General features: G+C 47.4%; 4 protein-coding genes across 5 annotated transcripts; 2 read left to right on the top strand and 2 right to left on the bottom strand.

The window, feature by feature from the left end:
- Window positions 1-12,744: 12,744 nt before the first annotated feature.
- On the bottom strand, window positions 12,745-24,209 carry ACBD7 (acyl-CoA binding domain containing 7). Its single transcript, XM_069729455.1, has 4 exons — window positions 24,122-24,209; window positions 17,163-17,280; window positions 14,749-14,811; window positions 12,745-13,028 (listed from the first exon to the last, which is right to left on the bottom strand). Exons 1-4 carry the CDS (start codon window positions 24,131-24,133, stop codon window positions 12,955-12,957), a joined length of 267 nt encoding a protein of 88 aa, XP_069585556.1. The 5' UTR covers window positions 24,134-24,209; the 3' UTR covers window positions 12,745-12,954.
- Window positions 24,210-27,161: 2,952 nt separating this feature from the next.
- LOC138641799 (ribonuclease P protein subunit p38-like) lies at window positions 27,162-48,980 on the top strand. Of its 2 annotated transcripts, none has more exons than XM_069729453.1 (2): window positions 27,162-27,229; window positions 47,965-48,980. In XM_069729453.1, the coding sequence occupies exons 1-2, from the start codon at window positions 27,198-27,200 to the stop codon at window positions 48,854-48,856; spliced, it is 924 nt and encodes a 307-aa protein (XP_069585554.1). In that variant the 5' UTR covers window positions 27,162-27,197; the 3' UTR covers window positions 48,857-48,980. The 2 variants fall into 2 exon arrangements, with proteins under 2 accessions (XP_069585554.1, XP_069585555.1); XM_069729454.1 differs by lacking the exon at window positions 27,162-27,229 and adding an exon at window positions 29,078-29,246.
- Window positions 34,894-35,596, top strand: LOC138642253 (ribonuclease P protein subunit p38-like). Its single transcript, XM_069730311.1, has 2 exons — window positions 34,894-35,421; window positions 35,468-35,596. The coding sequence occupies exons 1-2, from the start codon at window positions 34,894-34,896 to the stop codon at window positions 35,594-35,596; spliced, it is 657 nt and encodes a 218-aa protein (XP_069586412.1).
- An 8,203-nt stretch (window positions 48,981-57,183) lies between the features above and the next one.
- On the bottom strand, window positions 57,184-105,623 carry NMT2 (N-myristoyltransferase 2). Its single transcript, XM_069729452.1, has 13 exons — window positions 105,468-105,623; window positions 81,797-81,932; window positions 74,917-74,955; window positions 73,857-74,001; window positions 72,699-72,817; window positions 72,245-72,336; window positions 69,364-69,480; window positions 69,014-69,184; window positions 62,667-62,775; window positions 61,590-61,760; window positions 61,166-61,333; window positions 59,618-59,755; window positions 57,184-58,073 (listed from the first exon to the last, which is right to left on the bottom strand). Exons 1-13 carry the CDS (start codon window positions 105,575-105,577, stop codon window positions 58,053-58,055), a joined length of 1,536 nt encoding a protein of 511 aa, XP_069585553.1. The 5' UTR covers window positions 105,578-105,623; the 3' UTR covers window positions 57,184-58,052.
- Window positions 105,624-107,331: the final 1,708 nt, after the last annotated feature.

The following is a 107,331-nucleotide window of genomic DNA, read 5'->3' as shown; positions in this document are numbered from 1 at the left end:
CTCCAAATGTTCTGGTCTTAATCCAATCATTTGTGAGATTTAGTGGAAAACCACAAGCGGGCAACCCCCACATGTACTCAGCCTGGCTACTAGCTGTAAATCATTCAGCTGCAGCGATGAAAACTAAATCTCCAAATATTTAGAGGTCACCCGAGCAAGGAGTATACTCGCTCATCACTACTTGTCATGCCTCTTCATGAATCTGGAGCATCTGATTCCCAGCATATCTGATAGACTGGCGTGAAAAGTCACCAGTCTTCATGAATCAGGGCTGTTAGAACTGACAGTCTGATCTACATGCTTCACACTCGTAGCGCCTGCTTTCATTTACAATAATCTCTGGGGGCAGATTCTTGGCAAGATCTATGTCTGGCCCAGAGATCTTAACAGCTTATTTACATATCAAGAAAAAACATGGATTTCTCTGTTGTAAGACATCAGACCACAGGTGTCAGGATATCATTTTATTCAATGTTATGACCTGCATGCTCATATAGATGGCTTAAGGCCCCGTCACACATAGCGACGCTGCAGCGATACCGACAACGATCCGGGTCGCTGTTTGGTCGCTGGAGAGCTGTCACACAGACCGCTCTCCAGCGACCAACGATCCCGAGGTCCCCGGTAACCAGGGTAAACATCGGGTAACTAAGCGCAGGGCCGTGCTTAGTAACCCGATGTTTACCCTGGTTACCATCGTTAAAGTAAAAAAAAAAAAAAAAACACAAACGCTACATACTTACCTACCGCTGTCTGTCCTCGGTGCTCTGCTTCTCTGGTCTGGCTGTGAGCACAGCGGCCGGAAAGTAGAGCGGTGACGTCACCGCTCTGCTTTCCGGCTGACCGGCGCTCACAGCCAGACCAGAGAAGCAGAGCGCCGAGGACAGACAGCGGTAGGTAAGTATGTAGCGTTTGTTTTTTTACTTTTAGGATGGTAACCATCGGGTTACTAAGCGAGGCCCTGCGCTTAGTTACCCGATGTTTAGTGGAAAACAGAAGAAGGCGTTCCAGCTCCATAAAATTTCAAATCTTTATTACTCCGTTAAAATACGAATAAGAACAACAAATCCTTGTCTGAGTGCGAATGCAGGAGTGCACATAGCATGCGACGCGTTTCGATCGTTAACCGATCTTTTTTTACTTTTAGGATGGTAAACATCGGGTTACTAAGCGCGGCCCTGCGCTTAGTTACCCGATGTTTACCCTGGTTACCAGCGAAGACATCGCTGAATCAGCGTCACACACGCCGATTCAGCGATGTCAGCAGGACCTCAACGATCAAAAAATGGCCCAGGCCATTCCGACACGACCAGCGATCTCACAGCAGGGGGCTGATCGCTGGCACGTGTCACACATAGCGAGATCGCTACTGAGATCGCTGTTGCGTCACAAAACTTGTGACTCAGCAGCGATCTCGCTAGCGATCTCGCTATGTGTGACGGGGCCTTTAGGAGTATTGATCCTACTGACAGATTTCCCTTATGAGATCTGACTGTATGGCTCTGGCCAGGTACCACAGGATCTACATGGCATTAGACAGGTGGTCTTATTGTTAATCAGCGTTCTATTTTTATGGTTTAACCGCTGGTCAATGTGCTAGCAAACGGAGGAACAGTAGAGTCACACAGTGCAGGACATATGGCCACTAGCTAAGTATCTGTTTATTATACAAGCACTCATTCAGATGCTAGCTTTACTCCAAGTCTGTAAATTAAGTGCCCCCCACAAAAGGAAAAAAAATTATCTGGGTTTGGTATCATGTTCACCATGAGTTCTTATGTCACATTTTGACAATCTAGTATCTGATCCCATGTGGCAAACATGTCAGTACGTGCAGTGCACTTCATTAATTTTATTATTTCCCCCCACCCCTTTGTGGGGGTCTATAGCTGCAAGAAGGTGCGCACAGGTAGACATTAGGGCTCCAAGAACTAAAGAGGCTAAAAGACAAGTTTGATACTAGGACATAGTTCTTGTATTGCTTGTTTGCTAGAGATTGGAGAAAAGGATAAAAAAAAACCCTGCAGTTTGTAACAGACCAGGACAACCAGCTGGACTTTCACCCTGGACTGTGCATTGTAGGAATGATCATAAAATCCTATTAGTCACCAGATCAGGTGAAAGCGCTGCAGTCATTAAACACTGCACATAATCCCAGCAACAAGCACATCAAGATCTCCAGCTAAATGATACAAATACTGACTCCTTCACAAGTGAACAGGAAAATTAAGGCAAATTTTTTTATTTTTTTTTGCAGTGCCACTAATGTAAGGAACTCACTGACGCAAAAAGGACTACAGAAATCACTGAAAAGAAGGCAGATATGCTTACCTGCCCAGGCCTCAAAACAAATGCACTATCAAGGTCCAGCGAACCCAACTAATTAAGTCAGAAACACAGGTGCAATACCAGTGCCCAAAAAAATCTGCATAGAGCATTATTCACACACAAATGATGCGGAGCAACTGGCTTACAGCCTATTACCAACACCCTTACTTTTAGATCAGGCGCCCAGTGCCTCCCTAATGCATCCTGTGTGAACAGAGGCTAAAAATACAGAGCCATAGGGGCCCAACTGCACCCTGAAAAATAGATAAAGTATGGGCGTTGGTAATAGGCTGTAAGCCAGTTGCTCTGCATCATTTGTGTGTGAATAATGCTATATGCAGGTATTTTGTGCCCTGTTATTGCACCTGTGTTTCTGCCATAGGCTAGGTTCACATTGCGTTAGTGGGTATCCGCTAATGGAATCCGTTACATAGCGCCACTAACGCAATGGAACGGATCCGTTAGTGCACCCATTGACGGCAATGTATGTAACGCATGCCATCCGTTATTTTGTGACGGACCTCGAACGCTGTCTGCAGCGTTTTTGGGTACGTTCTCACTAGCGCAGATTGGGCATCTGCACTAAACACGATCCTTTTTGGACATTGCGTTATTGTAGTCTGTTAAGCGCATATGCTAACACAATGTGAACCTAGCCTTAATTACGGTAGTTGGGTCCGCTGCACTTTGATAGTGCATTTGTTTTGAGGCATGGGCAGGTAAGCATCTCTGCCTTCTTTTCACTGATTTTTTTTTCCCCCCCACTGCCACGGCCAGTCTCCACCAGTTTGACTTGCCGGATAGCGCCAGTGTTTGTTGGAGGAGCTTCAGGCCACATTCCGGCGTTAAAGCATTTGGTCAGTATTCGTAAGTCAAAACCAGAAGTGGGTGAGAAATGCTGGAGTGGTGACATTTTCTATTATACATTTCTTCTCTTGATTTTGGCACAAATACTGAAGGTGTGAACACAGCCATAAGGTACCTTCACACTGAACGATATCGCTAATGATCCGTGATGTTGCAGCGTCCTGGATAGCGATATCGTCCAGTGTGACAGGCAGCAGCGATCAGGCCCCTGCTGGGAGATCGTTGGTCGCTGCAGAAAGTCCAGAACTTTATTTCGTCGCTGGACTCCCGCAGACATCACGGAATCTGCGTGTGTGACGCCGATCCAGCGATGTCTTCACTGGTAACCAGGGTAAACATCGGGTTACTAAGCGCAGGGCTGTGCTTAGTAACCCAATGTTTACCCTGGTTACCAGCGTAAACGTAAAAAACAAAAAAAAAAAAACCAAACAAACACTACATACTTACCTTCCGCTGTCTGTCCTCTGGCGCTCTGCTTCTCTGCACTGTGAGCTCCGGCCAGCCGGAAAGCAGAGCACAGCGGTGACGTCACTGCGGCTGGCGCTCACAGTGCAGAGAAGTAGAGCACAGTGCAAAAAAACACATCTCCATCTGGATTTTAAGTCTTAAAACCACCCATTATTTATCCTCACTACCAGGTCCGTGGATCCGACACCCAGAAACCTGAGCGATCACGGAGATTCTGCTCATAGTCACAAATAAAAATTAATAAAAACACTAAATAAAGGTTGTTCTTATGAAGGTAGTATCCAAGAGACGTATAAGCAACCACCTAGCAAGACTGCCATGATTTCATGGTGTTATGTCAATGTTAAAAGTACTGTACCCCAGGAGCAACTTCCAGAGGACAATGAAAAAGCATTAAGCTACTTACTGGTAGCGGCATTTTTCGGAGGCCCATGACAGCACACGAGAGAGGGGATCCGCCCTTAAGGAACAGGAAACCTACAGATACAAAAGGGCGGCACCTCTCCCCATGCATCAGTTGTATTTCAGAGCCTGAGAGGACTGCCGCGGTTAGTGGTACACAAATATACAATATATACATTATATACATTTGAAACAAAATAACCCATTATTGTAATAAGACACCATACGTGAGATTTACATATTACGCTATATACATATCAGGAAGTGCTACCCCCACGTGAATAGGGAGGGAACTAAGGGTGCTGTCATGGGCCTCCGAAAAATGCCGCTACCAGTAAGTAGCTTAATGCTTTATTCGGACTCCCATGACAGCACACGAGAGATTTACAGAGATGTAAGCTACCTTAGGGAGGGACTATAGATTGTAGCACCCTTAACCCAAAGGAAAGATCAGAGGAGGACCCCAAATCCAACCGATAGTGTTTAAAGAAAGTGGAAGGGGATGACCATGTGGCCGCCTTACATATCTGCTCCACTGACACTCCAGATCTTTCTGCCCAGGATGACGCCATGGCCCGGGTGGAATGTGCCTTTAGGTTCTGCGGAGCTGGCCCCCCACCTGCTGTATAAGCTAGAGAGATAGTTTCCCTAATCCATTTAGCCAGTAAATATTTCGATACTCTAAATCCTTTCTTTGGACCTTGGAAGGAAAGAAGCAGTGCCCCATCCTTCTTCCAATTATCAGTAGCTGAAATATACTGAAGAAGAGATCTCCTGACGTCTAACGTATGAAGCTCCTGCTCTTTAGGATTAGAGGGATTAGGAATAAAGGACGGCAAAACTATCTCCTGTGATCTATGGAACCGTGTCGCCACCTTTGGCAGATATGCTGGGTCTGGTCTAAGGACTACTCTGTCTGACAAGATTTCAGTGTATGGAGGAGCTCTGGAAAGTGCCTGTATATCCCCTATCCTGCGAGCTGAGGTTATGGCGATCAGGAAGGCTGTCTTAAGTGTCAACATTTTGATCGAGGCCTCCTGCAGAGGTTCAAAGGGGGGTTTAGTTAGAGAGGACAGAACTAAATTTAAATCCCATGGAACTGTTCTGTCTTTATGCAGTGGTGTAGATCTACTAACTGCCTTCATAAACCTCGCTATCCAGTAGTTATTCGCTATATTACAGGAAAACAGGGCACCTAAAGCTGAGACCTGTACCCTAAGGGTACTAGGAGAGAGTTTCAACTCGAACCCCTTCTGTAGGAACTCTAGGATTTGTTGTACTGGCACCCCGTCTTGGATATTAAACTTTGAACAAGACAAGAACTTTCTCCAAGTCCTAGAGTAGATTTTCGTAGTTACTTGCTTTCTACTCTTTAGGAGCGTCTCCACCAAGTTTGGAGAGAAGCCTTTTCCCACTAATAGTGACCGTTCAAACACCATGCCGTCAAATGGAGCCCCGTCACTTGTGGATGGGAGATCGGTCCCTGCGAAAGCAAGTTCGGGATCTCTGGCAGTACCCAGGGGACCGCTACAGACATTGTCTTGAGCCAGGCAAACCAGGTTCTTCTGGGCCAAAAGGGGGCGATAAGGATGACTTTCGCTCGATCCTCCCTGATTTTCCTCACCACTAGAGGTATCAGGTTCAGTGGTGGGAAAGCATAGGCTAGTGGAAAATCCCATTTCATGAGAAACGCGTCTACCGCCAGGGGATTCTCCCTGGGATTTAGGGAGCAAAAAAGTTTTACTTTTCTGTTGTTTCTGGTGGCGAATAGATCCACCACTGGTTGACCCCATCTGCGGACGACAAGATTGAAAATGTCCTCGTTGAGAGACCACTCTCCCTGTTTTAACACATTTCGGCTGAGGAAATCTGCTGCCACATTTTCTTTTCCTTTGATGTGAAGAGCTGTCAAAGATAGAAAATTGAGCTCTGCCACCTGGAACAACCGATCCGTGATCTGCATTAAAGTTTCGGAACGAGTTCCCCCTTGCCGGTTTATGTAAGCGACCGCCACTCTGTTGTCCGACAGAATTCTGACGTGCTGGCCCTGCAGATATACGAGGAATTTTTTAACAGCCAGTTCAACCGCCAACAACTCTCTTTGATTTGATGAAAATGTTGTGAAGGGTTCCCACTGTCCCTGGACCACCATGTCCCCCATATAGGCTCCCCACCCTGAAGAGCTGGCATCCGTGGTTATCACGTGGGTGACATCTATCATCCAGGGAACCCCTGCTGATAAATTTTGTTTATCTAGCCACCATCTAAGGGAATTCAATGTTATCGGCCTCAATGTCAATTTTCCATTCAATGCGCCTCCTAAGGCTCTGTCATGGAACAGGACTTCATTTTGTAGGGACCTGGTGTGGAACTGAGCCCACTTAACTGCTGGGATGCAAGATGTGAGTGACCCAAGTAGAGACATTGCTTGCCTAAGTGTCATGGAAGGTGTATTGATTGCTCTTAATACAAAACTCTGAATTTGGTCCATTTTCTCTATAGGGAGGAGACACTGCTGTGTCACTGAATTCAACATTAACCCCAGGAATTTTTGAACATTTAGGGGCTGTAATTTAGATTTTTCAAAGTTTATGATCCAACCCAACCGTTCTAGTTTGGTTTTAGCAATCTCCCATTGTGACAGACAATGATCTACCGAGTTACCTACAATGAGGAAATCGTCTAAGTAGGGGACTATAAGGATATTTGACTCTCTTACATGCGCCATAACTTCCGCAATTATTTTAGTAAACACCCTAGGTGCCGAGGTGATCCCAAAGGGGAGCGCTCTGAATTGAAAATGTCGAATCCTACCCCCCATTAGTATCGCTACCCTCAGGTATCGTTGGAAATCAGCATGAATGGGTACATGATAGTAGGCATCTTTCAAATCCACTACCACCATGAAACAGTTGTTGAAAAGCATTTTTATTGCCGAATTGATGGACTCCATTTTGAAAGTATGTTTCACCAAAAACTTATTGAGACCCTTAAGATTTATAATGGTCCTGTAAGATTTATCAGGCTTCTGGATTAGGAACAGGGGAGAGTAAAACCCTTCCCCTGCCTGAGAATACGGCACTTCTACCAAAACATTTTTGGAACAGAGAGTCCTCACTTCCTCTTCTAGGGCGAAATGTTCAGTGGGAGATGAGCGCCAGGGTGTTAACCTAAATTTGTCCTGTGGAATATGAACAAATTCCAGCTTGAGACCATGGGAAACAGTGTCTTTTATCCAAACGCTGTTTGTGATTTTCGACCACTCTGCCGAGAAATGCAATAGTCTCCCTCCCACTGGAATTGCCAGTCATTGGTCTTGTTTTTTATTTTCCGTCTGGTTACGGCGAAACATGAGACCTGTACCTCGCTTTCGCCTATCCTCCCATCTGGGACGATCTCTCCCTGGTGAAAAGGCTCGCTTTCCTCCCCGGTTGAACCTTCTTTTGTTGAAGGGACGACGGTATGGATTGAACAGGTTGGGAAACTTTTTCTTATCATCTCCTGCTTTCTCCAGGAGTTCATCCAGGGTAGGCCCAAATAAATATTCGCCTTTACAAGGGATAGCGCAGAGCTTCGCTTTTGCCTGCATATCCCCCGGCCAGCATTTCAGCCATAGGGCTCTCCTTGCAGCATTAGAAAGTCCTGCTGCTCTAGCTGCCAACTTTACGGAGTCAATTGAGGCGTCTGATAAAAAAGCCGCCCCCTCCTGGATTACAGGTAATGCTGAGAGAATGGACTCTCTAGAGGCCCCTTGTTTTAATTGGGTCTCCAACTGGTCCAGCCAGACCATCATTGACCTTGCCGTGCAGGTTGAAGCTACCGCAGGTCTTAAGGAGCCAGCTGCCATCTCCCAGGTTCCCTTCAGGAAGGTATCCACTTTCCTATCCAGGGGGTCTTTAAGTGTTCCCATATCTTCAAATGGGAGAGAAGATCGTTTAGCTACCTTGGCAATTGCTGCATCCAGCTTGGGTGCTTTCTCCCAGTTACCTACTGCTGGGTCATCAAAAGGGTATCGGCGTTTTTGCGCAGGTGGTAAGGAGCCTTTTCTCTCAGGTTTCCTCCATTCCCTATTAATAAGATCTTGTATTTTCTCATTAAAAGGAAACACTCTGCGCTTCTTTTGCTCCAATCCACTGAACATCATTTGTTCTTTGGATAGTTGAGGCTTGGGTTCCGATATACCCATTGTGCCTCTGACCGCCTTTACCAATTTGTCTATCCTTTCTAGGGGTAGGCAAAACCGAGCAGCGTCTTCTTCCGAAGAGGAGGATGATGCTGCTGAATTGTCTGATTCTTCGGACTTGTCCTTTTCCACAGACGAATCAGATGCCCACTCAGTTCTCTGCCTAGAACCTCCTGACTGTGAAAGGTTTTTAAAAGACTCTTTAACCTCCATTCTAATCATCTCCTTGAGACTGGCCGTAATAGAGGAGGATTCTTCGGCTACCTACGGGGATAAGTAAGGTAGACTAGAGTGTAAAATCTACATGCTATACCCCCTCCCCTCCTTCCAGAACCTCACCGTCTGCTGGATACAGGGGTCACATAGTTTTTTAGGGTGTGAGTCAGGCAAGGGAACCCCGCAGATGGCACATTCCCTATGCTTCGCCTTACTGACGTTTTTCCTTCCCTGCATAAAACACATGAGGGGAGACTAGTCACTAAGTGAACTTTCTCGAAGATCACTTACCAGTGGCTGTTCACACCCAGAAATACCGAAGCACGAGGGGGATCCTTTTTGACTGACCCTCCAGACCCCTGTCTGGAGGAGCTTCTGCGGCCCGAACCATCGCTCCTTTTTTCATGTTCCTTCTCCTTGGGTTTCTGGGATGCTTGTTCCAGCAGCACAACCTGCTGATCCTGATCTGAATCCATTTTCAGTAAATTGGAGCCAGAACCCGGGAACATGCTGCTGGAGCCGCCTTATAAGGCCCCTCCTTCGGTCAGCGCACCTTGCCCAGCTTGTTTGTTTAATTTTCCCGCCCCCCCGCAGCTGTGGGGAATCAATCGTCGCTCCGGAGGGATTGCGGCATGATCTCCGGTGGGCGCCGCCATCTTGGAGCCCCCGCGCATGCGCAGGAGCTCGCCGATCCGGAAGACGTCGCCGGCTCCGCCCCCCGACGTCACCACAGCTTACAGCGCTTCCTGTCAGCGCTGCAGCTCTCGTGGAACGCCGAGGCCGGCCAGCTACGATCCGATCGGCGCCCCCAGATGCCGCCGCGCTCCCCCCTGCTCCAGAGAGACCCACAGCCCACGGGAAGGGCGACTTACCAGACGCTGGCCCCGGAGACCGGACACCCCCTGGCGACCGCTCCTCGCTGCCTAGTCACCGCCGTGCCGCCCTGCCAGGGCCACCGTGACTACTTCAGGTACCCGCACCGGCCGAAGTGGGAGACCCTCTCGCCACCAGAATCGGTCCGGCCGGCCTGGACTCCTGTAGTTTCTATAGGCATCCAGTCCCTTCAGGAACAGGAAACCAACTGATGCATGGGGAGAGGTGCCGCCCTTTTGTATCTGTAGGTTTCCTGTTCCTTAAGGGCGGATCCCCTCTCTCGTGTGCTGTCATGGGAGTCCGAATAAAGAACAGCTTTATTTCTTGCAATGCTGCCCTTTTGGGAGAGCGCGCTCTGGCAACAAACTACTTTGTTTGTTTTTTCCCCCAAAGGAAATACACTGCCTCTTTCAGGAGGAGTATAGCGACAGCCTGATGCAAGTGGAATATTATGTCCCTGGACGGTTTAGTCTCTGGAAAATATTTTAGCTTTGTCATCTTTCAAGGAACAGTTTCCTAGAAGATGCAATAGGACAACCTCTGAGCCAAGGTGCATTCACAGTATGTGCAGTGTAAGACGCCTGATACATTGACCGAATTACACTTCAATTGCCGAGACATCCAGTCGCCTGTTTTGTGGACAACACAGGTCCAATTTTGAGTAATTTTGGGAAACTCCATGTTGGACCAAAATAAAAGTTTTTGCTCTTGTCAGGTGACTGGCAGCCTCTTTGGTTCCATAATTGTCCAGTCTAGTGTTGTGACGCTGGGTTTACAGTTGTGCAGTGTGATTGCCTTTTGACCTAGGAGTCATTTGCCCTTTGTACAGAGAGATTCATGCACACCATAGCAACTTGATAAGAATCCTGAAACATGCAGTTTGGACTTTAAAATGAAGCTTCAAGAAAAAAAAAAAAAAAATTTATATATAGTTATAATTTTACAAAGGTTGAGGATATGTTACTAGTTGCTGGGAGCACTAGAGATGTGGGCTATAGCAGCAAGCTAGAGGCACACTTCCTTGGTGCCCTTTTCTTTAGGATTTGCATATATTAAAAAAAAAAAAGGGAATGGCATTTAGCTAGTATGTGCACCTCCATTTAAAATTGCTTGGGAACAGTCTTCAGGTCAATTGGGGTTCAAGTGATCAGCAAGTTACCATCCATCAAATATGGGGAGCACTTTGAATAACCCTAGGACCAAGAAAAAATCTAGCTTCACCCAAGCTAATGTCAATGCAGAGTAGAGTTGCAGTTATACAAAATTTAACTAGAGCGGAGGGGAACCAAAAGTGATAGACACAGCATTGTATCTTAACCAGATATCTATTTTTAGCAAGCCAGGAGAGAAAAAAAACAAAAACAGACTTCTATATGTTGACTTGAATTTCTTTCTGGTTGGTCAAGAAAACAGACTTGCTTGTCTACGCCTATAATATTGACATTTGATGTAACATTTTGCTCATATCCTCAGACTAATTAGCAGATCAGCAAACATCACTGTTAGACACAAAAACAGACAGAGAGGTCAAAAATACTCTGTTGTAAAAAAGTCACAGTAAATAAGCAAGTGCTAGTCAAAAAAAATGACAAAAACACAGGGTATTTAGTCAATATGTTTTTTGCAGAAGTATGTTAAGCTGCTCCACCAATTGCCAAGGTATACCCATAATAGAGCAGTCCTATCTAATGTACATAATCCCTATCTGATGTATTTAAAAACCTGATCTATAGAGTACCTGTATAAGCAGGGTTCAGAGAGAAAAAAAAAATATTTATGTGGACATGCAGGATGGAACAGCTATAATGCAAATGACCCACAGGAGTGGTGAACTCCCCAGTCTTGTAAAAAACAAGAGAACAATGATAGAACCAAAAACACATGGGCTACTTGCATAGTGAACAAGTCTGTAGAAACCTGTTCACACCAAAGAACTTGAAGACACAAACACAGAGAGGTCAAAAATACTCTGTTGTAAAAAAGTCACAGTAAATAAGCAAGTGCTAGTCAAAAAAATGGAAAAAAATAAAACAGGGTATTTAGTTAATTTTTTTGCAAAAAAAAAAAAAAATGTATGTTAAGCTGCTCCAATCGCCAAGGTATACCCATAATAGAGCAGTCCTATCTAATGTACATAATCCCTAACTGATGTATTTAAAAACCTCACTGTTGTCTAGGCCAGATAGTTTGTTGACAAAATGAAATAAAATTCTTTATTCCTCCCTTTTTATTTGTGACCACTGGATAAAGGCCAGTTGCCAACTATAATAAGTTATACACTTCTGCAAGCATAGAGATTCAGCCAAGATAGCCAGACATTTAAGAGAACCAGAGACAGCAGCTCCATCACGAGGGACACATTTGTCCTTCTGTACTCTTCCAGCTGGAAGCTGGCATCCTATAGATCTGCTCCTTTGACCAGTGTGAATCCATGAATATGTTTGGAGAAAGCCTGGTGGGTCCTAATCCTGTTGCCTGTCTCCATGGAGATGTTGGGAGAAGCCAGGTTGTGACCCTCCTGTCAACTGGCCTTGTACCTTGATGGATGGTCAGCTTCCTATGCTTGTCTACCTTTTGTGTAAATTTCACAGGTGGGGTAATCAGCCCTGGAAGATCTGAATTAACAGCTGCCATTATCCTTGCAAGTCAGCGGAAGGGTGAGACTAATGTAGAATAGTACCCAAGATGGTGTAAGTATTATCTGCCTGTTTTGTGGTTCAATAAAGTATTGTATTGTCTGAGTAGCATTACACCATGGTAAAATTTGAGTGGGCGTGCGGTGGGACAATCCCTGGTACATGTGGTTTCAGCTAGTGGATAGGGGCACCTGCCGACACCCTCTCCCCCCCCCACTTTCAGTGTTGCCACAAGAAGCATCAGCTAGGCGCTTCTCCCGACTACCTGTACTTTCCAGCACTGAATAACCACATAAAGGAAAAAAGTTCTGGGCCCTTGAAATAAGTTGTGGTAAAAGCAGAAGAATACTTCATAGGGTTTGATGGATCAAGAGCCAGAAGGAAACTAGTGTAAACACTGAAGCAACCACTTCTGATTCTTCACTTATCTAGAGGCCACCATAGATATTTGAGTACAGTTGGCCAAACCTTATGATTCTAGCAGGACTGGCTGACTCTTCCAGAATGCTCAGGAGACAATAGGACAATTGATTTCTTAATGCCCAATCCCTTTATTCTCTGCAGCATATTCAGATCTTACCCGTGAAGACCTGAATGTCCCTCCAAATGAAGCATACATATGAATGGGGAAGGTGGCAAGGAATAATTTTGTCCATCCAACAGCTACAGAGTTTATGAACACCTTTATGAAGAGGCAAGGATTCCCCAAATATCAGTTTAGAGACTTCACCTGTATGTTAGGCATTGTTAAAAATGAAACCTGCAGCACCGTTCTTGTGTAAAATTGTTTAATAAGAGCACAGCATAGAAAACAGGAGGAGTATAGAAAGTGGGTCTTCTGTGCCAAAACAATCCTATGTTATAGTACCTGAAAGCTGGTAGCAATCTAGCACAGGTAATTAGTGGCATTAGTGGGGCTGTGCCCTCCGTAAGACATTGTATTCTCACTGCTGTATCCAGGACATTAGTGACTGCACAATTTTACATGCCGTATTTCTCAATCAGCTCATGGGCTTTAGACACGTAGGCACTCATTGCATCTTCCTTAGACAAGCCTGCAAAAAAATAAAAATAAATTGGTTAAAAATGTGGATCTCAGTATTGTGCATGAATTCCTGCAGGTTTGCAAGGATGCAACATGCTGACAGCTGTGTGGAGACCCCACCACAATTCAGGCTTAAACACATTGCAAGCAAACAGGATATCTATGGTTTGTGTCATAGGGGTAGTGTTTCTTCTTGCCGAGTGTAAAGTCAGTGTAAAGTTATTAATGCTACATCAGCATGTTATGGATACCCCTGCCTCCAATTTATCCTGGAGGTTTGGGGACATTTGTAGCAGTGGTTACCCTCATGGCAAGTGTAAAATACATAACATTCTAAAAAAACAAACAAAAAAAAAAAAACACAGTATTACTCTGCAATAACCATTGAAAACTGACAATTTCTCATTTTCCCTGCATTTTTGTATGCTGACAAGATTCAACCCCTGTACATTGCACTAAGTGACGATCAGTGGATGCACAATCTACAGCAGTCATGCACTTGAATTGATTTTTAGGATTTCCAACTCTTGGTGTCTAGTGTACGTGTTGGCATGAAGGATAACCATGGGGTCAACCTGACAACTTCAGAAGAGTGCTGGGTCAAAGACAATTATAGGAGTCACAAAATTCTTGAACAAGAGTTTGCAGAATTACACTTTAAGGGCTCATACTCTCCTGCAAGAAACTCGGATGAGTCTCGCATGTTAATACGGCGCTGCTGCCGACACTCAGGAGCGAAGCGTGCAGCTGCATGTATTGCTATGCGGCCGCACGCTCCCATCTAAGCGCCGGGTATTAACATGCGAGTCTCATCTGAGTTTCTCGCAGATGAGTTATGAGCCCTAAGGGAACCTGCCAGCAGGATTGTGCTCAGTAACCTACAGATAGTGTCAGGTCGGCGCCGTTATACTGATTACACGATACCTGGTGATGAAATCCATCTTGTGGTTGTTTAATCTTTATTTTCAGCTAGGCCAGGTTCACATTTATGGTTGAGTCCGCAGCGTCTTGTCTGCAACCACACTGCAAACGCTGCATTTTTTTCTCTGCATCAACTTACGCACGACTTAAAAAAAAAAAAATAAATGACGTTTGCATGCGTTTGTGTTTATGCGCATGCGCTTGACATTTCTAGGAGGGCGTGTCTCAATCAGTTCCTGAACATGCGCAGTCTGAAGTATGCAAGCGCATTGAGTGCATGAGTACGCAAAGACATGTGTACGCATGTGTTCCCATAGACAGCAATACGTTTTTAATGCACTCATATGCATATTTGACAAAAATTTGCCACCTCAAGAATTTTAACATGGTGCATCAGCTGCACCTGCACAGTAGCAGCCATCGGCGATCCGCTAGATGCTGCGGTGCCTTCTTGCTAGAGAAAATATAAACAAGTTTCCAAGATGGCACTACCTGAAGGGGATTTTTCTTCAATACATAATATTCATTATGTAAACTAGGGGGCAGGTCACTGACCTGTCAGAAGCCATACTGGCGAATACCTAATCCGAGCACCACATGAATACCACCACAGGCCGCCCTGGAGCACGGGCATATCATTAACTCAAAACTGAAGTTAAAGATTACACAACAACCACAAGATGGATCTCATCACCAGGTATCATTGAAATCAGTATAATGGTGCTGACCTGACACTGTAGGTTACTGTGCACAATCCTGCTGACAGGTTCCCTTTAATACCATTTGGTTGGCTATAAATCAAACCGTACCCTTCTTTGAGTTCCACGCTTCCCATTTGGCCTTGCCCTTAAGGTCCAACATTCCAGGACAATCTGCAAAAACAAGATTAGATTTACAATTATGATAGCGTCCATGAGCTAATCACCCTGCAAGGGGTAATACAGTGTTACACCCCTAGCAACTCACACTAATTATCTATATAGGACAAACAGCAGAGGACCACCAAATGGGTAAGCTACTGTTCAGCAAGTCATCAGAAAGCAGCCCACCTATGTCTACAAAGCTGGACCCACATCTGATTTTCACAGATCAAGCAAGGACCATGATGTTTGGACCTGCACTCCGCCTCAATGCAGTCCACTCACCAACCATAAGTGTGAGATGTGACTCCAGCTGGAGGGTGGATTCACGGGCCGTGAATTTATGCCACTGAAAAAGTGGTAGGGCTTGTTCACACTGTTTCCAAGGGTAAAAGGCTGCACTTTGTGGTACCAGCCATCGTGTGAGGCTCTCATTTCATCCAGTCTTACCATGTAGGCTTCACACCTTTTGTTCCTGTGTTGACACATCAGGACTAGCTCACCCATTATACATTTATGGCATGTCTGCATAAATTAATAATTCATAAATTTACCCTATAAGTCTACCTCTGTCATTGAAGGCTTTGCTTCATTGTAGAAATTAGGAAAGTTCACCATTATATATCTAGGGGTCTTATTCCTTCATTTTTTTTCTGTCATGTCAACACCAGTTACTACATTTTGAAATGAAAAATACCCAAGTATAAATTCAGATTTATAGGATTAATGCAAAGAAATCCACGTATTTGTACGAGCATCTGCACAATGGTTTTCATGTTGTCAAACCTATAAGAAGGCTACACATCCCAAGTAGTTTCAGTAAGATGTAATGGCTGTAATAAAGATTCATCATTTACTCTTAGCTCTGTGGGCCAGTTGTGTAGGTTCTCGTGTTATTACCAGCAAAGTGAATGAGATTTCTGGATTTCTTTAATTCTACAGCATGTCAATTCTTTCAGCTAAATGAAGGGTATAGAGGACACCTAGTAATGCATAAATCAAAACCTGTTTTTTACTGTTTGTCATCTCTTGTGCATACTGATAGAAGTTTAGTGCCCCTCCCAAATTAAAAAAAAACAAACAAAAAAAAAAACACTGCATGTGGATCCACCCTGCCTTCCAGAGTCATCTACTATATAATTGTCTAAGGGTCACTTCCGTTTGTCTTTCTGTCAGTCTTTCTGTCTGTCACGGATATTCATTGGTCGTGGCTTCTGAATGTCATGGAAATTTAAGTTGCCGATTGGTCTTGCCAGCTGCCTGTCACGACCAATCAGCGACGGCCACAGTCCCATTAGTCCCTCCATACTCCCCACAGTCACCGCTCACAGGGTTAATGCCAGCGGTAGCAGACCGCGTTATGCCGCGGGTAACTCACTCCATTACCGCTGCCATTAACCCTGTGTGACCAAGTTTTTACTATTGATGCTGACTATGCAGCATCAATAGTAAAAAGATCTAATGTTAAAAATAAAAAAATTTGCTATTCTCACCCTCCGTAATCAGACGATGCGCTCCACCTGCCGCCAGCTTCCGTTCCCAGAGATACATTGCAAAATTACCCAGAAGACTTAGCCGTCTTGCGAGACTGCTAAGTGATCTGGGTAATTTCGCAATGCATCCTGGGAATGCAAGATGGTGGGAGCCGTGCGCATCGTTAGAGGTTCGCTGGATCCCGGCAGGTGAGTATATAACTATTTTTTATTTTAATTTAACAGGGATATGGTGCCCACACTGCTAAATACTACGTGGGCCGTGTTAGATACCGTGTGGCTGCTATATACTACGTGGGTAGTGTTATTTACTGCGTGGTATGCATGCATGCATGCATGCATGTATGTATGTAGCAGCCACATGGTATATACCACAGGCCACGTAGTACTCCTATATATACACTATGTGGCTGCTATATACATATTCTAGAATACCCGATGCGTTAGAATCGGGCCACCATCTAGTAGCTTATAAACTGAAGGCGAGCACAACCTCCACCCCACCGAGAAGGGGCTCTGCAGAGACTGGTTGTCAGAATCACTGATTGATACAGGAACCACCCCCACCATAAATCAATAAATTATCACCCTATGCCAATGATTGATAGGAATTAACTTTCAATCTTGTGGAAACATTTGGATTTAAGGGACTTAATTTAATCTGACAGCAGGAAGCTGCATTTAAGGTGGCAGGGGACGCCTCCATATCTTAGTAGTCTGTACCCATGGATCTGTCTGGTACCATCTAACCCCAGAATATTGCATGGATGTATGGAAAGCCCCACACTGCACAGCTGTGGATGTAATAGGAGTAAGACATGATGAAAAGTCAATTACAAGCATGACACAATACAGTGATGCCTGATCTACCTATATTGATGTCTCCCACGGTGGCCTGCTTATAAAGCCCATAGAGTTCCTTTAGTTCATCATCGGTTGGCTTGGTTTTCAAGTTCTTTACATCCTCTGCTGCCTTGTCAAAATCTGCCTGAAGAAAGAACAAGAATGAGGCAACAGTAATTACTCTACAGCCATAAAAAAAAAAAAATGAATAAAAATTATACTGCATCTCTATCCTATGTGCACAAGCAGCATGAAACTTCGATAACAGATTATCAGAGAAATGGTTGAATAAAATGCCAATTCACTGATGCTTACACATGCCCATTCAAGAGGTAGAGACAGCCTTGCTAGTGTCCTTCTCACCCCCAGAGCTGGATTCACAGTTGCACTGCTGAATACTTACATATAACTATTCTCTATTCAGCTTTTAAACAGACATGGGGGTGAAAGAATCCCTCATGTGTGTAACATGTTTGGAGAAATAGAATCTAACCTTAACATAGCTTGTAGGCATGTGAGAAATTGAGCCAAAACTGGTGAAGAGTGCGAGATACAAGTCACAATGACCAATAATCTGGTTATTCTTTGTGTATAGATGCTTAGTTTGAACAGTCATGCCTCAAAAGTACTACAATGGGTCTTAAATATGGTGCCTACTTATGTCACTTTTCGAAAAAAAAAAAAAAATTATATAATTTCCACACTGCAATGGGCCAATGAGCCAGGAGAGCAGACTACTGCCTTAATGCAGTGGATTATACCAGTTCTAAACACTGAAGCATTACTGAGCCAGGCCAGTGTTGTCTTACCCATGGCATCTTTATCTGTGCCAATCAGAATACTTACAGGATGTAGGACTCATGCCATGCTGCACACCTTGGATGGTGCCAGTTACACAGTTGAAGAGGCTGCCATTGTGCATACATTGCACAAAGCAAACCCTACTAACCCGAAATTGCCCAAGGATTCCTGCTGTTCACCACTGAACACTATACTTAAGCCTGATCTATAGATTAAGTATCCTGGTTGCCATGAGAAACAACATGACAGTTGTGAGTGTAGCTTTATGTTAGGCTGCTGTCCGATGATTGAAGATGCAACACCAGTATGTTCACCACTACCCATACTAAGGATTAGACCAGATCTGCAGGCATCGTTAGCGAGTTACCTGCCACACTCACCTCCATGTAGTAGTGCAGGGACTACTCCTTAAGGTATCTAATTGGCCTTACATGACTGGCTACTACCTGTATACACAGTCATACATAGAAGGCTGCCAATCACAAAACCACCTACTCAAGCCCACAATAATTGGGAGTTAAAATGCTAAAGCGCAATTTATCCCAGATCTCTTCCCATGAAGTGTTTCCATATGTTATAATTTTGATCCACTGAAAAGTGAGATTTTTTTTCTTGCAGATTTCAAGCACTTTCAGATCTGCACCAAGTCAATTCCTTCAGCCATTCTAATGAAGGGTGGGTGGATTTTAGGCAGCATTTTCCTGCCAAGAGGTAACTTCCGCTGCAACTACTTAAAGAAACTTTACCTGCAGATGTGCAGTTACTAGCATTAATTTGCCCAACGCCTGCACTTAGCCGATTGCTGCTGCGAGAAAATGAACTCTAGTCACTCATGGCAGCATTCTGGTTGCAGTCATGGGAGGGCAAAGGTTTTGGGTATGTGCCCACACTGCGGATTTTGCTGCAGCAGATTTGGAAAATCCGCTGTGCAAAACCACTGCGGTTTTCACTGCGGATTTTATTGCGGTTTCTTTTGCGGATTCCACTGCGGATTTTCAACTGCAGTTTCCTATTGGTGCAGTTGTAAAACCGCTGCGGAATCCGCACAAAGAATGGACATGCTGCGGAAAATAATCTGCAGCGTTTTCCGCGCGGATTTTTCCGCAGCATGTGCACAGCGGTTTTTTTCACCCATAGGTTTACATGGGACTGTAAACTTAGGGAAACCTGCTGTGGATCCACAGTGTCAAGTCCACTGCGGATCCATAGCAAAATCCGCAGCGTGTGCACAAGCCCTTTATTTATCTAACTCACTTATATAGCGCCATTAATGCCGCAGCGCTTTACCGACATCATTGTCCCCATTGGGGCTCACAATCTACATTCCCATCAGTATATCTTTGGAGTGTGGAAGAAAACCCACACAAACATGGGGAGAACATACAAACTTCCTGCAGATGTTCTCCTTGGTGGGATTTGAACCCAGGACGCCAGTGCTGCAAGGCTCCAATGCTAGCCACTGAGCCACCATACAGTGCTAACCACTGAGCCATTGTGCTGAAGGTTCAGTCACCAGAGCAGCTGTGACTGCACCCCCAATGTAGAGCCAGTGTCCATCAGGGCTGGAGGCGCAGTTATAGCTGCCGCTCAGTAGACTTCGTGGTGAATAAAGTGCATTTTCTCCCTGCAGCATTCGGTTACATGCACGAGCCAGGCAGGTTTGTTAATTTTCTGGTGACATTTTTCTATAAAGGCCCCGTCACACATAGCGACGCTTGAGCGATTCCGACAACGATACGACCTGTCAGGGATCGCTCAAGCGTCGCTATGTGGTCGCTGGTGAGATGTCACACAGTGCGATCTCCCCAACGACGCAGCAGCGATGCGGCGAACTGTAGCGACCTGTAGAACGATGCTATTTCATGATGATTCAATGGGACGTCCTGTCAGCGAGGTCGTTGGTAAGGTGTCAAACACAGCGATGTGTGCTACCCAGCGGGACCTCAACGATCAAAAAATGGCCCAGGCCATTCCGACACGACCAGCGATCTCACAGCAGGGGCCTGATCGCTGCTACGTGTCACACATAGCGAGATCGCTACGGAGATCGCTGTTGGGTCACAAAACTTGTGACTCAGCAGCGATCTCGCTAGCGATCTCGCTGTGTGTGACGGGGGCTTAAGTCTGCAGCTATAGAATTTTGTGAATGAGGATAAAGCAATTTGCATGTAGCTGAAAAGTGGGGTCCTGGAGCTGCTTAATGGTGGGCTCTTGGCTGCCCAGTCCAACACTGAGCACATTACATTCATATATGGAGCAGTGCTTGGCCATACTTTGTTGGACTAAACTTATCTACAAATTCTTCCCAATTTAAACTTGTTCCTCATCAGAAACAATGGGTCACTGTATCAGCACTGACCCAGGCAGAAGGCATATCCAGGAGCCCAAACAATGTTGTTACAGTGTTACTGGGAAATGTGGAAACCAAATACATTAATGAGCCCATTCATCTCCATGCTGGTGGTGCACAGACTGGAATTAACCTCAGCCAGTAGTGCTGCATCCTGCACCCATCATCAGGATTTTTATTCCCCAAACTAATAGCATTTACATAGAAGGCACCATAATGCAGATTTAATTTTACTCATTCTTAAAGTTAGATTTGCAGTTTTAGAGAAATCCATAGTTGAAATTGCATGTTAATGAGTTGCAAGTGCAGGGGGTCAGCGCTGCACTTAACACTAGGACTACCAGACTAGTCACTCCCCTAGAACTACTGAATGGAGTCATTTTGACTACTGGCTTGTTTGTTTATTTTTAGAGTTTCTTGCTCCTGGTATTGTTGTAACTTTAATTTATAGAATGTTTAGAATGCGAAATAGCAAGAATATCGTCAGGCTTTAGCGCACTTCTTCTAGCCATATTAGCAGTTAGCAAAATTGCAGGCCATATTCTACAGAAATTATGGAGTCCACTGATCGATGTCCAGTATAGGTCTAGAATAATTAGCATTTTTGCAAATATACAAGAAAGTTTTTTTTCTTTAAGTTTTAACTAACATTTAGCGACAGACTAGCAAGATCTAGTAGGGAGTCAAAATGAGTCCCTTTGGTAATTAAAGGTAAATTTAAAAAAAAAGTTCTCTTTTCAAAAATTATTTGTCACAAAATCTTTTTTTACATCCTAAATGAGTAAAAGTCACCAAGTCTCAAGCCAGAATTAGGAAAAATTTAGTCACAGAAGAGAAAAAAAAAAAAAATTGCAAGGAGTCAGAGTGACTCCATCGGTAGTTCTAGTGTTAATGCTCCAGTGTCATGTCTGACTGACAAGTGATATGTCAGGCAGGGGAGCTGCAAGTGCAGCCATTCACCCATGATTGAATTTGGTGTAACACTTATTCCTAAAGTTTACTGGTAACATTTTGAGATGAGTATTCCAGCTTCTGCTTGCCATGGTTTTGCCAGATGACCATTACTAGGAGCTATATAGTTAGCCAAAACTTTAACTAGTGGAAAGGAGGGAGCCACAATCAGGTCTTATGCACAGGAGAGGTTGCAGACATGCAGCAGTGCAGTGGGCATTACACCAAGTTGTGTATGCATCTCAATATTTCCTGTAATTTAGTGGAATTTGTATGATTAATACATTTCTCCTTGACATGCATAGGTTGTACTTTGTGTGGCAGATCCTCATTTGGGTTTAGGAAGAACATGGAAGTGCTGACTGTCACTTCCCAGGTGCAGCAGAATGCAGGCCGACTCCGTCAAAAAGGCAAAAGTGAGGTAGAAGCCGTTTTCCCCCAACTAGAACTTGCAATTATTTTAAGGCAGATTGTCAGACGAGAGCTATAAAAGCAAACCCAGAAAAAAACAAAACAAAAAAATTGGCATGTGGTCACTATAAACCCAGAGACCCCCACTATTGTGCACACTAAAAATTGCCTCTAGCTGGAGCCAAATCGCAAAATCAAGAATCCACACATCGAGGCACCTGTTCTATTATAGCAGGGAACAAATGGGAAAAGGGTCATGGTGCCATGAGCAGTTTATTCAAGAGCACAAGATGGCCACCATCAATGCACCATGGTGCAGAAGTGAGCGCAAGACAATGGAGATACAGAAGAGATTCCAACCATTGCTTGGTGCCGGGCCCATCATTCACAAGTTCCAGGCATGAAGACTTAGAACCAAAGACAGCAACACTTCCTATAGTGCGTGCAGATATGGGGCTCCTTCTGGGGTGAAGCTGAGCCGACAGAAGTGCCCCTCATCCATCCTTTTTACTAAGGACAATACAGTCCTCAGCCTGTCTAAATTCCCGTGCCACCACCGACACTGGTCCCATAGCAACACTCATTATGGTGCCAGGGTTTCCCAACAAAGTCCTTTCCATGACCCTTGAAGGGGGTTGTCTCACAAGAGACATTCATGACAGTTTTTGGCAATGCTTCTCTTCTGCCATGGAAGCAATACCTAGATTTCAGCTTGTACATTTATCTGCAAAGCTTGTCATGGGTATTTGCACAAATTAAGGATATGTGCACACGGTCAGCATTTCACATTTTTTTCAGCTGTTTTCTGTGAGACGCTAAAAAAAGCCTTACATTAAGCATCCCATCATTTTTAATGCATCCTGCAATTTTTGTGCACATGCTGCGTGTTTTCCCCTGCAAAAAAAAACACACATTGAGGTAAAAACGCAGCATGTTCATTAATTTGGGATTTTTTGCGTTTGTCGCTATATTATTGCATTGGGATGCTCCAGAAAAAAAAAAGTGAAATCCGCAGAAAAAGTCTGGTTTTCTTCAGGAAAATTCTGCAGACATTCATGAACATGTGCACATAGCCTAAAGGGGGCTGTCCAGTCCAAATGGATAAGTCTGCAGTCAATGTGCGCTGTGGGAACCTGCCGGTTTCTGAGCCAGGACCAGAGGGTATGCATTTGTTATATGTACTCCTGGCCAGAGCCCGTCTAAGTGGGCACAGCCTCACTCCACACACTTGTAGCCGGCCGGTGGGCACAGCCTCGCTCCATACAACTATTCGGGGCAACTGCTTGGCCCGGAATACGTACGACTCATACAGACCCACCACCCTGGCTCAGAAATCGGCAAATCCAGCAGTGCACAGTGACTAGATATCGATTTGGACTTGACAACCCCTTCAAGTATTCAGTGTAGACATTTCTGCTTCTCTTGGCAGGAAATAAGCACAATAAACGATTTTTGTGCAGATCCCCCACTCAGTATGGGTGAAGGATGCAGCAATAACACTGAGTGGATTGGCATGCTGCGGATTTTCATGTCAAAGATAAGCACCGTGTGCATGGTGACTTCAACTCATTTACTGGCATCAGAAAACACTTCAGGTTGTGACAAAGTGTGCACACGGCCCAACACTACACATCTAGAAGACATCGTTTCCATGACACTGCCCACAGAACATGAGCCGCAGAAATATGGAAAAGTAACCAGAGTCACATGGAGATGAGATTCACCATACAAAATGGAAACCAAACCGCATTCAGCTATTGTGACAACTGCCCTAAATGTGTGCGCCAACTAAATATGACAGACATTCCCCATTATACATATAGGCCTCATTTAGCAATCACTGCTCAGCTATTTTTTTTTAAACAGCTCTGGTAAAATGAAAGCTGCGCTCCGATTGGTTGCTATGGACAACAAAGACCATTTTTCCTTCACGCAGTTGAGTGCTTCCCCCCGGCTGCGCTCACATCTATCCCGTCCATATCACCAGATACCGCACCCAAAATGGAAGGGTCACCCCAGGCGCTCTATACTACCATCACATGAGCAAAAATAAAAATAAATAGAGACTGATAAAATAATGTTACTAAGCAAGAAAGACTTTCCTTACACAGATGTAGCAGAGCCAGATTTGTAACTTACATCTTTGAAGACACATTATAAATAAAATAAAGACACCCCACACACCAAATCATTTCTCTAGCAGTTGTCAGTCACAAGTCCCTACCAGAGCAGCAGGAGCAGGGGGTGCAGCTGGAAGCGCAGGGGGCCTAATGCTAGATCTGTAATAGGGCCCCCTCCCCTACAATGTGCATGTATAGCACTGGGGTCTTATATGGCAGAGAGACAGGTGTGACTGCTACCTCAGCACCAACTAGAGCAGACATGAAGAAACAAAAATACATACAGGTTATAGCATTCCAATAAAGAACAATAGCCCCATCTGCAGCAATGGAGCCCCTGCAATGGGCTGTACCTGGGGAGACATGGTGGGTGCAGGACTCAGCAGCAGCACAAGCAGCAATAATCTGCAGCTCAGCTGTCTCCCTTATATATGGGTCAGGGTTCCACAACCCCCTGATTGGCTCCCATGTCTTGTGCAATGACATCAGCCATTGTGTCTGACATGGAGGGGAGGCTGCAGGTGTAACCCATTCACTGCCAGCTCCGCACTGCAGATATACAGCTTATTGCACCCACAGTATATACTGTATACATATAGAAAAGGTTTCCATGTTCTGGCAGCTCTGTCTGTAACTCCTGCTGCTGGTAGAGACTTTCTAGAGCTGCACATTTCGGTTTAGTTTCCAGTCTTGGGCAATTTCCTGGCTTATTGTGTGGAAGGTTTAGTTCTATCACAGCATGTAGATCTGAACTTGCTTTGAATCCGGGATGTGTGAAGTCTTATTAGGGTGAGACGCTTTGGGGTGAATTTTTTGGTATTTTATTTTTCACCATTTAAAGGGGTTGTCCAGGTTTTTCACAAAAGTCTGCAGTCCCTCCTTGTATGTGACTGCAGACCTGTGAAACTTCACAGAGCTTGTGACGATCCTCCATTGGCGGCGGCAAAACGGCGGATGTGACCACAAGTATACGATATCCATACTTCCGGCCATACAAGTGAAATGAACGAGGCCGCGCACATCTAGTTGGACTGTGGCCGACACTGAAGAATCATTACAGCGCGTAAAGTGAGGATTCTCCAGTGGCGAAACGGCGGATGTGACCACAAGTATACGATATCCATACTTCCGGCCATACAAGTGAAATGAACGAGGCCGCGCACATCTAGTTGGACTGTGGCCGACACTGAAGAATCATTACAGCGCGTAAAGTGAGGATTCTCCAGTGGCGAGACGGCGGATGTGCCCACAAGTATACGATGTCCATACTTCCGGTCATACAAATGAAATAAGCTAGGCCGTGCACAGCTAGTCTGAATGTGGCGGACACCGGAGAATCCTCCAGTGCTAGTGGCGAGACGGCGGATGTGCCCACAAGTATACGATGTCCATACTTCCGGTCATACAAATGAAATAAACTAGGCCATGCACATCTAGTCTGACTGTGGCCGACACCGGAGAATCCTCACAGCGCAAAATATGAGGATTCACAAATCTGCAGTCACATAGAGTGACTGTAGGTTTTCATGATAAACCTGGACAACACCTTTAAATTATATGGTAAAATGAATGGAGTCATTCAGAACAGCAACTAGTCCTGCAAAAAAAACAACAAATCTTAGTACATCTTTGTCGCAGTTAGACGGCAGTATAAATCAGAGCGAGATCAGAACGCACTGCGTGGACTGGCCGGCGGCTCTTCTAACCTGAGCGTGACAGCTGAGTAGAAAGACATGAGGCTGTGCCGCTCGCTCGGGTCAGGAGAGCTGCCGGCCAGTCCACGCACTGCGTTCCGATCTCGCTCTGATTTATCTGTACCCTTTCAGAAAAAGTAAAGATATGGGTCTGGAAAAAAGCGCACAGGAGAAAATTTGGAGCTACAGGAAGGAGTTAGGATTTATCTAGGGGTTTTAGAAATGTAAGGAGGGTTTCACTCATCCTCATCCTTGTTGTAAACCCTGAGGACTCTCGTTTATTTGCTGACATAGCACCAGCGCCCCCTGTCTGTATTGTCAGTACAGTACAACCACAGAAGCTTCACAGGGATGTACTATAAGGCTACTTTCACACTAGCGTCGTGCACTGCACGCCGCAATGCGTCGTTTAGGAGAAAAAACGCATCCTGCAAAATTGCTTGCAGGATGCGTTTTTTCCCCATTGACTATCATTAGCAACGCATTGCGACGCTTTGCCACACGTCGCAACCGTCGTCGAATGTTGTGGCGGACCGTCGGCAGCAAAAAACGTTGCATGTAACTTTTTTGCTGCGTTGTGACCGCCATTTCCGACTGCGCATGCGCGGCCGGAACTCCGCCCCCACCTCCCCGCAACTCACAATGGGGCAGCGGATGCGCTGGAAAAATGCATCCGCTGCCCCAGTTGTGCGGCGCTTGCACAGTATGCGTCGGTATGTCCGGCCGACGCAGCGCGAAGGCCCCGTACCGACGCTAGTGTGAAAGTAGCCTAAGCAGACATCTGACTCTGGGGTCGACGCCATCCAGAGGTGGCGCTATAGAGTTATACAAACATTCATGCCCTATGGCCCGGATGTGGAAAACGTCAGTAATTTTATTCCTATATGCCCCAAAAATCTACCTATTTCCAAACCACTAATATAACTTAACTTTTAGTTATCATAGTAAAAGAGATATAAGAAATCTATGGCGGAGACTTCTATATCCACATAAAATCTCAGGGAAGTGTCACTATTCGTGCATGAATGTATCAGAAAGCATCGCTATATGAATTCAGTATGGATTGTTGTTATAGCAATCATCTAATAATTGTATAGATAAAAGATGGAGAACAGTATGAAATATTTCCGATGGCGGTACTATAGCGGATGATGCAGAGAGCAGAAAGAAAATATAAACTAAATCACAAAGCGCCCTACAAAGGACATAATTATAATAATAAACTAATAATAATACATTTTATTTATATAGCGCCAACATATTCCGCAGCGCTTTACAAATTATAGAGGGGACTTGTACAGACAATAGACATTACAGCATAACAGAAATACAGTTCAAAACAGATACCAGGAGGAATGAGGGCCCTGCTCGCAAGCTTACAGACTATGAGGAAAAGGGGAGACACAAGAGGTGGATGGTAATTCTGTAGTAATTGCCATAAAATATAATTAAACTGATATATCTCAATCTATATATAGTATATATATATATATAGTATATTGTAAGTAACAGAACAGTCAGGTTGTTTGAGACAGCGCAGATAAGACCTGTGCTGGATTTTCATGCTAAAACTACATCTCCCACAATCCCCGGATCTACAGCCTCGGTGTCGGACTAGAACCGACCAATCAGATATAACTTCCTGTTTTGCGTTCCAAAATGTATTGAAAACTTGGAACGCAGCGTAGACCGCGCGTTCTGATTGGCTGCTTTTAGTATCAGTAGCGTGCGGTCCATGCGATCGGTGCATGGGACCGAGAGCGGCCGGTGAGTTATTATGGTGTTTGTCAGAATAACGTGAACATAGCGCTGTACGAGAAATAAGCAATGTAACCTACGTTATGTGCACTACAATACCCAGCACGCTCTCAGCATTTGGTACTGGAGAATAGTCACTCCTCTGTTCCTCCTTGCTGATGGTTTCCACACATATACCATACTTTTTCAACTGCCAGTTTAGAGCCAGAAGGGAAAGACAGCAGTAAATATTTGTATCTATAATCACCAAGTGACAGAAATAATTTATTGGAAATGATGCATTATGTTTATATTTTGGGTTTTGCTTTTACGGTATTTATTTTGCAAAAAAATCATACAATTTCTGCTGCCATTTTCTGTCTTTCTTGAAGACTCGTTTTTTTCTGGTGTGAGACAAGCTGATTTTTTTCATGGTACCATTTTGGGGTGCATATGATGTTTTGATTTCTGTTCATAACATTTTTGGGGGCAAAATATGGAAAAACCTGACAGTTCTTGAGTTTGTATTTTTTTTCTTACATTTTTTGGTACATCTGTTTTTACACATTGAGATTCACTCAGGAGGCCCCTAGATATTCTATAAAAGGGTCAGGGCCGCGGTCACAACAGACACAGAGTCTGAGCCCCGGGGGGGAACGGATGCTAAAGCTGGTTCAGACTGCGGCTTCGGAGTCCACAATGCAGATTCGGAGTCCAGAGCAGGACTGGGTGCTGAAGCTGGTCCAGACAGTGTGGGTACTGGAACGTTACACCGGTATTGGGTTGAAGTTCATGCTGTGTCCTCCGCAGTACACGCCTGCGCAAGGCAATCTTGCCTTGCGCACGCGCAGTATGCTTTGCCCAACTGCGGGTAAAGCTGAAAAGCCTTAGTGCGCATGCGCCGGCGCAATATGTCCCGGAAGTATTTCGCTGTGTTACGGGACATAGTGCGCTGGCGCATGCGCACTAATGTTTTTCGGCTTTGCCCACAGTTGGGCAACGCATACTGCGCATGGCAAGATTGCCTTGCGCAGGCTTGTACTTCAGAGGACACAGTATGAAAGGTTAAGGAAAGGGTGAATGAAACACCCAAAAACCCCGCCCATATGACCGCAAACCTGTCCCACCAAATTCAGGTGACAGGTTCCCTTTAACAACTTGAAGACTAACTAAACACTAATATGGCTCAGGCACCTCCCTACAGGGGAATGTGCCTTAAATACTTCTCGTTTCCCAGCTTTTGGATAGGGGAACAGATCAGGAGTGCGTGCACAAACCCTTTAAGAATCGGGGATTGCTCGCATCCTAAGCACGCAGTCAGATCTGCACAGCGATCAGGTTCCTGGGGCGCTGGAGCAGAGGACACAGCTAGGCGATTGAGGTGGTGTCCCTGCCTAGGGAAGAGAGAGGACCCATGCAGGGACGCCGGCATAACACACTCTCATGTCAGGAGAGCCGTCGGCCAGTCCGAGCATTTGGTTGCGATCCTCGTCCAAGTTTGTGACTCTTCCCTTATTCAGAAGATGGTACGGAAGCTGTAAACGATCCCTTCTCGCGGTGGAGGTTGTCCGAAAATGGTAGAACTCAGGTCCTCAGTTGCCAAGGAAAACCAGACACCCCTTGATAACATTGCTCAGGCACCTATGGAGCTTCTTTAACTGCTTAGATGCCATATTTGCTTTTGGCCATAGCATCTAAAGGACAAACGACAGGGATTGGAGCTGGCGCTGACCTCGGGTGTCGCTGGAAAATGTCACCTTGCTATTGCTGGAGTTTAGAGTTTCCAGATGTCGTAAAAGTCAGGAAATTTATTACATATGTCTCTATTGATGGGGAAAAAAAAAAAATATATATATATGTATTTTTTTTATAGGAGAAAAAAAACAGCAGCAACATGGCATCCAAGACCCCCGAAGGGCCCATGCAAAAATCCAACCCAATTGTGTCTAATACACGCCCTAGCGAGAAGATCTGGACCCCGGTGGTTGCAGATGACATACAGTTCATCCTGCAGACTTTTTTTTTAATCTAATATTTTTATTAAACAGTAAGAAAAATATAAGTAGATTACATTGCTGTAAACAGTACATACATATGTTCTGCATTTTCAATAAACTTTTTAATCCCAAACCAGCTTCCCTCCCCTCCCCTCCCCCCCATCCCCGGAGACCCAAGAAGAACCACTCCGATCCTCCCAAACGTCTATCCTTAACCAAGAACAGGAAGGTGTCATGTCAATACTGCTCCCACGGGGGCAGAGTACCCAAAAAACTAGAAAACAATCTCCAGATCACGCCGACTTGAGCCAAGGATTCCACAACTTGTTGAAGAGGTCCATCTTGTTTCTTTTAGAATAAATGCTCTTCTCCAATGCCACGATATAGTCCACTTGTGTCATGAAATCACTTCTCGTTGGTGGCTCTACCCTTATCCAAAACTTAGCGATCAACTTTCGAGCAATAAACAGCAATCTTGCAATGACTATTTTGTACGAGTTATCAGTTACAATCTCCTCTACGTAACCCAATATGCATACCAAAGGATCCCGTGGTATCGAACATTTGTATGTTAGTCCCACTTTATTTAGCACCACGATCCAAAACGAGGATAACCTGGGGCACTGCCACATCATATGGAGGATACCCGCCTCGGACTGCGAGCACCTAGGGCATTCGGAGTTAGGTCTTAGACCAGCTTTATACAACATGTCCGGAGTTCTATAAGCCCTATGAATGACCAACAGCTGTGACAGCCTCCCAGGCTCACTCATCGAGATCCTGTGCACGTATTCCAATATTGAGTCCCACTGATCGCCGTCAATCACCCCCAGGTCTGCCTCCCACTTTGCTCTAGCTCTGATAGGGTGCCCCTCTAAAAAGGAAAATAGAAGAAATTCATATATTCCTGAGATCACCCCCTTCGTGCCTTCCCCTATGAGGATAAAATCTAGCATTAGATCCACCTGGATCTCCATAGGCCCCTTCTTACATTGTGCCCGATATGCATGAGAGATGCGGTTGTATTGGTACAATTCAGAGCTTGGCAGCTGAAATTCCTCCTGTAGTGTTTCAAAATTCTTAATTCTACCTTGGTGCAAAACTTGGCTTATCCGAGAGATTCCCGCTCCCTTCCAAACATGGAATCCCTCCATCTGTCTAAACTCCTGCAAGAGACAATTATTCCATATGGGCGAAAACCTAGTAAGTGTCCTCACACCCCTAATTCCTTTAACTTTGTCCCAAACCTTATGGATGAGCCTAACAGTGCAAAATTTAGTCCCCTTCTCTCGGAAATGCCCACCCTCCAAACCCTCAACTAGTACCCTTGACCCAATCAGTTTCCTCAGACTGCAGGGTGTCCGCTCCCAACCCGATTCCACACCCCATCCCCTAAAATGCTGACATTGTGAAGCCAAAAAATATAACCATGGGTTGGGCAGTGCCACTCCCCCCTCCGTCTTTGGTCTTTGTAGGATTTCCTGTTTAAATCTAGGACTTTTCCCTCCCCAAATCAGCTCGCCAAATTGAGATCTAATCCTCCGAAATCTATTCTGCGATATCCATATAGGGGAGTTGTGCAGCACGTAGAGAAGTTGCGGCATCACAATCATCTTTATTAGATTTATTCTACCAATGACCGATAGGTGTAACTTTTTCCACGCCTGAACCTTAATACGTATCTTCCGCAATAGTGGCGCCAAATTTAGTTCCTCAAAACTCGTCAGAGGCAACGCAATCTGAATCCCCAAATATTTAAATTTATCCACCAACCTCAACTTTGCATGAGATTCCCTCATAGCACTATTCTCATAATCCCCATCCACTAACATCATATTGGACTTTTCCCAATTGATTCTCAGGCCAGAGTAGCTCCCAAATTCTTCAATAATGGCCTCCGCCCCTGTCAGGGACTCCCCCGAATCCTCCAAGAAGAGCAAAATATCTGCGTATAACGCTACCTTCTCTTCCGAATCCCCGTACATAAATCCCCTCACCTCCCGGGAGCCTCTAATTTTTGCAGCAAGGGGTTCCACCGCCAGGGCAAAAAGCAGTGGGGACAAAGGACAGCCCTGTCTAGTCCCCCTAGACAAAGAGAAAGTCTCAGAGAGGACGCCATTCACCCTTACCTTTGCCACCGGGGAAGAATACAGCAGCCGCACCCATGAGATGAACCTAGGTCCAAACCCCAAACGTTCCAACACTGTCCACAGATAACTCCACTCCACACAGTCAAAGGCTTTGTGGGCGTCCAAAGATGCCACAACCCGTTTGCCAGCATTATCTGAAGGGATTTGTAAATTTAAGAACAACCTTCTCAGGTTGATTGCCGTTGACTTGTTAGGCATGAAGCCTGACTGGTCAGGGTGCACCAATTTGTCTATCACCCTACTCAACCTATTTGCCAAGGCTTTTGCCAAAATCTTAATATCGGCAGTCAATAGTGAAATTGGTCTATAGGATTCTGGCATCAGTGGATCTTTATCAGCCTTAGGGATAACCACCACTATAGCCTCTCTCATCGACAAAGGCAACTCCCCTCTTTCCAGCGAGCTATTGTACACCCCCACCAGCCTGGCCAACAGAGTTTCTTTCAAGGTCTTATAAACCTCAGCTGGAATGCCGTCCGCTCCCGGGGCCTTACCCCCCGCAACACCTGCCAAAGCCACCCCCAATTCCTCCTCCCCAATCGGTTCCTCCAATAATTCACACTCCTCTCTACTCAACCGGGGCATATCAATTTCTTCCAAGTACCTCTCCATATCCTCGGATCCCTTCTCCACACTGGACGTATATAATTTTCCATAAAATTTCCTGAACACTTCCAGGATCTGCTCCCCCTGAGTAACCAACGTTCCCTCCTCCGTCTTAATAGAGTAAACATGTGAAGAGTCTCTTTGCGCGGATGCCACTACCGAGAGCAAGTGCCCCACTTTCTCCCCCTCCGAGTAGAAAGTTTCTCTCTGGAAGGCCCTCAACCTCTCCGCCTTTTTCAAAAATAACTGATCGACCTCCCGCTGAGCTGCCCTCATACGACTCTGAGATTCCCCGGTACGATGTTCCCCCAATGCCGCCTCTGCTGCTTTCAACTCCTCTAGAACGCCCTGATCCCGCTCTTTGGTCCTTGTCTTATGTCTTGAGATATCCCTAAACAAAATTCCCCTTAAATAAGCTTTCATGGTGTCCCACACTACATGGCATTCCGCGCTCCCTTCATTAATTTTGAAAAATTCCTCTATCTCTACTCCCACCTTTGCCATGTCCAAAATTTGTAGCCAGACTGGGTGAATTTTCCAACCCGCCCTCCTCAAACCAACCTGACCTGACAACTTTAGAGAGACCCGAACTGGGCTATGGTCTGATAAAATCCTGGGATTATATTCCACCCCGTTTAACAGTTCGTTCATCCTATCGTTACCCAAGGCAACATCAATTCTTGACATCGAGCCGTATGTAGTCGAGTAACAGGAATAGGAATATGTATTGGCATTGCGGACCCTCCATAAATCAATCCAACCAATTTCTCTGAGATAGTTACCAAAGGGAGTGTCATTACCGTCCCTGCGCTGTGATGCGTGGTTACTCTTGTCCCAGTGGTCATTTGCTATATTGTTTACATCACCCACCACCAGAAGGGGGATCCCATCCCAACCTCTTATAGCCTCCAATATGTCCTGGATCTTCCTTCCAGAGTATGGCGGAGGTATATACAATGATACTATGCACATTAAACAGTCAAAGATTTTACACACTAGCAAAACGTATTGACCATCCGTATCAATTTTAACCTCCACTTCCTCAAATGGGGTATTAGTGTGAATTAAGACTGACACTCCCCTCGCGTAACTAGAGAACGTCGAATGATACGCCTTGCGCACCCACCGTTTCTGTAATATATCAACTTTTTCCTCCACTAGGTGGGTTTCTTGCAGGCAGATCACCGAGGGCCTCTGTTTCAGAAGATACTGAAATATTGCCGTGCGCTTAGTGGCGTCCGCTAACCCCCTAACATTCCAGCTTATAATATTAACGTCCCCTCCCATTTTCTAGAGAAAAAACAATGAGTTAGAGCAGTCTCCTTCAGGTCTCCCCCGACACCCCCCCACCCCCTCCCATCCCCCTTTCCCAACTTCCCCATCTAAAACTCAATAGAATTCAACTAGTACAAACTTTCTTTCTCTGTATGAGAACTGAGAGCTCTTGATACAACCTAGAACTGAGCCACTTGCAGTCCATCTCTCCCCCTCCCACCGCTATCAACATGAAATATTCTTTGCGCCGCCGAGCACATTATTTCAAACTTTTGGGTGCATTCTGTAAGACAAGTTCAAAAATCACCATCAGGGGGTATAAACAAATGAGTGACGAAGTCTCAGCGTCAGTCTCATCGGCTCCGATCCACGCCAATTTTCTTAGTATTGGTATCTAGCCAGTGCATAGCCTCCTCCGGGTTCTGGAAAAAATGAACACGGTCCAGCGCCACCACCCTGAGCTTAGCCGGGTATAACATCGAATATTTTAGGTCCAGGTCTCGGAGCCGCCTCTTGACCTCGCCGAACCTCATTCTCAGTTTCTGCACCGATGCCGAGTAGTCCGGATAAATGGAGATCCGATTTCCGTCTATGCTCAGTCCGTCACTGATCCTGGCCTTCCTTAGTAGGGTTTCCCGGTCCCGATAGTCCAAAATTTTTGCCAGCAGAGCTCGAGGGGGGGATCCAGGCGGCAGGGGCCGGGTGGGGACTCTATGGGCCCTTTCCACGGAAAAGTGGTTGGTAAGGTCTGCTCCTCCCACCGAGTTTTTGAGCCATGCCTCAATGTATTCCGTAGGATTATTCCCCTCCACCTTCTCCGGCACCCCAATTATTCTTAGATTGTTCCTACGGGAACGATTTTCCAGGTCATCTGTTTTAAATTCCAGTTCTGCAGTGCGCTGAATGTATCTCTTTTCTCTTTTCAACAGTTCATTTGTCTGATCTTCCACACTGCCCACGCGCTCCTCCACCACCTCCACTCTTTTCTCCACTTTACGCATAGCAGAATTAAGGGACTTCATTTCAACTGTTAAATCGTCTACCCTTAGGTTCAGCGCAGCCAGGGCAGATTTGCAGTGTATAACGACTGAGAAAATGTCCTGCAGTGTAGGTTCCCCCACGTTTGATTGCTGCGCACCCTCAGAGTCCTTAGCCTGCACTGGACTGGCGGTGGGTGACATGTTAGTTGTCTCTTGCATCTCCTGCCTCTTCCCTGGAGAAAGCCGCTCCTCCACCACACTGAGGGTGTCATCCCCTCCTCTCTCCTGTCTCTGCGGGACTTCCTCCTCATCTGGCCCCTCAGGGCCCAGCAGCAGGGCACCCCCCTCCTCTGTCCGAGCAAACCGCTCCAGCCTGGCGATTACCTCAAGCCTCCGGCGGTATGCGGTGCTGGCTCTGGCCGCCTCCTCCTCTGCCACGGCGCCATCTTGGATTTTCGCGCCAGCCGCGGGCGCTGACTGTCTTTTGCGCGGCATTACCGCTCTTCTCCTTTCGCTGCCTCCGGCACTCTCCTCCGTGCCCAGGGGTCCTGCGGAGCAACTTCGCCCGGTTTTCGGCGCTCGGCGGCGCCTTCAAGGGTGGGGATTTAGGAGCGGTGCGGGGAGAGAGATCCGTCGCACGTCCGCTCACATCGCTCGCTAGGCCACGCCCCATCCTGCAGACTTTAATGAAAAAGTTTGAGGAACTTGGAATGAAAAAGATGAAGGGCCAAGCAAAATCCAAAAAGGGTAATAAAGCAAAACGTTCGGATGAAATCAATAAGAAAATCGACAACCTGAAGACCAAGGAGGAGGCTCAGAAAACAGGTTGGACCTTTGCGGATCTCAAGAAACATCTGGCCATAGGGACTCATGAGGTCACCAAGGCCTTGGAGAAGAACGACCTGGACATGGTGATGGTGTGTAAGTCTGCAGAGCCGGAGATGATCACCAGGCACATCATAGAGCTCAGCTACAGCCGGGAGGTCCCTGCGTGTCAGCTGCCGCGGCTCAGCGAGAACGTGGCTCCAGCTCTCGGGATTAGGCATGTGCTGGCACTGGGCTTCCGAAAAAGCTCTGATGTGTTTAGAGAGCAAGTGTTAGCAATAATGGCACGAATCCCCCCTCTACATGTCCCTTGTCTACCGACCGAATGTGGGCAAAATGAAGATGTCTATGTTACAGTGGAAGATGATGGGTCGGAAGAGGAGGAAAGCGTTATTCTGACCCCCTCCAGAAAAGAAACCTTCTCCCCCCCCCCAGCGTCCGCCAGATGTGAAGCTGCAGGAACTAAAAGTTAAGAAGATCGTCCCAAACCGCCCCAAAAAGCAGAAATTTAAAGTAAAGAAATCGCTGATGAAAAAATATAAAACACTCTTCCTGGATCCATAAAAACACGGAGAAAAAAATAAGATGTTTCTTTATTATATTTCTAAACCTGCGACTACAGTTGTTGTGTTTTTTTATTTTATTTTTTTAAAGCTGGATTTCCAGGGATTGGAACAAAAACTGTTGTGTTTCCTTGTGTCGGGATGTATAATAAAACTGCTACAGATGTTGAGTAATTTTCCAAGGCGTTACCTTTTCTTCCCTCTATATTGATTAATACGAAAACCCAAGAGGAAAAAGAAATTAGTTCCTCCATTACTGACGGCCTTCATATTGGAACACGGAATCCCCAGATATCCTTTTCAAAGGTCTGTATTAAAACTTGGGTATTCCTATCTTGATGGCATATCGCTACAATATGATCAGTTGTGTCCTGCCTCTGGGAAGCCCACTGATCCTGGTCGCTGGCATCTCCACACCTTATGTCGTCAGCCTTCCTTTGGGCAGAAGATTCTCTGTGCAGACATGGACGGTGCAAGAAACTTAGTCCTGGGACTGCGTTAAACAGACATAGGACGGCCAAGCGTCCCTCCACTGCCACGTGCAGAAAGGTTCACGCATGTACCAGTAGCGGTATAGACAATACGTAGTTTGGGACACTGACCCCCAACATCACCTAATTGGACCATGGTGTTCTTTTAGAAAGAAGATGCTGAATCATGTACCGCAAACAACTTAAGACCCCCCCCCCCATACACATTAGATGGTAATTTGTCTGCCCGCCATCTGTCGTCTTTCCCATACACCGGAGCGCTCGATGCTACATGCGCGATGCACCACACACGGGCAGCACCCAAGACCAATGGTCCAGATAGAAATAAAAAATGGCAGCATGCACTATTCTGGTCCAGATTACAGACCCTTGTAGGGTATGCAATGACTACACGTCCGCATTTCAGATATGCGACTGGCCATTTTTTGCCTATATTGACCTCTAAATCTTGACTTTGACATCATTCACATGGACCATTTTCATCAGTTTGCTGGATCTGATTTTCATCCCTTTTTTGTGGCATTTCATTTTTGCAAAAAAAATCTATATAATTGTCTAAGGGTCACTTCCGTCTGTCTGTCCTTCTGTCTGTCACGGATATTCATTGGTCGCGGCCTCTGTCTGTCATGGAATCCAAGTCGCTGATTGGTCGCGGCAAAACAGCCAAGACCAATCAGCGACGGGCACAGTCCGGTGGAAAAATGGCCGCTCCTTACTCCCTGCAGTCAGTGCCCGCTCCATACTCCCCTCCAGTCAGCGCTCACACAGGGTTAATGGCAGCGCTAACGGACCACATTATGCCGCGGGTAACGCACTCCCTTAACGCTGCTATTAACCTTGTGTGACCAACTTTTTACTATTGAGGCTGCCTATGCAGCCTCAATAGTAAAAAGATCTAATGTTAAAAATAATTAAAAAAAATAAAAAATCGTTATATACTCACCGTCGGCCCCCGCATCCAGAACCGGCCTTTACCGCTCCTCGCGACGCTCCGGTGACCGGTCCATGCATTGCAGTCTCACGAGATGATGACGTGGCGGTCTCGCGAGACCACTACGTCATCATCTCGCAAGACCGCAATACACCGCGCGACCAATCAGCGACATTGCCAGTGGATTTAAATCCCGTTTCGCTGATTAGTAGCGCCCAGCTGCCGTGTGCGACCAGTCAGCAACATTGGCGCGGGATTTAAATCCCGCTTCGCTGATTGGTAGCGCCCAGCCGGTGTGCGCGACCAATCAGCGACATTGGCGCGGGATTTAAATCCTGCTTCGCTGATTGGTAGCGCCCAGCCGGCGCACGTGACCAATTGGCGACATTGGCGTGGGATTTAAATCCTGCTTCGCTGATTGGTCGCGACCAATCAGTGTCATTGCCGCGGGATTTAAATCCTGCTTCCCTGATTGGTCGCGACCAATCAGCGACATTGCCGCGGGACTTTTTACTATTGAGGCTGCCTATGCAGCATCAATAGTAAACTGATGTAATGTTAAAAATAATAAAAAAACAAACCTGCTATTCTCACCTTCCGTAGTCCGACGATGCGCTTGCGCCGGCCGCCATCTGCCGTTCCCAGAGATGCATTGCGTAATTACCCCGAAGACTTAGCGGTCTCGCGAGACCGCTAAGTCATCTGGGTAATTTCGTAATGCATCCTGGGAACGGAAGATGGCGGCAGCCGCGCTTCTCGGCACGGTGTGATATACTGCGTGGGCTGTGCTATATACTACGTGCCCTGTGTTTTATACTGCGTGGGCCGTGTTATATACCGCGTGGCTGCTATATATTATATACTCTATGGGCTGTGCTATATACTACGTGCCCTGTGTTATATACTGCGTGGGCTGTGTTATACACTGCATGGCTGCTATATACTACATGGGCAGTGTTATATACTGCGTGGGCTGTGTGATATACTGCGTGGGCTGTGTGATATACTGCGTGGGCTGTGTGATATACTGCGTGGGCTGTGTGATATACTGCGTGGGCTGTGTGATATACTGCGTGGGCTGTGTGATATACTGCGTGGGCTGTGTTATACACCGCGTGGCTGCTATATACTACGTGGGCAGTAATATATACTACATGGGCAGTGTTATATACTACGTCACCTGTGTTATATACTGCTTGGCTGCTATATAGTGCGTGGGCTGTGTTATATAGTACGTGGGCTTGGGCTGTGTTATATACTGCGTGGCTGCTATATACTAAGTGGGCTGTGTTATATACTACGTCGCCTGTGTTATATACTGCGTGGCTACTATATACTGCATGGGCTGTGTTATATAGTACGTGGGCTGTGTTATATACTGAGTGGGCTGTGTTATATACTGCGTAGGTTGTGTTATATAGTACGTGGGCTGTGTTATATACTGCGTGGGCTGTATTATATACTGCGTGGGCTGTGTTATATACTGTGTGGGCTGTGTTATATACTGCGTGGGCTGTGTTATATACTGCGTGGCTGCTATATAGCGCATGGCCTGTGGTATATACTGTTTGGGCTGTGTTATATACTGCGTGGCCACTGATATATACTGCGTGGCCTGTATTAACGTATTGGGTATTCTACAATATGTATGTATGTATGTATATAGCAGCCACATAGTATAGAGCACAGGCCACATAATATTTGCTATATACTACGCGGCCTGTGCTATATACTATGTAGGTGCTATATACCCACTGAAAAATAAGAGGCAGCACTCAGACGATACAAGGATGGCGACCACGTGCTGTCCGTTTTCATGGCCGCATTGATTTCGGTGGGCAAGTTTGAGCCGTAAGTTAGATAACAAAAGACAAACAGAATAACCGTATGCACTACTGGTGAAATGGTGCTAAGGTTAGGTTCCCACACCTTAAGACAGTATAATGAAAAGAACCTAGCACTCAACTTGATGCTTTTAGTGCATAATTTATTGTAGTAGTACCCAAACGTTTCGGTCCTTCATAACGGACCTTCATCAGTAAACGTACTAGTAAGTGGAAAATGAGACCATAGGGTCATGGGGCACTAAAAGAGCAGCGTCTTTAGAGTAAGGCCGGATAGGTATGGTAATACTAAATTAGCAGAGGAGAGTGAAGCCGCTGACAGACGCGGTGTCCACCGCTGGTCTGTCAGCGGCTTCACTCTCCTCTGCTAATGGTCTCATTTTCCACTTACTAGTACGTTTACTGATGAAGGTCCGTTATGAAGGACCGAAACGTTTGGGTACTACTACAATAAATTATGCACTAAAAGCATCAAGTTGAGTGCTAGGTTCTTTTCATTATAGATAACAAAAGACAGACATGTCTACAGATTTTTATTTTTTTTGCATACACACAGACCCCCAAAAAACCCATGGACAAGTGAACAGCTCTATAGACTGATACGTCTGCTTTTCATGTACTTATAACATCCCGGTTTTTCTTGGGTAGGACACGTGTAGAAACAAACCTCTGAACTAGGCCTTAAAGAGACACATTGAAGACCACAGGTGGACACGTTCTCTGGCTACAGTAGAAATGCATAATGTCCCCCTGTGAATTTTAATATTGGAGGCCCTGTGTAAACTGACCGGCGATGCAGCCCATAAATGTCAACTTTTTTTTTTTTTGTTGCATTTTCCCTATAGATTTCATAATGCACAAAGAATGTCATAAAAACAAAACCCAAAATACTATACATTTCTGCCTTTTTCACTAGAATTCTTTTTGACGTTTTTCATTAAAGGGGTAGTCCAGGTTTTTCATGAAAGTCTGCAGTCCTTGTATGTGACTGCAGACCTGTGAAACCTCACAGCATTTGCAGCGCGTGCTGTGAGGACCCTCCAGTGCCAGCTGCGAGACCGCGGATGTGACCACAAGTATGCGACAGCCATACTTCCTGCCATACAAGTGAAATGAGCGAGGCCGTGCACATCTAGTCTGACTGTGGCAACACTGGAGAATCCTCACAGCGCGCATGGTGCACGATGTGAAGTTTCACAAGTCTGCAGTCACATACAGTGGCATGTAAAAGTCTGGGCACCCCTGGTCAAAATTACTGTTATTGTGAACAGTTAAGCGAGTTGAAGATGAAATAATAATAATAATAAATAATTTCTCCTTCGCCTCATTGGGGGACACAGACCATGGGTGTATGCTGCTGCCACCAGGAGGCTGACACTAAGTAATACAAAGAAAAAGTTAGCTCCTCCCCTGCAGTATACACCCTCCTGCTGGCTCCCAGCTAACCAGTTCTTGCTTAGTGTCCGTAGGAGGCACACGGACGGGTCTGCTATTCAGACCCAAAGAACTTTTTTTTACCGTTTTTTACTTTTTACTACGGTCGAATGGGGCGACGGATTCTTTCATGTTCCGATCTCCTCGAACCATCAACAGGCGAGCACGGGAGTTTTACCTCTCCGTATCCTCTCCTGCGACGTGGGAAGCCACTGCCTGAGCTGATTTTAGGGGCGACGGGCCCCTTCAAGGGCACCGATCTCCCCCCTCCCTTATCAGACGAGCACTGGAGTTTCACCTTCAGTATCCTCTTCTGCAGCCAGGCCTATAGCCGGACATTCAGCCCTGTCCACCAGGTTTTACCCTCGGCTGTACAGAGGCACCTTCCAACGTGGCGTCCGAGCAGCCCCCACTGCATCACCACTGAAAAAGCGGATGATGGAAGGAGGCAGACGGTTCCTCTCCACCCCTCTTCTGCAGGGATGGTGGATGGAGGCTCCCCAACCCTGCACCGTCCTATCTACCCGGGCACAGCTCCTACCTGCAGCATCTGCCACCCCCTCCATATTGGGGTAAGTGCTCCGTGAGATTTGGGTTTTCCGGCGGTCAGAGGAGGGCTCCATAGCGACTGGGTCCCCATAGAGCTTCGCGGCACTTTTCCCCTCAGTCTGCGGGTGCGCGCCGGCCGAAGCCATAAATTTAGTCCCCGGCTTCGGCCCTGTTTAGGCCGCATCCCGGGAAGCCCCGCCCACTGCTTGCTCCCTTCTAGCGGCTCCGCCCCCCTATTCAGGCGCTTCTCGTTCCAGACGAGATCTCGGCGGCCATCTTCTTCCTCCTCCATTGCGGTCACTATTTCTTCTGGAGGGGGCTGCGGCCGGCGGTTTTTCAGCGCTGAAGTCAGCGCTATTCCAGACGGGGGACTCAGAACCTGAGTAAGGTGAATCGCCCCAATATCTCCCCCCCCGGCACGCATCCCGGCAGCATTAAGGGACTAGCTTTCCCTGTTTTTTATATACTTAAAGGGAACCTGTCACCCCGTTTTTTGAGATTGAGCTATAAATACTGTTAAATAGGGCCTGCGCTGTGTGTTCCTATAGTGTATGTAGTGTACCCCGATTCCCCATGTATGCTGAGAAATAACTTACCAAAGTCGCCGTTTTCGCCTGTCAATCAGGCTGGTCAGGTCGGGAGGGCGTGGTGACATCGCTGGTTCTTCCTCAGCTTTACGTTGGTGGCGTAGTGGCGTAGTGGTGAAGACACAGCGCGCGATCTGCGCTGTCATCCCTTTCGTCGGTGGGGGCGGCCATCTTCCTGGGGCCGCGCGTGCGCAGATCGAGTGCTCTGCTGCACGGGGCTTCAGGAAAATGGCCGCGGGATGCCGCGCGTGCGCATTAGAGATCGCGGCGGCCATTTTCCCAAAGCCGAGATGCAAACTCGGGTCACATCCCCAGCATTCTCTGCTCTGCCAGAAGCCGGTCTCCTTTTCCTTAGTACTTAATCAGGCCAGTAGGCACTGGTCTTAAAGGCACATGGCAAGTATGCCCTCGTCTTAAAGGCACATGACCAGCATCCCTGGTCTTAAAGGAGCATGACCAGCATTCTTGTTCTTAAAGGCACATTACCAGCTTTGCTGGTCTTTAAGGCACTTGTTCCAACATTCCTTTCATGACCAGTATTCCTGGTCTTAAAGGCACGTGACCAGCATGCCCTGGTCTTATAGACTCGTGACCAGTATCCCCTGGTCTTAAAGACACGTGTCCAATATACCCTGGTCTTAAAGGCACATGACCAGTATGCCCTTGTCTTAAAGGCACGTGACCAGTATTTCCTGGTCTTAAAGGCACATGACCAGTATGCCCTGGTCTTAAAGGCACGTGACCAGTATCCCCTGGTCTTAAACGCTATAACCAGTATGCCCTGGTCTTAAAGGCACATGACTAGTACGTCCTGGTTTTTCAAGGCCATGACCAGTATGCCCTGGTCTTAAAGGCACGTGACCAGTATCCCCTGGTCTTAAACGCAATAACCAGTATGCCCTGGTCTTAAAGGCACATGACTAGTACGTCCTGGTTTTCAAGGCACATGACCAGTATGCCCTGGTCTTAAAGGCTCATGTCCAGTATGCCCTGGCTTTTAAAGGCACACGACCAGTATGCCCTGGTCTTTAAGGCACGTGACCATTATGCCCTGGACTTAAAGGCTCAGGACCAGTACGCCCTGGTCTTAAACGCAAATGACCAGCATACCCTGGTTTTAAGGGCACATGACCATTATCTCCTGGATTTCAGCATGCCCTGCTTTTAAAGGCACATGAACAGTATGTCATCTTACAAAAGGCACAAGACCAGTATTCCCTGGTCTTAAAGGCTCATGGCCAGTAACCCCTAGCCTTAAAGGCGCATGACCAGTATTTACTGGTCTTAAGGGCACATCATCTATCCTAAGCTGGTCACCCTAACTGAGCTCTGGAGCACTCACATGCTCCCTCTCCTACAATGGGAGCCGTCGGCTAGCAGGGGCCGCAAGTATTCTAGAAAAACGTACAGGTTCTAGAAAATCTCCATCAACATTTGACGGTGATGCACTGGAAGACCTCTAAGTAGGATACCATACCTGGTCGGAATTTTATGGGCGACGGGTCCCTTAAAGGGCTCCGATTTCCCCCCACACCTTCAACAGACGAGCACACGGAGTGTCGCCTCCATGTATCTTCTTCTGCATCCAGGTCTATCGCCACAACCTGCCCTGTCCACTCAGAAACCTCAATTCTGGGGATGTGGCGTCCACATTTGTGGCGTCCCAACAAGGAGGTTTTCCCCCCTTTGTATCAGATGCAAGAAAGTGGACGATTCCTCTCCACTTCCCTGTTAAGAAGATGGTGGATCGAGGTTTTTTCCTTATTTTCTTCTCTGCACGACGATGGCAGAGACCTGCTGGTTACAGTCCCGCATTCTGTCACTTGGCAGACTTGCCGGGCAGAATTTCTTGCGGTATTCCTACCAGTATCCTAGCCGGTGTATCATCAATTAAGATTCCACAGACGGTCGGATAGAAAATCTAGTTCGTTCCATCTTGTGGTTTCGGGTTCAGCGCTCTACCCTTCCTTAGCCGCCACATGGGTTGCTTGACCAAAGGGAGAGAATGAAAGTCTCCGGGTCCCAGACCTTATCTACTTCGTTCCACAGTATAGCTGGCCAATCAAATCTTCTGAGCGGGAGACTAGCAAGGGATCGTATCTCTTCTTCAGGCTCAACCAGCAGTGGAAGCATTGGCCAGGACAGTCTAGATCTAAGGGATCTTGGTTCCAAAATGGAGGGAATGAAAAGTATCTCCATTCCTGGACCCCAAACTTCTAACAACCTTTGACAGGGCCCTTTCTTTTTTCGGATGGAGTTCCTCCGCTCAGCCACTACTTCAACAGAGAAACGTGGTTGTTTTCTGGCATCCATCGTCATTCGGGATTCTTACCCTCACATACCTATTTCTCCTCTCCACTATAATCTCTTCGCCTTTCCATTCGCGAACAGTATTTTCACGACCTGGCCCTTCTGCCTGGCTACCACACCAGAGTGGTCGCAAGGGTCATGACGGTTGTCATGTTCTTCTGGCACCTTAGAAGCATGGTCGTCCTGCCCTATTTGGTCGACTTTGTAGCCGCTCTCCTAGGACTACGCTGAGTCGTCCATATCACTTGCAATTACCTCTCTATTGGGCTAGCAGCTAAACTTAGACAAGTTTTTTTCCCTCATTCTCAGCCCAGCAGATCCTCTTTGAGGATGATCCTGCCCAAGAAGGATGGTTATTCTCTCTCGGGTCTAGGTCGTGGCCCTTCTACAGGGAGCTTGCGCACTCGATCTCTCATTCCCTCGGTTCTTTCAATTCGCTAGGAGGGTTCTGAGGGAAAGGACGTCTACGGAAGCAGTTTCCTTCGCTGCGCTCGTTTTCTGCAAGTCAATCAGGCTCTCAAAGGGTAGTCTCTGAGCTCCTTTCTCTTCCAGAGCCTTCTCCTGGCCCAAGGGCTATTGGGAGATACCATTGCCAGTTTTCTTCTCCCGATCATCTCTCTGTAGATCCGAACGGTACGGCTATTCCTTCAGCAGGCCCTCTGCCTTCTGGCGGGTCTTCAGTTGGATAATGTCTCGGCTGTGCCCCAAGTTAGCCATCTAGCAAGTACCCTCAGTCAAGCGCCATGGCTAAGGTACCTCGCACTCTCTGATGGGCCGAGTTCTATCTTCGGTGATCTCAACAGTACATTCCCTGGAGTAGAACACTGGACGGCAGACATATTCAGCCGTCCGGGTTTTTCCTCAAGTGAGTGGGAACTTCACTCGGAAATCTTCCATCGGACCTGCCTTCACTGGAGTACTCCAGAGGTAGTTCGGATGGCGTCCAAGCTGAACGCCAATGTACTCCAGTTCATGGTTTGGCCTCGCGATCCAAGACCATTGCAGTGCATGATCTATTCTTCCATGGTACCAATTTCCATAACCCCTCTTCCACTACGTCTGAAACCTTTTCGGAAGCGGGTAGGGCCCCAGTGATCCCGGGAGACCCGCACTGACCATGTCAGGTTTTTTTTCTCGCTTGCGGTACTAGTATTTTTCCAGCTTATTGTCTCAAGCTGGAAATATGGTCTTTCTTGCAGGCCTCAACCTGTAGTTCTTCCCTACTGCGTACCGTTAAATCCGTGGGACCTTAATGGTCCTGGGCATCTTACAGTGGACTCCTTTTCTGATCCGGATAGACTTTTCTATCAGGGAGGGTCTCTCCCATTCTTTCTCTGCATTCTTGTCCTCCTGATGAGTCTTCAGATCTCGACGCTGTGTTCTTTATCTTTTTTCCTTATTACCTTCAAGGCAAGGTTGCCCTCTAGCCATCCCCTTCCCTCGTTGCCAAGGGGTATTATATCTCCACTGTTGCAGGGGCATCGTCCTCTCATCTCCTTCGGCTCTAGTCCACAAAGCGGAATGGGTTCTCCATAATCTGGAAGAAGCGAGTGCTCCGAGTGGGTACGTATCGAGGACGACGTCCTTCCAAAGGTTGGACATTTTACTCGGGTTTTTCGATGGTAAGTAGACTTCCTGACGGTCGCAGGAAGGGTTTAGCCGTTTTTCTTCGGCCACGTTAGCCTGGTGGATTCTTTTCTCCATCCAGGAGTCCTTTCGCGCTAGATGCCAGCCTATCTCCCTGTCTGAGGGCTCTAGGCGCCAGACGTCGGCAAGCACGACCGCAGGCTTGCGAATTCCTCCAGGCCGCATGCATTCTTGAAGCACTATAATTCACTCACTTCCACAGATGTGAGTCTGGGCAGGTGGACTTTGCAGGCCGCGGTGGCGCACTTGTAATTAGCGGCTACACGGCCTGAAGTGATGTTGTCCCCACCCAGGGACTGCTTTGGGACGTCCCATGGTCTGTCTCCCCCAATGAGGCGAAGGAGAAATAGGGATTTTTGTGTACTCACCGTAAAATCCTTTTCTCCGAGCCATTCATTGGGGGACACAGCTCCCACCCGGTTATTAGCTTATGCTTTGTTTTTATCTTTTGATATGTTATACTCTTATATATAATGTGACATGCTTTACGCTTATATGTCGTTATTGATCTACTGCTTTTGCACCGAATTGGTTAGCTGGGAGCCAGCAGGAGGGTGTATACTGCAGGGGAGGAGCTAACTTTTTCTTTGTATTACTTAGTGTCAGCCTCCTGGTGGCAGCAGCATACACCCATGGTCTGTGTCCCCCAATGAATGGCTCGGAGAAAAGGATTTTACGGTGAGTACACAAAAATCCCTATTTTTGAGGGTTTTTCATCCATTTTTCCTTTGAAAATCATACCAGTTCTGTGAGATTCCTGGGTCATCTTGCATCCTTTGCTATTTTGAGGTCTAGCCACAGATTTCTATGATGATCAGATCAGGGGACTGTAAGGGCCATTGTAAAACCTTCAGGTTGCACCTTTTGAGGTTGTCTATTGTGGATTTTGACGTGTGTTTATGATCATTATCCATTTCTAGAATCCTTCCTCTTTTCAACATCAACTTTTTTACAGATAGTGTTATGTTTGCATCAATTTGTTCAAATGTAATTGAATTCATTCTTCCCTTTACCCCTGAAATGTTCCCCGTGCCATTGGCTGAAACACAACCCCAAAGCATGATTGAACTACCTCCGTGTTTAATGGTTGGCAAGATGGTTTATTTTTTTTCCTCCACACATACCTTTGATCATTGTGACCAAAGAGCTCTACTTCATTGGTCCACAGGACTTGTTTCCAAAATGCATCAGGCTTGTTTAGATGATCTTTTGCGAACTTCTGACTCTGAATTTGATAGTGAGGACACGGGAGAAGTTTTCTTCTGATGACTCTTACATGAAGGCCATATTTGTGCAGGTGTCTCTGAACAGTAGAACAATGTACCACAACTCCAGAATCTTCTAAATCTTTCTGAAGGTCTTTTGCAGTCAAGCGAGGGTTCTAATTTACCTCTTTAGCAATCCTACGAGCAGCGCTCACTGAAATTTGACTTGGTTTTCCAGACCTTATCTTGACCTCCACTGTTTCTGTAAGCTGCCATTTCTTAATTACATTTTGAACTGAGGAAAGAGCAACTTAAAAACGCTTTGCTCTCTTCTTATAGCTTTCTCCTGCTTTGTGGGCCTCCACCATTTTCATTTTCATAGGCTAGGCAGCTGCTTAGAAGAACCCATGACTGCTGTTTTAGCAAAAGGTTAGAGGAGGCTGGGTTTTTATAAAAGCTGGGAAATTTTCATCACCTGGCCTTTCCTAACCATAATGGTGAACATTGAATAAGGTTTCAGACCTTAAAAGTTATCTGAGCACACAAATCTCCAAGAGTGCCCAAACGTTTGCATTGGCCCACTTTCCGTTTTGTAATTTTTGTTTACATTTTTTTTTTTAAATTTTTTGCCTAAAATACAAATGAAATGTGTGATCTTTAACTTTAGACATTTTAGAGGTCATTTCATCTTCAACTTGCTTAACTGTTGGCAATAACCGTAATCTTCACCAGGGGTGCACAAACTTTATATGCCACTGTAGAGTGACTGTAGAATTTCCTAATATATCTGGACAACCCCTTTTAAATTATATGGTAAAATGAATGGTGTCATCCAGAACAACTAGGTCTTCAAATAAAACAAGTCCCAAGACATTTTTTTGGTGGGAGGTTCAGTCATACGACCAAATAAATTAAAGTGAGATGAGACCGCAGTGCACGGACTGGCCGGCAGCTCTAATGAATTGAGCGTGCAAGCTGTATAGAAATACATGACGCGGTCAGGCTCGGGTCAGGACAGCCGCCGGCCAGTCTGAGCATTACGTTGTGATCCTCACCCAAGTTAGAGACTCTTCCCTTTTTCAGAAGATGGTACACCTGGAAACAGGATCATTGAACTCAGGCCCTTAGTTGCCAAGGAAGACCAGATACCCCTTTGTACCATTGGCTCCTATGGAGCTTCTTCCTTTTTTTAACTGCTTAGATGCCTTGTTTGCTTTTGGCCATAGCATCTAAAGGACAAACAACCGGGATTGGAGCTACTCATAACCTCAGGTGTTGCAGAAAAATGTCAGCTTCCTACTTATGGAGTTGAGTTGAGTTGAATTACATATTCCTCTACTAATCAAAATATATATTTCTTTTTTTTTCTAGGGCAAAAAATAGCAACAACATGGCAGCCAAGACCCCCAAAGGGCCCATACGGAAATCAAAGCCAATTGTGTCGAAGACGTCTCTAAACAGCCCATATGAGAAGATCTGGACCCCGGTGGTTGGAGATGACATGCAGTTCATCCTCCAGACTTTACTGAAAAAGTTTGAGGAACTTGGACTAAAAAAGATAGAGAACCATACAAGATTATCAAAGGGCAAAAAGGGTAAAAAAGGAAAACTTTCTGATGGAAACAAAGAGAAAGTCGCCGACACAGAGATCCCGGAGGAGAAGGAGGCACAGAAGACAGGTTGGACTTATGCAGATCTCAGGAAACAGCTGGCCATAGGGATTAATGAGGTCACCCGGGCCCTGGAGAAGAATGACCTGGACATGGTGATGGTGTGTAAGTCTGCAAAGCCGGAGATGATCACAAGGCACATCATAGAGCTCAGCTACAGCCGGGAGGCCCCTGCGTGTCAGCTGCCGCGACTCAGCGAGAACGTGGCTCCAGCTCTCGGCCTGAAGTCTGTGCTGGCACTGGGCTTCCGAAAAAGCTCTGATGTGTTTCGAGAGCAAGTGTTAGCGATAAAGGCACGAGTTCCCCCTCTACATGTTCCTTGGCTACCGACCGGACTTGGGCAAATTGAAGATGTCTGTGTTTCAGTGGAAAACTCTGAATCTGAAGAGGAGAAAATCGTTATTCCTACTCCCTCCAGAAAACGGAAATTCTCCCCCTCTGAGCGTCCGCCAGATGTGAAGCTGCAGGAGCTAAAAGTTAAGAAGATCGTCCCAAACCCAAAAAAGAAGCGTAAAGTTAAAGTAAAGAAATCGCTTGTGAAAAAAATGACAAAAACTCTTCCTGGATCCATGAAAAAAACGGAGAAAAAATAAGATGTTTGGTTTTTTTTTTAACCTGCAACTGCAGTTTTTTGTTTTTTTTATGAATTTTCAGGGATTGGAACAAAAACTGTTGTTTCCGTGTGTCAGGGTGTATAATAAAACTGCTACAGATGTTTTCCAAGGTGTTACCTCTTCTTCCCTCATAACCAACTGTATTAATTAATAGCAAAACCCAAGCAGAACAAGAAATTTGTTCTGCCCTCAATTATTGACGGCCTTCATATTGGAACACAGCATCCCCAGAAATCCTTTTCAAAGGGCTGTATTAAAACTTGGATATCTTATCTTGATGGCATATCGCTACAATATGATCAATTGTGTCCTGCCTCTGAGACACCCACTGATCCTGGTTGCTCCACTGCACAGAGAACTGTGGGAGGTGAGCTGTGATATCACCTATTGTGTATGGTGGATCCTGTGTTATCTACTGTATGTAGAGGTGTTATCCGTCATTATACAGGAGGAGGAGGTGAGCTGTGACATCACCTATTGTGGATGGTGGATCCTGTGTTATACACCTCTATGTACAGTAGATATTGTGTATGGTGGATCCTGTGTTATCTACTGTATATAGAGGTGTTATCCGTCATCGCAGAGGAGGAGGTGAGCTGTGACATCACCTATTGTGTATGGTGGATCCTGTGTTATCTACTGTATATAGAGGTGTTATCAGTCATTGCACAGGAGGAGGAGGTGAGCTGTGACATCACCTATTGTGTATGGTGGATCCTGTGTTATCTACTGTATATAGAGGTGTTATCAGTCATTGCACAGGAGGAGGAGGTGAGCTGTGACATCACCTATTGTGTATGGTGGATCCTGTATCTACTGTATATAGAGGTGTTATCAGTCATTATACAGGAGGAGGAGGTGAGCTGTGACATCACCTATTGTGAATGGTGGATCCTGTGTTATCTACTGTATATAGAGATGTTATCAGTTTTTGTACAGGAGGAGGAGGTGAACTGTGATATCACCTATCGTGATGTTGTTATTTTTTGTGATTTGGAGCCAGGTGAGGGCTTACATTATGCGTGCCGAACTGGCGTTTTTAATTCTACCATTTTGGTGTGGATATAGTCTTTTGATCCCCCATTATTCCATTTTAATGCGTTTTGACTTTGTTTCCTGCTATGCCGTTTACCGATCAGATTAATTCTTTTCATAGCTTGATAGATCGGGCGATTCTGAATGCGAAGATAGCAAATAAGTGTATATTTTAATTGTTTTATTTTGGATGGGGCAAAAGGGGGGTATTTTGAACAAAACATTTTTTTTACTTTTAACTTGCTTCAATTGTCTCCAAAGGAGACTATAAGCTGCAATAACATGAGATAATCAGATCGGCTGTGTGTATGAGCGCTGACCACCAGGGAGAGAGCTTGTCCAGGGTTGTGTGGGCACGGTTGAATGAATAACAGTCCTCTAGCATTGGTGCTGATCCTGAACCATCATACTAACAGCCCTTGTATGAGCTAACTCTGTGCTTGGCTGTTTGTATCAGATACGTTCTGTATTTAGGCTGGGGAGGGACAGTTGCAGGAGCAGAGAGAGTGGCAGAATACGCTCTCTAGGCAGGGCTTAGGGCTTTGTAGTCCATTGCTAAATATACACTGCTCAAAAAAATAAAGGGAACACTTAAACAACAGAATATAACTCCAAGTAAATTAATCTTCTATGAAATCAAACTATCCACTTAGGAAGCAACACTGATTGTCAATCAATTTCAAATGCTATTGTGCAAATGGAATAGACAACAGATGGAAATTATTGGCAATTATCAAGACACACTCAATAAAGGAGTGGTCCTGCAGGTGGGGACCACAGACCACATCTCAGTACCAATGTTTTCTGGCTGATGATTTGGTCACTTTTGAATGTTGGTTGTGCTTTCACACTCGTGGTAGCATGAGACGGACTCTACAACCCACACAAGTGGCTCAGGTAGTGCAGCTCATCCAGGATGGCACATCAATGGAAGCTGTAGTAAGAAGGTTTGCTGTGTCTGTCAGCGTAGTGTCCAGATGCTGGAGGCGCTATCAGGAGACAGGCCAGTACACCAGGAGATGTGGAGGGGGCCGTAGGAGGGCAACAACCCAGCAGCAGGACCGCTATCTCCACCTTTGTGCAAGGAGGAACAGGAGGAGCTCTGCCAGAGACCTGCAAAATGACCTCCAGCAGCCCACAAATGTGCATGTGTCTGCACAAACTGTTAGAAACCAAGTCCATGAAGATGGTCGGAGTGCCCGACGTCCACAGATGGGGGTTGTGCTCACAGCCCAACACCGTGCAGAACGCTTGGCATTTGCCACAAAACACCAGGATTGGCAAATTCGCCACTGGCGCCCTGTGCTCTTCACAGATGAAAGCAGGTTCACACTAAGCCTATGTGACAGACGTGACAGAGTCTGGAGATGCCGTGAAGAGCGATCTGCCTGCAACATCCTTCAGCATGACCAGTTTGGCAGTGGGTCAGTAATGGTGTGGGGTGGCATTTCTTTGGAGGGACGCATAGCCCTCCATGTGGTCGCCAGAGGTAGCCTGACTGCCATTAGGTCCCGAGATGAGATCCTCAGACCCCGTGTGAGACCATATGGAGGTGCGGTTGGCCCTGGGTTCCTCCCAATGCAGGACAATGCCAGACCTCATGTGGCTGGAGTGTTTCAGCAGTTCCTGCAAGATGAAGGCATTGAAGCTATGAACTGGCCCATCCGTTCCCCAGACTTGAATCCGATTGAGCACTTCTGGGACATCATGTCTCGCTCCATCCACCAACGTCACGTTGCACCACAGACTGTCCAGGAGTTGGCAGATGCTTTAGTCCAGGTCTGGGAAGAGATCCCTCAGGAGACCATCCGCCGCCTCATCAGGAGCATGCCCAGGCGTTGTAGGGAAGTCATACAGGCACGTGGAGGCCACAAACAATACTGAGCATCTTTACCTTGTCATGAGGCATTTCCACTGAAGTTGGATCAGCCTGTAACTTCATTTTCCACTTTGATTTTGAGCATCATTCCAAATCTAGACGTCGGTGGAATATTCATTTTGATTTACATTGATAATTATGTTTTATTGTTCTGAACACATTCCACTATGCAATAAATAAAAATTTGCAACTGGAATATTTCATTCAGAGATATCTAGGATGTGGGATTTTAGTGTTCCCTTTATTATTTTTGAGCAGTATATATCTTTGTCACGTGCCCACATTATTTTTGGGGGGAGGAGAAAAAATGTAATATAATGTCATCCATTAAGTATTACTGGCTTTGTGGTACATTTCGTTGGCGTATAACACTAAAAAAAAAAAAAGTTTTACAAATTTTTTGGGACTCATCCATATGGTGTTAAGTGCTTGGTGGGCGATGATGGCTGCAGAATCCCGTGAGACTCCACAGGGAATGACTGGAAGAATATCGGAGCCAGACCAAGCTGGCGTGAAAGCAGAGTAGGCAGGAGCGTGTGGTCTGGTACCGGCTGTTTTCTTGGAACCACCAAGGCCCGAATCCAGGCTGTAGCCTTCACCGCTGTGGTTCTTGCGGACGAGAGAGTCTGGATCCATCAGTTGGTGAGCGACTGCGGGGCCTAGGCTGGTCGGGGCCTAGCCACTAGCCGCAAGGTACCGACAATTGTCATTGCGGGGGTAAGACCAGCAGTGGAGATGGGGGTGCATAGAAGAGTTTGGTACATGCCACATCTTTCAACCAGGGGGCAGTAGAGAAGGAACACTTGCCTCGAAGGCTGCAAGAGCTGAAAGCTTGAACCAGGATCACGGTCCTCAAAATGGAGGGGGAACATTGCTGGTATGCAGTGGGTGTGAGCAGGATGAACCCTTTCTGCGAAATGCAAGTTCCTGGGAAAGGCTCCTCAAGGTGGCACAGAGAGATCTGGCTGTCCTTGGGGTTCCCCACCTATATGGGAGCAGGCGATGGTGCAGGTGACATGGGACTGTCATCCATTTTTACATGTCGGGGTCTCCAGCACTACCAGAAGCCAGGTCACTTACAGCCCAGGCACCTGGGAATGGGGCTCACAGAAGCAGGTGGAGGCAGTCCCTTCAGGAAGGAGAAGAAGCAGACATCTGAAAAGAATCACTGGATTACCCTCCTTTTTCCTGTCTTTGCACTTTGTACTAAATGTCTGAGTGTAGTAGTACATCAACTACACTTTCAAAATATTTACATCCCAAATTTTTTCTGGATTGATTTTGTCATTCATAGAGTATTACGTGATTTGTGTTACATTGTGGTGGAATATAAAACTAGAAAAAACACTTCAAAAATGTTTATGGAGTCAATTATTCATCCATTCAGTTTAAAGGGAATCTGTCAGCAGGATTGTGCACAGTAACCTACAGACAGTGTCAGGTCGGCGCCGTTATACTGATTACAATGATACCTGGTGATGAAATCTATCTTGTGGTTGCTTTAAGGTACCGTCACACTGAGCGACGCTGCAGCGATACCGACAACGATCCGGATCGCTGCAGCGTCGCTGTTTGGTCGCTGGAGAGCTGTCACACAGACCGCTCTCCAGAGACGCCGGTAACCAGGGTAAACATCGGGTTGCTAAGCGCAGGGCCGCGCTTAGTAACCCGATGTTTACCCTGGTTACCAGCGTAAAAGTAAAAAAACAACAAACACTTCATACTTACCTTCCGCTGTCTGTCCCTCGGCGCTCTTCATGTGGTGCTCTGATTAGCTGATTCATGTGTATGGATTCTGACAGGTCACTGATCTGCCCAATATTTTACATACTAAATATATGTATTGAAGAAAAAAAACATTCACATACAAGCAGGCCTGCGCCTGACTACAGCATGCTCGCATCTATAATGTGCATTAAATTGTTTTATTTAGTCATATACATTGATCCTGGGGTAAAAAAACAACTCAAAATGGTGCTGCAGTCTCCAGCAAGATGGCGGCACAGTAGTATCTATCGGATCACTGATAGATGCTACTGCGCTGAGCGCCATTTTGAGAGATTTTATTTTTTCACAATAAATTTATATGATTAAATCAATTTATGCATATTATAAATGCGATCATGCTGCTGGATATCTTTTTTTCATTACATATATTTATTGTGTAAACTAGGGGGCAGGTCAGTGAGGGATCAGTGTCCTGTCAGCAGTCTGCAATATGAATACCTAATTCCTATCTAGGGAGATGAGATCTCAGCGCTGACATCTCATCTCCCGAGATCTCCATCTGCGCATGCGCCACCCTGGCGGCCATTTTCCTGGAGTCCACACAGGAAACCATGGCACTGTGGGGGCTCTGGCCTTTCACAAAATGTTGGCAGAGCTCCCCGCAGCAGCATCTGACCAGAGACACGTGCAGCAGCACCGCCGGACACCCACGTAGCACCACTGGACACCCCCTAATCCCAGTCTGCAGCAACGGTATTGGTAAGGCTACGTTCACATTTGCGTTGTGCAGTGCTGCGTCGGTGACACAACGCACAACGCAAACAAGAACGCATGCAAAACGCATAGTTTTGCGACGCATGCGTCCTTTTTTTGCCGGATTTTAGACGCAAAAAAAATGCATCTTGCTGCGTCCTCTGCGCCCGAACGCTTGCGGCAAAAAAGACGCATGCATCGCAAAATGCATGCAAACGCAATCGCGGCGGCCATTTTCCTGAAGCCGAGATGCGAACTCGGCTTCAGGAAAATGGCCGCAGCGATCTCCATCTGCGCACGCGCGGCATCCCGCGGCCATTTTCCTGAAGCCCCGGGCAGCAGAGGACTCCATATGCGCAGCCTCAGGAAGATGGCCGCCCCCACCGATCACCAGGGAAATAGCGCCGATCGCGCGTTTTTTCTTCGCCTGCGCAGTGGATTCAGAAGTTGGGCATGCGCAAACCACTACGCCACCAACGGAAAGATATGCAAGATCTGGGGGAAGAAACAGTGATGTCACCACACCCATCTGACCAGACCAGCCTGATTGACAGGCGAAAACGGCGACTTTGGTAAGTTATTTCGGCAGCATAGGTGGGGAATCAGGGTACACAAAATACACTATAGTAACGCACAGCTCAGGCCCTATTTAACAGTATTTTTATCTCATACTTAAAAAACAGGGTGACAGGTTCCCTTTAAGGGCACAAAATGAGAAGTTTGAAGATTGCAAAATTTTCCAAATTTCTATTTTTTCATAAATAAATGCAAGTCATATCGAATAAATGTTACCACTAACATGAAGTACAATATGTCATGAAAAAATAATCTCAGAATCAGTGGGATACGTTTAGGCTGTGTGCACACGTTGCGTTTTTTTTTGCTATAAAAACCGCATCCCATCATTTAGAATGCATTCCGCAATTTTTGTGCACATGATGCGTTTTTTTCCACAAAAAAACGCATTGCGGTGAAAAACGCATCATGTTCATTAATTTTGCGGATTTTTCGCGTTTTCCCCGCTATTTAATGCATGGGGAAGCGTCAAACGCACAAAAAACGCGTCAAGCGCGAGAAAGCTAAAAAAACACATGCGGATTTCTTGCAGAAAATGTCCGTTTTTGCTCAGGAAATTTCTGCAAGAAATCCTGAACGTGTGCACATAGCCTGAAGCGTTCCAGAGCTATAATAACCTCAAACTGACAGTGGTCAGAATTGTAAAAATTTCTCCAGACAGACTGAGGCTTTCAGTCATAGGAGTGGACAGTCACCTCTCAGTGTATAGTGAGCGCGGTCTGTAACACTGACTAACACTTGTGTTTCCATGCTGTACACAGTGGTATCTCAGCTCAGAGGCGGGAAGTATCACACAGCTGTTGAGATAGTCAGACTGCAGAGAGCCTGGATTTGGCTTCCCTGTCTTAAAGGGCCAAAGATTTTATACTAAATTAGTGAGGATTTTTTTACATTTCCTAAACATACATACAGTACTGTGCAAAAACTTTAGGCATGTGTGAGAATGCTAAAAAACAAATAAGTGTTAATTGATAAAGAAACAATTTAAAGCGAACAAAAGAGAAATCTAAGTCACATCAATATTTGACGGCTTTTCCTTTGCAGTCATCGCTTCTTCTGGGTCCTTGTATTAAGGATTTTTTTTTTTAAATAACTTTCTCTTTTGTTCATTCATTTTGCATTTTATTAGCTTATTTTTATTAATTAATCCTATTTTTTAAATCATTCTTACTATATAGAATATTTTACACCTGACAAACCGTTGTTGAATGGTGTATGTGTTTCAGAATGTTGCATAATTTGGTCTCGTAAGCACATTTCTGAACCTCCCCATATGCAGGACTCCTTATGTAGAGAGCATAAGTCTTCATTTGGAGAAAACTGCACCAGATTATGAACCTTACCGCTTATCAGACACATTTCTCATGGATGTGCGTCACCCATGATAGTTATGTGCCACAAACATGGCCCAACCATGCAAGCTGTTTAGTGATGAGCGGTCGTGCTGGGATAAGGTGTTATCTGAGCATGCTCAGGCGCTAACCGAGTGATTTCGGTGTGCTCGAATAATATGTTTGAGACCTCACACCTGCATGTCTCTTGGGCTGTTTGATAGCCGCAACACATGCAGGGATTACTTCTTCGGCAATTCCTCGGCTGTCGGAACAGCAGTGAGACATGCAGCCTTGTGGACTCTACACTGAAGACACTTAGCACATGAGCATGCTTAGATAACACCTTATCCGAGCACGTTCGCTTATCACTACTGCTTACCCATTCCTTTTTTTTTTCAAGCTGTCATATTTGTTGAAACTTCATTCAAGTAATCTTTCAATACACACACTGTTAGGATTCAGCTCCACTTGGGTTTCACCATTCATCAAGTCCCTGCCACTATGTGATTTCCATATTTGCAGTCAGATGCCGACTATATTCTCATCCCCTTTGCTCAGCATGCTATTGAGAGCAGCAGATGCGAATCTAGTCGGCGTGTGGCCTTAAGTATGCGATTATTGCTGAAATGGAAAAGCAGAGCCGAATCCTAACAGTATGTCTATTGCACGCTATTAGGATTAGACGAGCACTGCAGCGGCGTTCCAGAGTAAAACTTAGAACACTGAACTCATACACAGTGTCTGATTCATGCTGCGTGTGGATCAGACTAGCCACAAGCCATTCTGTGACCCCATGATAACACTTCCTGACCACCTTACCAGGGACTCAGAACCTCATCGTTACTAATTAGAATCCAGCTTTATTTTTTCTCAACCCAGATGTGTTTGGCTTTTATGATACCCAAAGAAAAAGCATGGGGAAAGGAAGGGTTGTCATGGGGACATAGTCAGAGATCATGATCCGATACATGGTTTGACGTAGGAATATGTGACAAAAGTGACATTTTTTATCTTTTTTATTTCAAATACGCTTTCCTTAAAGCTCTGAAAGGAAGTAATACTTTTGCAGGGGAAGTGCATGAGAAGGCGACACCGCGATCACACCATGAATGTTCTTATCGGATTCACTATGACATCACACTAGCTCGCCCGTGTATCTACCCATTCTTCTATCACAAACAACAAGATTTTCGTTTTCCCAATTATAGAGATCCTGCGATCTTTTCCTCGGACTGACCGTTCCCCGGCGGCGACTGATTTCCGGTATTAAAATGACACAAAATAAAGCTTTAAAAGCAAAAAAAAAAAAAAAAAAAAAAAATGGGAAGGGAACTAATCTTACAGGCACCTGGGCAAAAATTGGCCCGAGATCCATTGTACATAACTTATTTTTGGCCCTTTGATAACCACATGGTCTTAGATGCTGCATTCGACGGTGCATCGCCAAATCTGAAAAGTTTATTTCACATGCAATCTGCAGTCCGATCCGTATATATATAAAAAAAAAAAAACTAAAAAAAAAAAAAAAATGATGGTGAAAAGAAGATCACATGATCTGTCATGTCCTTGAAAAGTTAGATCTTCCCAAGCTTAGAGGAAAAGGAATGTGTGCTTCCGTATTTTTCTCTCTGTGGGGTAGATTTTTCTCGTTGGTTTTAGTTCTGTACATAAAAGGATGTGCGCCAGGAGGAGACGATGACGACGGCGCTGTATAATGTCTGTGTGGTGGCAAAGCTGTCCAGGCCGCTGCTTCGTTTCCCCTCACACCACCTGGCGGCTCCAGCAACGGCTTCGCTTTGTGCTTGACTCTCCTGAAGAGCAGCTCCTGACCCATGCGTCGAATGACTGAGGCGGTCTACTATGGCGGAGTTTACTGTAACACCAGGCCGACCTGAAAAAAGAATTAAAAAGATAGTTCTCAATAGGCAGAATTGGTCTCCTTCCACTTCTGGCAGCTGATCATTTTAAAAGGCAGTTCACAGCTGTTTTAAAGTAATTCACTATGTTTCTAGCATAAGGATTTTGTATCATTAATTTGCTGTCATGTATCTCCTATGTTCTGCTGCTAATCTGTGTTCATAAGGCCACTCACTGGACACTCACTCCTTCCACCTCTGGCAGCTGATAATGGTCGTGAAAGGCAGTTAGCACTTATTTTATAGTAATTTACTATGTTTCTAACATAAGGGTTTTGCATCATTATTTTGCCTTCATGTACCTCCTATGTTAAGCTGGTAATTTGTGCTCCTAAGAGGCACACACTGAACAGAACTGGACTCCTGTCATCTCTGACATCTTGTATGGAAAGGCTGATGCTATATTTTTCTAGCAAAAAAAAAAAATGGTTTTCATTTGCTTTCATATATCCCCTAAGCTCCTGGGGGCAAAGCTTTGAACAGAATCAGTCCTCTTCCCCCTCTGGAAGTTAACAATAAAGCCATTTCATTACTTCACCCGCAAAGCCACAAGGCTATGCTACTTCAGAGACTCTGCTCTTTCCCAAACAAACAAACAAACAAACAAACAAACAGAAAGCTGGTCTGTAGTGTATGTGGATCACTTTGTAGTCACCTAGCTGTGGAGAGAGTGAACTGAGCATGTGTGACCACCAGCACTCAGCTCAGTAGGTGGACGTGCACCATGCCATACACTATGAACACCAGGTGGCGCCAAACTATGTAAATGTCATTCTTCACTAGACCATTTTTTTGTTTTAACACTGATTTAATGGTGGTATACCCCTTTAATTACTACCCAGCCAGAGATACAGCCCTGTTCCTTCTCCCCAAACCTATTTTAATTGTCTGAGGTCAGTATGTGATAAGGAAAGGTGAAATAAATGCTTCTAGGAAAATAGTCATTTTTTTGGTTCCTTGACCCTTGAAAGCAAAAAAATTGTGACCTTAGGCTACTTTCACACTAGCGTCGGACTCGGCCCGTCGCAGTGCGTCGGGCCGAGGTTCCGACGCTAGCAGTGAAACGGAGGCAGCGGATGCATTTTTCCTGCGCATCCGCTGCTCCATTGTAAGGTGCGGGGAGGTGGGGGCGGAGTTCTGGCCGCGCATGCGCGGTCGGAAAAAGCGGTCCGTCAGCAGCAAAAAACGTTACATGTAACGTTTTTTGCTCCCGGCGGACCGCCACAACACGTCGCAACCGTCGCACGACGGTTGCAACGTGTGTCAATGCGTCGCTAATGTTAATCTATGGGGCAAAAACGCATCCTGCAAACAACTTTGCAGGATGCGTTTTTCCCCTAAACGACGCATTGCGACGTATTGCAAAAAACGCCAGTGTGAAAGTAGCCTTATCTCCTAAAATTCAGAGGCAAGTTGGGAACCGCTAAGGGTATTCTATAGCGCGTAGATCCCACCAAGCGTCTCCCTGGATCTCAGCCTCCGGGTGAGATGTTCCTGCCCATTGTAGCTCTACTCTCACCTTTTCAGACTCCATAGCTGGGCATCTCCAGTTGAACAAGTAGTATTGCAGATTGCCATCTCCTATGCCAAACTTTAGTTTTTCCAAGAAAGTTTTGTTTTCCATCAGATCCAGAGCGTTGAAAACATCAAACCCTTTCTGCACGAGAAACGGGAATAAGTTGAATAATTCGATTTAGAATTCACACAATGCAGTTTTTACACTTTTGTCCTCCTAAGTTTCTACGGCCATAATCAAGACTTATCCCTGACTTGTAAGAAGTCCTTTTCCTGACCCAAGATGTGCCTCATAAACCCACAATCCCATATCAGTAAGATCTGTCATCATGTAATAATCGCTGGTTTTCCGATCCTCCATGAAGAGCATGTAGCGCCCCCTTCAGTCTTAGGATTGGTGGTTTCCCCAGAGGACAGACAACCGGCCATCATCGAAGAAGTTGTCCACTACTTGGACAACTTCTCACACCGCAATAAAGTTTATACTCACCTCCGGCACCGTACCCGCGGTGTCAGCACTCTCCCCGGGGCTCGCATGCGGTGTTGTGACACCGGTGCCCAATTAACGTTGGCGTCACTGCCTTCGCCTTCGGACAAATCGAACATGAAGAGGAAGCCAGGGATCTTCTGCAGCCCGACCTTCCTCTTCACGTTCGATTTGTCCGGAGACGTAGACCACAATGCCAGTGCTGACTGGCGGCCAGGCTCATGTGTCACAACACAGCACGCGAACCTCGAGTAGAGCGACCGCCGACACTGCAGGAATGGCGCCAGCACGGGAGACGACTATAGGCTTTATTATTTTATGAGGTCAAACATTTTGATCACGAAGGGAGTGCCCTAGTAGTGGACAGCCCCTTTAAGTGATGACCTTGCAAGAAGCCATCACTTGCTGAAGAAGACCCCATTCTGGCACCAGGAAACAAGCAGAATTTGGAACTCGTCCTAAAGACAACATGTATCACTTGTTCACAGGATAGATAGGCATCCATGTGCCAGGATCCCAACCAATTAAAAGGACAGGGGTCTTAAACTCCCGTTTTAAAAAAGCAAGAACAGGGGTCTTAAACTCCCCTGTTTTAAGAAAGCATTACTGAGCATGTGCGACCATCACTCCCATTGACAGTGGTTGCACATGCTCAATAACCCTTCATTCATACTGAAACATTTGGGACCCCTGGGGTCTGATTAGTGACGGTCTGAATGGACGGCCCCTCAGAGATCATAAATCAGACCCCCCTTAAGACTCCATGTACCTCAAAGTCAACTCAAATATATACTTCAAATATCAACTTTATAGAAGGGCCTGAGCAATGAATGGGTCGATACCTGGCAGCCCCCTTAGGGCACACTCCCACCCTGCAGTCAAATCACTGATGTTCATGGTGAACATTGCAAAATTCCGATAGAAATATTTGCAATGTTTTTCCTCCGGCAGGATTCACACGATTAAGGTTTGACAATAAGCGTTTGCTGGATTCTCCTTGCAACAATTATTAAAGAACACATCTCAATAGGAGGGGGAAAAAAAAATAGCGGAAAATCCACTTACTAATTTGGCGATAATCAGTGCATCGTTCATTAAGTCCAGCAGGGGCGTCTCCGTGTGGACGTTATAGAAGGAATAAGCGGCTTTGAGAGTTTTGTGCACCGGATGATGCATGACCGTGGAAGGTAATGTGTAAAAACTGAAGAAGTCCGTCAATACGCCTGGAGAGCTCTGCGAAGAAAGGGTGCACACAGGGAAGAGGTCAACCAGGGTGTTCCCTGGATGTTTATGGCACGATTCATTACACTGTGCCTTTTTATGGAAGGAATCTGCACAAGTTTCTATTAGGACAGGACCTACAAGAGAGTGACGGTCCCAGGGGTCTTCATAGGGACGGTAGCGGTCAGGGCTACAAGTGGTGAACCCTCTCCCTTGATGAGATCTGATCCTGGCACCGAGACGACTGACTGACGGAACAGACACTTACCTCCACCACAAACGTATCAATGATGCTGTCCTGAGGGAAAAACCAATGTGAAATCTCCTCTTCATCCATGACCGGAGCGAGGTGGAACTGACTCAGGTAGCTGTTTAATAACTGCTGGACCATCGGGATGTCCTTCTTCTCCATTGTTCTTAGCCCGGCAGTCTTTGTAGCCTTATTATTAGGACGGTAAAAAAAAATAAATAAATTATCAAAATTATTTGACCCTCATTGCAAATTTAAGGGTTTTTATCCCAAGAAATTTACACAATTGCGGCTTTTGTGCAGTAAACTAATGAAATAAGAACAATGTAGATAGTTCATCACAACTAATAACTAACTGGATATCTAAAGTGGATTCTCCAAAATCACTAAATGCCAGTTTCTCCAAGATTTATGAATCCCACATAAGAGCGCACAACTGCAAATCAAGTATTCTCGCAAGCACAAAAATAACGCGTCAAATACCTGGACTGGCCGGGGGATTGCCGACTGTGACATTTACCGTAATTTAGAAATATGGCAAAGTCAAGAGAATGGTCGTAAAGGCGACTTCTTTAGTGACAAGGTCGCATTAGCCCCGAAGTACTCCCCTGATTAGGAGTGACAAAACGCGTCGGGAGGAGGAATACAGTAACTATTGACGTACTCGCTATGTTTCGGGTATTTGCCCATATGTCGTATTGATCCTTGCCATTGAGGCTTTGATGGTTCTGTTATGGGAGTGTCGATCACTATGTGTTTACAGGAATTGTAAAGGAAATATAGGCTACTGATTTTCCTTATTTTTTTGTGTGTTTTCACCACTTTTGTGTTGTTTGTCCCTTGCACTTTATTTGGTTTATTTCTATTTTATTGCCGTATCTATTAAAAGTTATATTTTATCCTAAGTGTATGACACAGCCAGCCCCCTCTGTGTCCGATGCAGGCTCAGCTCCAGAGCCTGGTCCACATAGGAGCATCCGACATAGGACAGATCAGTACTTCCTATGTTGGGAAGGGGCTAAGCACCTGAAAATTGATCCAAAATGGTCTCCAGGGTGGTTACTGGTGGAAGTAGAACAAGCTGTGGCTACTTACATCTGGCAGTCTGTACAGCTTCATCGTCCTCTGTAACGTCATATTCCGACTAAGGTGCGAGAACTTCACCTCTACCAGTTTTCTAGGGTTCAGGGAGCGATGCCAGTACCTGCAGGAAAAAAAAAAATATATGATTATCGCTCCCCTGTACCAGCAAGGCGGAGGTTAACCTGCGGAGACGCCGAGGCGGGCGGCACAAGCCCTAGATTCTCAGTTCAGGCACACTGTTGGTAAAACACGCTCTTTGTATCTCAGGACGACTTCCGCATACAAAGTTTTCCTTTTCGTCTGAAATCTACTTTTAGAAACGTCTTCATTGCCAAACCGTGATCCCCCCTACCCCCCGAAGCATACGGCATCGGTATACTGAGCCCGGGCCCAAGGGTTATTTGTGAACCACACAAAGGCCAACAGTGAAAAACAGAAATGGCAGAAAATTGGATCTTCAGACCCCGGCGGGGGAGCGGGAAAGTGGTTCTTTATCCAAATAATGAGGCGACTAAAACACCAATGAATCCAGAAATCCAGAAATAGGGATTAATGGGGACCAATCCAATACAACGCCAATTAATCCTCTATCTGCTTTATGCTTCCTGCTGGGACCTAAAACAAGTCTGTGCTGTAAATAAAGGCAGTGTACTGTACAGCCTATAGAAACCAATACATTTAACAGTATCTTACTATAACTAACCCTAGAGGAAATGCTAAATTCTGCAAAGCCATGTTGCATCGCTATTTTCACATCCATCGTTCACGTGACCACTGCAGACAATCACTTACCGAAGAGGTCTCATGTGGCAGCGATTGACTGCAAAGGCCGTGTGAATGATGTACGTGACGTCATCGCTGCAGGACCTGTCAAAATGATCATTTGCATATCCCCTGCTGCAAAGGGGGTGAAATCTGCAGCAGCAGAATCTGCACATTTAGTGAATTTTTAACGGATACGTCCCGCGTGGATGTATCCAAAAATGAGGCGGCGGCATGCTAGGTATAAGGCAATTTATGAGGCTCTTCCATCGATACGGCTGCATATCTGCAGCAAAATCCGTGTGCGATACCTGCAGATTTTGCTGCGGAATTGGTGCAAATTTCAGCCGTTCCATTGCGAAGGGTAAAATCCATACACAGGATTGACCTGCTGCAGGCGTAATAATCTGCGCTGTAGGTCAACTGGTACACAAAATCTATATAATTGTCTAAGGGTCACTTCTGTCTGTCTGTCACGGATATTCATTGGTCACGGCCTCTGTTTTCATGGAAATCCAAGTTGCTGATTGGTCGCGGCAAAACAGCCATGGCCAATCAGCGACGGGCACAGTCCGGAAGAAAATGGCCGCTCCTTACTCCCCGCAGTCAGTGCCCGGCGCCCGTTCCATACTCCCCTCCAGTCACCGCTCACACAGGGTTAATGCCGGTGGTAACGGACCGTGCTATGCCGCAGGTAACGCACTCCGTAACCGCAGCTATTAACCCTGTGGGTCCCCAACTTTTTACTATTGATGCTGCCTATGCGGCATCAATAGTAAAAAAAAAAAAAATGTAAAGTTAAAAATAATAAATAAACAAAAAACCTGCTAATCTCACCCTCCGTCGTCGCGTCCTCTCCTCGGCAGTGCAAGTGGCAGGTTCCGGGGCCAAGGATGGTATGCAAGAAGGACCTTCCATGACGTCACGGTCATGTGACCGCGACGTCATCACAGGTCCTGCGCTCATACCAACCCTGGGACCGGAAGCTGCCGAGTGCACTGCACACAGGCGACATGACTACAAGGGGCCCTCGGAAGGTGAGTATATGTTTATTTTTTAACCTGTTACATACGTGGCTGGGCAATATACTACGTGGCTGGCCAATATACTACGTGGCTGGGCAATATACTACGTGGCTGGGCAATATACTACGTGGCTGGGCAATATACTACGTGACTGGGCAATATACTACGTGGCTGGGCAATATACTACGTGGCTGGCCAATATACTACGTGGCTGGCCAATATACTACGTGGCTGGCCAATATACTACGTGGCTGGGCAATATACTACGTGACTGGGCAATATACTACGTGGCTGGGCAATATACTACGTGGCTGGCCAATATACTACGTGGCTGGCCAATATACTACGTGGCTGGCCAATATACTACGTGGCTGGCCAATATACTACGTGGCTGGCCAATATACTACGTGGCTGGCCAATATACTACGTGGCTGGGCAATATACTGCGTGGCTGGGCAATATACTACGTGACTGGGCAATATACTGCGTGGCTGGGCAATATACTGCGTGGCTGGGCAATATACTGCGTGGCTGGGCAATATACTGCGTGGCTGGGCAATATACTGCGTGGCTGGGCAATATACTGCGTGGCTGGGCAATATACTACGTGGCTGGGCAATATACTACGTGGCTGGGCAATATACTGCGTGGCTGGGCAATATACTACGTGGCTGGGCAATATACTGCGTGGCTGGGCAATATACTGCGTGGCTGGGCAATATACTACGTGGCTGGGCAATATACTGCGTGGCTGGGCAATATACTGCGTGGCTGGGCAATATACTACGTGGCTGGGCAATATACTGCGTGGCTGGGCAATATACTACGTAGCTCAGCAATATACTACGTCACTAGGCAATATACTACGTGGCTGGGCAATATACTACGTGGCTGGGCAATATACTACGTGGCTGGGCAATATACTACGTGGCTGGGCAATATACTACGTGACTGGGCAATATACTACGTAGCTATGCAATATACGACGTGGATATGCATATTCTAGAATACCTGATGCGTTAGAATCAGGCCACCATCTAGTATGTATATAAATGTATAGACGAGATTTATTGAAAGTGTGAGCTCGTAAAAAAAAAAATAAAAAATCTGCGCTGAATAAAAGACGTAGCGTGCCGTATATAGCCTACACTCATTGTATATAGGAAATGATGGCCTCATACGTAATGCCGGAGACCGTATGAAAAGAAATTTGGCAGCACAGTTTTTTTCTCCACCATATAAAGGTCCTTTGTATGAGCCATTTTTCCATCACTGCTGCTTTCTGTGACAGGTTCCCATGAATGTGCAAACAAGCAATAATCGGCACACAGGAAAGGCTCGCCCCCACCAGCTACAAATAATATTTGCAGATCGTCCCTTTAGAATTAAGGAATTTTTTTTTTTCGATATTTTGCTTTCGCACTTGTGGCTTCTCCAAAAAAAATATCTAAAAATGCACAGGAACTGGGCAAAATAAAATGTAAAAATGGAATGGGAAGAGCCATATCTGCAGTAGGTAAAATAAGTATTGAATACGTCACCTGTTTTTTAAGTAAATATATTTCTAGTGATGCTATTGACATGAAATTCTCAATAGATGTCGGTAACAACCCAACCAATCCACACAGGCAGATAAATCATCCATAGATGTCCATAAATTATGTGTAATAATGAGAAATGACACCGGAAAAAAGTATTGAACACGCTTACTGATATTTAATTAATACTTCGTACTAAAGCCTTTGTTGGTGATGAAGCTTCAAGACGCCTCCTGTATGGAGAAACCTCCTGAGTTCATCGCAGTTCACCGTGAGAAATTTTCTTACAGTAAACTCACCGAGCTCAGCGCTGCTCCCTGAGACTTTTTCTCACGGTGCTGGTGGTGATTTCACTGAGGTCACCAAAGTTCATTGGCCCAGCTCACACTGAAGTGTGCTAGAAAGCAGTCTCAGTGACCCGTGGTAACGTCGATGATGTTACCGCTAGTCACTGACGCTGCGCTCGCAGAAGCTCATTATCCCAGTTGTTCTCAGCCTGGACAGTCGCATCTTGGCACCATGCAGGTTGAAAAACAATTATCACAGACATGGACAGTATGTCTGACAGGTGAAGAATTTGGTTATCTTTTTCTTTTTTTTTTTTACAGGAGACAAGGGCTTCAATGAAATAGGTGTTAAGTGAGTATAACAGTGTTTGCTATTTTTAAATAAATTTGTAAAACGGTGTGTATTTTTATTTCAAATAAAGGACTTTATTCTGGGTGTTCTTTACTGACAATATGACTGTGGGGTTAGTAATGGAGGGGTGTCTTTTAGACACTGCTTGGCTTGATGTCACATGAAAATACAAAGGGGACATCAACCCCGCAACTATGAACCACACTTTCACCTGCCACAGGACAAGTGGAACTTAGAATAATATGCACGTTTTTGGGTTTCTCTCTATAGGGGTGATTGTCTGTATTATTGATCCTATTTGGATTGAAGGTCTTTAACAATATAAATATATTTCTATTTTATTTAAAAGGGGTATTTTTAATGAATACCAATTAAGATTTACATTTTATAGGAACGGTATTTTTCTGGCACTTAACTGTGAGCACTTTGAAACAGTTGTAGCTGCTGATTCCAGGTCTTTATGTAGCTTTCTAAAGGTGGTCCTTGGCTCTTGGACAACTTTTCTGGTAAGTCTTTTCACTCATCTGTCTGAAATCTTGGGGTGAGCACCTGGCTGTGGCTGGTTTATGGTGAAATTAATATTCTATGGCCCCAACAGTGCTCACTGGAACCTTCTGTACTTTAGGAATTCTTCTGTAATCATCAGTATTTTTTGCAACAATAAGGTTGTGAAGGTCTTGAGACAACTCACTGGTAGATATCAGCTGGTGTCAAGACTTTCCACAGCTTTCTGCCCTTCTCTGTTTTTAATGTGTTCAATACTTTCACCGCATCATTTCTCAAAACTTAATTTATGGACATCACTGGAAACAATTAACAGACTTGTTTTTAGAGACATCCCAAACAGCTTAGCTCCTATATCGTACGGCTTTTTTTTTACATTTTGTTACATCCACAAATAACCCAGGTGTAGATATCCGCTCTAAAGTCTTTAGAGTGAATGCAGTTTGTGACTATAATACAGATACAACTGTATAAAGCCTTACACTGTCTGAAAAAAGTTAGGAAACTTAGAAATAGTCTTAACATTATTACTATTATTAAAGGCCTTGTGTGGGACTTTAGGAGCGCTGTGGCGCCTTTAAACGGAGAGAGAGAGCCGGATCCACAATCTAACAATGATGGCCTAACCAAAAAATAGATAAAACATTTTTAAAACACACCTGTAATTTCAGGTATATTTTCAGAATAAGCCGTCCTGAGTGTGCACATGACGAATAACAATTTCTGGCCACTACATGTTTCGTATCCTGCATTTTTCAGATGTCTCTAAGCTAGTGGCTATAGACTAGCTGCTATGATGTCTCCCATACACAGCACACACAGACATGAGGAATTCTTCCTTTCTAGGTAGCACATGTCCAGAAACAGCAGCATGGAGGACATTATATTGTAGTAGTGAGCAGTGTATATGTGATTCCAGCACCATCTTTCTACTCCTTTCCCTCACTCTGGTCCTCTCTGCTTTCACTCTCATTTGATATCTGTATTTTGATTCCTCGGTGAGCTGGCAGCCCATAAAGTCTTGAGCAATACAGATTTTACCAGTTTTTTTTAGAATGGATGGTGAGTTCAGGAGGTGGGGAGGAGGAGGAGAAATGGAGAAATATTTCTCTGCTAATATAAATTACAAAGTTTCTTTTATGCGCTTCTACTACTGATTTCTGTTTATGACATTACAGAGAGAAACCCTTAAAATAAAAATCTGTTAAAATTTTGTTTGGGTCGATACAACTTTTTAGGCACAAATGGCATCATTATTATATTAGGATTTTTTCATTTGTATTTTTTTCAACATACAGGACTACACTGTTAGTATAGTAGGGGTGGTAGTTTAAAAAAAAAAAGTTATTTAGAAATTCTTTAGAATACACACACAATATGCTCATTAATGAAGGGCCTTCTCCCATTAAATTCACTGAGTGTAATAAAGTGGTATTTCCATCTCCATGCTACTTAATATGTAGTAGGTGTAATAATAATTAATAATATTAGCAAATACCCCCAATTAGAAATGTAGTATAGTTCCTCTGATTCACTGTGTTGCTTACACCATGTGCATTGCAGTAGCTTAGGTATCCATGGTTACAACCTCTCATATAGTGAGTTAGCGAGTTGTTACTGGTTGTAACCATGGATACCTAAGCTACTGCAATGCCCTGCACATTGGGTAAGCAACATAGAGAATCAGAAGAACTATGCAAAATTTCTAATTTGACGTATTAGGTAATATTATTGTTATTATTACACCTACTACATATATTGGGATGGGATATTGGAGATGGGAATACTCCTTTAGTGCCAAGTATTGGTGACATGAAACATGGCATCCGGAGATAGTATATACCTGCATACACAGTACAGGCAGAAATCACATAGGCAATGCATACTGTACCTGCATGTCGACACGGGCTTTGGTAGCACAACCCCTGCTGTGTAAACGGCTTGGAATATACCCTCCAGGTTCACTCTCCGGGTTATCTCTCGGATGAGGACTGGAGCCACGCGCTTTGATCGCAGCTTTTTATGGACACAAAGGAAATTGATTTCTACCATCTTCTTTTCACTGCAAGAAACGGGCAGAAAGATCGTCTACATGATCGACAGCAGCGTTTCTCAGCGTTCCCCCCACCATGACCCCGCTAAACCCCCAGCGTCCCCCCAAGAAAGGCTCTGACAGTACAGCGAGACGTATTTTATGAAGCAGTACAGTCAGAAGATTAATATAAGAACACTAACACTTACTTGTCATAAATACGGATCGTCGCTGGAACAGCGCTTATAAAACCGACTAATTTCTTGTTGGAAGACACTCTGACACCGCAATGCCACTGAGACAGCCAGCCTGGAGGACGCAGCGCCCTGTAACACACAGGTATTACCGTCAGTGATCTACCTACCGTATATCGTCTTTCGGTGTCAATGGATTACACAGAGATTGAAAGAGGCATCAAACAGGTAGGTAGTTGCTACTTACTGTACCTAACAGCTGCTCACAACGCTGATCTTCCCCGACACAGAGAGGTAACAGACTGCTCTTGCCAGCGATTCAGCTGCCTGTGCTGATGTCACATTGACAGAATGGCGGCTTCTTATCCGCCCTGCTCTGTTGACTGGGCAGGACTTCAGACATCATTCTGATTGACAGCCGGCTGCCCCAGTTAGGCAGCGGGAATCCAGCTGTCAATCAGAATGACGTTGGAAGTCCAGCCTTGTCGACAGAGTGGAGAAGAATCCGCGCTACTCTGTCGACATGACGTCAGCAGAGGCAGCTGAATCGCTGGCAAGAGCGATCTGGGACCTCTCTATGCCAGGGAAGAGCGGCGTGGTGCACAACAGGCAGGTGAGTACCAACTACTTGCCTGCTAGTGCTTAGGCACTGTGAGGAGCTGGCCACGATCTAAAGACTATTGGACTAATGTATATAGAGCGGAGTCAAAGGCTCTAAGGGATGCAGACTTTTTCCAGTGCCGAGCATCGGTTGTGTCGATCCTAGTATTGTGTTTTACTAGAGATTTCCTTGCTTTTCAGTTTAAGGTGCACAAATCTATCCTGGAAAATGTTCAGCCTCAGGAATCGATGTTTCCATTCAGTGACAGTAAGCAGAGGATGATGTGCAGACTGGATTTTACGTATACATAAGGCCAGACACGAGATCGGTAATAAGGTAAAGCAATCAGTCCATTACCCTTGTAAGTGTCTCAGAGGCCTCCATTGAGCCATTGATTCATATGAGCCTATAAGTCGACTCTTGTTGTATGTTAATGTATGAATACCTACTGATTACGTATTACGTCAGCCACCTGCAGTTTACTAATCAACACAAATATTCAAGTTAATTGATCAATCGAACAATAAAGGATTGCCTCCCCCACCTTCCCCCAATCCTGTGGAAGAATGATCTGAATAGAAGCTGTGGGTATAAAGTTGATGGCTCCCTCTGCGCAGTCTCTTCAGAAAAAGCCCAAGGGAACCATGGCTCCATCTGGGGGAATACAGATCTGCCCATCACTGAACCCACAAACACGCTTGGAGAATCTAGGATGGGACACCCAGGTTACCGCTACCTACTCTCTGTGGGTGCTGACCAAAAGCGGGGTGTTACTGGTTGGGGTAGTTGGCCCTGGATGCCCTGAAGTTACCGAGGCTCTAAAACCCAACTAGCTAGCAGAAGGGTGGGACATTCATTGGCACCATCTTGTGCACTTGTTGGAGATGGAGATAAGTGCTACGGTCATGGTATCGGTCGTCAGGATTTGAGGACCTATCCTAAGGACTGTTGTTGCCAGCTGGACACATGTGCTATGGTTGTGGTGTCTATAGTCTGGAGGAGAATGGACTGTAACTACAGACTGGTGGGAGATGCAAAAGCCGTAGGTCAACCAAAAGCTGGTAGACAGTGGGCATCGCCTTGTACAGGGTCAATGGAACTTGTATTTTGGACATCTACCTGTAAAACGAAGGACGTAAGGAATAAAAAATAGTTGCACTATTAACCTGCCTGTGTGTTTATTACAACTCACAACCTCAGATCTTCACAGGCACATTCTTTGTTTTCCCCAAAGTCCCGGATATTCCCTTTATAGCTTTGTGTCCCCATAATCTGAGAGCCATAACGTCTTTATTTTTCACTCTATAGAGGGCTTATCTTTTAGCACGAATCCTGGTTTTTATTGGTGTTCACACAACTTTCTGATCTCTTTTCATTCCATTTTTGGGGGAGTCAAAATGACCAAAATACAGGGATTCTGAAATTAGATCATTTCTTTACTTTGGCATTCACCAGGAGTAATAAATATGATATTTTATTAGTTTCGAAAGTTGAAAGTTATAGACTCAGATATTCCAAATTTGTTCTTTTTTTTTTGTTATCCATGTTTCAGGAAAATGGCAGGTGATCCAAACTTTAAATATGTGTATTTGTTCCTCTTTTTTTTTTTTTTTTTAAATAAAGTCCCCCTAGTGAACCTCAGATCACCTCTCTACTAACACAGTATTGCGGTCTATTATAAAACTGATAATCTTGGATGAAGCCCGGATGCTACTTCAACTCAACCAAAAATGCAGCAAATAAACGGAAAATTGATTTAAAAAATGCAATAATTAGAGCACATTGTTATTGTGTGTTATGGCATTGACACCTGCAGATAAAAAGCAGTAAAAAAAATGCAGTTTATAATGCAAAATTATAAAAGCAATTTATACTATGGACTTAGAAATTGACAGAATGTTAACTTGTATAACGCATCTCTTGAGCCCAATCCAAGAATGTGGTCCGCAAAGAAGTACGATGGATGTCGTCAAGAGGGTTAATGTCCTTTCATTGACATTTAAAGGGTCATTACTCACTTTCTTCATGTTCAGTCTCCTTTAATTCTACAAATAGGGGGATATCAGACAGAGCCTGCTCTTCAAAGCCAAAAAGGTATGATAGGTACGTAACATGATGGACACCAGGAGGTGCCAAACAGACCCCAATGACTTACACTGGGGGCTCAGCGACATCTGCCAGGGTATCCATCCATTTGAGGGGATAACCAGTGCTGTATACAACACCATTTTCAGGGAAAAAACAAATTAATCTGCGAAAGAGAACCTAAATCTCATAGAAACCCAGGCTACTCACCATTGTAAAAACTCCGGGGAATAGTCAAAGCGGAACATGTTGTCATCGTCTTCTACGTAATTCTCATTCAGCAAAGTGTAAAGTTCTTTCAGCTGCATGGAGGACGCACGACGAGAGAAAGATCACCGTTACTACCAAGCCCGGACATATATGTTGAATCAATGATAATAATAAGGAATAACCGGCTTTCCTAAACATAATACATGGTGAAAATCTGGAACCGGTGGTTGCAGACAGCAAAAAGGTTCCAAATTCTAAGAACTTAGGAGCCTGACAATATTTTTGAGACCATTTTAGCGGCCGTCTGGCGTCCTATGTAAGACCCTCACCAATCTGATACTGATGACCTACCCTAAGGATATCCAAGTACTGGACAACCCCTCTGTACTCCTAAATATGCTACATGTGATAAAAGGGGCACAGCTACATCAATCAATGCGAGTCGGTGACTTACCACCTCAGCGTTGCTCAGGTCTAACGTGTCCCACATGAAACCCTGAGGCAGAGAGTATGGCTCCTGGCGTATGTTGTCCTTGTCGGGTTCGATCGGACCGTGACAAGTTACAATTTCGTCTAAAATGAAAAGTGCGGGAATTAGAGAACAAAATATGCAGATCCACAATGTAAAATGATTCTATCCTCAACTCCATCCTATGGCAAACGTTCTCAGTGGTGTGAAGTATATTTTAGTAAAGGATATAAATTCCACCGTAAAACTTACGTTCTGTTCTAAACCCAAACTTATCCACCTGTGTCAACAAATAGGAACACCACAACATTTGTGTTTACATTTAGAATCCAGGACAAGGCATCGCCATGGTAACAGACTACAAACAACACCAATGTAGTCTGATTTTGCAGTCTCGGGTTAAGTTTTCCTACGTGGTGGATAAACCAAACATTTCCTACCAGTTGTAATTTCGTACATCATTAGAGTACTAGCAAGGTGAAATTTTACCAAACCAATTTTACTCTTTGCAATGTACAGCATGGAATCCAGACAACATATTGTACTTTTGGCTAAAGAGTAATCCAAGAATCCTCCGGACACCTAGGAGCATATTTATCAATTCTGTCAAATTCTTAAAACAGCATAAACTTAGACTAGACAGTCAGGTTTATCATAGTTGCTCCTGCATTTTGATAAATCTGGAGTATTTTACCACCTATTTGTTGGCTATGTTTGTGCCAGAAATTTACATCAGTGTTACATGTCTGGTCACGGACCTTCTCAGTAATCCATGCCCCTTGTCAGACAAGATACAGAAAGTGTCTAAAGCACATAATAAATATGGTGTAAGTAATGAAAAACAGGTTTTCTATGCAAATTACTCCAGATTTTTTGTACATTTTGCTTGATACATAAGCCCCATAGAGTGCAAAGAGGAGCGCTTGCGATTGTCCCCAAATCTCCGTACTCACTATGCAAATTTCCAATGCCAAATGAAAAAAGGAAGACAATATTTCCGGAGATGTCATACAACTACAGGTACTTTTTTTTTTTTAAATAGATCTCATCTATATAATGGTCCTTCAATATCACACGTGAATGTATGTAAAACACACAATGACAAGCACTGGATGAATAGGGAGTCCCCTGGTGACAACTTACTAAGTTTCGGTACCGGCTGTGTATCCCAAAACTGGTATTTACGTTTGCTTGCCTCGTCAAGGTTCTTCGCTGGTCCCTGGCAGGCGGAAAGTAGCTCCATGGCTCTCTGAATGTCCTGCAGCTTTTGCATTGGAATAGCGGGGTTCTGCGATAAAGCAGGGAATGCGGATGAACAGATATGCACAGTAATAGTACACCTGATACATACGGCACTAATGTGACACTATGATGCAAGCAATCGTTGGTGGGGTTCAGGGCTGTCAATTTAATTTGTAGAGCTAGACGCTATATTGTTTGCTCTTACTTTATTTCGGCTGCTCCCGAGTATTCTGTTTTTTAATTTTTTTTAAATATGCCATACAGTTCCAGAGATATGGGCATTTTATTAAGCGCCTATTTTTTTCCCTAAGGGGGCGGTGCTCTCAGAATAGAGGAGCTTAAACACACGCCCCCAAGGAACCTGTGAGTAATATTCCCTTGGTAAAAGCCATAAAAATGAGCACTAAATAAAAAGGCCCATATATTTGGGGGGCGGGGGAAGGAGGGGAAATAAATAAATCACAGAAAGGAAAACTTAGGAGAACTGCAGGAATGAAATGAGAACAAAAACTGGTCACTTTTGAACTGGTGACATTATTATTATTTGGAGAAAGTGGTTGCAGTAGTGAATTTTGCCTATGCCCCCGATTCATTGGATGGAATTAAAGGGATTGTTCTAAAAACACCCATTCAAATATTTGGTGGCCATCCTAACTACATCTATGGGTCTGTAGCAGCAATAGCGCATGCGTAACCACCACTCTCATAGACAATGAATGCAGGGGGCTCACATGTGCACGACTACTCAATTCACACGGTAGACTTTTGGACCATGGTTCTCGAAATCAGTGGGGTTTCCACTGGCTGAGCCTTGGTGATTTATCACCTAGTCTGTTCATATGTGATGAACATTTTTAATAACCCCTTTATTATATCAGCAGCGGGAAAATTTGGCAAAAATCGAACATAAGAGGAGTTATTTAGTTTATTAACAAAATATATAAAAAACAACAAAACTCACCATGATATCCTCCTCTTCTTTGATTCTGTCCTGTCCCATCTTGAAATAATTGCAAAAAAAAAAAATAATAATTATATATTTTTCATCAAGAGACATCCCCATTTCTCACAGACTTTAGAAAAATGATCTCTGGCTGGGAAGCAGCCTTCTGTAACAGGAACCTCATCCCCCCTCCCTATCTTTCTGTAACAAGTACCAGCACCCGCACCAGTGCTTTAACCAAAATGAAGAAAATTAGGCAAAAATACTGTGACTTTAATGAAGTTCTTAACATTGGCACTATTATGTACAGGGGGCATGTAGAGCACAAAGTGATGTCAGTGAGGGAAGTGCAGCTTCAGCCAATAACTGCAAGGCAGGAAGTGATGTCAGTGAGGGAAGTGCAGCTTCAGCCAATAACTGCAAAGCAGGAAGTGATGTCAGTGAGGGAAGTGCAGCTTCAGCCAATAACTGCAAGGCAAGAAGTGAGGACAGTGAGGGAAGTGTAGCTTCAGCCAATGACTGCAAGGCAGGAAGTGATGTCAGTGAGGGAAGTGCAGCTTCAGCCAATAACTGCAAGGCAAGAAGTGAGGACAGTGAGGGAAGTGCAGCTTCAGCCAATAACTGCAAGGCAGGAAGTGAGGTCAGTGAGGGAAGTGCAGCTTCAGCCAATAACTGCAAAGCAGGAAGTGATGTCAATGAGGGAAGTGCAGCTTCAGCCAATAACTGCAAGGCAAGAAGTGAGGACAGTGAGGGAAGTGCAGCTTCAGCCAATAACTGCAAGGCAGGAAGTGAGGTCAGTGAGGGAAGTGCAGCTTCAGCCAATAACTGCAAAGCAGGAAGTGATGTCAGTGAGGGAAGTGCAGCTTCAGCCAATAACTGCAAGGCAAGAAGTGAGGACAGTGAGGGAAGTGCAGCTTCAGCCAATAACTGCAAAGCAGGAAGTGATGTCAGTGAGGGAAGTGCAGCTTCAGCCAATAACTGCAAGGCAGGAAGTGAGGTCAGTGAGGGAAGTGTAACTTCAGCCAATAACTGCAAGGCAGGAAGTGAGGTCAGTGAAGGAAGAGCAGCTTCAACCAATTACTGAAAAACAGGAAGTGATGTCAATGAAGGAAGTGCAGCTTCAGCCAATGACTGCAAGGCAGGAAGTGAGGATAGTGAGGGAGGTGCAGCTTCAGCCAATAACTGCAAGGCAGGAAGTGATGTCAGTGAGGGAAGTGTAGCTTCAGCCAATGACTGCAAGGCAGGAAGTGAGGACAGTGAGGGAAGTGCAGCTTCAGCCAATAACTGCAAGGCAGGAAGTGAGGACAGTGAGGGAGGTGCAGCTTCAGCCAATAACTGCAAGGCAGGAAGTGAGGTCAGTGAAGGAAGAGCAGCTTCAACTAATTACTGAAAAACAGGAAGTGATGTCAATGAAGGAAGTGCAGCTTCAGCCAATGACTGCAAGGCAGGAAGTGAGGATAGTGAGGGAGGTGCAGCTTCAGCCAATAACTGCAAGGCAGGAAGTGATGTCAGTGAGGGAAGTGTAGCTTCAGCCAATGACTGCAAGGCAGGAAGTGAGGACAGTGAGGGAAGTGCAGCTTCAGCCAATAACTGCAAGGCAGGAAGTGAGGACAGTGAGGGAGGTGCAGCTTCAGCCAATAACTGCAAGGCAGGAAGTGATGTCAGTGAGGGAAGTGTAGCTTCAGCCAATGACTGCAAGGCAGGAAGTGAGGACAGTGAGGGAGGTGCAGCTTCAGCCAATAACTGCAAGGCAAGAAGTGAGGACAGTGAGGGAAGTGCAGCTTCAGCCAATAACTGCAAGGCAGGAAGTGAGGTCAGTGAGGGAAGTGTAACTTCAGCCAATAACTGCAAGGCAGGAAGTGAGGTCAGTGAGGGAAGTGCAGCTTCAACCAATTACTGAAAAACAGGAAGTGATGTCAATGAAGGAAGTGCAGCTTCAGCCAATGACTGCAAGGCAGGAAGTGATGTCAGTGAGGGAAGTGTAGCTTCAGCCAATAACTGCAAGGCAGAAAGTGATGTCAGTGAGGGAAGTGTAGCTTCAGCCAATAACTGCAAAGCAGGAAGTGATGTAAATGAAGGAAGTGCAGCTTCAGCCAATAACTGCAAAGCAGGAAGTGATGTCAGTAAGGGACGTGCAGCTTCAGCCAATAACTGCAAAGCAGGAAGTGATGTCTGAGGGACGTGTAACTTCAGCCAATAACTGCAAGGCAGGAAGTGATGTCAGAGAAGGAATTGCAGCTTCAGCCAATAACTGCAAAGCAGGAAGTGATGTCAGAGAATGAAATGCAGTCCAGTAACATGCAGCAACTGTTTCCAGAGTTGTAGAAGATTTTCACTATTGGTATTCTATGGCCACGAGACCAAAGACCTAGAAGCCTCCTCCTACTATCCAGCATTCCCAGCGCCTCTTCTGATTAGTAAGCCTGTTCCAACACATGCATGCCTTCACAGCGGGCCTGCTAATCAGAAAAGGAGTAGAAGGTGCCGTCAGGTAAGAGGATGTTTGCAGGCCTCTAGTCTGGTGCTCAAGGTCTACTTACATGGCCGCTGTACCAGGATACGGTACATGTTTTTGCTCAACTCTAAAATTTTGATTCTGACAATTTGCGGAGTGTCTTTTGGTCTGTACCCCGTACTTACATACGACCCCCATATTCCTCTAATGCACATTATACAGCAGTGTGGCTGCCGCCTAATAACAGCTTCCTCCTTCACTGACCACCATACTCTGCCTACAGTAACCCACGGGAGACCCCACGGCTGCCTAAAAAGGAATACTGCAGATTACCACCCCCCAATACAGGGTGGGCACCAGTGAGCTGCACAGGCCTCTGCAGGGGGGACACAATCAGCTACTGATATTCTATAATCATGCAGACGTAAATACATGAAGCACTGAAATACAATGAAGCTGCAACATCAAATATTAATGTCCCATACTAACAAATGCCTAAATGTCAGATACTCGACCCCGGCCTGGATGAAGCACGCCCCAGTGTTCTCTATACAAATAATCTGTTTACCTAACTTGTCCCCCGTGACCCCGTGTAACGCAGCTGCTGCTAGAAACCAATGGAAATAAATTATTCACAGCAAAGGTACACAACGCATTTCTGTCTGTCAGTGGATCGGCGCATAGGAAATATAAATACAGAGATGTCGGGCTTTTTGTTTATTTCACACCCTGGAGCATTATTTGTACAGTCAGTAACAAGTGGAAAATAGCTCCAGATATTCTGCTTTTCTTACTTATATTATACTCACATGGGTTTATCTATGCTGCTACATGGTGAAAAGATGGCAGAGAGGTGCAATCCGTCACTGCCCTGACCACAGACATAAGGTAGCGCTCAATGGAGTGACCATTCGCTCCATAAGCAATCACCATGTCACTAGTGTGAATATGGGGGGCAAGCTGAGTCTTGTGATCGCCTGATGATATAGGGGATGGGGACACTAGTGGAAGAGAAGACGTCTGTATCAGGGGCACTGCTGTGAGCACTGGGGAAGTGTGCAGTATCGGAGGCACTGCTGTGAGCACTGGGGAAGTGTGCAGTATCGGAGGCACTGCTGTGACCACTGGGGAAGTGTGTCTGTATCAGAGGCACTGCTGTGACCAATGGGGAAGTGTGCAGTATCGGAGGCACTGCTGTGACCACTGGGGAAGTGTGTCTGTATCAGAGGCACTGCTGTGACCACTGGGGAAGTGTGCAGTATCGGAGGCACTGCTGTGACCACTGGGGAAGTGTGTCTGTATCAGAGGCACTGCTGTGACCACTGGGGAAGTGTGTCTGTATCAGAGGCACTGCTGTGACCACTGGGGAAGTGTGTCTGTATCGGAGGCACTGCTGTGGCCACCGGGGAAGTGTATCTGTGAGGCACTACTTTGATCACCGGGAAGTGTGTTTGTAAGGGAGGCACTGCTGTGACCACTGGGGAAGTGTCTGTATCGGAGGCACTGCTGTGAGCACTGGGGAAGTGTGCAGTATCAGAGGCACTGCTGTGACCACTGGGGAAGTGTGTCTGTATCAGAGGCACTGCTGTGACCACTGGGGAAGTGTGCAGTATCGGAGGCACTGCTGTGACCACTGGGGAAGTGTGTCTGTATCAGAGGCACTGCTGTGACCACTGGGGAAGTGTGTCTGTATCAGAGGCACTGCTGTGACCACTGGGGAAGTGAGTCTGTATCGGAGGCACTGCTGTGGCCACCGGGGAAGTGTATCTGTAAGGGAGGCACTACTGTGATCACCGGGAAGTGTGTTTGTAAGGGAGGCACTGCTGTGACCACTGGGGAAGTGTGTCTGTATCAGAGGCACTGCTGTGACCACTGGGGAAGTGTGTCTGTATCGGAGGCACTGCTGTGGCCACCGGGGAAGTGTATCTGTAAGGGAGGCACTACTGTGATCACCGGGAAGTGTGACTGTGTGAGGCACTGCTGTGACCACCGGGAAGTGTGTTTGTAAGGGAGGCACTGCTGTGATCATCGGGGAAGTGTGTTTGTAAGGGAGGCACTGCTGTGACCATCGGGGAAGTGTGTTTGTAAGGGAGGCACTACTGTTGCTACTGGGAAGTGTGTCTGTAAGGGAGGCACTACTGTGACTACCGGGAAGTGTGTCTGTAAGGGAGGCACTGCTGTGACCACCGGGGAAGGGTGTCTGTAAGGGAGGCACCGTTGTGACCATCGGGGAAGTGTGTCTGTAAGGGAGGCACCGCTGTGACCACCGGGAAGTGTGTCTGTAAGGGAGGCACTGCTGTGACCATCGGGGAAGTGTGTCTGTAAGGGAAGCACTGCTGTGACCACCGGGAAGTGTGTCTGTAAGGAAGGCACTGCTGTGACCACCGGGAAGTGTGTCTGTAAGGGAGGCACTGCTGTGGCCTCCGGGAAGTGTGTCTGTAAGGGAGGCACTGCTGTGGCCTCCGGGAAGTGTGTCTGTAAGGAAGGCACTGCTGTGACCACCGGGAAGTGTGTCTGTAAGGGAGGCACTGCTGTGACCACCGGGAAGTGTGTCTGTAAGGGAGGCACTGCTGTGACCACCGGGGAAGTGTATCTGTAAGGGAAGCACTGCTGTGACCACCGGGAAGTGTGTCTATAAGGAAGGCACTGCTGTGACCACCGGGAAGTGTGTCTGTAAGGGAGGCACTGCTGTGACCACCGGGGAAGTGTGTCTGTAAGGGAAGCACTGCTGTGACCACCGGGAAGTGTGTCTATAAGGAAGGCACTGCTGTGACCACCGGGAAGTGTGTCTGTAAGGGAGGCACTGCTGTGACCACCGGGGAAGGGTGTCTGTAAGGGAGGCACTGCTGTGACCATCGGGGAAGTGTGTCTGTAACGGAGGCACCGCTGTGACCACCGGGGAAGGGTGTCTGTAAGGGAGGCACTGTTGTGACCATCGGGGAAGTGTGTCTGTAAGGGAGGCACTGCTGTGACCACCGGGAAGTGTGTCTGTAAGGGAGGCACCGCTGTGACCACCGGGAAGTGTGTCTGTAAGGGAGGCACTGCTGTGACCACCGGGAAGTGTGTCTGTAAGGGAGGCACTGCTGTGACCACCGGGAAGTGTGTCTGTAAGGGAGGCACTGCTGTGACCACCGGGAAGTGTGTCTGTAAGGGAGGCACCGCTGTGACCACCGGGAAGTGTGTCTGTAAGGGAGGCACTGCTGTGACCACCGGGGAAGGGTGTCTGTAAGGAAGGCACTGCTGTGACCACCGGGAAGTGTGTCTGTAAGGGAGGCACCGCTGTGACCACCGGGAAGTGTGCATGTGTCACTGCTGCGACTACTGGGGAAGATGGGGCGGTGCAGTCTATTGGGAATGCATAAGTGCAGGACAAATAATAGAAGGGAACACTTCACTAACGGATCAGTGGATGTCCCACAAGTTGCGCCCCCAGCAATCACCCTAAATATATGCCATCACTCCATGACACGGACAGCCCTCTTTCAGGCTAACACATTCACATTTGGAAGCATCTGCGCTGGTTAATGTCCGGGGAGGAGGACGGCTCTGGATGAGATATTTATGCCATTTATACTAAAATTAATATTCAAGTCAAAAATTACATCAGTAGATCATAGGGAAAAGTAAAAAAAAAAAAAAAATCCAACAATCGCCAGACCTCCACTTTTCGATAATACCAAAATACTTTTTTTTGTTTTTTAATAGATTTTTTAGAAAAATCTTCTTTTTTTTTTACATAAGGTTTAAGATTCCTCCCCCTAGTAACGTCATAAAAGATCTCTGAAAGTCATTTACGTTTTATTTTTTTAATTATTTTTTTTGCAGTCTTCCACTGTTACTGGGACATCCATATTAGTCCCAATTACAGGGGAAAAAAACACATCAACACATCCTTTGATTGCTATTCATCACTGGCAGAGCGATTCCTGGGAGGCACCAAGAGATCATATGTTCCATGGAGGCAGCGACGCTGCCAGTGCAATTATCCACTACGCAGCAATTATAGGGGTTGCAAAAAAATAAACACAAATAAATTAAATAAAAAAAAAAAAAAATGTTTAAAAACGGCTTATGTCTTCTCTTCAAAGACAAGACCCATTCCTCTTAGGCTGCAGAATGAGTGAACTGTGAACAAATCAGTGAGCCCTTTTCTGGTGGAGAGTTTGTTTCCCCTTTTATCTATCTTTTTTTGTGAACTCCTCTGTGCTTATTTATGACTAAAGACCACATGAAAGTTGACCTGAACTTTGATGAAGTCATAAATCAGATGAAAGGAGATCAGAAACATTCCCGTCAGTTTACAAACTTTTGCGGTGGTGGTTAAAAGTTCAGTATCTGGAGGAAACGTATGTGGTTGCGAGAGGAGAACATCTACACCCCTATGTAAATGTAAATGGTCCCCACAAGGTTTTGCTCCTTGGAATTAACAAGAGAGCTACTTACCTTTGAAGGCTGTTGTGTCCGAATTTCTTGAGAATCGGATGCAGAGTCGGACTTGGTGCCCCCAGAATTTGGTTTTTCCTTTTTTCGCTTTTGTTTTTTCTTCTTCTTTTTAGCCCCGAGATCCCCGGACGGACTTCTATTCCAATAGAAATGTGATGATTAAATTAAGTATTTTTACAATGCAGTCAAAAAAAATAAATTATTTTATTTGCTCAGCTTCCCTCGGAGACCCGAGAGTGCCGTTTACGGAATTTTAGAACATGTTCTGCTGTACGAAAAAAGGGGCACACCGTATGGAAACCCACAGATCAAAACAACACTACGGTGTGTCAAAAAAATAATAAAACACAGCCACCCCTTAACTCCTTTCTATATGAGACAATTTTCATTATCGCATGGAAAAACGTAAAAAAAAAAAAAAACAGAATTCTGCCTTTGTGTTTTTGGTTTCCATTTTACACTGTTCATTGTGCGGTATAACATGAATTCTTCAGGTCAGTACGATTATGGCGATGCCAAACTTAATAAGAAAAATAGGTGAACCAAGAAAGTGGAGACAAGAACATTCAATAGTTCCCCAGCTGCCTTGAAAATACATCGGCACACGGCGATTGCAATACAGCAAATGATGAGACAACGGATGCCAGAACACACAAGGAGTGTGACACTTAAATGTCGACGTCAGTCTCTTAAAGCAAAATTTAAGCCCTATATCAGGTTAAACAGTTGTACTTAGCTTCTGAAATATGTCCAGCCATAATGTAAAACGCTCTTACAAGTAGGCCTGTTGTCCCACCATCTAATGAATACTAGATGGTGGCCCGATTCTAACGCATCGGGTATTCTAGAATATGCATGTCCACGTAGTATATTGCCCAGCCACGTAGTATATTGTCCAGCCACGTAGTATATTGCCCAGCCACGTAGTATATTGCCCAGCGACGTAGTATATTGCCCAGCCACGTAGTAGATTGCCCAGCCACGTAGTAGATTGCCCAGCCACGTAGTAGATTGCCCAGCCACGTAGTATATTGCCCAGCCACGTAGTATATTGCCCAGCCACGTAGTATATTGCCCAGCCACGTAGTATATTGCCCAGCCACGTAGTATGTTGCCCAGCCACGTAGTATATTGCCCAGCCACGTAGTATATTGCCCAGCCACGTAGTATATTGCCCAGCCACGTAGTAGATTGCCCAGCCACGTAGTAGATTGCCCAGCCACGTAGTAGATTGCCCAGCCACGTAGTAGATTGCCCAGCCACGTAGTATATTGCCCAGCCACGTAGTATATTGCCCAGCCACGTAGTATATTGCCCAGCCACGTAGTATATTGCCCAGCCACGTAGTATATTGCCCAGCCACGTAGTATATTGCCCAGCCACGTAGTATATTGCCCAGCCACGTAGTATATTGCCCAGCCACGTAGTATATTGCCCAGCCACGTAGTATATTGCCCAGCCACGTAGTATATTGCCCAGCCACGTAGTATATTGCCCAGCCACGTAGTATATTGCCCAGCCACGTAGTATATTGCCCAGCCACGTAGTATATTGCCCAGCCACGTAGTATATTGCCCAGCCACGTAGTATATTGCCCAGCCACGTAGTATATTGCCCAGCCACGTAGTATATTGCCCAGCCACGTAGTATATTGCCCAGCCAAGTAGTATATTGCCCAGCCAAGTAGTATATTGCCCAGTTACGTAGTATATTGCCCAGTGACGTAGTATATTGCCCAGTGACGTAGTATATTGCCCAGTGACGTAGTATACAGCACAGAGCCACGTAGTATATTGCACAGCGAAGTAGTATACAGTACAGAGCCACGTAGTATATTGCCCAGCCAGGTTTGTCACAGGTTAAAAAATAAACATATACTCACCTTTCCGAGGGAGCCCTTGTAGTCTACGGCAGCTTCCAGTCCTAGGGGAGCGCAGGACCTGTGATGACGTCGCAATCACATGACCGTGACGTCATGGCAGGTCCTTCTGCCACCGGAACCTGCAACGGAAGATGGCAGCCGGCGCGAGCTGCTATGGAGGGTGAGTATAGCAGGTTTTTTTTTAAATTATTTTTAACATTACATTTTTTACTATTGATGCCGCATAGGCAGCGTCAATAATAAAAGGTTGGGGACTCACGGGGTTAATAGCGGCGGTAACGGAGTGCGTTACCCGCGGCATAACACGGTCCGTTATCGCCGGCATTAACCCTGTGTTAGCGGTGACCGGAGGAGAGTATGCGGGCGACAGGCACTGACTGCGGGGAGTAAGGAGCGGCCATTTTCTTCCGGACTGTGCCCGTCGCGGATTGGTCGCGGCAGCCATGACAGGCAGCTGGCGAGACCAATCAGCGAATGAATAACCGTGACAGAAGGACAGACAGATAGACGGAAGTGACCCTTAGACAATTATATAGTAGATGGTGGCCTCCTAACTCACTAGCCATGTCCTCCTGACTCACTAGCCAGCATCAGCCCAGAGCTTCATTTATATACGGTAAGTTGAATGAAAAATCCATTTGCGGGGACAAAGGAAAGTCTAAATTTGTTCTTTTCTCCATAACCAGCGATGTAATTAGTTTGGTGATCCTGACAGGAACCTTATCCAAAATGAACCCCCCTTCAATGTGTCGGGGTCATGAGAAGTCATTTTATAACACTAGATTTCTCCTGCAGAGAAAATGCATTGTAAGCCATGGTTTAACCTGGAAAAGGCGCTATTTTCCATGGGCACAAACTGAGGTGTTCAGGCGAGGGTCGTGAGCAATAGCTATGGTCACCAATCGACTGCCACGAGTTTGAGCCAGGGTGACCAATCGATTGCCATGAGCATGGGTCGGTCTCAACAACCAAAATCATGGCTCAGTCTGCCGTGAACATGAGCCGGCCTGAAAAATTGATTGCCATGGGCATGAGACAGGGTGTGGGTGACTGCCGTGAGCATGGGCCGGTCAGATCAAGTAAAGGTCGTGAGCATGGGCTGGTCAGATCAACTGATTGCCATGAGCATGGGCCGGGGAATGGGCGACTGCCTTGAGAATGGTTGGGGTATGGGCGACTGCCGTGAGCATGGGCTGGGGTATGGGCAACTGCTGTGATCATGGGCCAGTCAGATCACCCGATTGCCATGAGCATGGGTCGGTCTCATCAACCGATAGCTAAAATCCTGAGTCAGTCTGAGCCGGCCTGCAAAATAGATTACCATAGGCATCATGAGCCAAGGTGTGGGCGACTGCTGTGAGCCTAGGCCGGTCAGATCACTGATTGCCATGAGCATGGGCCTGGGGTATGGGCGACTGCTGTGAGCATGGGCCTGGGGTATGGGCGACTGCTGTGAGCATGGGCCTGGGGTATGGGCGACTGCTGTGAGCATGGGCCTGGGGTATGGGCGACTGCTGTGAGCATGGGCCTGGGGTGAATGGCTGATTATTGTGAACATGAGTCAGGATGTGGACGACTGCCGGGAGCATGGGCCGGGGCGCGGACGACTGCCGGGAGCATGGGCCGGGGCGCGGACGACTGCCGGGAGCATGGGCCGGGGCGCGGACGACTGCCGGGAGCATGGGCCGGGGCGCGGACGACTGCCGGGAGCATGGGCCGGGGCGCGGACGACTGCCGGGAGCATGGGCCGGGGCGCGGACGACTGCCGGGAGCATGGGCCGGGGCGCGGACGACTGCCGGGAGCATGGGCCGGGGCGCGGACGACTGCCGGGAGCATGGGCCGGGGCGCGGACGACTGCCGGGAGCATGGGCCGGGGCGCGGACGACTGCCGGGAGCATGGGCCGGGGCGCGGACGACTGCCGGGAGCATGGGCCGGGGCGCGGACGACTGCCGGGAGCATGGGCCGGGGCGCGGACGACTGCCGGGAGCATGGGCCGGGGCGCGGACGACTGCCGGGAGCATGGGCCGGGGCGCGGACGACTGCCGGGAGCATGGGCCGGGGCGCGGACGACTGCCGGGAGCATGGGCCGGGGCGCGGACGACTGCCGGGAGCATGGGCCGGGGCGCGGACGACTGCCGGGAGCATGGGCCGGGGCGCGGACGACTGCCGGGAGCATGGGCCGGGGCGCGGACGACTGCCGGGAGCATGGGCCGGGGCGCGGACGACTGCCGGGAGCATGGGCCGGGGCGCGGACGACTGCCGGGAGCATGGGCCGGGGCGCGGACGACTGCCGGGAGCATGGGCCGGGGCGCGGACGACTGCCGGGAGCATGGGCCGGGGCGCGGACGACTGCCGGGAGCATGGGCCGGGGCGCGGACGACTGCCGGGAGCATGGGCCGGGGCGCGGACGACTGCCGGGAGCATGGGCCGGGGCGCGGACGACTGCCGGGAGCATGGGCCGGGGCGCGGACGACTGCCGGGAGCATGGGCCGGGGCGCGGACGACTGCCGGGAGCATGGGCCGGGGCGCGGACGACTGCCGGGAGCATGGGCCGGGGCGCGGACGACTGCCGGGAGCATGGGCCGGGGCGCGGACGACTGCCGGGAGCATGGGCCGGGGCGCGGACGACTGCCGGGAGCATGGGCCGGGGCGCGGACGACTGCCGGGAGCATGGGCCGGGGCGCGGACGACTGCCGGGAGCATGGGCCGGGGCGCGGACGACTGCCGGGAGCATGGGCCGGGGCGCGGACGACTGCCGGGAGCATGGGCCGGGGCGCGGACGACTGCCGGGAGCATGGGCCGGGGCGCGGACGACTGCCGGGAGCATGGGCCGGGGCGCGGACGACTGCCGGGAGCATGGGCCGGGGCGCGGACGACTGCCGGGAGCATGGGCCGGGGCGCGGACGACTGCCGGGAGCATGGGCCGGGGCGCGGACGACTGCCGGGAGCATGGGCCGGGGCGCGGACGACTGCCGGGAGCATGGGCCGGGGCGCGGACGACTGCCGGGAGCATGGGCCGGGGCGCGGACGACTGCCGGGAGCATGGGCCGGGGCGCGGACGACTGCCGGGAGCATGGGCCGGGGCGCGGACGACTGCCGGGAGCATGGGCCGGGGCGCGGACGACTGCCGGGAGCATGGGCCGGGGCGCGGACGACTGCCGGGAGCATGGGCCGGGGCGCGGACGACTGCCGGGAGCATGGGCCGGGGCGCGGACGACTGCCGGGAGCATGGGCCGGGGCGCGGACGACTGCCGGGAGCATGGGCCGGGGCGCGGACGACTGCCGGGAGCATGGGCCGGGGCGCGGACGACTGCCGGGAGCATGGGCCGGGGCGCGGACGACTGCCGGGAGCATGGGCCGGGGCGCGGACGACTGCCGGGAGCATGGGCCGGGGCGCGGACGACTGCCGGGAGCATGGGCCGGGGCGCGGACGACTGCCGGGAGCATGGGCCGGGGCGCGGACGACTGCCGGGAGCATGGGCCGGGGCGCGGACGACTGCCGGGAGCATGGGCCGGGGCGCGGACGACTGCCGGGAGCATGGGCCGGGGCGCGGACGACTGCCGGGAGCATGGGCCGGGGCGCGGACGACTGCCGGGAGCATGGGCCGGGGCGCGGACGACTGCCGGGAGCATGGGCCGGGGCGCGGACGACTGCCGGGAGCATGGGCCGGGGCGCGGACGACTGCCGGGAGCATGGGCCGGGGCGCGGACGACTGCCGGGAGCATGGGCCGGGGCGCGGACGACTGCCGGGAGCATGGGCCGGGGCGCGGACGACTGCCGGGAGCATGGGCCGGGGCGCGGACGACTGCCGGGAGCATGGGCCGGGGCGCGGACGACTGCCGGGAGCATGGGCCGGGGCGCGGACGACTGCCGGGAGCATGGGCCGGGGCGCGGACGACTGCCGGGAGCATGGGCCGGGGCGCGGACGACTGCCGGGAGCATGGGCCGGGGCGCGGACGACTGCCGGGAGCATGGGCCGGGGCGCGGACGACTGCCGGGAGCATGGGCCGGGGCGCGGACGACTGCCGGGAGCATGGGCCGGGGCGCGGACGACTGCCGGGAGCATGGGCCGGGGCGCGGACGACTGCCGGGAGCATGGGCCGGGGCGCGGACGACTGCCGGGAGCATGGGCCGGGGCGCGGACGACTGCCGGGAGCATGGGCCGGGGCGCGGACGACTGCCGGGAGCATGGGCCGGGGCGCGGACGACTGCCGGGAGCATGGGCCGCGGACGACTGCCGGGAGCATGGGGCGCGGACGACTGCCGGGAGCATGGGCCGGAGTACGGACTGCCGGGAGCATGGGCTGGGGTGACAGGCTGAATATATTTGAGCATGGCCCTGGTTGCGGACGACTGCCGGGCGCATTAGCCGGGGCGCAGACGTCTGCCGGGAGCATTAACCGGGGCACGGACGACTGCCGGGAGCATGGGCCGGGGGGCAGACGACTGCCGGGAGCATAGGCCGGGGCGCGGTCGACTGCTGGGAGCATGGGCCAGGGTGCGGACGACTGCCGGGAGCATGGGCCGGGGTGCGGAAAATAGATTACCATAGGCATCATGAGCCAAGGTGTGGGCGACTGCTGTGAGCCTAGGCCGGTCAGATCACTGATTGCCATGAGCATGGGCCTGGGGTATGGGCGACTGCTGTGAGCATGCTGATTATTGTGAGCATGGGTCAGGATGTGAACGACTGCCATTAGCATGGACCGGGGTGACAGGCTGAATATATTTGAGCATGGGCCGGTGTGCGGACGACTGCCGGGAGCATGGGCCGGGGCGCGGACGACTGCCGGGAGCATGGGTGGGGTGCTGACGACTGCCGGGAGCATGGGCTGGGGTACGGATGACTGCCGGGAGCATGGGTGGGGTGCTGACGACTGCCGGGAGCATGGGCTGGGGTACGGATGACTGCCGGGAGCATGGGCCGGGGCGCCTGGCTGATTATTATGAGCATGGGTCAGGATGCTGGCGACTGCCATGAGCATGGATCGGGGTTTCCCGCTGACTCTTGTGGCGGTCACATCCTGAAATATGCGGTCCCTGATACAACAACCAAAATCTTATTAAACTGTAAAGTAAAGCTATGCCGCAGAAGAACAGGGTGAAATCCATTCTTGGTGAGGAGGGGGCTTGAACACGGAATATTTAGGAGTAGCATCCAACGTCACCCTGGAAACTGTGCAGGCAGTGATGAGATTGTGCTGCAACAATAGAAAAAAAAAGGGACAGAACGAGCTCACGAAGTGACGTGCCCGTCTTCTCAAGTAATGTCTCCTTAACACAAGCACAGAAGACATGTATTCTCTGCGGCAACATGAGGCGCTGCGTCACCAACTAAGGACAGATACCACTGCATTCACACGACGCGCTCTCACACCACGCCAAGGGTAACGAAGACCTGCATTTAATTAAAAAAAAGGTTAAATTAGCAGGGCGTTACGGGTAGAAACACACTGGGCGGATTTGTAGTGGATTTTTCCACTGTGAAACCACAAGTGGATTCTGAGGCAGAATTTTTTTCTTTTTAGACTTCACCCTTTGTAATCCATTGGGGTAAACCTAGGGCAACAAAACACGCAACTCACACAGAAAACACCCTTCAAAAAAATTGTTTTGTGCTGCCATATCCATTAAGCCCGGGCTACAGGTGCGCACACACATGGATAGATATAAGGGCCTTCATTAGGCCCCCGGATGTCATGACAATACGGACCTACGGGTGATGGAATGGATACTCCTCTTGTTCTCCGGTATTCAACCGCCTATATGCTGCAGTCACAATCACCAGCAGTCTCTAAGGGGGCTAAACCACAGCGATCACAGCTGGCTCCAATCTCAGCACTAATTGGGCGTCAGCTGTGTAACACAGCCGCCTCCTGCAGCCCATGAAGCAGGCTCAGCTCTTGTGCCTGCCTCATATAGTGAGCGGATGAACGTCGTAGGTCACCAAGGTTTAAAATTCGCCCTGTTGGTCAATTTCATGAATATTTTTTTTTTTATTTTACCCACCATGTAGACATAATTTCCTTACTTTGCCATCACCTCGAACTCTCTGCCCTCAAATATAGATGTAAAATATGCGGCAGAGTCGCCCTTGTATTGCATTTCTGCGGGGAACACGGGTAAATTAAAATAAATTATTTCCCTGCGCTCCTTGTTAATATATTAACATCCATGCGTCCTGTGTAATATTCGTGGATGACCCATATATATATACGCAGACAGATTACCCGACACATGACACCAGAACAATCCCATTACCAGCCACAGAAGTCCCCATAACCAATCACATGTCATACACTTGGCAGTATGAGAAGTCACGACGGATGATTCACCATAAGAACCAGCCGACATTCAGCTTATAGCAACGATAATCCATCTGCATGCAACAGGGTCGTCCCATAACACAGACAATAATCTGAGCGATCGTCTAAAAGTCTCAGATCCGCTCCCGAAAACCCTTCAGCGATCAACTGATTTTGTTGTTAAAAGTTACTCTCGGATACTTGGCTTTCCAAGCAGCGGCCACTACAAGTCAAATGTGGCATTATCTCCGGACTATTCCTATAAAAGTCACAATAAACGGTCTCACATTCTATTTACCTCACTAGATAAAACCATTGTGAATTGATAATTAAAAGGTAGTCGGTATACTTAGCTTACCTGGTGGCAAGTGAGGCAATAGGGTTGGGGTTGATGTCACCTTTGTATTGTCAGGTGACATCAAGCCCAGGAGTTAGAAATGGAGTGACATCCTGAAGACGCTCCCATTACTAACCCTATAGTCATATTGTAAATACAAAACACTGAATAAAGTCCTTTATTTGAAATAATGACTCCTTTATTAAATGAAAAAAAAAAAAAAAAAACACTGATACCTTTTACATCCAATCCATTGATAATGGATAATCTCCACGTCAGGGGACAAATGAAAGATATGGCTGTTTATTATTTTAATTCTTTTACAGGAGACATTGACTTCAGTAGATTAAAGTATGAGTTGGCTTTCTCTATTTTTAAATAAACAATTGTCAGTGTGTTTATTTCAAATAAAGGACTTTATTCAGGGTGTACTTTTATTTACAATATCACTATGGGGTTAGTTAAGGGGGCATCTTATAGACGCCTTTCCATTACTAACCCCTGGGTTTGATGTCATCTGTCAATACAAAGCTGACATCAACCCCAACATCATCAACCCGATTGCCACCGCCACAGGGCAAGTGGGAGGAGCAAGGCTAAGAGCCAGCATTATGGATGCGAATTTTCTGGGGTGCATGAGAGCTAATGTTTTTAGTTTGGGAGGGGCCAATATTCATAGCCCCTTTCTAGCCTATTAATATCAGCCTGCAGCTGTCTGCCTAGCCTTTGCTAGGCTATAAATTATAGGAGGACCCTACATCATATTTGGGGGGGGGGGGGGAGGGGGAGTCCCCTAGTCCATTTTAACAACCAGCAAAGGCTTAATAGACTTCTGTGAGCTGATATTAATAGCCTGGGAATCTCCATGTGTATTACCCCCCTTTTCTGACTATAAACAACAGCCTCCAGCTGTCCGCTTTTCCTCTGCTGGTTAATAAAAGAGAGAGAGAGAGAGAGGATTACTCTATATAAAAGGTCATGCTAAAATCGCATTGCATATGCATGTCATACAGATGCCAATTGGATGCTATGTTATAAAAATTGGATTGTACTCGCATGGAAATCGCATGACACTCGACTAACTTTTCAGGAACAATATTGGACCTTTTTTTTTTTTTTTTTTCAGTCATCGGTATGAGCCCTAAGGCCATGTTCACACGTTCCTGATTTCCCTGCTGTTTTTTCTGCACTAAAAACCGCAGCTCTTGGCAGAAAACGCAGGTGCGTTTTTGGTGCTTTTTGGTGCGTTTTTTGATGCGGTTTTTAGTGCAGTTTCTGTGTGTTTTCTAGGAAGTTTTTTTAGGGTTAAAATGGCTGAAAATACCCTAACCCTACCCCTACCCCTAGTTCTAACTGTAGTGGGGAAAAAAAAAAATTCTTTATTTTATTATTGTTACTACCTATGGGGGTGATAAAGGGGGGGGGGGCATTTACCTTTTTTTATTTTGATCACTGTGAGGTTATCACAGTGATCAAAATGTGCCTGGAACGAATCTGCCAGCCGGCAGATTCGGCGGGCGCACTGCGCATGCGCCCGCCATTTTGGAAGATGGCGGCGCCCAGGGAGAAGACGGCCGGACGGACACCGGGAGGCCCGGTAAGTATAAGGGGGGGAGATTAGGGCACGGGGGGGCGTCGGAGCACGGGGGGGGTGGCATCGGAGCATGGGGGTGTGTGATTGGGGCACGGGGGGGGGGGGGGGCAGCCACACTCCGCCCACGCACTTCCTGCTGCAGCGGTTCTGCACCACAAACCGCAGAAAACCCACAGATATTTTTTTTGTCTGCGGGTTTTACTGCTGGTTTGACCTCACAATGGAGGTCAATGGGTGCAGAACCGCTGCAGTTCCGCAAAAAGAAGTGACATGGTACTTCTTTTTTACCGCAGCTATTCAGCGCGGCTTTTTTCGCGATTTTCCGCAATGTGGGCACAGCAGTTCCTGTTTTCCATAGGGAAAACAGCTGCGGACCCGCAGCGGCAAAATCGCGGCGGTTCCGCATTAAAAAAAGGATTGTGTGAACATGGCCTAAAGATAAGCCTCCGGAAACATTGGAGTATTTCAGAGAGAGAAACAAACCTACCTGCAATCGTGCAGTCACTGTCAAAATCACAGGTTTCCTTTAAAAAAAAAAAATTTGGCTACAGATGCCATATTCAGAGAGCCATAATTTATTTTTATTTTTCATACAACAGTTGCGTGTGAAGGCTTGTTTTTTTCTGGTACAAGCTGCTGTTTTTATTGGTACCATTTTAAGCTTTATACAACTTTTTGATTTCAGTTTATTCCATATTTTTTTGGAGGTCACGCAACCAAAAAGTAATAATAATAATAATAATAATAATAATAAAAAAGCAGCAATTCTGCCATTTTGATATTTTTCCCGTTTCGGTGTTGACTGTATAGGATACATCATTTATTTTTTTTCTATTTTGGACAGTTACCAAATATTGTAATTTTTTTTTATTTTCTGGATTTTCATACTCGCACAAGAGGAAAAGCAGAGTGGGGTTGACTTAAACTTATACATTTATTTTTTGTTTATAATATTTTTTACTTTTTTTAGTAGGACGCTCATCAAGGAGCGTGACCTTCAAATCACTTGTATATCAATATTGTATAATTACCGGTCTTCTATGAAGCCAACGCACAGCCTTAAGTAGACCCTGACCCTGGGAGCCATAACCACCCAACCTGCAATCATTTTGCTGCCGATAGTGATCAAAAACCATCCTCTGTTCTTAACCGCCTAAGTGCCACTGTCACAATTAACAGTGGCATCTAAGAAGTAAAACTGTTGTATAATCGGAGCTCATTCCGATCTCAGTAATTTCATTCTGGTGCCAGCTGTATAACACAGCCGACACCTGCACTGTATGGTGCAACTCTGAACCTGATCACAAAGTTGTGATCGATTGTCTGCAAAGCAAGAGGGAACCTGTTTGCAAGTGTTTGATATCCTGCAGCGCCCCCCACAGAGAAAAGGAGGTATTACACTCTTCCCACTTCTCCTAGGTTCACCCCTTCAACTCTAAACCTGACGACCCTTTTCGCCTGACGTAGATTTAGTATTTTTTTATATAATAATCTGCCAAAATATTTTAAAAATTACAACAAAAAAAACAAAAAAAAACCCCACAATGTGTCCTTCTGTGAAGCTTTGTGACATGCAGTGATAATGGCAGGAGCCCGAGCTCAGCAGCCGGCCACGTATAATAGGCACAGCGCTGTCGGTGACATATGCCAGCCGGCTAAGAGAGCACTTGATGGTCTCCTAATTGACTCTAAGGAATCTAAATAATCCACATCCCAACAGTCCTCGCTCAGAGAGGATTTAGCAAACAGCAATATTTGTCTAAAAGAAACCACGAAAATGTCAGTAAATCTCTGGTGAAGGCGGCACCCGTCCTGAGACGTCACTACAGCCCGGTCTCACCCAACGCAGATCGTAGGAAGGCCTGCTGAGAAGAGGAGAACATTCAGAGAAGTTATTGTCCCATGATCCCTCTGCATTAATATTTAAGGGGTTTCCCAGGTTCAGAAAACCCGTTCCCAGCTGCAGTTTGCATAAAGGGGTTGTCCGGCTTTAAGGTACTATGTGACTGCAGACTTGTGAATCCCGACAGCGCATGCACAGCAAGGATTCTCCGCTGCCGGGAGCGGGCGATCACGTAAACACAAGTACGCAACTTGCACACTACCGGTCACATTCCAACTAGACTTGTCTGGCCTCAATACGCCTGCATTGAGCGAGGCTGAGCACGTCTAGTCGGCACGTGACCACATAAATGCAAATCACATACTTGCGTCACTCGTAAGTCGCCAAGGGCTGATCGCAAGTCTGCAGTCACACAAAGTGACTGCAAACCTTTACCCCAAGGCTGGAAAACCCTTAATAAAAAAAAACTAAAGCGGTGCTTTACGTACACTTCCCATGTAAAGCGGCGAGTTTCCGATGCTGCTCCTGGTGTCTTATATTCTTCACCACTGAGCAAGACACAGAAGTACAAGGTGTTCAGAGACACGGCCGAGGTGAGGAGGCTGAGCCCGACCACCACTGAGCAATACACAGAAGTACAAGGTGTTCAGTGCTCAGAGACACGGCCGAGGTGAGGAGGCTGAGCCCGACCACCACTGAGCAATACACAGAAGTACAAGGTGTTGAGAGACACGGCCGAGGTGAGGAGGCTGAGCCCGACCACCACTGAGCAAGACACAGAAGTACAAGGTGTTCAGTGCTTAGAGACACGGCCGAGGTGAGGAGGCTGAGCCCGACCACCACTGAGCAATACACAGAAGTACAAGGTGTTGAGAGACACGGCCGAGGTGAGGAGGCTGAGCCCGACCACCACTGAGCAATACACAGAAGTACAAGGTGTTCAGTGCTCAGAGACACGGCCGAGGTGAGGAGGCTGAGCCCGACCACCACTGAGCAAGACACAGAAGTACAAGGTGTTCAGTGCTCAGAGACACGGCCGAGGTGAGGAGGCTGAGCCCGACCACCACTGAGCAATACACAGAAGTACAAGGTGTTGAGAGACACGGCCGAGGTGAGGAGGCTGAGCCCGACCACCACTGAGCAAGACACAGAAGTACAAGGTGTTCAGTGCTTAGAGACACGGCCGAGGTGAGGAGGCTGAGCCCGACCACCACTGAGCAATACACAGAAGTACAAGGTGTTGAGAGACACGGCCGAGGTGAGGAGGCTGAGCCCGACCACCACTGAGCAATACACAGAAGTACAAGGTGTTCAGTGCTCAGAGACACGGCCGAGGTGAGGAGGCTGAGCCCGACCACCACTGAGCAAGACACAGAAGTACAAGGTGTTCAGTGCTCAGAGACACGGCCGAGGTGAGGAGGCTGAGCCCGACCACCACTGAGCAATACACAGAAGTACAAGGTGTTTAGAGACACGGCCGAGGTGAGGAGGCTGAGCCCGACCACCACTGAGCAAGACACAGAAGTACAAGGTGTTCAGTGCTCAGAGACACGGCCGGTGGTGAGGAGGCTGAGCCCGACCACCACTGAGCAATACACAGAAGTACAAGGTGTTGAGAGACACGGCCGAGGTGAGGAGGCTGAGCCCGACCCACCACTGAGCAAGACACAGAAGTACAAGGTGTTCAGTGCTCAGAGACACGGCCGAGGTGAGGAGGCTGAGCCCGACCACCACTGAGCAAGACACAGAAGTACAAGGTGTTGAGAGACACGGCCGAGGTGAGGAGGCCGAGCCCGACCACCACTGAGCAAGACACAGAAGTACAAGGTGTTTAGAGACACGGCCGAGGTGAGGAGGCTGAGCCCGACCACCACTGAGCAAGACACAGAAGTACAAGGTGTTTAGAGACACGGCCGAGGTGAGGAGGCTGAGCCCGACCCACCACTGAGCAAGACACAGAAGTACAAGGTGTTTAGAGACACGGCCGAGGTGAGGAGGCTGAGCCCGACCCACCACTGAGCAAGACACAGAAGTACAAGGTGTTCAGTGCTCAGAGACACGGTCGAGGTGAGGAGGCTGAGCCCGACCACCACTGAGCAATACACAGAAGTACAAGGTGTTCAGTGCTCAGAGACACGGCCGAGGTGAGGAGGCTGAGCCCGACCACCACTGAGCAATACACAGAAGTACAAGGTGTTCAGTGCTCAGAGACACGGCCGAGGTGAGGAGGCTGAGCCCGACCACCACTGAGCAAGACACAGAAGTACAAGGTGTTCAGTGCTCAGAGACACGGCCGAGGTGAGGAGGCTGAGCCCGACCACCACTGAGCAATACACAGAAGTACAAGGTGTTTAGAGACACGGCCGAGGTGAGGAGGCTGAGCCCGACCACCACTGAGCAAGACACAGAAGTACAAGGTGTTCAGTGCTCAGAGACACGGCCGGTGGTGAGGAGGCTGAGCCCGACCACCACTGAGCAATACACAGAAGTACAAGGTGTTGAGAGACACGGCCGAGGTGAGGAGGCTGAGCCCGACCCACCACTGAGCAAGACACAGAAGTACAAAGTGTTCAGTGCTCAGAGACACGGCCGAGGTGAGGAGGCTGAGCCCGACCCACCACTGAGCAAGACACAGAAGTACAAGGTGTTCAGTGCTCAGAGACACGGCCGAGGTGAGGAGGCTGAGCCCGACCACCACTGAGCAAGACACAGAAGTACAAGGTGTTGAGAGACACGGCCGAGGTGAGGAGGCCGAGCCCGACCACCACTGAGCAAGACACAGAAGTACAAGGTGTTTAGAGACACGGCCGAGGTGAGGAGGCTGAGCCCGACCACCACTGAGCAAGACACAGAAGTACAAGGTGTTTAGAGACACGGCCGAGGTGAGGAGGCTGAGCCCGACCCACCACTGAGCAAGACACAGAAGTACAAGGTGTTCAGTGCTCAGAGACACGGTCGAGGTGAGGAGGCTGAGCCCGACCACCACTGAGCAATACACAGAAGTACAAGGTGTTCAGTGCTCAGAGACACGGCCGAGGTGAGGAGGCTGAGCCCGACCACCACTGAGCGAGGCACAGAAGTACAAGGTGTTCAGAGACACGGCCGAGGTGAGGAGGCTGAGCCCGACCACCACTGTGCAAGACACAGAAGTACAAGGTGTTCAGTGCTCAGAGACACGGCCGAGGTGAGGAGGCTGAGCCCGACCCACCACTGAGCAAGACACAGAAGTACAAGGTGTTCAGTGCTCAGAGACACGGTCGAGGTGAGGAGGCTGAGCCCGACCACCACTGAGCAAGACACAGAAGTACAAGGTGTTCAGAGACACGGCCGAGGTGAGGAGGCTGAGCCCGACCACCACTGTGCAAGACACAGAAGTACAAGGTGTTCAGTGCTCAGAGACACGGCCGAGGTGAGGAGGCTGAGCCCGACCACCACTGAGCAATACACAGAAGTACAAGGTGTTCAGTGCTTAGAGACACGGCCGAGGTGAGGAAGCTGAGCCCGACCACCACTGAGCGAGACAGGAGGGGAAATGCTAAGACCAAATCCTGACTATGAAGTTATCAAAGGTTTTCCAGAATGATGAAATGATAGAGCGACTCCTGATGGACCAGATGGATGGGCCATGGCTGGATCAGTAACGGGCACAGACCTCCTCCTCCACTCAGACGCCAGTAAGGTGGACGTGGACACTGCTTTGGGCTGTTTTATTACAGATGAGCTAGGTGGACTTTTTTTTGGTTGAAGATGGAATCAAAATCAACTACCAAACCTCCTGCCAGTGTTTTGGAAGACACGTTCTTCAAGCAGTGGTACAGGAAAAAGTCTACAGCTTTCAAGACAAACAGGATTTTTCTGCAGGACAATGCTCCAATCCTCCTCACCTCGGCCACGCCTCTGGGAACCAAGTACATCTGTCTTGCTCAGTGGTGGTCAGGCTCAGCCTCCTCACCTCGGCCACGTCTCTGAGCACCTTGTAATTCTGTCCTCCAGGGAGGCTGCAAGTCTGGAATATGACGGCACTTGAGGATGACGGCTTCCTGGTCGCTTCATGTTTGATTCTGCCCATATCTTGGTCTGTTAATGTGCGTCTTTTTTGCTCCACATGTTTTTTCCTACCTTGTTGACTACTTGCCACAAAACATTTGTTGGACATCGTGCCCAGATATTTGAGCAATTTCAGGAGTGCTGCATCCCTCTGTCAGAATTCTAACAATTTTTGAGTTTTCAGAATTCAGAATCTCTTTTTTGGCAAATTTTGACTGAGGAAAACAAGCTGCGTAATAATTCTGCACACAGTGATTTTGTATATATGTATGTAAGTGAAATAAAATAAAGCTGCTAGAAGGGTGCAGCCAATCACTGACCTGAATCCAATAGAAAAATGTATGGAAGGAACTAAAGCTCAGAGTTCATAAATGGAGCCCATTGGATGTAAAGAGCGTTTTTGTGGAAGAATGGGCCAGAATCACACCTGAGCAATGCCTGTGACTAGTTTCTCCATACACTCTTGATGCTTGATCGCAAACAAAGGCTTTTGTACAATGTATTAAATATATTTCAGTAAGTGGGGTCAATACTTTGTTTGGGAACTGCTTGTGTACACATATATATATATATATATATATATATATATATATATATATATATATATATATATATATATATATATATATATATATACACACACAAAGCCAGATGGGACTGGGTTAAGTCTTAGCACTTGGCTGCATCTGGCTAGCTTTGACCTAAAACCAGGAAACGGGTTCACCTTGGGACAGCCGGCTGGATGTTGAGCAAACTCGAAAGTGTTGAAGCTGATGAGTGAGCAGCCAAAGTGTGAGCTGTAGCCGAGAGGCATGCCAGAGTCTTGCTCTGAAGGGAGACTGCATGGGTCAGCAAGGAGAGCTGAGCAGTCTGTGTGTTGGAGTTGTAGCCTCTTCAGTGAGAACTTTGCCTGGAATTGAACATTTCTGTTGATCCTGCACTGACATGCATGTGCCTGATGAATGAACGGTTTATTTGCTGTGATACCTTTATGCCCCGAAGAGGCTGTTTTTGGTTTTGAATCCCTTGGAGCTTTACGAAAGCAATATAACTGCATGCTTGGACCAAACCGCATTGCCTGTGTGAACGCTACCTAATGCCTACCTGAGAGTGTGAATCCCTAAGCCCCAGATATCGGTCACACATACCAAAGTGTGAAGTCACTCAAGAGCTTTTGTTTCATCCCAAGTCGTACTGGAAATGACTGACGTACACAGTACGTAATCGTGAAAGCCTTCACGGCGTGTTCAGGGGGATCAGATCCGCTTTCTAAATGGGCTCTAGAAGGCCCATCTCTCAGAGCAACCCCAGAAGGCAGATCTGGGCTTCCCATTTCTTACATTTGTTCCTCGGCCATCATGGATCCTCGTAGACAAACTCTACACTGGATGACTAAAATTGGCAGATTTTTAACTAGTCCTGATTGAAAATATGAATACCGTTTTGAGTACACAGCTCCTATGCAGACCTGTGTGTCTCCACGGTTAGACTGCCAGCATAGTCTGGCCTTCTGCTTCTCCATTCTTTATCTTGCGGCTCTACAATGCACTAGTTTAGATTTTCAGCTGTACTTTACACCAATTTCTGAAGCAAATAATAGCAAATCCATTGATCGCAGCCCCTTTCCGCTGCGTGGGAAACGGCGAGGCTGGCCCAAGAGCCTCAGAAACAAAAATAAGTGAATTTAAAGGGGTTTTCCACTTTTAAAAAAGTGATCTCTAAATGACTGCAGACGTAGAATAATGAAGGCAGATAGTTCTTCCCACAGCAGCTCCGGTCTCTGTGTCTTGCGCACATCACTGCTGCAGCCGATCACTGAGCTTAGAGCATTGCTGATGTAGAAGGTATGAGTCGCTGAGCTTAGTGATTGGCTGCAGTGGTGATGTGCACTATAGTCAAATAGTGATGTCACTGCTGAAGCCAAAACACAGAAGCCGGAGCGTTTCTCTAATCGTGGACATCCCCTTTAATCATCACAGCTGTGGAGGGGCCTGGGTACACATGGCAGAATAGTGATCGCAGCTCTGGGGAGTAATACAGGAGGTGACTCAGGATCAGTAATGTAATGTATGTACACAGTGACTGCACCAGCAGAATAGTGAGTGCAGCTCTGGAGTATAATACAGGATGTAACTCAGGATCAGTAATGTAATGTATGTACACAGTGACTGCACCAGCAGAATAGTGAGTGCAGCTCTGGGGTATAATACAGGATGTAACTCAGGATCAGTAATGTATGTACACAGTGACTGCACCAGCAGAATAGTGAGTGCAGCTCTGGGGTATAATACAGGATGTAACTCAGGATCAGTAATGTAATGTATGTACACAGTGACTGCACCAGCAGAATAGTGAGTGCAGCTCTGGTGTATAATACAGGATGTAACTCAGGGTCAGTAATGTAATGTGTGTACACAGTGACTGCACCAGCAGAATAGCGAGTGCAGCTCTGGAGAATAATACAGGATGTAACTCAGGATCAGTAATGTAATGTATGTACACAGTGACTGCACCAGCAGAATAGTGAGTGCAGCTCTGGGGTAGAATACAGGATTTAACTCAGGATCAGTAATGTATGTACACAGTGACTGCACCAGCAGAATAGTGAGTGCAGCTCTGGGATATAATATAGGAGGTGACTCAGGATCAGTAATGTATGTACACAGTGACTGCACCAGCAGAATAGTGAGTGCAGCTCTGGGGTATAATACAGGATGTAACTCAGGATCAGTAATGTAATGTATGTACACAGTGACTGCACCAGCAGAATAGTGAGTGCAGCTCTGGAGTATCATACAGGATGTAACTCAGGATCAGTAATGTAATGTATGTACACAGTGACTGCACCAGCAGAATAGTGAGTGCAGCTCTGGGGTATAATACAGGATGTAACTCAGGATCAGTAATGTAATGTATGTACACAGTGACTGCACCAGCAGAATAGTGAGTGCAGCTCTGGGGTATAATACAGGATGTAACTCAGGATCAGTAATGTAATATATGTACACAGTGACTGCACCAGCAGAATAGTGAGTGCAGCTCTGGGGTATAATACAGGATGTAACTCAGGATCAGTAATGTAATGTATGTACACAGTGACTCCACCAGCAGATTAGTGAGTGCAGCTCTGGAGTATAATACAGGATGTAACTCAGGATCAGTAATGTAATGTATGTACACAGTGACTGCACCAGCAGAATAGTGAGTGCAGCTCTGGGGTATAATACAGGATGTAACTCAGGATCAGTAATGTAATGTATGTACACAGTGACTGCACCAGCAGAATAGTGAGTGCAGCTCTGGAGTATAATACAGGATGTAACTCAGGATCAGTAATGTAATGTATGTACACAGTGACTACATCAGCAGAATAGTGAGTGCAGCTCTGGGGTATAATACAGGGTGTAACTCAGGATCAGTAATGTAATGTATGTACACAGTGACTACATCAGCAGAATACTGAGCGCAGCTCTGGGGTATAATACAGGACGTAACTCAGGATCAGTAATGTAATGTATGTACACAGTGACTCCATCAGCAGAATAGTGAGTGCAGCTCTGGGGTATAATACAGGGTGTAACTCAGGATCAGTAATGTAATGTATGTACACAGTGACTACATCAGCAGAATAGTGAGCGCAGCTCTGGGGTATAATACAGGGTGTAACTCAGGATCAGTAATGTAATGTATGTACACAGTGACTACATCAGCAGAATACTGAGCGCAGCTCTGGGGTATAATACAGGATGTAACTCAGGATCAGTAATGTAATGTATGTACACAGTGACTACATCAGCAGAATACTGAGCGCAGCTCTGGGGTATAATACAGGATGTAACTCAGGATCAGTAATGTAATGTATGTACACAGTGACTGCACCAGCAGATTAGTGAGTGCAGCTCTGGAGTATAATACAGGACGTAACTCAGGATCAGTAATGTAATGTATGTACACAGTGACTACATCAGCAGAATAGTGAGTGCAGCTCTAGGGTATAATACAGGGTGTAACTCAGGATCAGTAATGTAATGTATGTACACAGTGACTACATCAGCAGAATAGTGAGCGCAGCTCTGGGGTATAATACAGGGTGTAACTCAGGATCAGTAATGTAATGTATGTACACAGTGACTACATCAGCAGAATACTGAGCGCAGCTCTGGGGTATGACATAGGAAATGATAGTATAGGTGGGGTTGGTGCAGGGCCACCATTTATCATACAGTGGTCAGGAGTGGGGCTTTGCACCAGGGTTATGGGTGGTGTTCACATGCTGCAGTTACAAGGTAGTGTTGCGCTCCCACCAGACATGACAACAAAAATGTCTCAGTCTCCTGTTCACCCATGTGTGAAGATAAAACCTCGACTCAGGGAGGCTGCATCCAATCCGTGACAGCAAGAATATCTGCTGCTCAAGGCACCGAATCCATGCACAGACTCCAGATGACTATGTCACCGCAAAACTACAACTCCCAGCATGCCCAAAGAGAGACGCTACCTGCTACAATGAACTGAGGGGTTGTTTTCCAGGTGACGGGTCCTGACCCCACAGATCTGCACGTTTCTACAGAGCAGGAGACCTGTCAGCCTCCACCCGAGCAGTCAGAGCGGACACTGGGCACAGAGGACGGCAAATGTACCCAAGAGCCAGCTCTGCAGGATGAGGGCAGGGGCCTTACTCTAGGGCGAACACACACAGACCGGGAACATAAACTGGGCACCAAGCAAGAAGTGGGCATAATGGCAATCCATTCACAAAGGTGGGCGTGCCATGCAGTGAGTGGGCACACAAGAGTATAGAGGAATGGCAGCATGGCACAGGAAGGGGGACACAAATGTACAGGATGTGCTCACCAGAGGCGGGTACCAAGGTATAAGATGGGGGCTAGAGGAGAGCACCAGGGTACAGGATGGCGGATCAGCAGAGGTAGGCTCCTGGATACATGATAGGGGGCAGCAGAGGTGGGCACAGGATGGTGGGCAGCAGAGGTGGGCACCTGGGTAAAGGATGGGGGGCTGCAGTGGTTGGCACCTGGGTACAGGATGGGGGGCAGCAGAGGTGGCACCTGGGTACACGATGGGGGGCAGCAGAGGTGGCACCTGGGTACACGATGGGGCAGCAGAGGTGGCACCTGGGTACAGGATGGGGGCAGCAGAGGTGGCACCTGAGTACAGGATGGGGGCAGCAGAGGTGGCACCTGGGTACAGGATGGGGGCAGCAGAGGTGGCACCTGGGGACAGGATGGGGCAGCAGAGGTGGCACCTGGGGACAGGATGGGGCAGCAGAGGTGGCACCTGGGTACAGGATGGGGGGCAGCAAAGGTGGCACCTGAGTACAGGATGGGGGGCAGCAGAGGTGGGCACCTGAGTACAGGATGGGGGCAGCAGAGGTGCGCACCTGGGTACAGGATGGGGCAACAGAGGTGGCACCTGGGAACAGGATGGGGCAACAGAGGTGGCACCTGGGTACAGGATGGGGCAACAGAGGTGGCACCCGGGTACAGGATGGGGCAACAGAGGTGGCACCCGGGTACAGGATGGGGCAACAGAGGTGGCACCCGGGTACAGGATGGGGGGCAGCAGAGGTGGCACCCGGGTACAGGATGGGGCAGCAGAGGTGGGCACCTGGGTACAGGATGGGGCAACAGAGGTGGCACCTGAGTACAGGATGGGGGGCAGCAGAGGTGGGCACCTGGGTACAGGATGGGGGCAGCAGTGGTGGCACCTGGGTACAGGATGGGGCAGCAGAGGTGGCACCTGAGTACAGGATGGGGGCAGCAGAGGTGGCACCTGGGTACAGGATGGGGGCAGCAGAGGTGGCACCTGAATACAGGATGGGGGGCAGCAGAAGTGGCACCTGAGTACAGGATGGGGGCAGCAGAGGTGGCACCTGAGTACAGGATGGGGGCAGCAGAGGTGGCACCTGGGTACAGGATGGGGGCAGCAGAGGTGGCACCTGGGTACAGGATGGGGGCAGCAGAGGTGGCACCTGGGGACAGGATGGGGCAGCAGAGGTGGCACCTGGGGACAGGATGGGGCAGCAGAGGTGGCACCTGGGTACAGGATGGGGGGCAGCAAAGGTGGCACCTGAGTACAGGATGGGGGGCAGCAGAGGTGGGCACCTGAGTACAGGATGGGGGGCAGCAGAGGTGGGCACCTGGGTACAGGATGGGGCAACAGAGGTGGCACCTGGGTACAGGATGGGGCAACAGAGGTGGCACCTGGGTACAGGATGGGGCAACAGAGGTGGCACCTGGGTACAGGATGGGGCAACAGAGGTGGCACCTGGGTACAGGATGGGGCAACAGAGGTGGCACCTGGGTACAGGATGGGGCAACAGAGGTGGCACCTGGGTACAGGATGGGGGGCAGCAGAGGTGGCACCTGGGTACAGGATGGGGCAGCAGAGGTGGGCACCTGGGTACAGGATGGGGTAACAGAGGTGGCACCTGAGTACAGGATGGGGGGCAGCAGAGGTGGGCACCTGGGTACAGGATGGGGGCAGCAGTGGTGGCACCTGGGTACAGGATGGGGCAGCAGAGGTGGCACCTGAGTACAGGATTGGGCAGCAGAGGTGGCACCTGGGGACAGGATGGGGCAACAGAGGTGGCACCTGGGGACAGGATGGGGCAACAGAGGTGGCACCTGGGGACAGGATGGGGCAACAGGGGTGGCACCTGGGTACAGGATGGGGCAGCAGAGGTGGCACCTGAGTACAGGATGGGGGGCAGCAGAGGTGGGCACCTGGGAACAGGATGGGGGCAGCAGGGGTGGCACCTGGGTACAGGATGGGGCAACAGAGGTGGCACCTGGGTACAGGATGGGGCAACAGAGGTGGCACCTGAGTACAGGATGGGGGGCAGCAGAGGTGGCACCTGGGTACAGGATGGGGGGCAGCAGAGGTGGCACCTGGGTACAGGATGGGGCAGCAGAGGTGGCACCTGGGTACAGGATGGGGCAGCAGAGGTGGCACCTGGGTACAGGATGGGGGCAGCAGAGGTGGCATCTGGGTACAGGATGGGGGCAGCAGAGTGGGACACCTGGGCACATGATGGGGCAGCAGAGGGGGACACCTGGGTACAGGATGGGGGGCAGCAGAGGTGGCATCTGGGTACAGGATGGGGGCAGCAGAGGTGGCATCTGGGTACAGGATGGGGGCAGCAGAGGTGGCATCTGGGTACAGGATGGGGGCAGCAGAGGTGGCACCTGGGTACAGGATGGGGGCAGCAGAGGTGGCACCTGGGTACAGGATGGGGGCAGCAGAGGTGGCACCTGAGTACAGGATGGGGGCAGCAGAGGTGGCATCTGGGTACAGGATGGGGGCAGCAGAGTGGGACACCTGGGCACATGATGGGGCAGCAGAGGGGGACACCTGGGTACAGGATGGGGGGCAGCAGAGGTGGCATCTGGGTACAGGATGGGGGCAGCAGAGGTGGCACCTGGGTACAGGATGGGGGCACCACCTCGGAAAGTTGCCCTGCGGTGCTCGGGGTGATGCCAGCTCTGGAGGCCTCGGATGCAGCGGGCACATGAGCAGCCTCCTGTAGTGACGTGTGTCCAGCATGTTATGTGCAGGCGGCAGCACACACTGCACCATCACACAATGCCGCCTGCAGCAGCAGCAGCAGCCCGCACCCTCCGCTCCCCGTCTCCCAGCTCACCCCTTGGCATGCTCGGCCTCGTCCTCGTTGTCACCGTCTATGCCGCAGGTGTCCTGATCATCCAGCTCCAGGCTCTGCTGGCTGGCCGCCGACTCACTGTCCTCCGCCATCACGACACAGAGCGAGGACTGAGCCCGAGCAGGGCACGATGCATCCTGCACAGCGGCCTCTGGCGGCCAGGAGAGAAAAGACACCGCACTGCTCCTCTACCATCAACTGCTCCAACCTGCATGGCGTCATCTCACCACAAGAGGGCGCCAGCAATGAGCGCAGCCGGCGACTTATTACATGTCCTGTATTATATAGTATTATATATTATGTAGATTATACATTATATGATGTAATGTAGATTATGCATTATATTACATGTCCTGTAGATTATTATATGTCCTGTATATTATATATATTACATATTCTGTAGATTATACATTATGTTATCCTATAGATTATACATTATATTACATGTCCTATAGATTATTTATCCAGTAGATTATACATTAGATTACATGTCCTATAGATTATACATTAGATTATAGGTCTGGTATATTATATTAATTATATTTTACTGCTCTGGTGTGCGCTGTACTGTAATAACCAGAATTTATAACATACGGGTAGATTGCTGATCAGAATAATAACATCCAGGGAAGCAAAGAAGTTACAGACAATTGCTAGAAAGACAATTCAAGCTGAGTGGTAAGAGAAATTATCAGCAACTCTTTATGTTATGCCTCTCGCCCCTACCCCCACCCCGTGCCCATCTCTACGCATCCCCTTATTGCCCACACATAGTAGCAGTGCCCTTTTGTGCCCCTTACACTGCCCCTAACCAGCTAACCCTGATTACAGTTACGGTTGCGCACTCTAATTATGACTATAGTGGAACCTCAGAATATGACCGCGCTGTTATTGAAAATAAATCTATATACAAAAACAAACATTAACTTTACCACCATATTGTGACCATATGCAACTTTGATGGTCGCAATACTTTGAGTGCCCTTATACCAATGATGCTTAAGTGCCCACTTAACATATACACAGTCTAAGGCCCCCACAGCTCCCCTATACCCAGAATGATGATTCTATAACTCCCCAATACACTATATGATGTTCCCACTGCTCCCCTTTACACAGTATGATCCCACTGCTCCCCTATAGATAGTATGAGCCAAATGCTCCCCTATACACACTATAGAAAGTATAATGTCCCCCAGAACTCCCCTATATACAGTGTAATGGGCCAACAGCTCCCATATGCACAATATGCCTTCATAGTTCCCTATACACAGTATGATGTCCCCCACAGTTCCCCTTACACAGTATGATGGGCCTGCAGCTCCTGTCAAACAGTATGATGTCCCCCACAGTTCCCTATACACAGTATGATGGGCCCGCAGCTCCCTTATACACAGTATGATGAGCCCGCAGCTCTCTTATACACAGTATGATGGGCCCACAGCTTCCTTATACACAGTGTGATGGCCCCACAACTTCCTTATACACAGTATGATGGGCCCGTAGCTCCCTTATACACAGTATGATGGGCCCGCAGCTCCCTTATACACAGTATGATGGGCCCGCAGCTCCCTTATACACAGTATGACGGGCCCGCAGCTCCCTTATACACAGTATGATGGGCCCACAGCTTCCTTATACACAGTATGATGGCCCCACAACTTCCTTATACACAGTATGATGGGCCCGCAGCTCCCTTATACACAGTATGATGGGCCCGCAGCTCCCTTATACACAGTATGATGGGCCCGCAGCTCCCTTATACACAGTATGATGGGCCCACAGCTCCCTTATACACAGTATGATGGGCCCACAGCTCCCTTATACACAGTATGATGGGCCCACA

Source organism: Ranitomeya imitator, chromosome 6 (assembly GCF_032444005.1).
Source record: "Ranitomeya imitator isolate aRanImi1 chromosome 6, aRanImi1.pri, whole genome shotgun sequence".
Taxonomy (NCBI): Eukaryota; Metazoa; Chordata; class Amphibia; order Anura; family Dendrobatidae; genus Ranitomeya; species Ranitomeya imitator.
This window is presented reverse-complemented; position numbering and strand designations above follow the sequence as displayed.

What these genes read in the sequence shown, in the direction of transcription:
- ACBD7 (XM_069729455.1), bottom strand. An exon ending in CGTGGGAGACATCAATATAG is followed by an intron (nt 14,812 to 17,162) that starts GTAGATCAGGCA and finishes TTGTTTTTGCAG; the next exon opens with ATTGTCCTGGAATGTTGGAC. An exon ending in AGCGTGGAACTCAAAGAAGG is followed by an intron (nt 13,029 to 14,748) that starts GTACGGTTTGAT and finishes ATTTTTTTGCAG; the next exon opens with GCTTGTCTAAGGAAGATGCA.
- LOC138641799 (XM_069729453.1), top strand. Translation starts at nt 27,198, where the DNA reads ATGCGATCGGTGCATGGGACCGAGAGCGGCCG. An exon ending in CATGGGACCGAGAGCGGCCG is followed by an intron (nt 27,230 to 47,964) that starts GTGAGTTATTAT and finishes TTTTTTTTCTAG; the next exon opens with GGCAAAAAATAGCAACAACA.
- LOC138642253 (XM_069730311.1), top strand. Translation starts at nt 34,894, where the DNA reads ATGAAAAAGTTTGAGGAACTTGGAATGAAAAAGATGAAGGGCCAAGCA. An exon ending in GGTCGGAAGAGGAGGAAAGC is followed by an intron (nt 35,422 to 35,467) that starts GTTATTCTGACC and finishes CCCCCCCCCCAG; the next exon opens with CGTCCGCCAGATGTGAAGCT.
- NMT2 (XM_069729452.1), bottom strand. Translation starts at nt 105,577, where the DNA reads ATGGCGGAGGACAGTGAGTCGGCGGCCAGCCAGCAGAGCCTGGAGCTG. An exon ending in GAGGCCGAGCATGCCAAGGG is followed by an intron (nt 81,933 to 105,467) that starts GTGAGCTGGGAG and finishes CTATTGGAATAG; the next exon opens with AAGTCCGTCCGGGGATCTCG. An exon ending in ACAGCCGGTACCGAAACTTA is followed by an intron (nt 72,818 to 73,856) that starts GTAAGTTGTCAC and finishes TTTTCATTTTAG; the next exon opens with ACGAAATTGTAACTTGTCAC.